This window comes from Liolophura sinensis, chromosome 12 (genome assembly GCF_032854445.1).
Source record: "Liolophura sinensis isolate JHLJ2023 chromosome 12, CUHK_Ljap_v2, whole genome shotgun sequence".
Classification (NCBI taxonomy): domain Eukaryota; kingdom Metazoa; phylum Mollusca; class Polyplacophora; order Chitonida; family Chitonidae; genus Liolophura; species Liolophura sinensis.
In genome coordinates this window covers 28,730,725-28,874,903 of record NC_088306.1, presented here as the reverse complement: position 1 = coordinate 28,874,903, position 144,179 = coordinate 28,730,725, and the positions used below count along the sequence as shown (strand labels likewise).

Below are 144,179 nucleotides of genomic sequence, written 5' to 3'. Positions count from 1 at the left end.
AAACAGTAGACGACATTGTAGGTATATAGTGGAACAGATCGTTGATGAATAGTACAACAGTGTGTGGGTAAATAGTAGAACAGATTGTAGGTATTTAGTAAAATAGGTAAATATTAGAAAAAAAGTATAGGTAAATTTTAGAAGAGACTGCAGGTAAATAGCAGAACAGATTATTGGTAAATATTTGAAAAGATTCCAGGTAAATTGCAGAAAGGATTGTAGGTAAATAGTAGAAGAGATTGTAGGTAAATATTAAGAGATTCTAGGTAAATAGTTGTAAATACAGCCGTAGCAGTTAGCATGTTTCCCTTTGGGGAAAAAACGCTTCTACACGTCAAATATTTATAAGACAAATTTTAAATGTCAAAAAACAATCCTACAGAATACTGTGAAAAGAACTCTGATTTGCACTTCACTCCTCAAAAACTCTTTGCTGATCTTCTTAGCTAGATTTAAAAGGAAATCTAATACACTGTAAACCTGTTAAGACAGATTAATCAGGATTGCTGCAATTTTCTCTCTGGTCATCCTGCAATTTAACACAGATAAGACATGACCGGAATAATATTCCAGACGACATCATAGTGGAGGAAAGAACATCAAACCTACCTAAAATCCTTGCGGCGAAATCGTAAAGTACACGTCCTAGTGTATCTGGAAGAGAATGAAAACTGTGCCGTACATTTGTCTGTGATATTTACAGCTTTTTTGTAAAACTTTGATAACGACAATAAAGATTACTGTTCAAAAAACTGTGGATCGGTATGTTAGTCGCCATGACACAGTTACAAGAACTTTTGAGTGTTGTATTATTGCATGGACATTCTGACATCAATAGATTGCAAAATGTAAAGCTTAATGGCCTTACCATAAAACCAATAACCGCAACTGGGTGTAACACTATTTTAAAACACCCAGATATATCTCATCTCTGTTTTTATGAGCAAACCTACTTTTTCCTGGTGTCAAAACCTACTTACCTTATTAAGTTTATAAATAATCAGTTCTAAAATCCTGTGTTGTCTCTCGTATTATTTATCTCGCATTGCACTGCTACATTTGTGGTCAGTGTTTTGATACCTTAAATGCACTTTACCATGCAGTTTTGTGTCCACAATTTTGACAGATGTATCGTGTCACAAAATCGCCTCGACTCTGGACACTTTTCGGGTATATTGTGCAAGTAGCTTTTCTAAGTTTTGAGAGTTTTAGCTGTTCTACCAAGGTTTAAGGATGCTGTTTTGGTACGTTTTTATCGTTTGTGTTTTCCTCCTGTTTACCTGTATATGTCGATTTTGCCTTAACTTTCAATCAATTTTGTAAGAAGACTGTATGTAACAAGGTCAAAGCAAGAGCACTGTCAAGACTTTCCCTATTTGCGCTATGTTTGATTAGAAGAAAATATTTTAGGTAAAAGTAAACAGATTGTAGGTAAATAGTAGAACAACTTGTGTTTAAATAGTAGAACAGATTATAGTTAAATAGTCCCAGAAAGTGTAGGTAAATAGTAAAACAGATTTTGGGTAAACAGTAACACAAAAGGTGGGTAAATAGGCTAACAGATCGTAGGCAAAGGGTAAGATAGAATGTGGGTAAATAGTAGAACAGATTTTGGGTAAATAGTAAAAGAGATCGTAGGTGATTAGTTGAACAGCTGTTATGTAAATAGCAGAACACACTGTGGGTAAAAGATATAAGAGATTTTAGGTAATTAGGAGAAGAAATTGTAGGTTAATAGCAGAACAGATTGCAGGTAATAAGTAGAGGAGATAGTAAGTAAATAGTACTACAGATTGCATGTAAATAACAGAAGATATTGTAGGTAAATAGACGAACAGGTTTTAGGTAAATAGTAGAACATACTGTAAATACAGCCATAGCAGTTAACAGGTTTGGTTTGGAATAAAAACAACTTTCTTACGTCATATATTCTTCAGATATATTTTAAATGTCAATAACAATCCTAGCAGAATACTTTGAAAAGAACTCTGATTTGCACTTCTCTCCTTAAAAGCTCTTTGCCTATCTGTTTTAGCCGGGTTTAAAAAGAAATCTGATGAACTGTAATTTGTCAAGAGAGATGCCTGGGCTTTGCTGCACTTTTCTCTCTGGTCATCATACAATATCACACAGATAAGACATGACCGGAATAGTGTTCCAGACCACATTATAGTGGAGAAGAGGACACCAAACTTACATATTGGCTCAAGAGGAATCGCTGAAATTAGTGCAACAGCTGTCCTTGTGTCTGGGAGAGAATGAAAACTGTGCTGTACATTTGTCAGTGATATTTACAGAATTTTTGTAAAACTTTGACAAAAACAATGAAGATTACTTTTCAAAAAACTGTGGATCGGTATGTTAGTCGCCATGACACAGTTACAAGAACTTTTGAGTTTTCTATTATTGCATGGACATTCTGACATCAATAGATTGCAAAATGTAAAGCTTAATAGCCTTACCATAAAACCACTAACCGGAGGTGGGTGTAACACTATTTTAAAACACCCAGATATATCTCATCTCTGTTTTATCGAGCAAACCTACTTTTTCCTGGTGTCAAAACCTGCTTACCTCGCATTGCACTGCTACATTTGTGGTCAGTGTTTTGATACCTTAAATGCACTTTACCATGCAGTTTTGTGTCCACAATTTTGACAGATGTATCGTGTCATAAAATCGCTTCGACTCTGGACACTTTTCGGGTATATTGTGCAAGTAGCTTTTCTAAGTTTTGAGAGTTTTAGCTGTTCTACCAAGATTTCAGAATGCTGTTTTGGTGCGTTTTTATCGTTTGTGTTTTCCTCCTTTTTACCTGTATATGTCGATTTTGCATTAACTTTCAACCAATTTTGTAAGAAGACTGTATGTAACAAGGTCAAGGCAAGAGCACTGTCAAAACTTTCCCCTTTACGCTATGTTTGATTAGTAGAAAATATTGTAGGTAAAAAAAACAGATTGTAGGTAAATAGTAAAACAGCTTGTGTTTAAATAGTAGAACAGATTATAGGTAAATAGTGGAAGAAAGTGTTGGTAAATAGTAGAACAGATTTTGGGTAAATAGTAAAACTGATTGTGGGTAAATAGTAAAACGAAAGGTGGGTAAATAGGCTAACAGATCGTAGGCAAAGGTTAGCATAGAATGTGAGTAAATAGTAGAACAGATTGTTGGTAAATAGTAGAAGAGATCGTAGGTGATTAGTAGAACAGCTTGTATGTAAATAGTGGAACACACTGTGTGTAAAAAATAGAAGAGATTTTAGGTAATTAGGAGAAGAAATTGTAGGTTAATAGTAGAACAGATTGCAAGTAATATGTAGAAGAAATAGTTAGGAAATAATACAACAGATTGTTTTATCGAGCAAACCTACTTTTTCCTGGTGTCAAAACCTACTTACCTTATTATGTTTATAAATATTCAGTTTTAAAATCATGTATTGTCTCTCGTATTATTTATCTCGCATTGCACTGCCACATTTGTGATCAGTGTTTTGACACCTTAAATGCACCTTTTGTGTCCAAAAATTTGACAGATGTAACGTGTCACAAAATCGCCTCGACTCTGGACACTTTTCGGGTATATTGTGCAAGTAGCTTTTCTAAGTTTTGAGAGTTTTAGCTGTTCTACCAATGTTTCGGGATGTTGTTTTGGTACGATTTTATCGTTTGTGTTTTACTTCTTTTTACCTTTATTTGTCAATTTTGCCTTAACTTTCAATCAATTTGTAAGAAGACTATATGTAACAAGGTCAAAGCAAGAGCACTGTCAAAGCTTTCCCCTTTACTCTATGTTTGATTAGTAGAAAATATTGTAGGTAAAAAAAACAGAGTGTAGGTAAATAGTAGAACGGATTTTAGGTAAATGGTAGAACCGATTTTAGAAAAAGATCAGAACAAATTGTTTTTTTTTTTTTTTTATTTTTTTTTTTTATTGTCGCTCTACGTCGTACTACTCCGGGGGAAACCCACGACCATCCGCAGGTTTCTGGAAAACCTTTCTACGTACGGTTGGAGAAGAAGCCAGGATGAGCTGGACTTGAACTCACAGCGACCGCATGTAGGTATGTAATAGAAGAGATTGTGGGTAAATAGTAGAAGAGATTGTAGACAAATGAGAGACGAGATTGCAGGTAAATAAAAGAAAATATTGTAGGTAAATTGCAGAACACCTCGTAGATAAAAGTCAAAACAGATTGTAGGGAAATAGTACAAGAGATCACAGGTAAATTGTACAAGACATTAAGGATTGTAAGTAAAAAGTAGAAGAGATTGTAGGGAAATAGTGGAAGATATCGTAGGTATTTAGTAGAACAGATTTTGGGTAAATACTCAGGCAAATTGTACATAAATAGTAGAAGACAATGTAGACAATCACCCGAACAGATTGCAGGTAAATAGCAGCACAGATTGTAGGTAGATAGTAAAACACATTGTAAATAAATAGTAGAAGAGAGTTTGTAGCCTAATAGTAGAACAGATTACAGGTAAATAGTAGAAGAGATTACAGGTACTTAGTAGACTAGATTGTAGGTTAATAGTAGAACAGATTGCAGGTAATTAGTACAAGAGATGACAGGTAAATTGTACAAGAGATTTTAGGTAAATAGTTACACAGAGTGTACGTAAATAATAGAAGAGATTGTAGTGAAATAGTAGAAGATAATGTAAATAAATAGTAGGACATTTTTAGAGTAAATATTTAAAACAAACTGTAGGTAAACAGTAGCAGAGATTGTAGGTAAATGGCAAAACTGATTGTAGGTAAATAGTAGAACAGAGTCTGGGTAAATAGAAGAATAGATTATGGGTAAATAGTAAAGCGGATTGCATGTAAACAGTAGACGACATTGTAGGTATATAGTGGAACAGATGGTTGGTGAATAGTACAACAGTGTGTGGGTAAATAGTAGAACAGATTGTAGGTATTTAGTAAAATAGGTAAAAAGTAGAAAAAAAAATAGGTAAATATTAAAAGAGATTGCAGGTAAATAGCAGAACAGATTGTTGGTAAATATTAGAAAAGATTCCAGGTAAATAGCAGAAAGGATTGTATGTAAATAGTAGAAGAGATTGTAGGTAAATATTAAAAGAGATTCTAGGTAAATAGTTGTAAATACAGCAGTAGCAGTTAGCATGTTTCCCTGGGGGAAAAAACGCTTCTACACGTCAAATATTTATAAGACAAATTTTAAATGTCAAAAAACAATCCTACAGAATACTGTGAAAAGAACTCTGATTTGCACTTCACTCCTCAAAAACTCTTTGCTGACCTTTTTAGCTAGTTTTAACAGGAAATCTAATAAACTGTAAACCTGTCAAGACAGATTCCTCAGCCTTGCTGCAATTTTCTCTCTGGTTATGATGTAATTGAACACAGATAAGACATGACCGAAATGATGTTCCAGATGATATCATACTGGAGCAAAGGACACCAAACTTACCTGATGTCTCTTCCCGAAGTTATTGCATGGACATTCTGGCATCAATAGATTGCAAAATATAAAGCTTAATGGCCTTACCATAAAACCAATAACTGCAACTGGGTGTAACACTATTAAAAAACAAAAAACAACCCAGATATATCTCATCTCTGTTTTATCGAGCAAACCTACTTTTTCCTGGTGTCAAAACCTACTTACCTTATTAAGTTTATAAATAATCAGTTCTAAAATCCTGTGTTGTCTCTCGTATTATTTATCTCGCATTGCACTGCTACATTTGTGGTCATTGTTTTAGTACCTTATATGCACTTTACCATGCAATTTTGTTTCCACAAATTTGACAGATGTATCGTGTCACAAAATCGCCTCGACTCTGGACACTTTACGGGTATATTGTGCAAGTAGCTTTCCTAAGTTTTGAGAGTTTTAGCTGTTCTACCAAGGTTTCAGAATGCTGTTTTCGTAAGTTTTTATCGTTTGTGTTTTCCTCCTGTTTACCTGTATATGTCGATTTTGCCTTAACTTTCAATCAATTTTGTAAGAAGACTGTATGTAACAAGGTCAAAGCAAGAGCACTGTCAAAACATTCCCTATTTACGCTATGTTTGATTAGTAGATTATATTGTAGGTTAAAAAAAAAACAGATTGCAGGTAAATAACAGAAGATATTGTAGGTAAACAGACGAACAGGTTTTAGATAAATAGTAGAACATACTGTAAATACAGCCATAGCAGTTAACATGTTTGGTTTGGAATAAAAACAAACTCCTTTCTTACGTCATATATTCTTCAGATATATTTTAAATGTCAATAACAATCCTACAGAATACTGTGAAAAGAACTCTGATTTGCACTTCTCTCCTTAAAAGCTCTTTGCTTTTCTTTTTAGCTAGTTTTTAAAAGAAATCTGATGAATTCTAAACCTGAGAAGAGAGATGCCTGGGCTTTGCTGCACGTTTCTCTCTGATCATCATACAACTGAACACAGATAAGACATGACCGGAATAATATTCCAAACCACACTATAGTGGAGAAGAGAACACCAAACTTACTTAATGCCGCAGGAGGCATCGCTGGACTTGGTGGAACAGCTCTCATTTCGTCTGGAAGAGAATGAAAACTGTGCTGTACAATTGTCAGTGATATTTACAGCTTTCTTGTAAAACTTTGATAACGACATTGAAGATTACTTTTCAAAAAACTGTGGATCGGTATGTTAGTCGCCATGACACAGTTACAAGAACTTTTGAGTTTTGTATTATTGTATGGACATTCTGACATTAATAGATTGCAAAATGTAAAGCTTAACGGCCTTACCATAAAACCACTAACCGGAGGTGGGTGTAACACTATTTTAAAACACCCATTTATTTTCCCGTCTCCGTTTTGGCAAGCAAACCTACGTTTACCTGGTATCAAAACTACTTACCTTATTATGTTTATGAATTATCAGATTTAAAATGATGTGTTGTCACTCGTTGTATTTATCTCGCATTGCACTGCTACATTTGTGGTCAGTGTTTTGGTACCTTAAATGCACTTTACCACGCAGTTTTGTGTCCACAAATTTGACAGATGTATCGTGTCACAAAATCGCCTCGACTCTGGACACTTTTCGGGTATATTGTGCAAGTAGCTTTCCTAAGTTTTGAGAGTTTTAGCTGTCCTACCAAGGTTTCAGGATGCTGTTTTGGTACGTTTTTATCGTTTGTGTTTTCCTCCTGTTTACCTGTATATGTCGATTTTGCCTTAACTTTCAATCAATTTTGTAAGAAGACTGTATGTAACAAGGTCAAAGCTAGAGCACTGTCAAAACATTCACTATTTACGCTATGTTTAATTAGTAGAAAATATTGTAGGTTAAAAAAAAACAGATTGTAGGTAAATAATAGAACAGATTGTGTTTAAATAGTGGAACAGATTATAGGTAAATAGTGGAAGAAAGTGTTGGTAAATAGTAGAACAGATTTGGGGTAAATAGTAAAACAAAAGGTGGGTAAATAGATTAACAGATCGTAGGCAAAGGGTAGGACAGAATGTGGGTAAATAGTAGAACAGATTGTCGGTAAATATTAGAAGAGATCGTAGGTGATTAGTAGAACAGCTTGTATGTAAATAGTAGAAGACACTGTGGGTAAAAAAACGAAGAGATTTTAGGTAACTAGGAGAAGAAATTGTAGGTTAATAGCAGAACAGATTGCAGGTAATAAGTAGAGGAGATAGTAAGTAAATAGTACTACAGATTGCAGGTAAATAACAGAAGATATTGTTGGTAAACAGACGAACAGATTTTAGATAAATAGTAGAACATACTGTAAATACAGCCATAGCAGTTAACATGTTTGGTTTGGAATGAAAACAAACTCCTTTCTTACGTCATATATTCTTCAGATATATTTTAAATGTCAATAACAATCCTACAGAATACTGTGAAAAGAACTCTGATTTGCACTTCTCTCCTTAAAAGCTCTTTGCTTTTCTTTTTAGCTAGTTTTTAAAAGAAATCTGATGAATTCTAAACCTGAGAAGAGAGATGCCTGGGCTTTGCTGCACGTTTCTCTCTGATCATCATACAACTGAACACAGATAAGTCATGACCGGAATAATATTCCAAACCACACTATAGTGGAGAAGAGAACACCAAACTTACTTAATGCCGCAGGAGGCATCGCTGGACTTGGTGGAACAGCTCTCATTTCGTCTGGAAGAGAATGAAAACTGTGCTGTACATTTGTCAGTGATATTTACAGCTTTTTTGTAAAACTTTGATAAGGACAATGAAAATTACTGTTCAAAAAACTGTGGATCGGTATGTTAGTCGCCATGACACAGATACAAGAACTTTTGAGTTTTGTATTATTGCATGGACATTCTGACATCAATAGATTGCAAAATGTAAAGCTTAATGGCCTTACCATAAAACCACTAACCGGAGGTGGGTGTAACACTATTTTAAAACACCCAGATATATCTCATCTCTGTTTTATCGAGCAAACCTACTTTTTCCTGGTGTCAAAACCTACTTACCTTATTATGTTTATAAATAATCAGTTCTAAAATCCTGTGTTGTCTCTCGTATTATTTATCTCGCATTGCACTGCTACATTTGTGGTCAGTGTTTTGGTACCTTAAATGCACTTTACCATGCAGTTTTGTGTTCACAATTTTGACAGATGTATCGTGTCACAAAATCGCCTCGACTCTGGACACTTTTCGGGTATATTGTGCAAGTAGCTTTTCTAAGTTTTGAGAGTTTTAGCTGTTCTACCAAGGTTTCAGGATGCTGTTTTCGTACGTTTATATCGTTTGTGTTTTCCTCCTGTTTACCTGTATATGTCGATTTTGCCTTAACTTTCAATCAATTTTGTAAGAAGACTGTATGTAACAAGGTCAAAGCAAGAGCACTGTCAAAACATTCCCTATTTACGCTATGTTTGATTAGTAGAAAATATTGTAGGCAAAAAAAAAACAGATTGTAGGTAAATAGTAGAACAACTTGTGTTTAAATAGTAGAACACATTGTAGGTAAACAGTCGAAGAAAGTGTAGGTAAATAGTAGAACAGATTTTGGGTAAATAGTAAAACAAAAGGTGAGTAAATAGGCTAACAGGTCATAGGCAAAGGGCAGGATAGAATTTGGGTAAATAGTAGAACAGATTGTAGGTAAATAGTAGAAGATATCGTAGGTAATTAGTAGAACAGCTTGTGTGTAAATAGTAGAACACATTGTGATTAAAAAATAGAAGAGATTTTAGGTAATTAGGAGAAGAAATTGTAGGTTAATAGCAGAACAGATTGCAGTTATTAAGTAAAAGAGATGGTAAGTAAATAGTACACCAGATTGGAGGTAAATAACAGAAGACGTTGTAAGTAAATAGACGAACAGATTTTAGATAAATGGCAGAACACATTGGAGGTCAATAGCAAAACAGATTGTAGGAAAACAGTACAAGAGATTGAAAGTAAATTGTACATAAGGTTGTGGGTAAATAAAAGATCAGATTGTAGGTAAATAGTTGAAGAGATCGTAGGTAAATGGTACAAAACATTGTAGGTAGACAGTGGAAGAGATTGTACGTGAATAGTAGAACAAATTGTATGTAAATAGTAGAAAATATTTTGGATAAAGAATTGAACACAATGTTGGTATTTAGAAAAACAGATTGTATCTAAATAGCAGAACAGATTGTAGGTAAAAAGGAGAACAGATTATGGATAAATTGTACAACAGATTGTAGACCAATAGAAGAACAGATAGTAGGAAAATAGTAGAACAGATTGTAGGTAAATAATAGAGCAGATTGTGGATAAATCGTAGAAGAGATTGTGGGTCAACAATAAAACAGATTGTAGGTACATAGCAGAAAAGATTTTAGGTAAATAGAAAAACAGATTGTAAGAAAATATTATAAAAGATTGTAGGTAAACAGTAAAGCAGAGAGTAGGTAAATAGCAGAACAGATTGTAAGCCAGGAGAAGAACAAATTGTGGGTAAATTATAGAGTGAGTGAGTGAGTGAAAGTTTTAACGTCGCTTTCAACAATATTTCAGTTTTATCGCGACAATAAAACGGCAAGTAGTCGATCTACTACGGATAATTCATTTACTTTTCAGTCAAAAAAGGACATCAGAAGTCATATAACAAACACAGACGGTAGCTTAAAAATCAGCTTTCCTGCAACACCAATGGCAGAGAGAAAATCAAAAATAGTATCACTTTCTACAGAATTGAAAAGTTCTGAAAGAGAGCTCAAGTGATAAAAGGAATCTCGTACAATAGCAAAGTCGCCACAGTCAAGCAATATGTGCTTGACTGTGAACCGTTGATTACAAGCAAAGCAATGAGGAGCATCTTCTCCTTTTAACAAATACCCATGCGTAGCACGTGTGTGACCGATACGACACCTCCTCAAAACGCAAGAGCGGAGACGATGCCGTGAAAGGGAAGGCGCTGGACCAACAAACTGATGAATATCATGCAGTTTGTTGGTTGTATGGTCATCCCATTGAGCCTGAAACAAGCGCTTGATATAGGAGCAAATAAGTGAACGCAAGTCCGAATATGGAACGTCAGTTTGGGTAGTAACGGAATGCAAAGCCGCCTTCGCGGTTTCATCTGCAGCAGTATTCCCAAGGATACCCATATGCCCGGGCACCCAACAAAAGACAATGATAAAATCTTCATTAAGTCGTTTAAACATCTCCCTGATAGACAGAATGTCTGGATGTACGGGCGAACTAGCCCGAATTGCCTGGAGGCAAGAAAGGGAGTCAGAGCAGATGAGAAATCTGCTACCTCCTAGCTCTGGGATGGACCGAAGTGTGCACAAAATGGCCTTGGCTTCCTCGGTAAATACAGAACAGGAATTTGGAAACCGAGTTGAAATGGTTCTGGGCCCAAGGACAGCGGCGGAAGCCACGCCATCATCATTCTTGGAACCGTCAGTGAATATGCGGTGATAAAATGGATACTTTGAACACATATTACTAAACTCCTGCTGGTATACTAAAGGGTTGGTGGAACATTTCTTCGGGGAGGAGAGCGAGGTATCAACCTGAGGCTCAGGACATAACCACGGTGGATCTTCCTGGATGCGTATGGGGGTAATAGTATCCAGCCCAAGTCCAGCTTCTTGCACATGTTCCTGAATGCGGACACCCAGTGGAGGAACAATAGATGGCTTCTGAGCATATAAGTCTTCAAATTCCGGATGGAAGACACAATCAAAGGCTAGGTTGGATAGATTGGCTCTAAGCTTGGTGATATACGGTAAGGACAGTTTAGTTCTTTGAAGCTCCAGGGGAGGCTCGTTTGCCTCAACATACAGACTCTCCACAGGACAGGCACGGAAAGCACCTAAGCACAACCGTAGGGCCTGGTGATATACAGTATTGAGTTTCTTCAACTGGGAGCGTGACGCACCTCCATAAACACTGCAGGCATAGTCTAGCTTAGAACGAATCAGTGCTCGATAGAGATGAAGTAGGATTTCATGATCCCCTCCCCATTGAGCACTAGAGACAACCTTCAAAATATCAAGCGCCTTTTGGCATCTGGCTCTAAGATAATTAATGTGAGATTTAAATGTAAGGTGCTTATCGAAGATCACCCCGAGGAATTTTGCCTTCGACACAACCTTGATGGGGGACCCATCTAAAAACACCTTGGGGTCTTCATAGGGTAAGTACTTCCGACAAAATGCTGCCTTGAGGAACCCCCTGATCTTGTTCAAAGTAGTCAGATAGGGTAGCCCCAACCCGAACTTGGAAGTGACGATGGTCTAAGAATTTACGAATAAAGTCAGGAAGCCCACCTCTAAGTCCAAATTCATGCATATCTTTTATAATGCCAAATTACCAAGTAGTGTCATATGCCTTTTCCAGATCAAAAAAGACAGATACGACATGGTCACGATTAACGATACCGTTCTTAATAAAGCATTCTAGACGAACAAGGTGATCAACAGTACTGCGATTCTTTCGAAATCCACATTAAATGTCGCTTATCAACTCATTAGTCTCCAAAAACCAAACCAAGCGATCGTTAATCATCCTCTCCATAGTCTTGCATACACAACTGGTTAAGGAAATAGGACGATAGTTATTTGGATCGGTAGAATCCTTTCCGGGCTTTGGGATGGGGACAATAATAGCGTTTTGCCATGAGGCAGGAAAATTCCCGGAAATCCAAATGATATTAAAAATTCCAAGAAGAACATTTCTTCGGGGAGGAGAGCGAGGCATCAACCTGAGGCTCAGGACATAACCACGGTGGATCTTCCTGGATGCGTATGGGGGTAATAGTATCCAGCCCAAGTCCAGCTTCTTGCACATGTTCCTGAATGCGGACACCCAGTGGAGGAACAATAGATGGCTTCTGAGCATATAAGTCTTCAAATTCCGGATGGAAGACACAATCAAAGGCTAGGTTGGATAGATTGGCTCTAAGCTTGGTGATATACGGTAAGGACAGTTTAGTTCTTTGAAGCTCCAGGGGAGGCTCGTTTGCCTCAACATACAGACTCTCCACAGGACAGGCACGGAAAGCACCTAAGCACAACCGTAGGGCCTGGTGATATACAGTATTGAGTTTCTTCAACTGGGAGCGTGACGCACCTCCATAAACACTGCAGGCATAGTCTAGCTTAGAACGAATCAGTGCTCGATAGAGATGAAGTAGGATTTCATGATCCCCTCCCCATTGAGCACTAGAGACAACCTTCAAAATATCAAGCGCCTTTTGGCATCTGGCTCTAAGATAATTAATGTGAGATTTAAATGTAAGGTGCTTATCGAAGATCACCCCGAGGAATTTTGCCTTCGACACAACCTTGATGGGGGACCCATCTAAAAACACCTTGGGGTCTTCATGGGGGAAGTACTTCCGACAAAAGTGTACACAGTTAGCCTTCGACCTTCGAGAACTTAAATCCGTTCTCCAGTGCCCAGGCATGGATTTTGTTAAGGCAAATCTGCAGCTGTCTCTCAATAGTGTGCATACCTTTGCCTCGACAAGAGATACCAAGATCGTTCACAAAAAGGGACGCATTCATACTAGGAGATAAAACTCTGGCAAGGCTATTAATCTTAATGCTAAAGAGAGTAACTGATAAAATGCTGCCTTGAGGAACCCCCTGATCTTGTTCAAAGTAGTCAGATAGGGTAGCCCCAACCCGAACTTGGAAGTGACGATGGTCTAAGAATTTACGAATAAAGTCAGGAAGCCCACCTCTAAGTCCAAATTCATGCATATCTTTTATAATGCCAAATTACCAAGTAGTGTCATATGCCTTTTCCAGATCAAAAAAGACAGATACGACATGGTCACGATTAACGATACCGTTCTTAATAAAGCATTCTAGACGAACAAGGTGATCAACAGTACTGCGATTCTTTCGAAATCCACATTAAATGTCGCTTATCAACTCATTAGTCTCCAAAAACCAAACCAAGCGATCGTTAATCATCCTCTCCATAGTCTTGCATACACAACTGGTTAAGGAAATAGGACGATAGTTATTTGGATCGGTAGAATCCTTTCCGGGCTTTGGGATGGGGACAATAATAGCGTTTTGCCATGAGGCAGGAAAATTCCCGGAAATCCAAATGATATTAAAAATTCCAAGAAGCACCCTCAAAGAAGATTCTGGAAGGTGTCGTAAAAGCTGATAGTGGATATCGTCTGGCCCTGGAGTTGAGTCATGGGCCTTGCTCAGGGATACGGATAGTTCATGTAGAGAAAATGTAGCATTGTAGGATTCTTCATTTGAGGATGTAAAATCAAGAGGCAAGTAATTATCTGAAGACGAATGGTGCGCAAAAGAAGCGCCCAACCTATTGGCTATGTCAAGTTTTTCTGTCAAAGAATTATTCCCGTCTTTAAGATGATTGACAGTAACATTGAAACCCTTGCCTTTGATGCGTTGGATCATATTCCAGACTTTTGACATAGGGGTACGATGATTAATCTTAGAAACATAACGTTTCCAAGAGTCACGTTTGGACTGTTTGATAGTCCTACGGGCTTTAGCTCGAGTACGCCTAACATCGTCTAAATTACCGGGAGATGATCTACATCGGTACACGCGTTCAGCACGTTTCCTGAAACGCCCAGCTTGTTTACAGTCCTCCGTGAACCACGGTTTCTTAATACGGGGAGCCGCACAAGATTTCGGGATACATTTGCAGGCTACATCGATTAGCTGATCCGAGAATAACTGGATAGGATCAACTGCATGAAGAAAAAGGTCGCTAGTAAGTGTTTCACCACACAGAACAGCAAAGCGGGGCCAGTCTGCTTTATCATAATTAAAGCGTGGAAGGGAGGAAGATACCGGCTCCTCAAGGGTAAGTATGGTGGGGAAGTGGTCGCTTCCGCACAGATCATCATTTACGCTCCAGCTGAATTCCGATCTTAACCCTGCATCAGCCAGAGCTAAATCAAGTACTGAATAAATGCCCTTTGCAGGATGAAGGTAAGTATGTGTGCCATCATTTAAGAAGCATAGAGAGTTATTAGATATAAAATCCTAAAATACAGAGCCCTTCTGGTTACGTTTAGAGTCACCCCAGAGAACACTATGGGCATTAAAGTCACCCAAAAGAAGACACGGTTTAGGTAATTTATCATATAAATTGTGCAGCTCTTGTTGGTGAAGAGTAGAAGAAGGTGGTATATAAATAGAACAGATTGTTAATACTATACCCAGTGTGATACGCACCGCCACCGCCTGCAAATCGTTCAATGCCATTCTATTGTGTATTACACCCTGCCTAATCAAAAGAGAAGAACCCCCTGATGCCTTTCCATTCGTAGACGTGGCAACAGCGTGGTGAGATACATAACCTCGACATTGATAACTAGGATCAGTCATCAGAGTTTCCTGCAAGCTAAAAGCTATAGGATTAAGGTCTTGAGCTAACATCTGGAGCTCTGCGAGGTTACACCTCAATCCTCTACAGTTCCACTGTAAGGTCTTTGTAGTAGCCATTATTATTATTTATTTATTCTTCTTCTTTTTTCTGGACTTCTTATACATCGCTGCCCTACGCTCAGCAAAATCCTCCTGTGACAACGTTATCAACTTCCTCTGCTTTTTAACCTTGTCAACTTTAGAGTCTCGTCCCAATGTGCGATAATACGACCCCAGGGATGTTGAGACAGGTACCAAGACCTCACCCTTGCCATTGGTATAGGCAGGCAAGTCGTCGGGTGCATCCATTTCCGAAAGAGATTCCTCCATATTGGATTCTCCGCCAGCCCTAGACATATCAGATTGCTGAGAGCTTCCCTGAGGATCAAGGCAATCTGCTATATCTCTAGTGTCTAACTGTGACATTGTAGACGGGTCAGGGCTGAACGTGCTACCCCATAAGGACGGGCTCTTACCAAGTGCACCTTTGGAGGGCGTCACGCCACTGGATTGCGTCTCCTTAATGCAGGATGGCGTAGTATTCCAAAGTTCTGACGATCTAGGGGGTGAGGAGGTATTCGAAATTTGACTCATACTGACAACCCACTCCGGGCTATTTGACGTCTGAGATGCCTCGCAAAGGCTCTGTGGCCCACCTACTACTGGCGATTCGCTTAACTTCCTGACCTTATTTGTAGCATCAATGCGCTTATTTCGAATCTTTTTGCTGGAGGACATGGAGTTAGTGACAACTTGCCACTCTCCCGCTTCCTTGTTGTCAGCAGCAGAGTTATCCAAAGTCCCTTTATTTTGTTGACTGGAAGGAACAGACTCGCCAGAAACCCCAATTTCCATATCATCCCCATGTCCCTCACTATGATAACCATCATCATCTCCTCGACCTTTATTCTCATCTTTATTGTCATCTTCAACTTCATAAACATTACTATCTTTATCATCATCATCATTATCATTGCAATCGTTATCGTCATTATCGCCATTGTCATTTTCATCGCTCAACGGGCAGTCCTTTTGAAAGTGGCCTGCCCGTTTACACTTGAGGCATTTATCCTTTAAAGGACAGTCGGCCTTGAAATGTTCTGTGCTATCACAGATGTGACAGGCACGGACCTGACCTCTGTACCACAAAGGAATTCTAAAATTGCCAACCGAAATTGATTGTGGAATGATCTCGGTCACACCACTCATGTAAATACGGCGCACACCATTCTCAAGTGACCTATCAAAAAGGTAATGTTCCCGGCTGACGTGATGGACCGTGCCATACCGGGACATCAAACCTCGAATAGTTTCATCGGGCACCTCGATCGGACATCGAGATCTAACCAGGAGCCTTTGCCCCTCCACATCATATATTGGACAACTGGGTAAATTGTAGAACAGATTGGAGACAAATATCATAACACATGATAGGTAAATAAAAAAGAGATTGTAGGTAAATAGTAGAACGGATTTTAAATAAATGGCAGAACCGATTTTAGAAAAAGATCAGAACAGATTGTGTTTTTTTTTATTTTTGATTTTTTTTTATTGGTGCTCTACGTCGTACTACTCCGGGTGAAACCCACGACCATAAGCAGGTTTCTGGCAAACCTTCCCACGTACGGCCGGAGAAGAAGCCAGCATGAGCTGGACTTGAACTCACAGCAACCGCATTGGTGAGAGACTCCTGAGTGATTACGCTGCGCTAGCGCGCTAAACAACTGAGCCACGGAGGCCCCCAGAACAGAATGTAGGTATGTAATAGAAGAGATTGTGGGTAAATAGTAGAAGAGATTGTAGACAAATGAGAGACGAGATTGCAGGTAAATAAAAGAAAATATTGTAGGTAAATTGCAGAACACCTCGTAGGTAAAAGTCAAAACAGATTCTAGGGAAATAGTACAAGAGATCACAGGTAAATTGTACAAGACATTATGGATTGTAAATGAAATGGAAAGAGAACACTACTAAGTTGAATTGACCAGTAAAAAGCTGTCGTTTTGCTTTGATCAGTAGAGACCCTAATATTTCTATCTTCTCTTCCAAATCCTTGTTAACTTCTGCCAGACGCACAATTTCCTTACGGGACATATCGTCCTCTTCTGTTTGATCTGTATTGGAACTGTCATCCTCTGTAAATAAAAATGATCAAAAGTAAAAACATAAAATATAATCGAACAGGAAGTATACTCTCCTCTCTCTCTCTCTCTCTCTCACTAGGCCCTGCTCACCTTGTGACTGTTTGGCTGTCAAGTGTATAGGTGTTTGAGTGTACTGCCACAAATAACCTTAAATCCGAGCAAAAGAAATTCCTGTGGTTATGTGTAACCATGTAGACTTGGAAGGCGTAATCACCGTTTTGATGTGGACGATGGAAGGGACAGTAGCATTTCATACGATCAGTGAATTTGCTCAAAATAGAGCATGAACGTGATAGCATTCATTTCATGGTAAACTGTCACACAGTTAGGCCACTGAGAGGGCGATGTACTCGAGATGGCTGGGGCAGCATTAAACTGGAATAACAGTTCATGGGACGGCTGTGGGTAGAGCTAAATAGATTCCTTTTTTTAAGCATGTTAGTTTGGTCGAGAAACCGTGCTACAATATGACGCCAGTGACATTGACCTGGGTGCAGGATGGGAATCCCATGGCTTATGCTTCCAGGTCAGTGATCGAGAAAGGTATTTCCCCTGTTTTATCTGGAATGAAGGGATTCGAAGCTGTGTCCTTGAATGCGAAGTCGAATAATAAACTATAAACTGCCGGAAGCTATGTTAGAAAAAGGGCTATCGCAGTGCACCTGAGAATCCTCAACGTACATTGCTGTGTTTGTATAATTTGAAGACATCGAAACCTATGCTATTCATTGTCCATTAGAACATGTAGAATCTTACGATCTGCCATTGTAAACTGTCTACGAAAAGAGTATTCACCGTGCAATAGACTCACCATGACAATGGAGACAGTGTGCATTCTAGACATGTTTATAAACAAGAGTATCTGTCCACATGGAGTTGGCTGGCAAGAAATAAATAACGGGGACTGGATGGATAAACCTTTTGTTGGCAAGTAGTTTCCATAACGACAGAACTAGATTATCATGGGATGCTTTACAATCCCATACTGTGCATAAGGCTTCTGCCTCAGTCAGTCATTTTGTTCATGGCAGACAGTTACACCATATATGGGGAAAATACTCTCATGCTGATATATACAACTGCTCATTATTAAAATAATCACAGCAATGAAACTTGAGGAAATCAAGCATTTCCATACTGACATGGACAAGCAAATTTCTACATTGATTCATGTATATTAATAGCAAATCACAATGATCCTGGGCAGCAGCGTTTTTCTTTTTCTCTTAAAAAATACAAATTTGTACTTGCCTGTTAAGTCAATGACTTTCCCATCCAGTTCCACACTGTCGATCTCTTGCTGAATTAACCACTGTCTTTTTAGCTCAGCAATTTTTAGTAGTTTTTCCCTGCATGTTTCAGGAACCATAAGAGTGATGTACCAACTCCCTAAAATAGGCTGCACCCCTGATATCACAACAAAGTGTGTTGGAACTCGCAACCATGCAGCGACACTAGCCCGTAAATCTAGTACCTTGCCTTTCACAAGCTTTCCTTTGAGTTGGAACTTTACGTACTTGTAACCATTTGCTGCAATAGAAATCAAAGAAAGACGTCGGCGTTTCACACACAATGTTCCATCCTGATCAACATGCCAGTTACAGAGAAAATGGAACAACTTAAAACTATATAGTGGTTACAATCCGGATGTCCAAAATACCCTCCATCCACCCAAAACATGTTCAAAAAAGGAGGGAATCAACAAGCCTAGAAAGAAAAAAAATGTGTCTTGGCTGAAAGGTGATTTTGTTTGACTCCAAATATTGGTCAGTGAGACGCAAATAAATGTGTTCAATTTGTGGTGGGTGCTAGGAGTATATAGAATATGCTGAAGCATAGAAATGTTCCGTCATCTTTTCACCAACCAAATATGTTGCTTCGGTTGTTTCGTTTGTGGATGTAACACAGATGTTGACGAAGCAGTAAAGTAGTGTGACGTGAATGTACGTGCAATGTTTAATATAGTCCATACATTGTGCAACTCATCTTTATTTCAGTTTGACACACATAATAAAAATGCCCAAAAATACATAAGTAGTAATCCTTGAATAATCTTAATTTTATCCTTGTTATCTCCAAATTCACTCTACATTTCAGCCCAGTATCCACTAGCAAAGCGGATACTAACCTGGCTCTGGATTCGGGGAGGAGATATGTAGAACATCTCCATGCTGATCTGCAAACTGTACCATCTTTTCGTACACGTCTTTCTTGCCGATGGTCCACAACAGTGCCTGTAGAACCACAGTGTCATTGACCGTCACAAGCCCAGTGGTCTGGAGCCTATCAAAGAAGTCCATTGTGTCTGAGATGTCTTCTAAAATACCTCGTCCAATGCCATCAGGACCTGAATACATGCAAAATTTAACCAGTCAGTCTGGACATTCATATAACACAAGGGACATGGGCCGTTCGGCTTATTACTTGATACTACTAATAACAAAGCATGCATTAAAATATGTCTGACCCTGTATCACTGTTGATGTTCGAATGACACTGGTTGATTCCAACATCGATGTACAGAGCTGCAGACCGTTATTACACGGGTATATGACTCACGTCGGAAGAGGTTTGGAGGGAGGGATGTGTAGGCGAAGGTGTATATAATACATATCCTGCGCATCAGGATTACTGAACATAACAGCTGTCATTTAGTGACGCTGCATTCCATGGTGCGTCTTTGTGATGCCACTCCACCACGTCAGGACTGTCTGCAGTGATTGTTTGACTTTTCTTCCCCACATTAATAGAAAATACACCAAAATGTTTTTTATTACAAATTTGATACTACTAACACACTATTAGTACTAGTAAGAGTACAGAAATACACTGAGCGCTACCAAGAAAGAAGTAGTGTTAAGTCACAAACACAGGTATTGAATCCCGTCCGCGGGAAAGGTCCGCAGCAACCTGTGGATGGTCGTGAGTTTCCGTTTCCACTCACTATAATGCTGGCGGCAGTTGTATAAGTGAAATATTCTTGAGTACGGCAAGTAGTTTATCCACTGATGACGGATCGGGTATTACTCCTTCCCTAGAGCGTATAGTTGTCCTGCCAAATGCAATTAAAAGTCTAAAAACAATTTAAGTCACGTAATAAAATACTGCTATAGCTATTAAGCCACAGATCGAGTGGACTATATATATACGTACAGTTTTCAAATGTGCATCTACAACCCAAAGCACTGCATTGGCTGATTAGTCTCTTAAAAAGAACACAACATTACCCTGTGCGCCTTCCAAAGAACACAGATACACTGCGCTCCAGCACTCGCCCAACTAGACGATTAGGGTATGTAAATGCACTGCGCTCCTCATAGACGAATAAGTTGTCTATAAATGTGACCATAGTCATAAAGTATTCATTCGCCTTTACATGTACAACATTCTTTGCATCTTTCCAGCACCAGTTAAAACTATTCTGCTTAAATCCGTCCAAATTTCTTACTCTCTTAAAGCTGAACTGACACATTTGACACTGTAAAAATTACGAGGAATGACTGCATCTATAAGAGTTACATGTATCTGACCAGTTGTGTTAAGTTCTAATATTTCAACATTCTCCAACTCCAGTAAAAGTGTTAAATCTTTACGACTTTATTGGTCAGATTCGCCAGAGATTACAGAGGCATTATAGAGGCATGGGAAAATGTGAGCTTAGTCGGTACCGTGATTGCCTGTGGTAGCATACAGAGTACACAGATTTACATGTTATAAAATAAACTACATGCATGTATTTAACAGCCCTAATTGTATTTAGCCCTACCTTGTGGGTATCGAGCGCTTAGGTAGTCATCAAAACGGTGGAAGTTAACAGACGGCGGATATGCCACTTGACCATAACCCCTTGGGTCACTGCCCTGAATACTTATTATGCAATTTTTTTTCATGCAATTTTGTTGAATAAGCTGCACCCGGGTTTTAGTAGGGCCAACAGTTGCTGAGAAATATATACAATGTTGGGGAGATTCGATTGTTGAAGTTTACATGGACAACTGACATGAATTAATTGTTATCGCGAACTAACATTATTTGTAGTACGCGTCATGTTACGTCAAAAACATTTAGTTTTTGACTCACGTGCGTGTGGCCATAGTCTTGACAAACTCACAGTACGAAAGTGAAACAGACTTGTTCAAGATGGCGGATAGCCTTGAATTTTTGAGATGACATACACTTCTTACGTTTTCACTGACAATACGGTACTTTAAGTACGATACACTTTAATGAGTTACCATGCTGGCAGATGACGATCTGTCTTAAAAACCGAGAAAAATTTTACTGAATAATTAAGAGTACAGCATACAGAGTAAGACCAGAGCAGTGTCGAAAATGTGATAGCCGGCAAATGGTCAAATGTTATTGGTGAAATACAACCTCTTGTCAGTTTACCTCATTCAGGGATATATTCTATTCATGTAAATGTATAAATAGTAGCAATTTACACGCCTAGCAACATGGGCTAAGCAGAATTAGAAAAATACAAATTAGCGTTGATGATAATTGTAATTTATTAGACATCACTTGACTAGAATTACTCAAACTGCTGTCTTCCTGTTAGGCCTACGACCCAAACTGTCTGTATTATAAAAAGATGACTTGTTCGAAATACACGACAGTTTAGCCGCACAAAAAAGTAACCAAAACCAGCAGATTTTATTTTACAACAATTTATTAGGTTTAACAAGAACAGATAACAAGACATTTACAAATACTAAAATACTTATATGTACAACGATGTCAAGTCCAAACGGACGCATATGTTCCACAATGCGGAAAACCATACAGGCATAAGTGCAGAAATAAGAGGGAAAATCCACAGTATAACTGAGTGTATGACGAAATATGCACAAAATTCCACAGACAGGGTCCGTGTACTAATAAGCACTGTGTACACAAGAGCACAAATTAAATATACAAGTTCAGACTGAACAAGTGCTCGGTGGAGATATGATATAACAAAGCCAGAGGCTAAAAAGACACCAAAATTCAGCACAAAAGGTCTACTAAAGTAACACACAGCGAAAGCATCCAAAACTCTCAATAATTCTCCTTTCTCCTATTTTGACCTGCTTTCATAGTTCTTATATGGACTGGTGGAATTGTCTAGAATAAGAAAATTCTTGAACACTTGTTGTAAACAAATAGGCCCCGAACTGAGGGTATTCTGGAACATTCTAAGGCAGAGGCAGACAGCAGGCCCTGAACTCAGCATATGTAAACAGTGGCAAGCTAAATTTAGAAGCTGACGGCAGTTGTTCACATAACACTTCCTTTTGTTACAGGACAGAGCGTTTCAGAATCAAGCTTCAAGATAGCGGACTCGGATGTTTCTTTAGCTTGAAGCCAGGTTATCCTGTGGAAGACCAGTATCTATAATATGATGGTTCACGTTCCTTTTTCATAACTACAGGTTTAGTACATCTGACCATCAGCAGTCATAACATTAAAACGATGGATGAATTATTAAAATATTTTTTCTTTGATTTCTCTTCCGAATCTTCTCTAGGGGTTGTCTCCCTTGTTGCACTCGGTGAAACAGAGGTAGAAACCAGTGAGCTGTTGCTACGGCAAAAAGTTTTGGATGAAGACTGAGATTAACTGATGACTAATTTTACGTTATTATTCATAGATCCTCTTTAAGTAGTCAGCATTTTGATTTTAAAATGCCAAAATGTTTTGGGATCTAGTTTTTCGCTGTCTAGTCTTTTCCCTGTGTTCTTGTTCATTTATAATCATCCTTTGTTTTTTCTTTTTTATGTTCATGTTTACACGAATTTTTTTCTTACTGGTGGAAGTTAGAAGAAGAGCAATAGACCCATTTTACAGCCCCTGGACTCGTTTTGGAGATTTTTTGGCATGTAGTCTAGTGGTTTATTGGCCAGGAACGTCCATTGAAGGTCTGATTCGAAGGAACACTCCTGAAGTATGTTTTGCTTTAGTTCAAGATTTTATACATTTTACGTGAGTGATAATAACCCCGAAATCTCGCGGTGTACGAATGACGTTTTCCTGATGGTGTGAAATAACAGACGGTGTCAAACCAACCAGCCAATGAATCAGTGGTATAGGTATAAGGCTGTACACTTTACCTTTGAGAAGTGATTTCATTTTGTGAAGGTCCTCATCGGTTATTTCCTCGGCAATTTCCAGAAGAAAGGCGTTGAGAGGGTAGTTCTCTGTGGGAATTCGATGGGCCATCTCGATGACGAATGTTTACTAAATCTGTCGTGCAGGCTTTATATGTTAACCGAGTGACAAAAAAAGACCTTAAGATCAAAACTTAATACCCATCTAACAAACACTCACTGCTCCTCTGCCAATTTTGCCACATTCTTACACTCACATGATGTGTCGATATCGTGACGTAATAAATCGGATTATTGCTCAACGCGCATGCGTGGTTGACCTATCACGCGTCTCTGTGGGTGCATTTGATTCGACAACCCGTGTGACACCAATCGAACAGCCAGCGTACGACCTGAAAGTGGCCTAAGTAGGTCAGGAGTTAAAAGTAAATACCATTAAAAGTTATCAGAAAATAAATTTAGATTCATTTTGAAGATATCAGTTGGAAATATTTGATGACAAAATGCTACTTCCCCGTTTTACGAACTTGTGACAAGCTGTAAAATTCCGGTTGTTTGCTCAAAATAATTAGATATGCTTTACCTTTGTGGATGAAATCAAAGGTAAAATACAGTATACAGCATGGCCACACACATAAGCACTCGCCCAGTGCCTCTTTAGATTTGCCTACTTACTATCCCATTTCAGAATTTTATTTTATTGGAGTGGAGATGACAAAGCTAACATATCATCTAGAGCCGCTGTTCTAGTACAGCTCTACCCGTACCCCTGCCCTCGGTACCCCAATACCCATTACTCCTTCATCAAGTACAAGTGCACCAATTACAGGTGCACCCCTGACTACAGTTCCTACTCCCCGACTTGTAAAACATGGAAGGCAGATGAAGCTAGAGCTTTATTCCAGATTAAAAGAGAGGTGGACAGTGAGTTTAACGATGTGACTAATCATAGGACCCTTTGAGGGGAGAGTTATGAGACGATAAGCTGAATTAGTGCTGAGGGCTGAGTACAACCAGTGTATCAATAAGTTCAAGGCAATCAAAGGGGATTACAAAGCTGTTAAGGACCATAATGAAATATCAGGTAATGAAAGAAAAACATGTTGCTTTTATGATGAATTTGAGGAAATGTAACACGATCAAAAGTAATTTTTTTCTAGCTTAAATGTAAATGACTAAACAAATACTACTAGTGATGGCGGCCAAGTTTCTTCCGGGAAATTTAAACGTAGCAGGGCATCACGGGCTTCTCCAAATAGGATATCATTTGAGTGGCTGGAAGGGTACGAAAAGAGACAGAAAGAGTGAGTGAGTGAGTTCTTGGGGTTTAACGGTGAACTTAACAATTTTTCGGTCGTATGACGGTGAAGGGATCCTCAGAGTGTATGTGATGTGCCTCCTTGTTGCAGGACGGATTTCCACCGCTCTTTTATCTAGTCCTGCTTCACTGAGAAGCCTTACCGAAGACAAGTGAACTGCCCCGCCTGAACCATTATACTGATACGAGTCAACCAGTCGTTGGACTATCCCATTTATGCTGAACGCCAAGCGAGGAAGTTACCACTTCCTCTTTTAAATATGTTTACTGATATATATCGTATACTGATGAGTAATTTCTCCATAAACTGGTGTTCCAGATTGCTATAAAAATGAGCACCATCAACTTATTACGTAATTATCTTATTTTATCTTATCTTATTTTCCTTTTTAACACTACCCTCTGTTAAAACTTGTTGTTATATCCGAATATTATTAGTATATCGTTAGCCCTTAAGAAAGGTCTTGCAGAGGGGTATCCAGATGCATAGCTTCATGTTTTTATTCGAAAAGTTATTTATGTTTAGTGATTAAGAGCGTTCATTTCCTTTTGATTTTGAGCCGGAAGCTTGTGTTATTTCGTAACCTTATTAACTGTGTAAAAATATCTAGCCAGTCAAGGTTTGCTGCCTTCATAATAAGATCTTCTGCAAATCCTAGTTTTTGAAACCGCATCCAGTCGGCCATACTTACACCTACTCCAGCTGTTAGGTTCATTTTGATCCTACGCCTGCGCCATGACCTATCGAACCCTAACCCAGGGGCACGAATCCAATGCACCCTATGTTTTGATCAGTTGGCTGTCAGTTATGACAGACAGAAAGCCATGTTAATGCGGAGGCACGACTTTGCAATTGTCCTAGGAATCACCCACCCCACAATTTGTGCGAAATGCCAAATTAAGTCTGCAGTAAAAAAAAGAAAAGAGGGGAGAGGGGGTGTCTTCGGAAACCGTTCCATTCCAAATTCACGGAAAGGCTAACCGCTGCTGCGCATGTGCTCCTCGCTGACCCAGTTTTAAAAACATAGCGGCCCACGGCGATCTGGGTAATACGAGCCTATTTTCGACTTCGGCTAAAATTTACCGGAGAATGCTATGTAACGGCAAGTAGCGATTGTGGCAAAATGTGCGTAAATATTTTAGCTTTCAGCATTGCCGTGCTATATGTTTATTCAGAACAAGTCTAACGCACATGCATCGGAATTGAACGAGAGAGTAGCTCTTTGTAAGCATTATACCCGAATCGGGTCCAACTAACTCTCGGGCTAAGGGTGGCCAGCGGTCCCCGCGTTTTAGTATACATAAGTCACCCTTAGACCGATGTCTACGGACCTGGTTAAGGTGAGCCCTACAACAGAATGTTGGCAGGCCAAAATGGCTACCAGCTAAGGTAGTACTTCCTAAAAAAATGGATTCTTTGGCAACCAGGACTACTACATGGTAGAAAACATTGAAAGACAACAAAGCCCAGCACAGTTACAGAGAGTCACAAAGTTAAAACACAAGTATATCTAATACTAGGTGTAGGCCAACAACAACAGCTCGAAAATATAAGCAGTACCATCTATCCTATGCATATTTAATGAATGTACCAAGATTGACTTTCAAATATAGGGAAATCATATTTTGCTTAAGTATCTTGCCTAAGGGCACCGATAAGACCAAAATAAGAAGACTAAATGTAACAACATCGAACTAGAATTAGTGCAAAAGCAATCATAAGTAATTACTTACAAACTGCTCAAATTGAGTACAATCTTGAAAGGCTGAATGCGTAAAATATTGCAAACTAGAGTGATAAAACTGAAAACACCTCTAACACAAAGTATACATGTACCTCTACCACGGAATGCGACAAGGTATAAGTGGAAATGAAAACAACACAACCAGCAAACAGACTACATTACTTGAATGGGAAGAAATTGGTAAAATCAAAGTACGACAAGACATGAAACATTATTTTGTTAAGTTTGATGTCCGGAAACGTTACAAAATACATAACAGTGTAACGCGTAACTATCAAGGTAATAATATAATAGTTAAATCATCGGTCACAAACAATCCCAAATGGGGACAATCACATCGATAGGATGAAAGTTATATGTATAAACCAAACTCACATAAGCCAAACGAAAACATAGCTGTGGTAAGTTTATATGTCCAGTGTTCTGGATAGTCACAACGATGTAGAGCTGATTGTGGCTTACTTCTCACCTCTCTTAACGAGAATAAGAGTTATTACACTGTTCTGGTTGTGACCATAATTTAGTCAATGAAAATGTCTGTACAAAGTGTAATACTAACCAAAGCCAACAATGGTACAGTAATAATGATGATAATCCTACGTGTACTGCTTGTTACAGATACTTTAAGAAATACAACAAACCACGACCAGTTACTATCAATTTTGCAACAGGACCCACATACCATGCACATTTAGATTGTAAATGGAAAATCTAATGTGAGATATTTTCTATCGATCTCAATACCTGGAAAATTTATGCACAGAATAGTTAACTAATGACAGATATCACCAAGGAGATGCTACACAACAGCACAAAAGACTTAACTTATCTGACAGTGATAAAATGGACAGAACGCAAACAACACAAAAGGCATCAGCAAACCAAATCAAAATGAACAGAAGAAAGTTCAATTCATATTGAAGGTACACCAAACCCGAAACATCTGCGCGAGTGTACAACAGCTGAACAAATTCAAACACACGTAAAACTGGTACATGCAGTACAAGGCTGCATTAAAAATTGGACAAACACGCATTATATTGTTCAGACTGGAGAAATGCTCAGAAAATTATGAAACAAAATTCAGACTCAGTTCTACTTTTTCAGCGTGGATTCCAAAATTTTAAACGCCACTACCATTTTGTATTGGCAAAAAATGAAAATTAGCCCACAAGTTTAGCCAGTTTTTCATGAGCTACAATAACAAGTACGGCTTAACTGCAGTAACATATACTGTCGGTCTTCTGACTATTTGTGACCAAAATAATAAGGCTAAGGCCGTTGCAATCAGTGTGACTAACTCTGACGAATTCCACGTTCATGCCAAGACCTGGTAACAATAAATCCTGTGAACACAGACAAGAATTGTAATGTATTACGTCTTGTTAACCCTGACATTTCAATCAATTTTTGTCTTTAATTTATAATAATTTTATACATTAACTGGGTATTTAAATGTTTAACAATTACATTACCGTGATGTCATAATGCACAGTAATTAAACATGAAAGTATATATACCTGAATACATAAATTCAAAGGTAGTGTAAAGATTTATTTATTTGAATGGTATTTTATGCCGTACACAAAAACATTTCACTTTTATGTATTTATTCGATTGGTGTTTTACGTCGTACTCAAGAATATTTCACTAAAACGACGGCGGCCAGCGTTATGGTGGGAGGAAACCGGGCAGAGCCCGAAGAAAACTCACGGCCATGCGTAGGTTGATGCTAGACCTTCCCACGTACGGCCAGAGAGGAAGCCGGCATGAGCTGGAGTTGAACTCACAGCAACCGCATTGGTGAGAGACTTCTGGGTCATTACGCTGCGCTGGTGCGCTAACCAACTGAACAACGGAGGTCTCCTATTTCACTTATACATGTACGAAAACGCACGGATGACCGCAATAGTATAACAACAAACCCAAGACTGGACATACCTTGATTTCATTTCTTAGTTGCTTAATGCCATACTCAGCAATATTTCATTTATAGGTTGGCTTTACTTTGAATTGTGTTTGTTGTAAATTCTTAATGATGTGAACGGCTGGCAAATTTGACAATCTTGTCATCCATCAACCTCAAAATTATTTCAGGGTTTATCTTCAGGTTACACATGCGTGCTGTAATATAACATATAAAAAACAATTTTAATATAGCTTGATAGTAATTAATCCTCTTTAATGCGTGCAAGCATTTCCTTGTTGGTGCAACAAGTGCAAGTTTTTTGTTTTTTTGTTTTGGTTTCCTGATTTGACATTGTGCAGGTTACCTTACTACTGTGGTATTCCTGTTAGGTGTTTATTAGGTCATTGACATTTCCTTATGACTTGAAATCCGAAGACTTTCTTCTGTGACGTTGCAGTGCGCGTGTACTTCATATATGTTTTATGGGCACACCTACACCGATAATTGTGACGTAATAAACAAATGAGTTCACAGCTTTGGACCCTCTTGATACAGACAGGAATTGCTGTTTACAAGTTCCCCATTATTACATACATGTAGGATATTTCAAATATGGTATGAAATGGATTTTTATATTGAATTCTGATGATGTGACCTTCAAATGGGTTCAAATTGCAAAAAATTCACTTTATGACATCATGTTTTCATTTTCTTTTGCTTCTTAAGTTGAAGTTAAGAACTCATTTTTTAAGACCCCATTCATACATCAAACTTTACCCCCTTTTTTCTGTTTGAAATTAGTGTCATGACCTCACGGAAACCAACATGTAGTTTTTAAACTGTTGATTATTGATTTTTAACCCAAAAAATCTATTTTTGTTTTGCTATTTGTATTCATTTGTACTGATAGGCTAACAGTGCTAAAATCTATACTCTAGAAGAGGTTCTTTCGGCTATCCTTGTTGGTGAATTGACATTGTCTGTGAAAACTGTGACAGTGTCAGTGGGCAGCATGCTTCGTGTACTTACATACACTGCCACTGAGGCAACATGGCTCTTCTCAAGTGAATGTAGTCGGAGTCATTTTCTCTCTACAATGCATTTTTACTGCTGAAATATCCAAGATAAATGCAATATATATATATTATATATATATATATATATATATATATATATATATATATATATATATATATATATATATATATATATATATATATACAAATACAGACATGCCTGTTTTATGGGGTTTTGAGTTTAAACCTTCTTAAGTGGCAACAAAACTAGACGTTACTTCCGAGGGATATATGTATATATACATATATAAACCACAAGAAGTTATGAAATGTGAAGTACTGGACATCCGGGTAGTTACGTGTAAACTGATCCCAATGCCCCACAGGGTCATGTACGAATGAAATTCCCATCACCTGTATACACATCGTATCTACACCCTATTTATATAAAACAGCGATTCAGGCCTACTTCCGCTGGTTCCACTCACTCCTGACGAATGACAATGGCGCCGCATTTCAAAATTATCTCCTGTTTAACAGATTGCAGCATTGCATCAGGATTTTTGTACAGTTCTTACAGCACCGTAATGGATACCTGTGACACCGGATTGTGTGGCTACCTTTTTCCACACTGTAGGTGTCTCAAATGCTCCAGTGTGTACAAGACATAAAAACATTAATATTATACTTAAGGAGCGTTTCACTTCATTTGTAATGTAGCCGCAATATTCTTTACATTGTTGTTTAAAATCAATCAATCAATCAACTGTAATGTTAACTATGAACAGCAGTATATAGCACCTCTTCACAGATGCCATGATATTTTTTTCGTGATACAAGGTGTGTACTTCTTGTACATACGGATATTGCCCAGCCTGAATCTAAAAGCTGAAGTTTCAAGTAGGTTTGAAGCGATATCAAAAAAGAAAGCACCCTACCTTTTGCTCATCAAAGTAATCACATTTAAACCATTCCAGAACAGTTCTAGGATATGAAAGGTTTCATATAGAAGTTAAAGATGAAATATAAATGGACGCCCTACAGCCCAAAGGTAAAGACTATATATGGACCACAGGGATACGTTAAAAATTAAGTATGTATGGATGCCCCAGGTTTTATATGCACCACAAGAATATTTTAAGTATGAAATAAATATGGATGCCCCACAAACCTGCACTAAGACAGAAAAGGTTTTATATGGACCACAAGAATATGTTAAGTATGAAATAAATATGGATGCCCCACAACCCAGTACTAAGACAGAAAAGGTTTTATATGCACCACAAGAATATGTTAAATATGAAATAAATATGGATGCCCCACAACCCAGTACTAAGACAGAAAAGGTTTTATATGCACAACAAGAATATGTTAAATATGAAATAAATATGGATGTCCCACAACCCAGTACTAAGACAGAAAAGGTTTTATATGCACCACAGGAATATGTTAAATGTGAAATAAATATGGATGCCCCACAACCCAGTACTAAGACAGAAAAGGTTTTATATGGACCACAGGCATTGTTAAATATGAAATAAATATGGATGCCCCACAACCGATACTAAGGTAGAAAATGTTTTATATAGACCACAGGAATATGTTTAAAATTAAATAAATATGGATGCCCCACAACCCAGTACTAAGACAGAAAAGGGTTTTTATACGGACCACAGGAATATGTTAAATATGAAATAAATATAGATGCCCTACAACTCAGTACCAAGACAGAAAAGTTTTTATACGGACCACAGGGATTGTTAAATATGAATTAAATGTGGATGCCCCACAAACCTGCACTAAGACAGAAAAGGTTTTATATGCACCACAGGAACATGTTAAATGTGAAATAAAATTGGATGCCCCACAACCCCACAATAAGACAGAAAAGGTTATATATGGACCACAGGAATATGTTAAAAATGAAATAAATATGGATGCCCCACAACCCGATACTAAGACAGGAAAGGTTTTATATAGACCACAGGAACATGCTACTAACGAAATATATACATGTCCCACAACTAAGACGGAAAAAGTTATACATGAAACTGTAATATATACATGTATGTATGTCCCACAACCCAGAGCTAAGACGGAAAAAGTTATACATGAAACTGAAATATATACATATATGGATATCCCACAACTCAGAGCTAAGACGGAAAAAGTTATGCATGAAACTGTAATATATACATGTATGTATGTCCCACAACTCAGAGCTAAGACGGAAAAAGTTATGCATGAAACTGTAATATATACATGTATGTATGTCCCACAACTCAGAGCTAAGACGGAAAAAGTTATACATGAAACTGAAATATATACATATATGGATACCCCACAAATCAGAGCTAAGACGGAAAAGGTTTTACATGGACGGGATAACCAGATGCAGACAATACATTTGGAGGTAATCTAAAAATAATGGCTTTATATTTTAGAAAAAAAAAAGAAAACTTTGGGTAAGTAGATCAAATAAATATTCTATCAAAGCTGAAAAACATTCAGTAATTCTGAACTCTAAAGAACAGTACATGTAGACAAGCAATTAAACCATAGCTCTTTATTATGTCAACTATGAAAGCTGAATAAAGTTCCCACAGTGCTCATGCATGCATATAAGCACTTAATTATATGGTTTCACTGTAAGGCTGTAAGTAGAAAGGTCTGCAGCAACCTGCGGCTGGTTGTGGGTTTCTCCCGACCTCTGCACAGTTTGCTCCCACAATAATGCTGGCCGCCGTCGTATAAGTGAAATATTCTTGAGCATGGCGTAAAACACCAATCAAATACACGTAAATAAATAAATCCAACAGTGTATACTATATTTCCTTGTACTTGATTGAGACATCACATCTATCAAGTAAGATAAACGTTTCTCTAAGCAACAAAGTAGTTTCCTTATGTATGCAGTTTCAGTTTCAGACACCAAAAGTCAGACTTGTATCACAGGAAGAGCCCAATACAGTTTCAAGTGTACAAGTCATGTACTGTGCATTGCATTGTTCCCGAGTTTCCCCGAGTTTAGTTGTACCGAGAGTCCAGAGAGTATATACAGATTCATTTAGGCAGAAAATTCCAGTGACAAGCTCTTTCTTTTCGTGTTTTAAATTTTTCTTTTTACCATAGTTCAGACCACAGACAACAACAACTTGACAAATATGAAAATAAGATTGAGCTTGTTCAGTGAGATCATTTGGCATTGCTAAGTTTTTATTTACTCTGTAATTTTGGAGGCAAAACTACACTGTGTTGGACTGACCAATTTCAGAGCTTCACAAAAAGTATAATTTCATCAGTCCACACAGAATAACGCCTTCAGAATATGCTTGAATAAACACCTTGCAAACAACCGAAAAGGTTGAAGAATTACAGTATGTAAAATTTAGTAATTACTTGTGAAAGTGAAGAAGCTGACCTGTATTTGGTTGTCATGTGTACATATCCTAATGGGCCTGAATTTACAAGTAATTTGTAGAGGAAATGTGAATTTACACATGTGCATTTACTAGGCTTCCACCCACCATAATGCTGGATTTCGTTATATATAAAGTATTGCATAAAACAACAATCAAATAAATAGATTTATACAATAATAATGCCTTCCTCTCACCAATGCGGTCGCTGTGAGTTCAAGTCCAGCTCATGCCTTCAGAATAACCTTGAATAAATACCTTACAATCATACCAAAAGGTTGAAGATTTACAGTACATACATGTATTACAAACTCGACCACAGCCCTCTGCTTCAGTGGTACAGACAAACTGTAAACAATTTAATTTTATAACCCTAGGTCATGATTTATTTATTGATTTATTTGATAGGTGATTAACGCGGTACTCAAGAATATTTCACTTATAAGACAGCGGCCAGCATTATGGGAGGAAACCGCGCAGAGCCTTGGGGAAACCCACGACCATCTGCAGGTTGCCCACAGATCTTCCCACATACGGCCGGAGAGGTAGCCACCATGAGCTCCCTAGGTCATGAGGTGCTGTAGATATGTAAGTAAGTGAAAGTGGCAATGTCACAAAGCTTTATACACAGTTATGGACATGTCATTGTGCACATATACACGTAATACAAGCCTTATATGGGCATATAAAGACACAAACAGATAAAAAAAAAAAAAGACAGGCGTTTAAACAGAAGTCAATTAAAGCCCTATGAACTCTCCCGGACATACCCTAAGGATTCTTCAATGGGAAAATACATTATTGTGTTGTGTGGCACAGTTAATAATTGAGGAAGAAAGCCGATAGATGTACAGATGTATACATAGATCTATATGCATATGGGTACACGTACATGCCAAATACAACTTTAATATGAAACACATCTACACATAATTCTCACAAAGATTCCACTAAATATTTTTATTTTTTATTTATTTGATTTATGTTTTACGTTGTACTCAAGAATATTTCACTGACGGGGACCAGCATTATGGTGAGAGGAAACCGGGCATAGCCCGGGGTAAACCTTCGACCATCTGCAGGTTGCTGCCAGACCTTCCCACATAGGGCCGGAGAGGAACTCTAAATATATGGAAGAAAGATGATATTTCTACACACATATATCTCCTTTTATGTGATTATGATAAAGAATGAAGATTTCTGTTGAGATCAGCCTTGTCAGCTCATGAAAGGTTTCCTCTCTGGGTTTACACGGGAAGGACTCTACCAGCAACCTGCGGATGGTTGTGGGTTTCTCCCTGGTTTGTCCGGTTTCCTCCCACCATAATGCTGGTCACAGTCGTGTAACCGAAATATTCCTGAGTCAAACCAATCAAATAAATCAATAACAAATAAATAGATTTCTCTTGATATATGCCCACCTCCAGTCAGCGACAGACAGCTACAGCAATTTCAATCAAGATTTGTGAAAATTGTGTACATATATATCTGTGTGTTAACTTTATCAAAAAGGCTGGCCCATATTTGAACTGGGCTGGAAATTGTGTGAATATGCGGAATTCAGTAGGCCTGCATGTACAATGAAATTAAGCATTAAGTTTCATGTACACGATTTATCTGAAAATAAAAAAAATGAAAAAAATATATGCACAATAAATGTGGTCGCTGTGAGTTCAAGTCCAGCTCATGCTGGCTTCCTCTCCAGCTGTACGTGGGTTTCCACCAGGTTTTGCCCAGTCCGCGTCATATAAGTGAAATATTCTTGAGTACGGCATAAAACACAAACCATATAAATAAATAAATAAACATACAAAAAAATGCACACATACATGTAAATATACACAACTTCATACTTACTGTCATAGTTTTGTGGTACTGGGCTATTTTGTTATTTTGGCTTTTCTTTAAGTTTTCTTCTAACTGAAATTGAGAGTAAAGATCAAATATGTATTGTAAACACCTGTAGCGAGTGAGTGAGTCAGTGCTTGGGGTTTAACGTCGTACTTAACAACTTTTCAGTCATATGACAACGAAGGAGTCCTTAGAAAGCATGTGCACTCCTTTGTTGCAGGACGGATTTCCAGCGGTCTTTTATCTAGTGCTGCGTCACTAAGGCCTTACCAAAGGCAAGTAAGCCGCCCGCCCGAGCCATTATACTGATACGGGTCAACCAGTCGTTGCACTATCCCCTGCAAGGAAGTTACAACTTCCTCTTTTAAGGTCTTAGATGTGACTTGATCCAGGACTGACCCTGGATCTACCTCTCGCGCAGCGGACAGTCTACAAATTGTCAACCCAAGGAGGCTGCTCTACACTTACTGCCAACACTGAACACAGAGCTGTCAGTTTAATGTTCAGAACTTCAAAAATGTTCCACTCAATACAATACCTTCTACAATGGTGAGGGTCTTGTAGCAACCTGCAGATGGTCGTGGGTTTCCCCTGGGCTCCGCCCGGTTTCCTCCCACCTTAATGCTGACTGCCGTTGTGTAAGTGAAAGATTCCTGAGTACAGCGTAAAACACCAATCAAATAAATAAATAAACAATAGTGAAGGAAATTCAACCATGATTTAATTCTCAGGTTGACCAAGGCCACAGGTGATGTGATCAGATTTATACAAATACATAAATACAGCAAACAAGCAAATATTGTATTTTCGATCACCTAATTTTTGGCCTGTAAAAAAACATTTTCAGAAGCACATCAAGGGCATAAAATCATACTTACAATGACACCTACATGTCAGGTTTTCTGATAAGAAATTAATGGAACGCCACAAAAAGACTCTTTAAGTCAGAGTGGAACTACAAAGTCCACTATACTGATGTCTCAACCAGAGTCAAGCAAAATGTGTCACTCACATGTAAAAAAATAACTGAACTTTAGGTGAGACACAGTGTATACCTTCTTTTTTTCGTCCTTTTGTGTGTCATGAAATTTCTGCAGCTTTTCAATACACTCGAAGTAATTTTGCGATGCACCGTAATGAGCTGACGCTATCAACTCTATCTCAGCTATGAACACAGCAATTGCCTCATCTAAGGTACTGGAGTGAAGAAAAAAGAAAAAAACGAGTTAATTATTTTGAGAAAAAAACTGCAGCTGTCACCCACACCCAACCCCACCCCCGCCAAAAAAACACCAACAAAATAACTGCAGCAGCCACAGTAATTACACTCATGTCTTTATCTCCTGTAAGCTGATAAATGAACTGGTTTTAATGTACATTATTTATTCATGTGATTTATTGATTTAATTTGATTTAGTTTTCTGCCTGTGCCTATGCCCGTGCACACATTGCTCTTAGCCCTTCCTATCCACGACTGGAAATTAAGAAATTAAGTCGGCACTGCGCTGCGCAAGCATGCTAACCACTTGCACAGAGGTATGACAGAGGTATCCACATGCATTTTTAATAATACAAGTAGGTACTGTCAGGAGTTTTTCAAGGTTAACTGTGAGGGTGCAGGTACCCATTTTTTGATCTCACAGGGCATCTACCAATATGAATGAACATCTTACAATGTGAAAGGGCTTCGGTTTATTTTTGGCTATGTTTTTTTTTATTTTTTGCTTAAATAGTCCCAACGACAGTGGTTTGTTTTTTTGTCTCAGCTACCAGAATGATTTCCTGAACACTCTTGAAAAAATTGATCGCGAGAGTAAATTAAGCAATAAATTCATTTTTTTACAGCTGTTTGGAAGCAACATTTTCACAGCCACCACCTGACCACCCTTGACGTTACTACAGCTGGTTACTTAATTTCCAGTCTGCATGACTACTGTTGGCTTTACAGGAAAACTTCACCTTTAAGCCATTTTTACATCCTCTAGAAGAAAGCTGAGAAGCCTTTCTTGAATTTTAATAATTTAGTCCACATTCTAAACTCCACATTAAGATTTCTTGTATTCCACTGGGTAGTTTAATGTAAAATACGAGTAGTGTAACTCCAAAAAATGCAAGACTTATTTTGACTCAATATTTCAGCGCTTTATTTCGCCATTATCAGGAAAACTAAATTTTATGGTGAATACTTACAGATATATATACATGTATATACAGGTATGGAGAAAAAGCCACAAAGTACAGACTAGCCAGTGTTAAATCAACAAAAGATACAGCAAAATAACATAGCAGCCAGACATTATCTGAACAATATTCTACAGTGGCGAACGTAATAGATCAATAGGGGTATGCTAATAATGACAAAACGTAGACTAAATACAAAACCAATTTATAATGTAAATACAGGAAACCGAAACAGTCAAAGATAAATAAATATAGCCAATGCTTCCTTAATCAACAAAATAGCATACCACTGGTTTATGAAACTTACTCTGATTCATTAGTATTGTGTGCTTTCTTCTCCATGGACTTGTACAACTTCAGTAGTTTGCTGCCATACTCTTTCTCTATGGAAGCCCTGAAACCACATCACACATATATTTTAAATAATCCATTTATCCCCCAATATATTGGAAATCTGAATTTCATGACAAAATAAGAAGTATTAAAACTACTTCACAGCCTATAGTTCCTGGGGGAGGACTGCCAGCAAACAGGAATGGTTGTGTGTTTCCCCTGGCCTCTGCCTAGTTTCCACCCGCCATAATGCTGGCTGCCACCATACAAGTGAAATATTCTTGAGCACAGTGTAAAACACCAATCAACTAAATAAACAAGTAAATGTTTCCCCTCATAAAAAAAAATTCAGGTCCAAGCTGTGCATACATACATGTAGCAGGTCACAGTATGATGTCAGTGTGCATGCAGGTTTAGAATGCAGGTTTAGAATAGTGCTACATATGACTTTAACAGACTATTTCACATAAAAGGACAAATGCACTATATAAACAGCGTACACTGAACTGTTCAAAAAAACTACATGTAAATCTGTTTTATACACTCCATTCTTTCTACGCTCTTTATGAAATGGTTACATGTAGAATAAGTCATAATTTGATTTTATACTCAGATGATTGTTATAAAAGCTAGTAACTGTACATGGTGATGTGGACTGATGTATTTCTTCAATTTTATTTCATTTTTTTAAATTTAATGTCATAAATAAGAAATGTACATGCCTGTATGCTGCTATAAGTACATTTACAAATGCACATGCACTTACCTCTCCCTGAAGTAGTCGACCAAATCTTTACAGGTGGTCTTCCCAATCCTCATTCGCTTGATTAAAGCGTCTGAGCCAGACGTTCCAGTCCACTCCTTATCCTGGAGAAAATATGATGAGAGCAATGAAGACAACGATCTGTTTATTTATTTATTTATTTACATGTACATATCTGAATGAAAAAATGACGGATACTCTGTTTTTAATATTAATTTACCCAATTTTATAACATCATGAGAAACAAATAACAGAAACCTAACACTTTTTACTAATCATTCAGAAACCATTGCACTAATTATACTTGAGAGAGAGACAATGTAAAATGAAATCAGGAGCAAAAAATCATTATATACATGTTGCTCTTGCCGAGCTTGAGAGGTCAACTTCAGGACTTCACTATACTACTATTACTTACTACATGTGCATGACTGTTCAAGTAAAAGAACCTGTATGTTCACGAGCTTAATAACATATAGCCAGCAACCTGCGGATGGTCGTGGGTTTCCTACAGGTTATGCATGGTTTCCTCCCTCCATAATCTTGGCCAAGTTGTATAAGTGAAACATTCTAGAGTACGGCGTAAAACACCAATCAAATAAATAAATAAATTTATATCGTGTACACATGAACATTACACGTGTACACACAGAACCATTATGAAAGACCGTTTTCTACACCATGCTATTAAATCATGCGTGCATGACTGTATACTTGAGACTGTGATATAGTGTGAATACCACTATAGTACACAGCCTCCAGGAAATTCATACTCCTGCATGTATACATGTGAGCATGCTGTACATGTATATATACTGTAGATATCCAAGCCTGTGTGATCACATTCACTGAACTGACAGTTTACTAGGTCAGCATGTTTGTCTATATATATTATATTTCTACTTACACAGATACATGGTTGTGATGGTTTTGTCATGTACATAGTGCACTTTAACAGCTGATCAGAGCTTTGATAGCCCGTTGAGCTTGTATATTAAAAGCTGGTTTCGACCTAGCTTACCTAATGAGATACAGGGATTAAAATATTTGGTCATTCACTCATTTTTATTTATTAATTCATTTATTTGATTGGTGTTTTACGTCGTACTCAAGAATATTTCACTTATACAGCTGTACAACGGCGGCCAGCATTATGGTGGGAGGAAACCAGGCAGAGCCCAGGGGGAAACCCAAGACCATCCGCAGGTTGACAAGTACGGTCGCAGAGGAAGCCAGCATGAGCTCACAGCGACCGCATTGGTGAGAGGCTCCTGAATCATTACACTGCGCTAGCGCGCTAACCAACTAAGCCACGGAGGCGCCCCAATCATTTTTAAGAGCTCAAAATAAAAACGGAAGACCTCAACTTCAGCCCAAGTACCTGGCCATCAAAAAGTTGGCTTTGTTACATGCAAATGAAGCCAAATATTAGTAATAACTTCAGACAAATATTTGCATATGACTGTTTGCTGTTTCCCATCCATCTCCATATTCTTCACTAGCATTACAAATGGAATGTACTGCATTTCACACCTTTAAATCATACTGGATCAGATGACCTAAATTTATTTCATAGCCATCACAATGAAGGGCGGAAAATATTGAACTTTTTGACCCCTAGTGGTTTAGCTTACAGCCACGTCGGCAATATTTTAGCCATAGTGTGGTGAGCTTACAAATACAGCTTAGAAAAGATGTGATACAGATCATTGTAATGTAGAATTTAACGGACCTTGCACAGAAGAATGTTTGTATGCATACACCTGAAACATACTTCCCTCTTTGGGGCTTTTGAGGGCTCAAAAACAATAATTTTTACCTCGTGTTATACTGCTGAACAATCTGCTAAATACAACACTGTTTGTAATTATCTAAGCTAATCTAAGGTTCAAGACAAATTACTTGGAGTCAATCATCACGTTTATTGTTATAAATGGTCATCCTTAAGGAAAGACAGTGTAGGGTAATCTTTTTAGTTCAGGCTATCGCACTATTGTTACTTTGGTCAGTCTTACTATTCATCGGACCCCTTCCAAATCAAAATATGAAACTCGATTTTACAATAGGACCACCAATGCGTTCAATAGCATTGGGAATCAGCTTCACACAAATTTATATTAAACCCTGTCCATACTTACTCCTGCTTCTTTGTTTATGAAGAGCTCTCGTAATTTTTTTTTTAGGATATAAGAATGAGTATGAGTTACCTATACATCCTCAGCTGTATTATAATATCATAATCAGAAATACTGTGAAAACAATGGTTGCCCAGGTAAAACCACAAAACATTGCTTCATTGCTTTAACCCATTACAGCTCTGGGTTTCACCATTCTCTTTATCTTGAGCTTCGTAAGCATCACAATATTTCAAGAATTGATCAAATCTACAAGACAAAATGTTCTCATTTACAATCCATAAATGCCCGAGATTGGGGAGCTGGAAATTTTTCCGAACATATCCAAATATCATCGTATAATGATGACTATTTTCTCAAAATAAAGTTTGCATGGGGATCCTTTTAACTAGCTGTATATATAGTAACACTAAAAAGCTCATGGACGTTCGATTTCTGTGGGCCTCAATTTTCCATAAGACCTATAATCAGATTCTCCACCCCACCCGACAATACTAGCAGCCGTTGTATAACTGATATAACATTCTTTCTTTAGTTATATACACTGTATCTTGAGAAAGTTGATTAAGGCGTGCTATAGTCGATATATTTTGTAAAAATATTATAAGATTTACACCACTTAATAAAGAAGAGATCATAACAATCTGGCAATATACTTTAGAAACCTTGAGAAAATGCAGAAATAAGAGAGCTGTGCTGTGAAATTCCCTCGTCACAAAAATTTGTACATCAATGTAACTTCTAATGCATGTCGCATGAAGCATAAGACAATTTTAAAACCGAAATGCACATTGAATATTCTCAACAGCTATATTTTTGTAACATATAGCATATAAATTGACGGTCAAACGAAACTTTACAAAGAGTTTAATCAATTTAAAAAAAAAATAAAAAAACAGGATGACTGAAGTTTCATATATTGAAAAGACCAATGACATAAAATATTGAAAGTCTTGAGTAAGAACGGACAAAGCAGCCCTCAAATCATTTCACAAGTGAACAAACAAAGCATGGGTAGAAAAACAGCCATTTGATTTTGGTTAACAATGGTCAGAGTATACAAGAAGTTGATTATTTTTAAAATCAGTCAATATCAAAAGCAATCAATATCGCGTGTGCCCACCCCTTGCTTCAATGCGGGCTTATCAGTATTTTACTAACAACTAAAATCTGTAAACAAAATATAAACTGAAATTGTTTTCCTCATGAACATTCACATTTTACCAGAGCGATTCTTTTAGAGAATGAAAGTCACGTGCTCTTTAATAGAAGGCTATCAGGCCAACAGGAAAAAAATTTTCCCTAAAAAATTCCGCCTGAGAGTCTCTTATTTTTCTTAGTGACCCATGCATATCCTCCATCAACAAGAAAAGAAGAAAAACAAGTTCATTCACTAAATGCTTGAAAGGTTTACAGAATCAATACTTGATTATTTGAAGAGAAAAAAAAGTTCATAGGTGGTTTAGTGATATATATAACTCGTAAATTACCAAACGGTCAAATTTGCAGGATGATTTCCGGATCGAAGGGTAGGGTTTGAGCGCTCATGCGGTCTCATCTGTTTTTTGTTTTTTTTTGGAGGCATTTAAACAAGGATGTTATATGGGCAGTTTTCAGTACGCATTCGGCTTTGTTATTCATTAAATGAACTTAAATGTTCACCAAGACACCAATACACCAAAATACACCAAGACATGGTGCAGACATTAGAGGACAATGCTCAAACATACAGTAGAGTGAAAGAGTGGTGTGCCGCTTTCAAACGGGGCAGAACCAGCACCAAAGATGAGCACCGTCCTGGACGACCATCTTAGGTGACGACACCTGAAGAGGTGAATGCAGTGCTGTAGTCACAGTCATGGAAGACAGAAGAATGACTGTCAGAGGTATAGCTGAGACTCATGGTATCCGCAAATCATCAGTGGAAGGAATCATGCATGATAAATTGAACATGAACAAGGTGTCAGCGAGATGGTTCCCAGAATGTTTTCAGAGGAACAGAAGCGACGGAGGGTCCATGTCCGTCAGGAACTTTTGATTGCATATTGTGCGGACAGAGAGGGGTTTCTCTGACATTTTGTTACTCGGGATGAAACCTGGGTTCACCATTTTGATCCAGAAACCAAAAGCCAAAGCATGCAGTGGAAACATCCGGGCTCGCCTACACCCAAAATGTTCAAGTCTGTTCTGTCCTGTAGCAAAGTCATGGCGCCTGTGTTCTGGGATGCTCCAGGAGTAATTTTGGTTGACTACTTGCAGAAGGGTACAACAATAAATGGTGAGTATTAGAGCAATAAACTACGGAAGTTACGATAAGAAATCTAGAAGAAACGTTGCGGGAAACTTGGACGTGATGTTTAGTTGTTGCAGGATAATGCCTCTGCTCACGCAGCACAGTTTCAGTGAGAACTGCAGGCGACTGTGGACACCTCCCTCACCCTCCCTATTCACCAGATTTGGCCCCACCAGGCCTCTTTTTGTGCCCCAGACTGAAACATGAACTGCGTGGTCACAATTTTGATACTGATAAAGACGTGATACATGCTGTAGATGCATTCCTTGATGGGTGTGATCAAACCTGGTTCTGGGACGGACTGATCCTGCTGGAGCATCGATGGAACAAATGCATTGAACTCCAGGGGGATTATGTTGAAATACAGTAAAGATCAGAATTCTATCTGTCTCTTGTCTTGTTCAGGCTGGAAACTTTTGGGACACTCCTCGAAGGTGCGTCAATTCATTATAGAACTTATGGTGTATTTGGTATTGGTATCGATGTCTATTTAAACTGGCGCTTTAGGGGTATTTGGTGAACGTATATATGTCTATTTAGTGTAGCGCTGACGGGGCATTTAAAATATTTCTAACCATCCATTCAGCACAGTGTTTACCGGACATATAACAGCGGCCTCTCAGGTCAAATGGCCCTATGGATCAGCTTCGTGCAAGTCATGATCAAGAGGGAGGTGATGATTCTTCTTATACTCTTTTACCATTTCCTTGTCCTTTATTTTATTCCTGGTGTTGAATGTGAAAAAAAAAATTATTTTAATCCAATCAGTGTCTGGCTTAGTCTCACAGCTTTCCCTCCGGCTAAGTTATGAGTGTATAACAGCCTTTTATACCAGGTCTATTTTTCTGAGATGGTATAGCTACAACCTTTTCCAGAAATTAACCCTTATTTTCCTCACATACTCTAGATTGAAACTATGATTCTTCTTTTAAAAAAAACATAATTCATCGGCATTCTTGGCGTGAAATAAAATTACTGACATAAGATTGCAGAACTCAGATTAAAACCAAATCAACGACGGCAGTGTGTTAGTTGGCAAACAGTCACAGGTGTTGCAGTCGAAATCTGGCAGCTTGTCAATTTACCAAAGTTAGGGCTCTAACTGTTCATGTATATGATATAAAAACACCTTGTTATTGTAAAGCTAACGGTGAAAGGTCCCAAAGCAACTGTGTGGGTAGTATAGAGTCAGACTTGAGATAGTAAGCTGGTCCCGCGTTTCCAGTATGTTCATCAATGACGCCTGTTCCGAATATTCCAGACCACGGACATGAAAAATAAACAAAGCAAAAGTTTCCCATATTTTTACTGGAATACCTTTTTTCATTTTCCTTCATACTGTATTTTACGTTTCATATTCATTTGTATGTATCCTTTAGACAGAATTAGTTAAAACAAAATGGAGTGAAGGTACTTAGAAAACCTATTTCCCCAGTTGTGCATGTGTCACCCGGAAACGATATGAGACTGCGAAATGGGTGGCTTTAAAACATGTAATTAGAGCACAGTGGCTTAGTTCTGTCACCGTTTCCTGTCCTTGTTGTTCACATTTTGGAGTTTGTAGCGCACAAGTGGTTTTGCATGTCTTCCCTATGAGAGAACTCGTTCACTCCGTTTATACTCTCTCTCCACGAAGTGGATAACAGTCAGCTAACCAGTTGACTCCTCACCTGTCATCAAGAGAAACACAAAACAAAAACTCCTGAATGTTGTATTTACATTTCCCAGTATTTTCTAGATGCTTTTTTCATATGATGAGCGCATGAAGTAGCATGGTGCGCGTGGTAAAAGCTGTAACAGAGGATAAGGGAATGACACAATAGCGCGTCAGTTACAGGGAAAATAATATGTAAGAGTAGGCCTAACTACAAAACTGCACGTTTTGTCAGCACGAGCAGTTTCCCTTGTTTCTTATAAACTTGTGCATAACGTCCATGGCAACAATTACCGTTGTATTTAAAATAATTGGCATTATTTCCCGACATACATTTGACATAAACACCTGTGAAATCTAAGCAATAGGCTTAATGAAGAACCACTGGGCTAAATGAACGAAAATGATAGCATTGCTGAAAGTAATTCACGGGATAAAATAATCACTGTGCGAAGCACGTGCGAATCGCTTACGGAACTTTGCACAATGAAATAACAAACAACACATTACCTTATATAATTTAGAGAAACTTGAAATTCAACTAACGTCACAATGTACATTTTAGCCACAAGTACTCACGTTGTGTGTTGCTGCGGGGATATGATTGAGCGTTCAAGGCAACAGTTCTACTGGTGTGGACGAATCAAGTGTTCATTGATGGGCTGACGAGAGTACCTCCATAGCTGGAGAGCGTCAGCAAACATGCACACGTACAATAATGTTCAGAACTGTAATGTGTTACAGAAGACGCTCGGGTAGGTATATTCCTCCTTCTCTCCTCAGCTTGTGTGGTAGGGCTTGGATGACAGCCTCTCCCGTCCCCTTGCTTGGGAACTACCATAAAGGGCAGAGGGTTAACCTATGGGCCACTTTGGATTGAGGACTGACTAGATTAGAATGTCCCCTCGAGACACATTTCTTTGAGGCACAAAGCCCTCCTGTCTTCCAAGTTAATAGTATACTAATGATTTCTCAGATAAGGCCAGACCCTGTCCCTGCCAGTTCTTGTATCTTTCTAAATTTAATACTGGGAGATAAGGGCAGACTCCACTTCTTCTAGGTGTTGTATCTTTCTAAATTTATTACTCTTAGAAAAGATCAGACTTCACTTCTACCAGCTGATGTATTTTTCTAAATTTAATACTTGGAGATAAGGCCAGACCCCACCTTCTTCCAGTTGTTAAATGTTTCTAAATTTAACACCGGAAGATAAGGCCAGACTTCGTCCTTCTTCCAGATGCTGTGTCTTTGTAAATTTAATATTGGGTCGTTGAGCTCAGATCAGTAGACATATGTTTAAGCTTCGGCGATGGGCAAAAGGCAGTTGACCTAACAGTTTTGTAGAGAAAAGGTTTTGCTGGTGAGAGGCTTCACGGAACAGCCAAACAAACAATGGCCTCATTAACGGAGGAGTTAGGCCTCCGTTCGACAAGTTCTAAAGTCGGAAACTGTACCTGAACTTTAGACGGACCAGGAACTTGAATCCGTGAGATCCAGACTTGCAGAGTTAGAAGTAAATGTGGTACATCAGCTCGCTAAGGCATATGAGCTTAAAAACGTAACAAACAGGTTACAAACGTTAGGTCTTCTTTCTGACTGGCACGGATAGCAGTAGCGATAGTGAAAGTGACAGTGGACCAGGCAGTGTTTCGGCTTTGAGTGAAGCCGAATTAGGCCAACGGGGAAAAAGATTTTTATCTGGACAAAACAGATCAGGAATTGACGTTGATTCCTCAGAAAGGTTGTAATTCCTCAAATTTGGACACATTCTGCCTTGCAAATTGAATTTGTAGAAAAGGAGGTTAAATTGGCTGTATTAATATTCCAATCACTTATGGCTGGAGAGCTATAGGTTATCTCCTGGAATATTTCTTCCAGTGGAAAGAAAGCTAGAAATGATTTCTTAAAGAAAATAGTTTATAAATGTGTACGAGTGGCACGCCATACTGAACGGGTATGCTCGTTGGCTTAGACATATTAAAAAGGGTTAAAGGTATGGGGTGATGATTTGTCCATCCTCGAATCTGCTTTACAACCTGGCCATTTAAAGAAATCACTGGTAACTCAGTGTAATATAAATATGTTCATCTGTCTTGTGAATGTTATTAGCGTTGATGTGTGATGTTGTAATGATGTAGCAAATGAGGCCAGCGATGTGTACAATGACAATGTAGAATCGAGCATTCCCAAATCGTCTGACTGCCTGTGTCCAAAACCTCCCGTTCCCTGGTGGAATGAGGACTGTGAAGAGGCTAATATGGCCCACTACAAAGCCGAAAACAAAGTTAAGCGTACCTTACTACATGTTGACATTGTTATTCATAAGCGTGAAAAAAAACTCGTGCCTAAAAATAATTAAGGCAACTTAACAGTCTGTTAGCCCTCATTTTGCTCTACTGTAAATTCTAATTGTTAAAATCTGTATGAGGTAAAGTTAATACAGTTCGAGGTAACAACTATAGCAGTTCAGTTCCTACACTTATAAAAGATGGCGACACGTTCGACACTCATGAGGAAAAGGCTAAGGTTTTGTGTGAAAATTTTGCCTTTGTAAGTAGCTGTGATCAGAGTTATGTTTCTTTCCCAAGGTAAATATGAGGCGCTTTTACGGAATTTTAAAAGACGGGGAATAATGCTGGTCAAGCTGATCGAAAGAATTCTTACTGTGGTCTGCACTGGACACTGCGTTATGTGGAAGTGGGGAGAACCATACCCCAAACTGTCGGATCCCTTGGGAGTTTCTTGTCAGTTTTCATTATTCATTGTAAATATTTGGTGCTTTTTTAAACATCAAGAAAAACGCTCTCACATAAGCACAAAAACTCTTGGTATATATATATCTATAGTTACAGTTTCCTGCATTTTTGACTGGGTTATTAATTCTCCGAGTCTGGCCGATCGGTAAAGCTATGTCATGATTGGTTAACTTTGGGTCACGTGTCCATAGGCCTTTGTGGTATAAAAAGGAGCCTTCCCTATATTTGAGATGACACACAGCATCCCAAACTGTAAACATCTATATAATAATACATCCCTTGGTGAATACCACTATATTTAATGGTAAATATATGGATGATTGGGTATTATATGTACATAAAATACCGTGGTGTAATATGGAAAGTTGGTTTTCTGAAAGTTGTGTCATCTCCCACTACACTCAATGCCAAGGCGAATACATCTGAACACATGTTGTGTATGGGTGAGATACGTCAGCGAAAGTGAAGTATATGGCAAATCCACTTTGGCTGCAAATGTCTTTGTGGCAAAATAAAAAGGTATATGTTACAGCCAATATTGATCTTGTGCTTGATCAGTGTGTTGGTTTGGGATCTAACTATCGACATTCCAGCTTATAACTGACTCGGGGCGTGTATAACTGTGTGATTGGTGTTTACAGTGTGTAAACTGATGGAACGTGTTGTTAATGCTCGACTCACAAAGTAATTGGAAGCTTATCAACTGTTCTCTACCTTCCAGAGTGGCTGTCGACTGAACCGTCGTACACCTGACCAGGCCTTGCAGAGAGGCTATCAACGGAAGCGTCGTGCAACTGATCAGGCCTTGTTGAGTGGCTTTCAACGGAAGCGTAGCACAACTGAACAGGCCTTGCAGAGTGGCTTTCAATGGAAGCGTCGTACAACTGAACACGCTGTAAAATTAGACGCCCATGTTAAAAATGCCCAACTCAATAAATAGTATGGTCTTGCAGTTTTTTAGGATGTGCAGAAGGCCTATGGCATAGTGGCTGTCGACGGAAGCGTCGTACAACTAATCAGGCCTTGTAGAGTGGCTTTCAACGGAAGCGTCGTACAACTAATCAGGCCTTGCAGAGTGCCTTTCGACTTACGCGTAGTACAACTGAACATGCTGTAAGATTAGACGCCCATGTTAAAAATGCCCAACTTAATAAATAGTATGGTCTTGCAGTTTTCTTGGATGTTATGACTAGGCCTATGACATAGTATGGAGACAGGGTCCTCTAATGGAAATGATGAATAGGGGTTTAGGGAGTAAGGAACCTATCATTTGTGAAGAACTTATCAGTCCGTGTAGGTAAAGAATTTCCCCGTCTGTTTCTACCGAGAATAGACCCCCCCCCCCTCCTCCCCCCACAAGGCAGTGTGATATGATACCTTTCATTCAATTTTAAGATAAATGACCTTCCCGCATCCAAAAGTTAAATGTGGCCTGTTTGTAGAAGACAAAACAGTCTGGATGTCGCCCAAATGCTTTCAACTGGCGCATAAATACCTTTAGCAAAATCTTAATTCATTGTTTGATTTGGGAGGGAAGTGGGCTTTAAGCTTTTTCCCAGTAAGTGTGAGGTGTGATTTTTTCTCGCAAGTGTCTGGTTTCCATTTGGCTAGGTAACTGTCCTCTTAAATATGTCGCTGCATTTAATTATTAGGAGTATTGCTGGATATGTCCCATACTAGAAACAAAGACAATAATTGGGTTACTGTTAAATGTTTAAAGGTAATAATTTATAGCAGTATCTATCCGGGGTATTCTCGGAGGTGGGTGGGTGGAATGGGAGGGGGAAGAGAAGCTTATATAGGGCCGATGTCCGTTCTAAACTAAATTACTGTTGTTAAGAGTATCGTCACTAAACATGTATCTGAACAGTACATAGTATAGAGACCTTTGTGTTTAGGGGCACTTCATTACGTTGTTTACAAGCAGCATGAAGTGAAACGCCCTTTCAATTAGACTCAAATCAAGAACATTTAAATATGCCCTTCACTTAAGTGCATCAGATGGTACTCATGCGTCTCACTTGGCCCAACTTTCTTGTTATGAGTTTTTGTACAAGGAGTGGGATGAATACATTTAGGTTTGTTGAAAAATTTAGGCTTTCCCATTTCCAACATAGATGCTCAGTTTTCCATATGGATGTAAGGGTATACGTGAGTATGTATGGGTTTACGTGAGTATATAAGGCTTAAGGTGAGTATGTAAGGGTTAACGTGAGTATGTAAGGGTTAACGTGAGTATGTAAGTGTGTATGCGTCTAAACAGACATTCGTATACTAGCCGTCAACCAATAAGGACGTTCCAGGTCAATAATCACAAGGCCAATTCCTCAAAACAACGTATAGCACAAACCACGAAAGAAGTAAGAAAGTATATAAAATACGAAAATAGGACGGAATCACGCAAAGAGAAGCAGTCATCAGTTTTTTAATAACTTTGGAATAACACATGGTAGGCTCCAGGCGACTGAGTGAAATTCTATTCAAGTCGTGTAGCATAATATAATATAATAACAGCATAGAAAGTGAAACCAGAGCAGGGACGACAGTGTAATAGCTGTCAAATATCATTTGTCGATAACAAATATCAAAATACGTATCTCAGTTGCGCTTTAATTGCAGTCAACCGAGATATGTATTTTGTTATTAACAACTGATGTTTATTATTACTGTCCATATATTCAACGTGGCGATCTAATTCAACACAACGAATATAAAGACCCTACCCTTGGGTGAAGCGGAATTAGACACAATCATGAAACAGAGCGCTAGAGAGCTTGGGCGATCTGTCGTTGTTTACTTACAAGAGAATTATACCCATTGTAAAACTTAAAAAAAAACTTGGAGTGACGGCGTTCGATGTAATAACCTTGGTAACTACTTTTTGTAGTAATAACTGGTGAGGCTGATTAAAATCGTCACATAACGCACATGGTGTAGAATGAATCCTACAGGGCGAGATGTATACACCCAGTATAGAGGAAACCCACTCAATGAATAATAGCTGGTCTACTTTTGCAAGTGTGTTTTCAGATGCTCCAAAGTGCCGGAGACTGGTAGGTGTGGGATATTCTGTAACAGACATTCAACTTGACAGATCCTTCAGGGTATCCCATAAATCATCTGTTATCACTTGTGAATTATTAGCAATCATCTGTTCTGTGTGCTTTCTGCCGGAATATCGACCGATGAGGGCACTGATTTTCTGTGATTCAGTATACCAGCTCTTGAGGCAATTTGGAAGTTCTCTTGGTAAAACCGCTTCCCCTGTTATGTTGGAGTTGCTTATCAATTCATTATATTCGCAGGGAATTGACATTTGTTTGAACTGGGTTCCGATTTACGGCGGGTTAAATGGAAACGAGAATGTAGACAAGGCTGGTAAACAAGCACTGATATTCCATGACATTTCAGTTTCATACTTTTTGTCTTACAAGAGGGTCTTCGATAAAGCCAAATCCTACTTTGACACACTCTGGCACGTTGCACTGGGTTAAAGTGGTGATGGTCGATTCTTCTCTCAGTATTAGCAGAAGACCGAAACATAGAAGTATACAACCTCCCTATTGCTAATCTCCACGGCACTTTACAGTTTTTTTTCCATTTCTAACACATTATCTGCCGTATCTGTGCAGCCATGTATTTTTTTCTCTCTAATGCGCAGCTTTCATTTGAGAAACGGCTGATGCATGGTGGGAGCCAAACGTGGTTATGTTGAAAAAGACTTCAAAAACTACGACATCGGAGAGTTTTGTGAAAAAGGACAACAATTTCTTTGATTATAATTGTTTTAGGTTCCTTAAAAATAAAAAAAAGCCATTCTTTTTATAACTTTATACCAACAATCATCAGAGAAATCGTCGTTTTTAAATACGGGGTTTTGGTTTCAAGGTGGGGCCAGTTCTTGTAGCAGCCGTTTACAATTAGATTTTCCATGATTCAGGTCACATTTTCCACCCAAGGTGTTGGCATATTTCACCACCGGGTGTATAATACGTATATGTCTATAAATGAGGTAACATGTGTACCGTGGAGACTAGCTATAGAGAAGTTGCATACTTTTAGGTGATGGACTTCTTGGCATCAGTCACCTGTTTTTAACGGTTTGGTAAGTGTAGCTCCACAACGATATGATGTTTTTTTAGATTAATATCGTGCGTTCTAGCATCAAACCGGCGCCTTATCAGAATAAATGAACATCCTACAGGACGATGTGAAATCTGCGACGTAACCGATGTATTGTTCAACGTTGTAAGGTGTTTAGTGAGTTTTTTTTTATTATTTAACGCGAGAAGATACTGATTGTCTTTGTTCTTTTAGGTTAACAGCCATATGAAGTAAATTCTTTTGATGTATTACAATGTTGTGTGCACCATCTTTGTTTGCGCTTGGAAAACACCAAATATTCATATTCACTCACTGACAACCATGTAAGTAATATTACAGTGAAGTATATCTAAGACAAATATAATATTAATCCCAGAAAATATGCTGAATCTATGCGACCGAACATCCATTCGTATACCCGCCGTCAGTTTTTATGGACGTTCAGGGTCAAAAATCAGGAGGCCAATTCCCAGAACGACGTTTAAGACAAATTCTAATAAAAAATTACCAAAGAGCTTAGAAAGTATATAAAACACGAAAATATGACGGAATCATACAACGTGAAGCGGTCAACAATTTTTAGTGGTGTAGGAAAGACGGGGTTAAAGTGCTTTTATTTTAATAACAACTGCATTAGTTCACAGACCGCCATTACAACTTCCGTTTTTCGGAAATGTAATTCTGTGTATTTTAGAGTGTAAAATCTTTCTTTCCTGCCAGCCTGCAATTTTTGGTGTACAGGTGCATGCTTGGTTTCAAAATGCTAGAAATTGCCTAAGTTTTGGACAGGTGTGAGATTTACTGATGAAACTTTGAAATTCTGGGCGAGAGGACACAATGAGATAGGTGGTGATGAGGCTGCGAGTGACGTCCCCTTGGCATTGCTAGGCACCCCTCCGAACTGCCGGCATACAAAGGTCCAGATTTTGACGGTCAACCTATGTCAAGATGTTTATGGCTTCTTTCTCACAGCCTGGGCCAGGTATGCAGAAAAGTTGTTTGGCCACCAAACGGTACTACCTCCTAGACGCATAATGCGGCCGTTCGTTCGCGTCTTCGACGGTACACTCGCTGTCTGCCATCGGCTCAGAAGAGGCAGAAGCGTGGCTTTCATATGTGAAAACAACATGTCGCCAATCACGTCGCTGCCAGATTCGAACCCATCGCTAGCTCTGTCGAGTGAGTGAGTGCTTGGGGTTTAACGTCGTACTCAACAATTTTTCATATGACGACGAAGGAATCATTAGGGTGCATGTACGTGTAATGTGCCTCCCTTGTTGCAGGACGGATTTCCACCGCTCTTTTATTTAGTGCTGCTTCACTGAGACGAAGGCAAGTAAGCCGCGCGCCCGAGCCATTATACTGATACGGGTCAACCAGTCGTTGCACTATCCCCATCATGCTGAACGCCAAGCGAGGAAGTTACAACTTACTCTTTTAAAGTTCTAGATGTGACTCGATCAAGAATTGATCCTGGATGTACCGGTCCCGAAGTGGACGCTCTACCAACTGTGCTATCCGGGGCAGTTGCTAGCTCTGTCGACGATGTTCGGGTACAACTGCCCTCTAAATGGTCGATAGGCCCTAATTCCGTGAGCCACGAGTCTCCTGGACACGTTCTGCCGACTGACCAGGTGACCTAAACCACTGATTGACGATAACGTCACTGTCAGAAAGAGGTTCCTCAGGTGTAAGGTGCGCATGTATCCGTCTTCTCGTAGGCGTAGTTACCCTAGGCCTACCTGTTTTTGGCCTGTCCGATGTTTGCCCTGTCTGTCTGTAACGTTGCATTAAGTTTGATACAATTACACGAGAGCAGCCGAAGGTCCTTGCAATGAGGGCGGACCCCATACAGCTCGAGTTGCCCTCTCGCGTTGTTCTGGGGTGAATCGAGGCATTACCTTGGTGGATTTTAGTCAGTGTGGAAGTCCAACACACTCTGTGTAAAGTTTTTATAGACTTTCAACTTTTGTTGTCTCAAAATAAAAATCGTGTGGGCGTATATGACGCTTGTCGCACATGGGAATATTCTTGCTACAATGTTTCCCGACAATAAATTGGCATTATTTTGCTGAAAAGGCTGGTTAAATTTAACTCACGGAGTTTCTTTTGGCCGTCATTTTATATACTAAAGATACTCAGCTGATGTTTGGCTCTTCTGTCCTGTTTTTTGGTGCAATCTTGGAAGTTAACATCGCATCGAAATCCTTTCATTGCCTATAAAGTCGCGAAATGACTGAAATATTGCATACCTGTATCTGCCTTTCACTCAGCATAATTCATTAATAATTTGAATAATTCATTAAATTATCCATTCATTCTTCAGCCTTTATCTCATTACCAACATAAATCTTACTCGCAATGATTTCCAAGCAATGATATCTGTTAAAAACGACGTACTAATGCATGACGAAATACTGTATGGACGCTCCACTTATGACGTGCAAATGTATGACGAAATACGTCAAGGGCACTTCACTCATGACGTGCAGATATATGACGAAATACGATCTGGACACTTCACTCATGACGTGCAAATGTATGTTGCAATACATTCTGGATGCTATACTCATGACGTGCAGATATATGACGAAATACGATCTGGACGCTCCACTGATCACGTGCAAATGTATGACGAAATACGATCTGGACGCTCCACTGATCACGTGAAAATGTATGACGAAATACGATCTGGACACTCCACTCATGACGTGCAAATGTATGACGAAATACGATATAAACGCTCCACTCATGATGTGCAAATGTATGACGAAATACGATCTGGACACTTCACTCATGACGTGCAAATGTATGACGAAATATGATCTGGACGCTCCACTCATGACGTGCAAATGTATGACGAAATACGATCTGGACACTTCACTCATGACGTGCAAATGTATGACGAAATACGATCTGGACACCACTCATGACGTGCAAATGTATGACGAAATACGATCTGGACACTTCACTCACGACGTGCAAATGTATGACGAAATATGATCTGGACACTCCACTGATCACGTGCAAGTGTATGACAATTCACCCATGACGTGCAAATGTATGACGAAATAAGGTATGGACGCTCCACTTATGACGTGCAAATGTATGACGAACTACGGTATGGACGCTCCACTCATGAGTTAGGTTTTTTTCCCATCGTAATTAGGTCATTGAAATTGGAAGCTCAGTTTTAAGGATGTATAATCTGACTAACCTATGAAACTGAACAGAAAAAATTGGCATGTTGCCAGAGGTGATTTGGAGCCGCTGGCTTCAGCCAAGGAAGTCACCGTTCCAAATGACTACGTGGCTTTACTTGGTGTGTCCGAGGCGGAGTCAGTTGCCATAACATACACCACGGCTACGTTACTACCTGGAGAATATCCCCATGCTTCTATTGTAAAACAAATACTCAAATAAGGTGTTAAAAGTAATAAATACATTAAACAGAATTACAGCAATCCAGAGCACTGAGTACGACAGCTGGCAGGTGTTCACCGCTAACCAGTCAAATACCGCCTTTTGTCAGTTTTCCCGCCAGGGTGTTATTCTAACTGTTTATGTAAATGCAAAAACAGTATGAAATTACAAGCCATTTAACACGATTCCTCAAGCAGAACTAAGTAAAAAAGTGCGGTGATGTTAAGTGTAATTTACTAGACGGCGCAGGCCAAGAATTAATCAAAATGTTGTCATTACATTTAGCATACAATAAAAAAATCAGTCGCTTTTACATATCTCTATATATACTCCCATACCTGTTGTAAGAAGTAAAAAGCTGCATCGAAAATCTTTCAGGTTGTAACCTTTTGTAAAAGCCATTTAGGATGTATGTAACGATGCCGCCTTGCCACAAGACACAGCATATGGAACACACATCTGACGACTGCTAACGAAATTGTTAAGTACGACGTTAAAAAGAAGCAAACATGCATATACATGCTCTATGGATGATTTCAGTCAGTTGATATGGAACCATTATTTCCCTTACGCAATATTGACTTATTCAGCTATTCAGAGGTGTGGTTAAAGCAACAAACACACGAGAAGTTGTACCAGTCTATATATGGTGTTATTCACATGATATTAAACAGGTACTGCTTCCATCATCACATATAATACACACCAAACATCGTGAGAAGACTGTACAAGCACTGTCTAGTGGCTACACATTATTTGGACAGAGGATGTGCTAGTCAGTACACATTATTTGGACAGTGGATGCGCTAGTGAGTACACATTATTTGGACAGTAGATGTGCTAGTGAGTACACATTATTTGGACAGTAGATGTGCTATTGAGTACACATTATTTGGACAGTAGATGTGCTACTGAGTACACATTATTTGGACAGTGGATGTGCTATTGAGTACACATTATTTAGACAGTGGATGTGCTAGGGAGTACACATTATTTGGAGAGTAGATAGGCTAGTGAGTACACATTATTTGAACAGTAGATAGGCTAGTGAGTACACATTATTTGGACAGTAGATGTGCTAGTGAGTACACATGATTTGGACAGTGGATGTGCTAATGAGTACACATTATTTGGACAGTGGATGTGCTAGTGAGTATACATTATTTGGACGGGGATGTTCTAGTGAGTACACATTATTTGGACAGTGGATGGGTTAGTGAGTACACATTATTTGCACAGGGGATGTGCTAGTGCGTGCAATTTATTTGGATAGGGGATGTGCTAGTGAGTATGCATTATTTCGACAGGGGATGCCCTAGTGAATACACATTATTTGGACAGTGAATGGGCTAGTAAGTACACATTATTTGGACAGTGGATGGGCTAGTGAGTACACATTATTTGGACAGGGAATGTGCTAGTGAGTACACATTCTTTGGATAGTGGCTGTGCTAGTTGGTACACATTATTTGGACAGTGGATGTGCTAGTGAGTACACATTTTTTGGACAGTAGATGTGCTGGTGAGTACACATATTTTGGATAGTGAATGTGCTAGTGAGTATACATTATTTGGACAGGGGATGTCCTAGTGAGTACACATTATTTGGACGGTGGATGGGCTAGTGAGTATTTATTTTTTGCACAGGGGATGTGCTAGTGCGTGCACTTTTTTTGGATAGGGGATGTGCTAGTGAGTATGCATTTTTTCGACAAGGGATGTAATAGTGAGTACACATTAATCTGACAGTGGATGGGCTAGTGAGTACACATTATTTGGACAGTGGATTTGCTAGTGCGTACACATCATTTGGACAGTAGATGTGCTAGTCAGTTCACATTATTTGGACAGTGGATGTGTTAGTGAGTGTACATTATTTGGACAGTGTATGTGCTAGTGAGTACATATAATTTGGACAGTAGATGTGCCAGTGGGTAGACATTTTTTAGACAGTGGATGTGCTAGTGTGTACACATTATTTGGACAGTAGATGTGCTAGTGAGTACACATTTTTTGGACAGTGGATATGCTAGTGAGTATACATTATTGGACAGGGATGTGCTAGTGAGTACACATTATTTGAACAGTGGATGGGCTAGTGAGTACACATTATTTGCACAGGGGATGTGCTAGTGCGTGCACTTTATTTGGATGAGGGATGTGCTAGTGAGTACAGATTATTTGCACAGGGGATATGCTAGTGCGTGCACTTTTTTTGGATAGGGGATGTACTAGTGAGTATGCATTATTTGGACAGTGGATGTGCTAGTGAGTATACATTCTTTGGACAGGGGATGTCCTAGTGAGTACACATTCTTTGGACAGTGGATGTGCTAGAGAGTACACATTATTTGCGACGTGAAATAAAATTACTGACATAAGATTGCAGAACTCAGATTAAAACCAGATCAGCAACGACAGCGTAAAACGCTTATTTGTTTTTAAACTTGTTGACAAACAGTCACAAGTTTTGCCGGTGAAATTTGGCAACTTGTCAATTTACCAAAGTTAGGGCTCTAACTGTATGTATATGATATAAAAACACCTTGTTGTGGCAAAGCTAACGGTGAAATGTGTCAAAGCAACTTTACGGGTAGTATAGAGTCAGACTTGAGATAGTAAGCTGGTCCCGCGTTTCCAGTATGTTCATCGATGACGCCTGTTCTGAATATTCCAGACCACGGACAAAGAAAAAAATTGCAAAATTTCTCGTTATTTTATTGGAATACCTTTCTTTATTTTCCTTAATACCATATTTTACGTTTCATACTCAATTTATATGTATCCTTTAGACAGAATTATTTAAAACAAAATGGTGTGATGGTACTTGCAAAATCTATTTCTCTAGTTGTGCATGTGCCACCTAGAAAAGATATGAGACTTACTGAAAGTAGCTGGTAGTAACTGAGAGTAACTACTGTTGCTTTCGGTCTCCAGCTAGTGCACATGACACATCGCGAATCGATGCCGCGAAACAGTCATTCGTATGCCAGTCGTCAACCAAATGGACCATGACCAATAGGTATCAAAGTGTTCACATATTCTGCGACTCTATCCGCAATTGCCTACACTCTAAAGTTATTCCAATGTTCTTGTAATCATTTGCGACCAGTAACGACATCTAGTGGCGAACACTGAAATCTTCAGGTGTCTGAAAGACCAGACCCGCATTTATAAAATGTATACCTAACTAATGACTTATGACTAGTCATACGTATGACTTATGACGTATGACTATACCCTCAGTTATTCTTTACATGGGAGAAAAGTTTAAGGCATTTGCTGAGGCCTAGAAGTGCTTGAATGTGACTTCCCCCAGACCACGAGAACGTGATTTCCTCCAGACCACGACATCCAATGTTTAACATGCTGTCCTGGGCAGCTTTAAAACGTGTAATTAGAGCACATTGGCTTACTTCTGTCACCGTTTGGTTTCCTTGCATAGGTGGTTTTACATGTCTTCCTTATGAGGGGACTCGTTCACTCCGTGTATACTCCCTCTCCACGAGGTGGATAACAGTTAGCTAACCCCTTGACTCCTCATCTGTCATCAAGAGAAACACCAACACTCCAGAATAGAGATCCATGTTGTATTTACATATCCAAGTAGTTTCCAGATGTGTATACATACTGATGGGCGCATTAAGGATGCATGATGCGCGTGGTAAAAATCTGTAAGAGAGAAAAAGGGAATGACACAATAGCACGTCACTTAGCGGGAAAATAATGTATTAGATTCACATACATGTATAATATGCAAGAGTAATCTTAACTACACAACTGCGCGTTTTGTCAGCACGAGTAGTTTTCCTTGTTTCTTATAAACTTGTACGTGACGTCTTTGACAACAATTACCGTTATATATTTAAAACAATTGCCGTTATTTCCCGGCTTGAAACATGTGTGAAATATAAACAATCCGCTTTATGAAGAACCATTTGGCTAAATGAACAAAATGATAGCATTGCTGAATGTATATCAGGGGATAAAAAAAACCACTTTGAGAAGCATGTGTGCAAGGCTTAAGGAACTTTGCACAATGAAACAACAAACAACACATTGTCTTATGCAATTTAAAGACACTCGAAAGATAAAAAATAACGTCACGGTGGATAGTTTAGCCACACTCATACTGTGGATAGCTCCGGGAACCGGATTTAACATTTAAAGTCAACAGTTCCACAGGTGTAGCTGTATTCTGTGTTTGATGATGGGTTGATAAAAGTACCTCTAAAAGTGGAGAGCGTCAGCAAACAGGCACACATACAATAATGTTCAAAACTGTAGTGTGTTACAGAAGACGATTGGATATGTATGTACCCCCATTTGTCTCTTCTTGGTTTGTCTGGTAGGGCTTGTGTGACAGCCTCCCCAGTCCCTTTACTTCGGCAATACCACACGGGTTTATTAGAGGATCACTTTGGATTTAAGACGGACTGAGAGTGTCCCTTCGAGATACATTCCTTTGAGACATAAAGCCTAGCTGTCTACCAAGTAAATGTTATACTGGGGATTTTTCAGATACGGCCAGATCCTACTTTCTTCCGGTGCTTGTATCTTTGCAAATTTAATGCTGGGAGATAAGGCCAGACCTACCCCTTTTAGAGTTGATGTATCTTTCTAAATTTAACCTTCGGTCGTTGAGCTCGGATACGGAGACATAGGGTTAAGCTTCGGCAATCAGGCCGCATACCAAAGGGGGTACCAGGCAGCTGAACTACGCATGTTTTTACCGGCAAGAGACTTTACGCAATAGACATACAAATGATGGCATCAGTGATCGAGATGCCCGCGGGGAAAGACAACACTGAGGCGAGTGATAATGGCGATGAGGGCAAAGAGGGAGCCAGGTCAAAACAACTTCTAAGGCGGAAACTGTACCTGAACTTCAGGGGGACAAAGTACTTGAAACCATGAGATCGAGACTTGCAGAGTTAGAAGATGATCCGTCTGTCCCGGAATCAGTCTTACTATACCGCCATGTAAAGATTTAAACTGCTAACTCCGGTATCAGGAAGGAAGATTAGAAGTCGGCACAGAAAGACGAAAAAGGCTATGTTTGGTTTTGTCCGACCTATCAACGAAATCAATGTAATGCTACCGTCCCACGCAGCGCTTATATTAGGGTCCAATGTCCGCACCATCTGCGGACAAAAATATTAAGAAATCGCATGCAGAATGTGACTGTTTGGCCAAATTGTGCTACCAAATTACTATATTCAATCATTCTTGAAAGCCGGCAGCAGAAATCTTGTGCCAGAGTATATGAAGTCTACATTTTCTAGTTATGTTTGCAGTTTTCAGACCGACCCGAATGTGTCGAGCGGTGGTAACATTGTTGCACAGGTCGATGAAAATATTATAAGCACGGAAAGAGACGACGCATTTCGGGCTCACAACTATGTTGGCAATCAGTTTAGAAAACACTGTATTGTGAATGTCAGTATGGAAGGACATTGCCTCACTTTTGTACTTGATAGTAATTGTGGTTATTCTGATTCCCAATTTCAGGAGGAATTGTCCCCTGTCGGTAATATTAACAAGGTTACCGAGACTAGTTATGAAGTCAGTGGAGGGAAGTTGGAGAGGTTTTGTGATTCTCACAGTTAAAGGCTTATTGAAGACATTCCTATGTCTGTTGGTAACAGAACGTCAACAGGCACCTCACCAAAGACTGCTTCCTGACCCATAGGGCTTGCTTTTTTGCATAAGCGAAAAATTCCTGTAACATGGCGTCAGGCAACATTTAGATCAATGCTGGGTTAACGGTGTTCGCTTACATGTGGCACTTTGTATATTCTGAACCTGCCGATAGATATGTATATAAATATATACGTATGCTACAACTTCCGTAAGGGACAGGATCTTCCTGGGCCCCTGTCCACGTGGCCTTGGTGACGAAATGTTCGTTCGTTACTCGTCATAGATCGCTGGCACATCCCAGCCACTGGTGTTGAAGGCTAAAACTTGACCTTAATGGCATCAATGATAACATTCGTGAATGTTATAGAGGTTTATAAAGAATAAAAAATGTATAAACAAATATACTAAAGTCTCTATTTATGTCATTTGACTTAAAATGTAACCCCTCTGAAATAAAAGCTTATGTTGATATTTCTTCTTGTAGAACTTCCATCATGGGTGGAAAACCAACTTTACTACTGATGTTTAACCTTCTCGGGCTTCCATGTTAATTGCAATGGCAGTGGAAAGTTAGACTCCAGATTTAAGCTATTTATGCGCTTTTTTATTTCAACAATGACCAGTTTAGCCAGACAGCAGCTTCAATTTTTTTTTTTTTTTTTTTTTTTGATTGGTGTTTTACGCTGTACTCAAGAATATTTCACTTATACGACGGCGGCCAGCATTATGGTGGGTGGAAACCGGGCAGAGCCCGGGGGAAACCCACGACCATCCGCAGGTTGCTGGCAGACCTTCCCACGTACGGCCGTAGAGGAAGCCAGCATGAGCTGGTCTTGAACTCACAGCGACCGCATTGGTGAGAGGCTTCTGGGTCATTACGCTGCGCTAGCGCGCTAACCGACTGAGCCACGGAGGCCCCCAGCAGCTTCGAGTGCGCATCGGTTCGTATGCGCAAATGGCCCATATGGTAGGCAAACAAATGTGTTTTCTGTGTAATTTATGCATTTACTAGACTATTGTAGCCTTAGGGAACAGCTCCGAAATAACCAATTTTCAACTAAATGGTATCCCCTTGCAATGACTTGTGGATAAAGGAGAGCTTTACGCGGGAATGGTTTAGCCTTCATGCCATGTTATCATTTAGGCAGAATGTGCCCCGAGCTACCTTCATATTATCCTTAGTCTACATACTTCATTGCATATTGATTGCTGCATACAATCACAGAAGCAACCCGATGAAATATTTCATTCATACATCTATGCGTCGAAACAGACATTCGTATACAAGCTGTCAACCAAAATGGACGTCTGAGGTCAATAATCGCAAGGCCAATCCCCACAACGACGTGTAACACCGACCACCAAAGAGCTAACTATAAACTATAAAGTATATAAAGTTCGAAAATAGGACGAAATCATGCAAAGAGAGGCAGTCAACAGTTTTCAATGATGTTGGAAACACGCAAGATATGTTGAAGGCGACTGAGTGAAATCAGTATTCTAATCTCGTACCACGCTAGACTATCAGCTGTCAATAACGAAATTGAAGGGAATAGGTCTACAGACATCAGAACTGGAAGGAGTAGGCCCAGAGACATCAGAATTGGGGGGAGTAAACCTACAGACATCAGAACTGGAGGGAGTAAACCTACAGACATCAGAACTGGAGGGAGTATTCCTACAGACACGCAAACTAACATCTGATGGCTTTTCCCAATTCAAGAACGTTTTCATGTTATACAGGCAGAAGACACTGACATGCAGCAAAGTAATGACAAGGAAAGTGAACTACTGGTTAGTGATGGAGCCAGCGAAAGTGAGACACGCAAGTGTTCCTCTCTGTGCCTATAAACCTGTCTGTTTGCCTGCATGCCTGCCTGTAGAACGTGAATAAATGCGTGAATGAATGAAAGAATGGTGTAAAGGTCGGTGAATTACCCTTAACACCATGGTTTTCACCCTCAACAAAGTAGTTTGCAGTGAACACCGTGTAATCCCCTGAACAGCGCGGTTTCGCCCTTAACACCGTTATTTGCGCCACCCATCCACCTAACCGCTTACATTGTACCATCTGTACCTATTAGTTTAATGGCCAGCAGAAAGGAAAATGCACAAATGTAAATAAACCTTTCTCACGCGGCGGCCATGCGCAAGCGAGGCTCGGCCACTTCCGGTTTTCGCTATTTCCTAAAGTTTCATCGCGCGGTTAAATTCAGTCATATTATATTCTACAACTTTCTCATTATGATGAGACACGGCAGCGGTCCATCGAAATCGACGTGGAGAACTAGTTTAAAACACCTTCCTTTTATAAAAGGCATCAATATCGAAGCATGGGTCGTTTCTTGAAAGATTCCCAGGCAGCAGTCGAAAAGAGGATACGACAATTTTGTCGTCCATGATGTTAAACGTACCCGTTTTATTTAGTTAAATTTTATTTATTTCACTAATCATAATTTTACACGAAGCTCATTTTTCGGCCCATGTATGTTTTGCTGATTTTCCCAAGATTTAAAGTCCTTGAATCTAATGTGGAATATCTGTGTATTCGTCGGACAATTTTAGTAGCATTTAACTACTGCCACAGTATTAAACATGTATTTAAACCCATTTCTATTTGGTCCTTTATTGTTTGTTTTCATAGGCATAGAAGCCAAGCGTTTACTAAGTAACAGCTGACACCATTCGTCACTGCTCAACAGTAGAAATAAATATCCACAGGCACTACTAAAAATTTTACTTTATTGTCTTTCTTTCGGTGAAGATATCTTCTAATGGATGTGATGTTCGTGTAAGGTGTTATCGATCAATGCGAAAAATCAACCTGCATATCTTTTACATATCTCCATTTCGAATTCTGATGCAGTCATTACTTTCAGTGGACAGCGGTGCACTTGTGTAGCTGGTGAAGGCGAATACAATCATATTCTTGGGCTTCCATATTTACTTCGCCATTACAGCACGTGCGTGTTTAAGGCTCTGCCGGCCATTGTATCTAAGACATCCATGCCTCAGAAGTGGCACTTAACAAGCAGGACACATGAGGTTAAAACAAAGAAAGTCATCGACATAAAGATACAGGAGATTAATACGCCTATAGCAAATAAGAATTTAGAAAAGCCTGTTCAAGTTAAGCGACAAGTTACAGGCATTAGCTCTACCCTTTTCAACCTAGTGTCTTCCCCTTTGCATACTACAGAATTCATATCTACTTTGCCAAGAAATTTGTCAGATGCCAATTCAAAAGATCAAATTAGATCTTGTATATCAAACTTTAATTTAACCATGGTCAACAGTGCTGTCATTCCTGTTCCAAAAGGATTTGTTTTGTCTTATCAGCAGCCTGTTATTTCAGATATATCACAGGACATTACATTTAATAATCCTTATGTTACATATGTTCCAGATTATCCTATGCCTGTAGATGAGTGCAACATACGTTTTGTATCACCCAGAGGTCAGCTAGATATATATATGATAGCCTGTCCGTTTCTACAGAAGTTTCATCAGACATTGAGAATGACAAGAAAGGTCAGTCCTTCCAGCTCAGAGTGGCACGAATTGCGTGAAAGAGAATAACTTCTTCCAATTTTCAAAGTATTTGTTCTAGAAAGGGTGATCATGTAAAACTCGCAGAGCAACTGCATAAATAAACAAATAAAACTATTACATGAAAAGTGAGCTGCAGACTCATATGTTTTGAAAACTAGTAACAATGTTTACTTAAGTGGTTTTGTTATCAATAATCCATCCTGTCACCACCTTAGTACGTCTCCTGACAGAAAGGTATGTGATACAATTGATTGTCCAGAATTTGGTTTGCCAGAAATAAAATGCCGATCTGCTGTTGAGTTTGTATCAGATCTGCAATATTTACACTTAACTAATCAGTCTCTTAAGCTGAGAAAATCCCATCAGTACCATTTTCAAATTATGGGAAAAATGGCTTTGACAGGGATAAAATGGTGTGCTTTATTTTTTGTTTGTGAGAATGATTCTCATTTAGAGAGGATATACTTTGATCCTGGTATGTGGGCTGATATGAAATACAAACTAGACGTGTTTTACTCTCATTTCTGTCTTCCGCATCATCGTGACCGTAATTAGCTGTCATAATTTTATTCATTATTTATTTATATATTTATTTTTTTGATTGGTGCTTTACGCTGTACTCAAGAATACTTCACTTATACGACGGCGGCCAGCATTATGGTGGAAGGGAGCTGGGCAGAGCCTGGGGGAAACCCACGACCACCCGCAGGTTGCTGGAAAAAACCTTCCCACGCACGGCCGGAGAGGAGGCCATCATGAGCTGGACTTGAACTCACAGCGACCGCATTGGTGAGAGGCTCCTGGGTCATTACGCTGCGCTATCGCGCTAAGTAACTGGCCCATGGCAGCCCCGCTGTAATAATCAATATTTAGATGTGTAGCTTACACAAAATATGACATGTTTTATTTATTTATTTATTTGATTGTTGTTTTACGCTGTACTCAAGAATATTTCAATTATACGACGGCGGCCAGCAATAAGGTGGGAGGAAACCGGGCATAGCCCGCGGGAAAACATGACGCATTTGCTCCTTATGTTACTTGCTCCAAATGTAACACTGTTAGATGTGTCATTCCAACCAGAATTTGTCACTTGAGGAGCACTGCTTCTTCTTGAGAGTGTTACTTACACCATAATAATGTTATATTGAACACTCTATCAATATTTGACCTATAATATCAAGTATGAAATTTGTATCTTAGCCGCACATACACTTCGTACTTAAGTGCATACAGTATCAAACGTTTTTGTTTTGCTTCCAGAGCCCCATATGACTTGTAAAGTTTATCACACATGCATATCCGTAGTATTCCATACTGACGGAAAAATACCAAAAAGTATCCCAAACTGCCAGTGCATCTCTTTTTTGCTTCTTATAACCTGCCGATACCTGCTTTACTGTGATGCCCCTTTGTTTCACAAATGAAGCACTGTCAACATATAACATTACATGGGGCATTAGATTTCAACAGAATAGAAATAAAGTTTTCATTCACAGATGTTTACAGTATGTGTAAAATAAACTATTTAACAAGACCTAAAAAATTGAAAAGAAAGTTACAGAAATGGACGACAAGAAATTTATATTTATTAGGATAAATAGCTATAATCCAATCTATTGCATTCCTTATGTCGCTCTTTACCTCACTCCCAAACCCTCCAGATGTAATTTTTAAAGAGATCAGTATTTTGTCCAATTAGTTTATATGGAACGGAGGATCTCGATGTAATAAATTTGCAAAAGCATTAAAATGTTCTTAGGTGATACTTGAAAGATACTTGATAAAACACAAAAATGATAATATATGAGCTTTATATTCGAGGAGTTTAAAACCTTATTCGTCGTTGGAGAGCATTATTTTGAGTTTACATACATGTATTGTTGTACATGAAAACCTGTATGTAAATACTAGAACCTTTGGTTCGAGTAGATATCCAAAATTCATTTCTGTCGGTCATTCCATCTATTTTGTAACAAGATACTAAAACATACAAATCTTGTCCTTTGCTCACAAAACCGAAGCGAAGAAGTGTTTATTGACTCATGACTTCATCTTGGGTGTTTTGTTTGTCGGATAAAGCTAATCGGTTTGGCTGATAGAAACATATGGTTCAAATTTCCCGCGAAGCTGTGGGGCGCGACAGGACAAGTCATCGTCGGAAATGGGCACTGCATACCACAAAGTACAACATTTTCTAAACTTTACGGTGCTCAGAGAGGTCACAGGCAAATGCTGGAGTTACAGATTGTCATACTAGGTCAGCGGTACAAACAGTGATCTCTTGCACCAGCTGAAACCAGACCAAATTTGAAATGACACCGAGTTGTTCATTCGCAATTAAGGGCACTTTACAACTTCAAGTTGATGTGGATAAGCTTGATAAGATGGTAGTAGCCGGCGTTGTGGGAAAAAATAGCCGCCGGAGCACAGCCGGCTACCGGCTTGAAATGAAAACCCTGCTGGTGTATGGCCTGGTATTTTACTAGCTGTTTTCACAAAAGTTCACGCTGACATCCATCTTTAGCAAATCTCAAAATCTTTAACTGCTTTCAGTGAGTGAAATTGTTTTGTCGCTAGACTTGCCTGTTACACAACAATAACATTGAACGTTGTATAAACCAGAATAGACTCATAATAGAATAATACTGTCAGGCAAATCTATGTGCCATGAGAAGCGAGTAGGTCTGGCTAAGGCCGGTTCCTGGTATGAGTAGTTTAACAAAATGACGTCAGCGCTATAAAGTAATGGCCGCAGACCCCCATTTATTTTCCATAAGCCACAATGTTAACGTTTAGCGTTGTAGCCCAGTCCCAAACATTCCGTGGCCAAAAAACTTTTGTGTATACCTGGCCCAGCCTGAGAGAAAGAAGTCATAAACATCTTGACATAGGTTGACCGTCAAAATCTGGACCTTTGTATGCCGGCAGCTGGGAGGGGTGCCTAGCAACGTCAAGGGGACGTCACCCGCAGCCTCATCACCACCTATCTTCTTGTGTCCTCTCGCCCAGAATTTCAAACTTTCATCAGTAAAATTCATACCTGCCCAAAGCTTACGCAATTTCCAGCATTTTGAAACCAAGCATGCACCTGTACACCAAAAATTGCAGGCTGGCAGGAAAGAAAGATTTTACACTCTAAAATACACAGAATTACATTTCCGAAAAACGGAAGTTGTAATGGGGGTCTGTGACCTAATGCAGTTGTTATTAAAATAAAAGCACTTTAACCACGTCTTTCCTACACCACTAAAAATTGTTGACCGCTTCCGTCATATTTTCGTGTTTTATATACTTTCTAAGCTCTTTGGTAATTTTTTATTAAAATTTGTCTTAAACGTCGTTCTGGGAATTGGCCTCCTGATTTTTGACCCTGAACGTCCATAAAAACTGACGGCGGGTATACGAATGGATGTTTGGTCGCATAGATTCAGCATATATTCTGAGACTAATATTATATTAGTCTTAGATATACTTCACTGTAATATTACTTACATGGTTGTCAGTGAGTGAATATGAATTTTTGGTGTTTTCCAAGCGCAAACAAGTATGGTGCACACAACTTTGTAATACATCAAAAGAGTTTACTTCATACAGCTGTTAACCTAAAAGAACAAAGACAATCAGTATCTTCTTGAGTTAGGTAATAAAAAAACACTCACTAAACACCTTACGTCGGTTCTGTCGAGGAAAAAAGAATAGTTTTTAAAGTGTACTGAAAAATGCCAAAACGATTAAGTTTTTCTTACATTTGAGCTCTAGCAACGTGATATCGAGGCTTCTCAACAGAAAATTCTCTGCTGTTTCATCCACACCGCAGATTTCACATCGTCCCGTAGGATGTCCATTTATTCTGATAAGGCGCCGGTTTGATGCTAGAACGCCCGATATCAATCTAAAAAAACATCATATCGTCGTGGAGCTACACTTACCAAACCGTTAAAAACAGATACGTATTATACACCTGGTGGTGAAATATGCCAACACCTTGGGTGGAAAATGTGAACTGAATCATGGAAAGTCTAATTGTAAACGGCTGCTACATGAACTGGCCCCACCTTGAAACCAAAACCCCGTATTTAAAAACGACCATTTCGCTGATGATTGTTGGTGTGAAGTTATAAACACAATGGCTTTTTTTTCATTTTTAAGCAACCTAAAACAATTATAATCAAAGAAACTGTTGTCCTTTTTCACAAAACTCTCCGATGTCGTAGTCTTTGAAGTCTTTTCCAACATAACCACGTTTGGCTCCCACCATGCATCAGCCGTTTCTCAAATGAAAGCTGCGCATTAGAGAGAAGAAAATACATGGCTGCACAGATACGTCAGATAATGTGTTAGAAATGTTAGAAAAACTGTAAAGTGCCGTGGAGATTAGCAATATGGAGGTTGTGTACTTCTATGTTTCGGTCTTCTGCTAATACTAATAAAAGAATCGACCATCATCACTTTAACCCAATGTAACGTGCCAGAGTGAGTCAAAGTAGGATTTGGCTTCATCGAACACCTCCTTGTAAGACAAAAAGTATGAAACTGAAATGTCATGGAATATCAGTGCTTGTTTAGCAGCATTGTCTACATTCTCGTTTTCATTTAACCAGCCGTGAATCGAAACCCAGTCCAAACAAGTGTCAATTCCCCGTGAATATAGTGAATTGATAAGCAACTCCAACATAACAGGGGAAGCGGTTTTACCAAGAGAACTTCCTAATTGTCTCAAGAGCTGGTATACTGAATCACAGAAAATCAGTGTCCTCATTGGTCGATATTCCTGCAGAAAGCACACAGAACAGGTGATTGCTAATAATGCACAAGTGATAACAGATGATTTATCGGATACCCTGAAGGATCTGTCAAGTTGAATGTCTGTTACAGAACATCCCACACGTACCAGCCTCCGGGCACTTTGGAGCATCTGAAAACACACTTGCAGAAGTAGATCACGTATTATTCATTGAGTGGGTTTCCTCTATATAGGGTGTATACATCTCGCCCTGTAGGAATTATTACACACCCTGTGCGTTATGTGACGATTTTAATCAGCCTCACCAGTTATTACTGCAAAAAGTAGTTACCAAGGTTATTCCATCAAACACCGTTACTCCAAGTTTTACAATGAATATAATTCTCTTGTAAGTAAACAACGACAGACCGTTCAAACTCTCTAGCGCTCTGTTTCATGATTGTGTCTAATTCCGGTTCACCCAGGGGTAGGGCCTTCATATTCGTTGTGTTGAATTAGATCGCCACGTTGAATATATGGACAGTAATAATAAACATCAGTTGTTAATAACAAAATACATATCTCGGTTGACTGTAATTAAAGCGCAACTGAGACACTGTCGTCCCTGCTCTGGTTTCACTTTCTATGCCGTTATATTATATTATGGTACACGACTTGAATAGAATTTCACTCAGTCGCCTGGAACATACCATGCGTCTTTCCAAAGTTATTAAAAAACTGATGACTGCTTCTCTTTGCGTGATTCCGTCCTATTTTCGTATTTTATATGCTTTCTTACTTCTTTCGTGGTTTGTGCTATACGTTGTTTTGAGGAATTGGCCTTGCAATTATTGACCTGGAACGCCCTTATTGGTTGACGGCTAGTATACGAATGTCTGTTTCGACGCATACATACTTACATACTCACGTTAGCCTTTACATACTCACGTTAACCCTTACATACTCACCTTAAGCTTTATATACTCACGTAAACCCATACATACTCACGTATACCCTTACATCCATATGGAACACTGAGCATCTATGTTGGAAATTGGAAAGCCTAAATTTTTCAACAAACCGAAATGTATTCATCCCATTCCTTGTACAAACAGTCATAACAAGAGGGTTGGGCCAAGTGAAACGCAGGAGTACCATCTGATGCACTTAAGTGAAGGGCATATTTAAATGTTCTTGATTTGAGTCTAATTGAAAGGGCGTTTCACTTCATGCTGCTGGTAATAAAACGTAATGAAGTGCCCCTAAACACAAAGGTCTCTATAGTATATACTGTTCAGATACCTGTTTAGTGACGATAATCTTAGATTATCTCTGTCTCTAATGTGTCTCTAGAGGACATGCAATCCTCAATCCAAAGTGGCCCATAGGTTAACCCCCTGCCCTTTATAGTAGTTCCCAAGCAAGGGGACGGGAGAGGCTGTCATCCAAGCCCTACCACACAAGCTGAGGAGAGAAGGAGGAATATACATACCCGAGCGTCTTCTGTAACGCATTACAGTTCTGAACACTTTTCTATGTGTACATGTTTGCTGACGCTCCCCAGCTATGGAGGTACTCTCGTCAGCCCATCACTGAGCACTTGATTCGTCCACACCAGTAGAACAGTCGCCTTAAACGCTCAATCCTGTCCCCGCAGCAACCCACAACGTGAGTACTTGTAGCTAAACTGTACATTGTGACGTTAGTTGAATTTCAAGTTTCTCTAAAGTATATAAGGTAATGTCTTGTTTGTTATTTCATTGTGCAAAGTTCCGTAAGCGATTCGCACGTGCTTCGCACAGTGATTATTTTATCCCGTGAATTACTTTCAGCAATGCCATCATTTTTGTTCATATAGCCCAGTGGTTCTTCATTAAGCCTATTGTTTATATTTCATAGGTGTTTATGTCAAATGTATGTCGAGAAATAATGCCAATTATTTTAAATGCAACAGTAATTGTTGTCATAGACGTTATGCACAGTTTATAAGAAACAAGGGAAACTACTCGTGCAGACAAAACGTGCAGTTGTGTAGTTAAGCCTACTCTTACATATTATTTTCCCGGTGATTGACGCGCTATTGTGTCATTCCCTTATCCTCTGTTACAGCTTTTACCACGCACACCATGCTACTTCATGCGCTCATCTTAAAAAAAAAGAATCTAGAAAATACTGGGAAATGTAAATACAACATTCTGGAGTTTTTGTTTTGTGTTTCTCTTGATGACGGGTGAGGAGTCAACTGGTTAGCTGACTGTTATCCACCTCGTGGAGAGGGAGCATAAACGGAGTGAACGAGTCCCCTCATAGGGAAGACATGCAAAACCACTTTTGCGCTACAAACTTCAAAATGCGAACAACAAGGACAGGAAACGGTGATAGAAGTAAGCCAATGTGCTCTAATTACATGTTTTAAAGCCGCCCATGAGAGCCTGTAAAACATACCAAAGACAATGAGGTTACGATCACTGGTTAGTGTCTTACTGCTAAGTCAACAGTATTTGGTTTATATATTTGTTTAGGTTCTCGTGGTCTGAGGGAAATCACGTTCTCGCTGTCTGGGGGAAATCATGTTCTCGCGGTCTGGGGGAAATGACGTTCTCGTGGTTAGGGGTGAAATCACGTGCTCGTGGTCTGGGGGAAATCACGTTCTCGTGGTGAGGGATGAAATCACGTTCTCGTGGCCTGCGGGAAATCACGTTCTCGTGGTCTGGGGGAAATCACGTTCTCGTGGTGAGGGGTGAAATCACGTTCTTGTGGTCTGCGGGAAATCACGTTCAAGCATTTATAGACCTCAGCAAACGCCTTAAACTTTTCTCCCACGTAAAGGGTAACTGAGGGTACAAGTCCTACGTCAGGTATACATTTTATAAAAGCGTGCATAGTCTTTCACACACTTGTAGGTTTCAATGTTTGTCACTGGATGTCGTTACTGGTCGCGAATGATTGCGAGAACATTGGAATAACTTTAGAGTGTAGGCAATTGCGGATAGATCGCAGAATATGTGAACACTTTGATACCTATTGGTCATGGTCCATTTGGTTGACGACTGGCATACGAATGCCTGTTTCGCGACATCGATTGGCGATATGTCATGTGCCCTCGATGGAGGCCGAAAGCAGGAAACCAACATCAGTTTTTCCCAGTCTCGTATCTTTTCCGGGTGACACATGCACAACTGGAGAAATAGGTATTCTAAGTACCTTCACTCCATTTTGTTTTAACTAATTCTGTCTAACGGATACATATAAATGAATATGAAAAGTAAAATACAGTATGAAGGAAAATGAAAAAAGGTATTTCAATAAAAATACGGGAAACTTTTGCTTTTGTTTATATTTCATGTCCGTGGTCTGGAATATTCGGAACAGGCGTCATTGATGAACATACTGGAAACGCGGGCCCAGCTTACTATCTCAAGTCTGACTCTATACTACCCACAAAGTTGCTTTGACACCTTTCACCGCTCATCGCTTAGATTTACAATAACAAGGTGTTTTATATCATATACATGAACAGTTAGAGCCCTAACTTTGGTAAATTGACAAGCTGCCAGACTTCGACGGCAAAACTTGTGACTGTTTGCCAACTAACACACTGTCGTCGCTGATCTGGTTTTAATCTGAGTTCTGCAATCTTATGTCAGTAATTTTATTTCACGCCAAGAATGCCGATGAATTATGTATTTTTTTAAAAAAAGATTCATAGTTTCAATCTAGAGTATGTGATGGAAATAAGGGGTAATTTCTGGAAAAGGTTGTAGCTATACCATCTCAGAAAAATAGACCTGGTATAAAAGGCTGTTATACACTCATAACTTGGCCGGAGGGAAAGCTGTGAGACTAAGCCAGACACTGATTGCATTAAAATAACTTTTTTTTTTCACATTCAACACCAGGAATAAAATAAAGGACAAGGAAATGGTAAAAGACAGCCTGGAAGGATCTGACCACTGTCTCTGAAGACTGACTGAGTGAATACACGCACATTGTAAATGTTAGAGGCCTCGCAACTCGAACGCTCCGTCGTATGTATGTATGTATGTATGTCACATATGTATACTTAGGGTTTTACGTCGCACTTCACAATTTTTCAGTCACATCACAACAAGGGATCATTAGTGGTCAATAACTAAGTGGGTCAGATGAGGGGAGTATTCGTTAGTTACAGTCACAGACCATTGGTATATTCCGACCACGCAGGTGTCGTGGAAGCATAAAGTTGACGCTGTTGTCAAAACATTCGTGAATATAATAGAGGTGGAATAATAACCAAAGGTATAATATAACCATTTCCCCGGAAAGGTGTAGCGACCTATTTCTGATCAAGACTAGAGTACATCTATTGACCAAATAACGCGCAGTCACTCGCACATTCCTTGTCCAAATAATGAGTAGTCACTGGCTTATCCCTTGTCCAAATAATGTGTAGTCACTAGCACATTCACAGTTCAAATAATGTGTAGCCACTAGACAGTGCTTGTACAGTCCTCTCACGAGGTTTTGTGTGTATTATCTGTAATGATGGTAGCAGTAGCTGTTTAATGTCATACGACTAACGCAATATAAAGACTGGTACAACTCCTCGTGTGTTTGTTGCTTTAGATACACCTCTCAATAGCTGAATAAGTCAATATTGCGTGAGGGAAATAATAGTTCATAGAGCATGTACATGTCGGTAAGCTTGTCTCCTTCTGGCACGGCGACATCTCTATATACATCCTTAATGATTGTCACAAAATGTTAGGAAGTGAAAGATTTTGGATGTAGCCTTCAGCTTCTTAAAGCAGGTATGCACATGTATAAAAATATTTAAAGACAAATGATTTTGTTATTGTGAGGTAAATCTAATGACAACATTTTGATTAACTGTAGACCTGCGGCATTTAATAAATTACACTTAACAGCACCGCAATTTGTTATTTCATTCTGCTTAAGCCATAGTTTGAGGAGACTTGTAATTCCCTACTATTTTTGCATTTACATAAATAAAACCCTGGCGGGAACATTGACAAAAGGCCGTATTTGACCGGTTACCTGAGAACATCTGCCAGCTATCGTACTATCGTCTCTGCTCTGGATTTACTCCCTATGCTGTACGTCTTTAATTCTATTCATGTATGTACTTGAACACCTTACTTGAGAATTCTAACAATAAAAATAGGAGAATCTTCTCTAGTGGCCGTGGTATGTGCCATTGTTACTGATTTCGTCTCGTGCACACCAGGTGGAGCCACGTGGTCATTGGGAATGATGACTTTCCTTGCTGAAACCAGCGGCTCCAAATCACCTCAGGCAACATATCATTTTGTTTTGTTTAATTTGCTAGAGTAGCCAGATTATACAGCCTTAAATTCTAATATTAATGACTTATTTCCGATGAGAAAAAAACTGACTCATGAGTGGAGCTATCCGATCGTATGTCGTCATACATTTGCACGTCATGAGTGGATCGTTTAAAACCGTATTTCGTTATACATTTCCCCATCATAAGTGAAGTGTCCATATCGTAATTCGTCACACATTTGCACGTCATGAGCGGATTATCCATATCGTAATTCGTCATACATTTGCACGTCATGAGCGGAGTGTCCATATCGTATTGCGTCATACATTTGCACATCATTTTTCACAAATATCATTTCTAGGAAATCATCCCGAATAGGTTTTATGTTGTTTATGAGATAAAGGCGGAAAAACTCTGTTTGATGATATAGGCCAACCGTCCTCAACAACAAATGACAATATGACCGTGGCCGCTGTAAAAGAAATAAAATATTGAGCCGACTGTATAGAATGTTTGCAGATAATAAATCAAGTTTAGACAGTCATCCAGGATATATCTGTCACCCTACATGACACGCCTCCAAATCAGAAGACTTGGGGTCAGCATTGGCAGGATAGATCAAGGAAAAAGCGCCACTTGACCCAGCGTCGGTATAAAATGTCAGAGCGGGGTGTCATGTCCAGCATGATACTTTGACGGCAAGAAAGACACAGTATACGAACACAACGTAATGATTCTTCGACGTCATCTAACTGAAAAATTGTTACGTACCTTTTAAAATGCTAGGCGCACATTTACTTACTCGGTTCCACATGATGCACACAGGGAGCAACACTACCATCGAGAATGAATCTGTGTAAAACGGAAAAAGACTTTGATTTGTATGTAAATTTGATTTGTGTTTTACATAGTAATCATTAACATTTTATTTGTAGGACGACGTACAAATTGTGCATGCTGCAGGGAAACTGTGTCTTAAATCTAAGATATAAACCAGTTCAATATGTCTGAAAAAAACAAGTGAAGATATTTTACAAGTAAAGAGAAAATGTTATTGGAATGAGATTTGCATCTCACCATAATATCTGGTAATCTTTTTTTTGAACTTTCAAATCGTTTTGCTTATTTTTTTCTTAAATATAAATATGACAGTATTCACAGCTCTGCTAGAGTGACATCTCCGTATGTAGTTATTTGTTTCATTGTTTTTACGTCACACTCAAGAATAATTTAAGGGGGCAGCCAGCATTAAGGGGGGTGAGGGGGGGGGGAGAAATTCACCAACATCTGCAGGTTGTTGACAGACCCTAACAGGTACGTTCGAAGGGGAAGTAAGCATGAACTGGGCTTGAACTCACAACGACCGCATTGGTGAGTGGCTCTTTGGCCATTGCGCCGCGCTGGGATTTCTCCGTAAACTGGACCCTCGATTTTAGATCGTGAAGAGCTTTGCATGCTGTCGACTATATACACCCGTTTACATATCAGTCCAGTAATTCAAAACCATCACTTTGGAAAAAAAGTAAGAGTTTGTATGCTGTGAACTGTATCACCAGAGTGATACGACCAGAATAACGTGGAAAATGTTAAAAATACGTTATATACAGTATAATGTCTTGGTCAAGTCAAAAATTATATGTAAAATACGCTATATCTGTATAATCAAGCCTGATATGTAAAATGCGTTAAATCTCTATAATTCCTTAAAGTCATATCAAGTCTTTGTAAAATACCATATGTCTGTATGATGTCTTAAAATGAAATCAACCTTTATATATAAAATAGGTTATAGGTGTATAAGCCTCAACGTCAAGTCAACCGTTATATGTAAAATACTTTAAAGGCAGATTAACCCTTATGTGTAAAATACGTTATATCTGTATAATACGTTATAGTCAAATCAAACCTTATATGTAAAATAAGTTATATCTGTATATTACGTTATAGTCAAATCAAACCTTATATGTAAAATACGTTATATCTGTATAATGCATTAATTCAAATCTACCCCTATATGTACGCGAAAGGAAAGGCTAAATAGCTCTGAAAATAAACTGTATCTAACGGATGAAATGTATTTCGGGCGAGTAATTTAAAACGCAGTCGCATGTCTCGTGGAACACAGCACACGAGCATAGGCTATACAGACAGTATTGCTTAACATGAGATCGCTGAAGTTTTATTTTTAAACGGTTAATCGTTTTTAGTTTTAGCCTTCAGGAAACTCTTTCATATACCAGAAGCCTGTCTACGTTTAGCCTTGATTACAGTTATGTATAATAGCCCTCAGGTCAGTAAAATATCTGCCCGTCATGTGAATGTCTCCTGTATCACACAATGTGACGTGCGGGGCGTGGCATATCACAAGACCTTAGGTTCATTTCCTTATTACCTTTGGGCTCTTTTTTGTGTCTGGGTTACACAATTATAAAAACAGTGTTGAAGAGAAAAAAATTAGATATAAGACATCTGAGGTAGCCCACTTTCTCCTCCAAAAAAAAACTCCATCATGAACTCTGTCAAACGTTTAGCTACTGTAAACATGTAAATGCAGGATCTCTGCACGCGGTTCTCCATACTTGATAAATTTCACTGATATGATGGATTGTGAACCGGACTGCCTGTTGGTCTAAGACAACCAAACGATAAATTAAAGATACGGCCAGACGAGTTTCACGGAATCTACAGACGGTGAGAGCAGGAAATTTCAATTTCCAGGACATACAGGGTGCATTTTCAATGTTAATTTTCTTTCAGAGGAATTTGTAAAGACATGCACGTCGACGACTTGGTAACGGCTCGATCTTCAAGCTGTTACGGCCCTTTCCTTGCTTTAGATGACATAAATACCTGCGCCATACACCGATCCATGCTGGACGCTTTTTTCACTTTCATTTCCTGTTAATCGTTAATTTAGTGAGAAGACATATAAGCACACCTGAAATACCAGAGAACAACTTAACTTTAATTTTTGTTTTGTTTTTGCATTTTCTTTACAAAATTAAACAATGATATATTTTTGTTTTTGTTTACACGCAACATCAAAAGTATAAATATGAAAGACTACAGCAAAGAGAGTAAAACCAGCGGTGACACATATCCTGTGAAACCCGGCCTCTTGTCAGTTATATGCTCGTTACGTTTTTCCTCTGACTATTCATATCAATCTATGTGTCGAAATAGATATTTGCATACCAGCCTTCAACCAAAGTTGACGTTTTAACTAGCTTTGGCAACACGATCAGCCACGTGTTTTTTTGGGAATATCTGTACTAGGTAGTCTTTAAATTTACTGTTGCCACATTGTCATCGCACAACTGTTTACCTGCAATATTGGATACTAGAGGTGACTAATCTCAATTTCTGTACGACTGGTCTGGGGATGCTAAAATTCAATCTGAGTTTTTGTATTCAGCGTTTCATACTGACATCAAGAGCAGCAAAATTCCAACATTTAGCTTTCGTTAGGTATAAAAAATAATCACTTTACTGGTAGATTTAAAAAAATTTTGAAAATATATGAAGCAGTATATACATGTGTATATTTGGTGGCTAAAGGCTTCTGCCATAAATTTAATATGCCCATGTCTTTACAATCAATCAAACAAAATCGTTAAAGTTAATCTTTGTCTTCGCATATGTAAGCAAAAATGAAAAGCATATGAAAGTGTATGATGATAACTAAAATGTCATGGGCGAATTAACTTTTTGTATTTTCACAACACCAAATAAGTAACTATTGTATCAATATTTTTTCAGTCGAAATGCCTTCACAGAAGTTGTATAATGTTGCTGGCGCTCTCCCTATGCTTGAAAAGGGAAATGAAAGTGACACAGGCGATCTTTTTGATGAAGATAACACCTGTCCATTGACCAGTTTGTATGTTACTCAAAAATCAGACAGAGAACTCGACACAACTGTAAAGGATGAGTCTCGTGCGCACGTCTGGAAGTCCCCGTGCATAAGATATTAACCTGAACAGATTTCTAAATACTCTTGCGCTCCTTCACTTTGTTCACAGCCTTGATATCACGGAAGAAAATAATAAGGATAAACTGTGAGAAATTAGACCATGACTGACTAAGTTTAGAGATAACTGCCTAACACCTGTACCAGAGAATGCAAATTCCATTGACGAGCAAATGGACTCATTCAAGAGAAAATGCAGCAGTGTAAAGGAGTACAAGCGTAACAAAAGGGATTAAAATATGGTGCCTTTGTAGTATTTGTGAGGTGCTGTTTGATATTTATGTGGATGTGGAACAAACAGAGTGGAGGTGGCGCGAGGGATGGGTGTATCTGGAAATCTTGTAGTCAAAATTTGTTCGACACTTCCCGATGGAAAAGAAAACTACAAAACCATTGTTCAAAATATTTTCACAACTATACGTTTGATAGCAAAATTGAAAGAACATGGCATCTTAAATCGCCAACTTAATGATGATAAAGAGCTACAGAAACAAAGCAGAAGTAGTTATGACTATCGTGTTAAAGCTGCCCATCAGTTACGCGTGGTTCTGTGGTATGAATTGCAAGATGCTTGGAAAGAGTGAGAAAAGACTACATTGATGTTTCTCGTCGCAACATTGTAAAATCATACAACAGTCGCATGTATGGAGATGCTGAAAAGTAGAAAAAGTAAAACGCTCCACAGCCTCATAGCTTTCGTCGCATTAGATGATAAAGAGCAATGATATTGAACTTATTTATAACCACTGATCTAGAGGTCATGTGTTTCCATCACATTTAATAAACAATCATATAAAACACTGAAGACATACCATATTACCTGCTGTGATATTACAATTAAAACCGTGAGTTTACATTAAAACCAGCTCCTTGTATCCAGGGAAACACATATGCTGAGCAAAATGCGCAGAAAAGATTGTATCTAAGAACAACAATTTTTGAAAAATAAAAAACAACTAGCCTTGCAAATAAATACATAAAATACGCAATTAACAACACTATTTAAAAAAATTTGATTATCAAATGATGTTTTTCAATTTTAAGATGTATTCATCTTTTAATTACTGAAATATATATCTTGTGAAGGTACGCCTTACCTGACGGGCTATGTCAAAGACGGCTACGAACTTAAAAAATTTCGCTCTGCCGGGAGGTTTGCTTAGTAACCCACGGCAATTAAAACAGACAACTACGACCGTTTTAACGCTCATAAAAATATCAAAATAGGCCAACCGCCCACCTTATAGAGGCGATTTTGGGGTGATAAAGAAGACAAAAATTATCTGGTCCACATCCTGAGATTTGTTGCACTCTTACGCTTCACTGGGTTCTGATGCATTACGACATCCACGAAATACTTAATAATATTCACAGGCGTTAAAATCCGTGCTCCTACACATGTATCACGTGGCCATGGTACTGCTTAAAGCAACTGAGAAAGGTTCCGGAAAAAGGGGTAAACAATGCATCCATATCTCACCATCGTCTCGAGCCAAGAACAATAGTTTGAGCAAATTATTGTATCCACATCACTTGGCCGCCGAAGACATACCTTACCGGGTATTTGACAACATTACTAACTTCTGGATTTGAACTAGAAACTCTTTCGATCATTTTACACAAATAATTTTTCCACCACCAAACTATGTTTATCTTCAATACCGTTTGACTCAGTATGGCTTATATTTCAATTGTCATTGCCGAGAGGTGTTTAATATATCTATGTTGTTTGTTGATGTGGTATGCCGAAAGGTGTCATGTCTGTTTTGTTTGTGAATGTAGTAAGCCGAAAGGTGTTTAATATATCTATGTTGTTTGTGGATGTGGTCTGACGAAACGTGTCTTATATCTATTTTGTGTGTGGATGTAGTACGCCGAAAGATGTTTAATGTCTATGTTGTTTGTGGATGTGATACACCGAAAGGTGTCTTATGTCTGTTTTGTTTGTGAATGTAGTAAGCCGAAAGGTGTTTAATATATCTATGTTGTTTGTGGATGTGGTCAGATGAAAGTGTCTTATATCTATTTTAGGCGTGGATGTGATACACCGAAAGGGGTTTAGTATCTACGTTGTTTGTAGATGTGATACGCCGAAAGGTGTTTAATATCTATGTTGTTTGTAGATGTGGTATGCCGAAAAGTGTTTAATATCTATGTTGTTTGTGACTGTGGGGTGCTGGGGGGTGTCTTATCTCTGTGTTGTTTGTGATTGATTCATCGTCAATGCAGATCCATTAGAAGTCCCCAAGCTTTCATTTAGTACGCAAGTAACGTTTTTCCAGCTAGAATGTTGATTAAGTTTTAAACACAATATCTTTTAAATTTCTCGCTGCGAAATTTAACGATGTTGACCGAAAAATGTCGAAAGATGTAGATACTGGGTATTTAATCTATTGTGTATACCCGGACTACGTTATTGATATTAAGAAAATGTACACACGACTGACGACAACAGCGGAGTTTACCTCAAGGCACTACACAATCATTTACACGGGTCTAGGCCAGCATCTAGGTGTGTCTAGTTCCACTGGCGCCTGTATATTCATCGTGTAGAATTAAATCATCAAATTAGATGTTTGAACAGTTACCATCAAAGTGCAACTAAGATACATGTATCATCATCCAAAACTGATATTTCAGCATAATACACGATTTGAACACTGATTCCACTCAGTCGCCGAGAACATACATCGCGTCTTTCCTTCATCATTTAAAACTGTTGACCCCTTCTCTTTGGATGATTTCATCCTATTTTCGTACTTTATATACTTTCTTAGTTCTTTGGTAGTTTGGTCTGTCAGCAACCTGCCGATGGTCATAGGTTTCGGCCGAGCTCTGCCAGGTTTCCAACCACCTTTATGTCGTATAGGTGAAATATTCTCAAACAATAAAATCAATAAAACAAGTAAGTCTGTAATATTTTTTCTTTTAAGGGAAAGTGTGAAAAAATTGTTGGTTTTTTGGGGGTATTTGTGATCTCCTCTTGGTATATATCGCCTTTGCATAATAATGCCCTAAATAAAGATGCGATGCTTTATATTATTTATTTGAATGTAAATTTGTTGTGTATATCCAAACGTATGCATTTAATTTGGATCAGGGTAATATTTATGAATATAATAAAAAGTATAAACATGATCAGAATCTGGTTGATTTTAATGCAAATACATTTATCAAACATATGCTTTTTTATATCTCTCTCATTTATCATAACATCATAACAGACAATACATAGCAAGAGGAAGTTCCAAATACCCGTCATACAACGATTATTTTCAAGTGTGTTTTTTTTTTCTTGAAGACCACTTTTACAACTAACTTTATCCACTGCTTCATTTCAGTTTAGTTCAAACCCACATGACGGGTACTTGTCCTTGTGTTTAACATCATCAAAGTTTGTCATGTACGCGTATTCCCCGTATTATCATTATAGAACACTGCATACAAAAACAGAAATAAACAAGCACATACATGTCACTGGGACGGTTGAGTTAACACAGTCCGCAGATCGTGTTCTTTTTTAAATAACATTTCATAACAGTAGCGTGCTTTTACACCTTTGATTTTCGTTGTGCACCCCCGAGTGGTCTCCTGGGTGAAAATAAAATGACCCCAGCCCTCTAGCCAAGTTTGTGGTAGAAGGCGACTAACCAAGATCTCTGCTGTGTGGGTTCGGTGAATGGAATGGGTTCATACCTTCTCAGTTGTGTGAGAAGCAACCCGGGAGCGACCTGTGCTCTCTGAGGACCGGATCCTGGTGGCTGAGGACGTGTTGGTCTTGCGGGATCTTCACGCCCAATACTCCACATTAGCCCTTACTTATAGAGAGATGGGAGGTCGGATGGGCCCGGTAGGTTCAATCAGGTCGTGCTTCTGCATGATCCCTAAGTTTCTCCATAGCACTGGTTTGGAAATAAATGGTATTTCTCAAATTTCTTTCGCGGGATTACGTTTGAGCTCATGGGTTAGTCAAGTAGTTTGTGACTGATGTGCCACATTCATTGGGTTGGGAGACGGAGCAGCACGTGGTGGGGAATTGAGTGTGGATCATAAGGCCATCTGTTATCCGTAGCGGGTGGGAAACACATGGGCTAAACTTTTATTATTTATATGCCGTCTTCTTCAAATCTTTTTTCAAATGTTTTTTTTTACAACTAGCAGGTGATCCTCTCAGCCGATTTCAAGTGCTGACAACAAGAGGAAGTTAGAGGTTTTGTCGGACTCTTTTGATAACGGACGGGATAGTTGGGCGGCTTTCATTCTTCTTTCATCAAAGAGTGGACAAAAGCCGACCTCGAAAATTCACCTATTTCTGAAAATGGGGTTTGCAGGGTGCAGTCAATACGTTTAAAAGGCGTTAAAATTACGACGCGAAGGCATTCTCATTGAATGTTTCCGGACACAACAACTAAACCATTTGTTAGCTTTTAGCGAAATTACTGATAAACCTGTTTTTACAACAAGGAATAATACGTGACAGGGATCAAAATTTCATTGACTTGTTAGAAGAGGAAATTTGCGCAAAAGAAAATCACAGAGTGTAACACTTCACTACGAAGAAATCTGGTAACATCCTTAAACTAAATAGATATCTTCCAACCTTCAATAGAAAATCTCTTCCGTCCTATATCTATACTGGCCCGCATTGGGTTTGTGTGAATTTATATATTCCTAGGCCGACGCGTTGTTTTAACTATCAAAAGTTTGATCAGGGCAAAGGCCAATGTAAAAATAAACTGGTTAGTTTCCGGTGCGGCAGTGAGGGTCATGATGGTTTCGACTGCAGCAGCACAGTTAAGTGCATCCTCTAGGGACGGTCCACAAATAGTCAATACAAAAGTCAAAAATAAAATAATTTATAAAGAAGCCCTCAAATGAGTCTAACCTCGTCATACTTCTCAGCAGAATTCGTTTGCCAATGTGGTCAAGCGAGTAGCATCTGTTGCTACTCAAACTTCATTAACTTGACCCTGTGGAAAAGACAAACGTAGTTCTACTTATGTGTAACTTTCGACTCTACCTGCGTTTAGGTCTTGCTCAACCCAGACTACGTCAATACAACAAATAAACTCAGTAAATAGGACCGAAGAAACTGATCAACCTGAACCCAAGGCCTTTACAAATAATAATGCTAAAAAGAAGTCCAAAAATAAACCTCAAAAATAATAATAAACCTAGTGGCCTATCAGGCCATTAGAGATAATGTCCAAGCTTTAAATAGGTTTGGATCGTTAGAGGACATTGGACCTTCGACAGAGGATGCGGATGTGACGGACACATCACCCCACCTGGGAGATCATCCAGCCGATCTCCAAGGAACGATTGTCCTCGGTCAATAAAGATAAAGATAAATCTCCATCCGCAATGTATATATATGAAAAAAATATACAATGGAATTGTCGACGTGTTAAGGTAAATTTTGTTGAAATAACACAGCCAGTCCAATCAATCAATCCTATTGCCCTTTGCCTTCATGAAACTCGCCTGAAAACATTTGATAAAGATAAAATAACTCTTACAAATCATTCATTGTACAGTTCTTATTCAAATCAAGAATAGCAAGCTGCCGGCGTCCCTTCTATCTTCATAAATAAAAATATTATTCACAGCCCTGTTTGATCTGTATACAGAGCTTCATTGTTTCATTGTCAGAAAGAATCACTTTACGCTCGGTGTGTATACCTGCGAACACCTCTTTGTCAGCTTCTCTGTCGCATTATTTAAAAGAGCAATTACCTAAACCTTTTATAAAAATGGGAAATTTTAATTTCCATAACCTCATATAGGATAGTAATAGCATAAATAATCGGGTAAAAAATACTTGAAGACTTCTTATCTAACAATTTACTGTGTTATTTTAATGATGGTTCTAATACCTATTTACATCTAGGTATTGGGTCATATTCTGCTATCGATCTCACTATCACGGACCCATCACTTCTCCCTGATTTCTCTTGGAAAGTGCACGATGATCTTTGTGGTAGTGACCATTTCTCTATTTTCCTAGAGCATAACTCTTCGAATTCTTTAAAACCTGTTGCCAGGTGGAAATTCGATAAAGCAGAATGGATCGCATTTAAGATGTTCTGCGAGACTGACATCACCCCAGGGACTCTCAATGCAGCAGATGATCCTATATTAAAATATTATGCACATGTTTTACGAGCTTCGGATAGAACTATTCCCATGACCTCGACAAATCCTAAAGTAAACCCTGGTAAAATAAGGACTGTGGCAAAGCCCTTAAGGACCGTAAAAAGGGCTGATAATGACTTAAACCAGGTTTTTCAAGCAAGACTCGTCGTGTATCACCATGGTTTTCAAACCGGGTAAGGATTATACTGATCCCCGTAATTATCGTCCTATAGCCCTTACCAGTTGTGTCTGTAGGGCTATGGAACGGGTGATAAACAATAGACTTGTTTGGTTTCTTGAAACCAGCAAGTTACTTTCTAATATACAGTGTGGTTTATGTCAAGGTAGATCTGCTATGGATCGCCTTGTTCGATTCGAAACGTATGTTTGTGGTGGTTTCATCAATAATGAGCATGTGGTGTCGATATTCTTCGACCTTGAAAAGGCCTACGACACCACATGGGAATATGGTATTTTGAAAGACCTCGCGGATGTCAGCATTCAAGGCCGATTACCAACATTCATATCAGAATTTTTATTTGATCATCAGTTTAAGGTACGGATGGGATCCACTCTTTCTGACTCTAGTGAGCAGTAAATACGTCTACCCAGGGCAACATTCTATCGCCTACATTGTTCAGCATAAAAATAAATAGCTTGGCTAAAACTTAAACATCTTGCACCGATGGTGCTTTATTAGTTGATGATTTCGTGACATGCTACCGTGCTAAAACATCGAACGTCAATAGCAGCCTTGTCTAAATAGAATCGAGAAATGGCTGTCTTTATACCTCATATACAATTGCGTAAAGCTAAATGCACAAAGGCTCTAGATGTTATGAAGGTCGTGTCTAGCACCGATTGGGGGTGCTGACCGATCTGTTTTACTCAGTCTGTGTCGTTCTCTGGTCTAACTTGGACTATGGGTCCATCATTTGCAGTTTCGCAAGGAAGTCGTATATTAAAATGTTCATCACCAATGTTTGAGACTCGGTCTTGGTGGTGTTAGAACCTCACCATTAGAAAGTTTATACGTGAAGACTAATGGGCCTTTATATTATTGACGTAGGCCTACTGGATAGGGTTTTCAATATGCTACAAAGCTCAAAATTCATCAACACACCCTGCCTACTGCTGTGTTTTCAATCCGTCATATGTAGATAAATTTAATTAATGTTCTAACAAAATCTCCCGTTTGCTCTTCGTATACGAGACCATAATATGGAAGCCAATGCCAAGCCAGAGGAGACAGCTCCTGTGTCTTTTCCGGAGTCTCCTTCAGGGCTTCTTCCACAACCAAAATTAATATTTGATCTACGTGAGCAAAAACAAATCAGATACCATCCTCTTATAATTCAGCAAAGTTTTGGTCAAATCAAGGCTAATTATATGGATTATAAATTTATATACACTGACGAGTCAAAGAATGGAGACAGAGCTGTCGATACAGCTATCTTGAAACAGCGGGTTACGTCTCCTCGTCTTCCATCTTTATCTCCTATATTTTCTGTGGAAGCCAGGGCTATTCTTCTGGCCTTGTCACATGTTTCCTCTGGACAGTGGTATGGAGTGACTCTCTCCTGCCTTTTGGCAATTGAGAATAATTAATTTAAAAATCCATTAATTCTTGAAATAATAGCCATACATAGAAAACTGATTAAAAGATGTAAAGCTATTATATTCTATTGGATACCAAGTCATATTGGTATCCATGGAAACACGTGGACAGGAAAGCGAAAGCTGTCCTATATAAACCTGTATCTCGGGTTAAAGTCACGTATACTGACATGAAGTCTAATATTCTTAAATATATTCGTCGCCTTAGGCAGAGCGAATGGGACTTGCAGGTCCATAAAAAACTGCGTGCTATCCAACCTGCCACTGGCTACAATTCTTCTACTTGCGGAATGTCTCGTAGAGATAAAGTAGTTTTAAGTTGCATTTGGCATTCTTGTCTAACACAAAATGTCATACCAGATGGGAGCAGTGCTCTCAAGTGTGTTGGATGTGATACCCAATATGACATCAAACATATACTGATTGACTGGGTAGACTTTACTCATGTTCGACAAAAGATTTTACATAGTCAACTCTATATATAATTTATTTGACAACATCGCAGGTTATGGTGTCACAAAATATTTGAGGGCCATTGGTCTATATCATAAATTAAAAATGTTAATTGTCATAAATATTTATAGTTACATACATGCAGATCTCGAGATATACAATTTTTAAAATTTTGTGCTTTTCGAGTTCGACCTGTTTTGTTTTTTTTCTGATTTTAAATATTTTTGTCTTAAAATTTTTGTTGGAAATATAACACTGGTGGTATTAACTCCATGGGTGTAACTCGTGCAATTCGAGTAGCATGACAACACATAGCAACAAATGATAAGACATGGCAATACATGATAACACATAACAACACATGATAAGATATGACACCACATGATAAGACATGGCAATACATGATAAGACATAGTAATACATGATAAGACATGGTAATACATGATAAGACATAGCAATACATGACACCTCTTGGCAATACATGATAAGACATGACACCACATGATAAGACATAGCAATACATGACAACACTTGGCAATACGTGATAAGACATGACACCACGTGGTAAGACATAGCAATACATAAGACATGGCAATACATTACAACACATGGTAAGACATGACATCACATGATAAGACATGCCAATACATGATAAGACATGGCAATACATAATAAGACCTGGCACTACATGATAACACTTGGCAATACATGATAAGACATAGCAATACATGACAACACTTGGCAATATATGATAAGACATGGCACCACATGGTAAGACATGGCAATACATGATAAGACATGACAATACATGATAAGACATGACTCCGCATGATAAGACATAACAATACATGGTAAGACATGGTAATACATGACAACACATGATAAGACATGGCAATACACGGCAGCACACAACAATGTAGATTACTTACAATTGCATCAGTGAAAAGGGGGTAGTATATATAGTTTAATTTTTATCAAATAGCCTCTAATGCCAGCAATAGAGGGGGTGATGCTTGGTAATATGTTCTATTGTTGAACTAAAAGAAGTTAAAAGTTCAGTGAAATGCTAAAGTTTTAGTTATATTTACAAACGGTTAGAAACCATTCATGCATACACAAGAAACACAATATAGAATTTAATGATAAGTGTTTACCAAATATCTATCTAAGCTATGCCCGTGGACTGTGCACATTGATCTGAACAATCGTCCCTGACCAAGTTACCCTGTGAACTGTGCACCTGGCATTGACCTGAACAATCGTCCATGACCAAGTTACCCCATGGACTGTGCACGTGGCATTGACCTGAACAATCGTCCATGACCAAGTTACCCCATGGACTGTGCACGTGGCATTGACCTGAACAATCGCCCATGAACAAGTTACCCCGTGAACTGTGCACCTGGCATTGACCTGAACAATCGTCCATGACCAAGTTACCCCATGGACTGTGCACCTGGCATTGACCTGAACAATTGTCCATGACCAAGTTACCCTGTGAACTGTGCACGTGGCATTGACCTGAACAATCGTCCATGACCAAGTTACCCCATGGACTGTGCACGTGGCATTGACCTGAACAATTGTCCATGACCAAGTTACCCTGTGAACTGTGCACCTGACATTGACCTGAACAATCGTCCATGACCAAGTTACCCCATGGACTGTGCACGTGGCATTGACCTGAACAATTGTCCATGACCAAGTTACCCTGTGAACTGTGCACCTGGCATTGACCTGAACAATCGTTCAGGACCAAGTTACCCCGTGAACTGTGCACCTGGCATTGACCTGAACAATCGTCCATGACCAAGTTACCCTGTGAACTGTGCACCTGGCATTGACCTGAACAATCGTCCATGACCAAGTTACCCCATGGACTGTGCACGTGCCATTGACCTGAACAATCGTCCATGACCAAGTTACCCCATGGACTGTGCACGTGGCATTGACCTGAACAATTGTCCATGACCAAGTTACCCTGTGAACTGTGCACCTGGCATTGACCTGAACAATCGTCCAGGACCAAGTTACCCCGTGGACTGTGCACGTGGCATGGGCCTGAACAATTGTCCATGACCAAGTTACCCTGTGAACTGTGCACCTGGTATTGACCTGAACAATCGTCCAGGACCAAGTTACCCCGTGGACTGTGCACGTGTCACTGACCTGAACAATCGTCCCTGACCAAGTTACCCTGTGAACTGTGCACGTGGCATTGATCTGAACAATCGTCCATGACCAAGTTACTCACTTTGTCAGATCCTGAGATCCTTAGAAAATATGTGTTTACATTCGTTGGTAAAAAGTGACATTTTTATAGACATATTTATGTCTAAAGGCCCTTTTTGGATTCCCGCGTGGAGCAGCCCTGTGCACAGAATTTTAATAGCTTGTATGCTAATTGACAATATAAGGCTGTATTTCCTGCAAGCCTACTGCTTTGAAGTGCATGTGTTTTTCTTCAACAAACTCAACTAAAGATATTCTGTGTAAAACACTGAGCTGAAATAACTGTATTTCTTATAATTCAGTCACACGTGCATATATAAAAACTGTATCCGGATTCTGACTTGTGTGACGGGTTCGGTAACAGATCCATTTCTTAGGCAAGCCAGTTACAGGCTATATGATGTATAGCCGTGGGGATTCCGTGACAAAATAATATTGTGTTAATTACGATTCATTTATTTTAGGTGTCACATCCGTTAAACGAAGTAGAATGTAAAGCCAACCCTTAATGTACAAAACACTGAAACTTGAACCTTAACACCCAACAATAAATCAACGCTACAGAAACTTTATGTGTGTAATGGCATTTTCACGCCGACGGAGATTGTAACTGTAAATGTGCGGAAAAATAGAAACGCTTAATGTATAAACTAAATTAAACGTAAAACACCCAATGAATAACAAATGATCATAAACTAAAAACGTTGAGCCTTTCAAGACTTCGGTAGAGCAACATTTTCATGACATGTTGGACTGCACGAAAAGTAATATTCCTTCGTTTTCTACCTCTGATAAAAGCGCAATTTTACAATAGAGTTACCTCCCCGTAAGTACCAAGCCAACCTACACCGTGAACATTACTTTTCCACGACTGTCACAGTTACATGTACGTAGTATTGAGAGTGGCCCCTGGCAACAATTTTGTCTTTACGGCTTTTATATGGAAACATATATTGGCAAATCCACAACATGGTTTATGCTGTCGCTTTTGTTTGTCACAAAAGGCGAACAGTTTTAGAAAAGCTTTCAAATTTAGCAAAAGTTTTGTTCCACATTTACAGGTAGCGGTTTTACTTCATTGTATAATTGTGATTTTTGTATATAAGGCTCACAATTTTTACTTTCAACGTTGATTTAACATTTCTAGATTAAATTGTTAATTAAAACTATAAATTTTATATGTTCGATATATTTTACATTTAAGGGTTGTACACCGTCCACTGAACACTGTCACTTAGCTAAATGAAGAAATCTTGAAGGCGGCCTTAAACTACATCAATCAAATCAGACAATAAGTTAGCGATTCAGGTTTCATGAAATCTGTAATGAATTGAAGATGACGTAAATCCTAATTAGTACCTCTATTATTGACAAACAGAAATCAGAAGAAAAAAAATACCCACGTACATAGCTGTCAGCCATTTGCACTTGTGGTGCACGCCATTTTTAAAAAGCTGTTATGGTCTCCTCACTTTGCCGGCGGAAAGCTGTGAGACTAAGCCAGACTCTAATTGGATTAAAATATTTTTTTCAGATTCAACACCAGGAATGAAACAAAGGACAAGGAAATGATAAAAGAGTATAAAAACACGTTCACAGGTTATCAACGGCATATCGACTATACAGCCTGGAAGGATTAGACCACTGTCTCTGAAGATTGACTGGGTGAGTACACGCACATTGTAAATGTTAGAGGCCTCGCAATTGGATAACACAACTGGGCCCTTTCGTATGTATGTACATATGTAGACTTGGGGTTTTATATCGCACAATTTTTCAGTCATATGACAACGAGGACTCACTAGCAGTCAATAACTCAGTGGGTCAAGTGAGAGGAGAGTTCGTTAGTTACATGTCATAGACCCGTGGTACATCCCCGCCGCTAAGGGGTGGGGGGAACATAACTTAACGCTATCGTAACGTCGTATCAGTCAAAACATTCGTGAATATTATAGAAGTGCATAAAGTATAACAAAAATTATAAATATATGTATACTAAAGGATGATCATCTCTCTATCAGACATGTAATGGACCATTGCAGCGGCTATTATGTCCGTAATGAGCTGAATAATAAATAATTCTATTATTAAATTTGCGACCATTCTGTTAACATTTCTCGATATACATGCCATTCGGTACAGGAAGCATCCGCTCTGAAAGGAAAGCATATGTTGATCTTTCTTGTTGTAGAACTTCCATCATGGCTGGAAAACCGACTCTACTACTGATGTTCAGCCTTCTTGGGCTTGTCACGTTGATGGTAATGACAATGGTAAGTTGGTTTTCAGGTTTGACAAGTTTATAATTGAGCAATTGTGTACTATTTTATTTCAATAATGGAGCTATAGCCCAATGGGTACATCGGGTAGAGAAAAATGTTTTTTCAGTGTGATTAATGTTTTTCGTAGACTACGGCAACCTTAATGATTTTCCCTGGGCTCAGTTCAGTCCTAATTCTTTATGAGTGTATATATTTACCTAAAATTATACTGAAGTCACATACTGAGCACATAAGCGTGATTAGTGCCCTGTATCACACCTTTTTCTTTCTGGGGCGATTATACTATCGTTTTTGTCTGCAGCTGCTTTTTATGCCAGCTGCTCACATTTACTAGTAAATGATATGTGCAGAATTTCAACGGAGATCGGAGCCTCACTGGCTCAGGTTTGCTTGCTGCAATCATAGCAGCCTTGGTAAAGTCATTTGTGTGTTTCAAATCCCGCTGGTGTTTATAAATCATTCGTTAATTTCACAGGTTAGATACACGCGTTTAGTTGTTTCTCAACTAAGGTGTACCGTTTTGCACTCTTTTGTGGGTGAAGGAGAGCTTTTCGCGGGAATGGTGTAGCCTTCATGTCATGTTATCTTTTAAGTAGAAATACATAAATGTGTCGCCAGGCTGTCTTCAGAATTTCCTTTGTCTACATATTCCATTGAACACTGATTGGTGCGTACAGTCACAGAACCAACCGATGAAACGGTTCATTTATCGAACACCTCTCCAGTGGCCACGAAAAGTGGAGGGGACAGACCTACAAACACCAGAGCTGGAGGGAGTGGGCTTGCAGACACCAGAGCTGGAGGGAGTAGGCTTACAAACACCACATATTGAGGGAGTAGGCTTACAGAGACCACATATTGAGGGAGTAGGCTTACAGACACGGCAGCTGTCATCTGAATGAGATCTTCTCTCTTTTCAAGAACTTTCTTTTTCATGTTATACAGGCAGAAGACACGGACATGATGCAAAATATTGACGAGGAAGGTGAACTACTGCTTAGTGATGGAACCATCGAAGGTGAGACACTCAATTTCCCTTTGTCTTTCCTTTATGTTCCCCATAAATCTGTTAGTCTTCCTGCATGTCTCTCTGTAGAAACAGGAGATAAACATGGGGTCGGTCCGCCAGTCGACCCATCAGTCAAAATTTGGAAACCCGATCTTTTAAAATTTGTCTTTTTACTTCAGGAAGAGCGTGAGAGCAAATCCTCCGCACATCGACTTATTTGGTAAAGTCACAGCTCCTGTTAATTTGCGCGTGAAGATTTGCGTGTAAACCATGCTCGCAAAAGAAACATCTGACCTTGTTATCTGGTGTTGGTAAAATGGTTTCATTTGTGGTTCTATTCATGCAATTTTGGCTCGGCTTCTGTATTTTTAGGATCGTATGAAATTCCGATTCGTTCATCTGTTAATTGTTTTTTAATTGTTGCACGGCGTCCTACACCAATCAATGAATTCGCCGGTTTACAGGCGGTCAGATTGGTCTGTTTTATTCCACTTATTTATTTTGTTGTCGATCAACGCGACGTTCACTATTATTCTAATGATGTACCCCATCCTTCACACCCAGAGGACATAGATCGCATGTTTGAATCCAGCATTTGCTAGTTTGGCACTAGTTTTAATTCAGGAGCATTGTCAGACAAAATGTACATGGCCAGTGATGTAAAGTTATGTGGGTTACCCTTAACACCGTGGTTTTCACCTCAACAGTATGGTTTCCCATTAACACCGTGGTTCTCACTTCATTAGTGTGATTTCCCATTAACATCGTGGTTCTCATCTCATTAGTGTGATTTCTCATTAACATCGTGGTTTTCACCTCAACAGCATGGTTTCCCATTAACATCGTGGTTTTCACCTCAACAGCATGGTTTCCCATTAACACCGTGGTTTTCACCTCATCAGCGTGGTTTCTCCACTCAGTTGCATATTTTCCTTCAAAACCTTGGTATTGCCTACATCACCGAGGTTTTTCCCACAACACCATGGTATCCCCCTCAACACCGTAGTTTCCCCCTCAACACCCTTACATTGTACCATCTGTACTCATTATTTTAATGGCCTGCAGAAAGGAGAATGCACAAATGTCAATTGTCTTACACAAGAATATACTCGGAATTGTCTGAGTCAAAACAATTTTTAAGAACACGCCCAGAATCCACTCCACCTTATGCTTAAAGCCAGTCATTATAGCCGGAATGGCTATGACAAAGGCTTTACCTCTCGGAGATTTTTACGACCTGCAATCGATTTTATGTGCATATTTTCGTCACAAACTAAACTCTGACCAATCTCTGTGCGAATATTAGGCCTAAAATAACATATGCATGTACACTAAGAGATAAAACTGATGATACGACTCCTGCTAGTTTGAATTACTCCAAATGCTAAAAGACACGCCATTTGAGTTATTCTTAACCATTGACGTTTAAAAAATGGTAATAAAACCATGGCGTGAGACAGGGTATAAGTTGTTACTATTTAAAAGTTAGCGAATACCTGATTAACCCTCATTCAAGTAAACTGAACAGAGGTTGTATTTCATCGGTTGCGTACGTGTGACCATTTCCAGCTATCACATTGCCTTCATCGCCCTAGTTTTAATATATATAGTAGTAATTTAAGATATATTACATTGATCAGAAAATGGAACCGACATTTTCTAATCCAATGCTTTGGTCAATTTTCAGGGGCGAACAACAGGGACAAGCGGTCATATGGACATGGATATGGATACAAGCCAAAATGTAAAATTGTTAAACACAAAATTTGTGCTAAGTACTGCTGTAAATATAACATCAAAACGGAAAAGGTGTGTCCCGAGTTCGGCTGGCGCGGCTGATCGGAAAGCAAAGTGTTGTGAATAAGACAGTAAAAGGCTTGTGTGTTTTGTCTTTCAATCTTGTGAAATTTCAAAAGTAAAGCTCTCGAGGTGGAAAAGTGTATATACCGACTTTGTTATGTGTTTAATGATTTGCTAAAGTGCATTTATGTGCTTATCTGCGGTCACAAACTCAATGCATAGCCAGGCTGATACACGATGTAAAACCATGTTTTCAAATTAGATGTGGGCCCATGATTACAAACTACACGTGAAGCCATGCTTTTCAACCAGATGTTGAGCTATGCTTTAAAGATAGATATGACGCCAAACGTACGGACTAGATGTGAGGCCATCCGTACAAATAACCCAATGTGTTATGCATAAGGCAAAAAAGACATGTATAGCAAAGGTTGTGGAAGATATTTACCCACTCCCACTGGATAAAAAGAAACCATGGACTCTCGAAATTGTACAAATATGCCAAGACCAAAACCGTCTCCTCTCTTGCACAATGTACGTGAAGAGGGATAGTTTCAATCTTGACATTGTAAATTATCCATGACTCGGATAGCAGTATAACGAAAGGTCCTGAATATGGCGTGTACATATCTCGCCGTGAAGCTATTGTTAGATTCTTTGTGTTGTGTGACGATTTCAATCAACGTCACAAGCTATTACTGCAAAAACTAGTGTGCCAAGGTTATTCTATGACATGCTTTCACTCCAAGTTTCTTAAATTTACAAGTAGCATATTTCTCTTGTCAGTAAATGTGGACAAAGCGTCCAGAATCTCTGGCTCTCTGCTTCATTACCAAATCTAATCCCGACTAGACTTTGTATCTTGAATGTTGAATTAGATCGCCATTAGAATGGATATACGGACAGTTGCAATCAAAGCGCAACTCAGATAAATCTTTTGTTGTCTACAACCTGTTCTAGCACGGTGTACGATTTAAATACTGATTTTACTCAGTTGCCTATAACATATCTTGCGTCTTTCCAACATCACTGAAAACTGTTGACCGCCTTCTTTGCAGAATTCCGTCATATTTTCTTACAGTAATTCTTTGATGATTTGTGTCATACGTCGTATTGGGAATTACTGAATGCCTGTTTCCACGCATAGAATCTCAATGATATGTAGATCTGATAAAAAAAAGTCGCGTGGCGGAAAAGTGTACAACGAATAACGGCTTTGTTCTCACTTAGCACGGTGTATTATGGCTTTGTTGTGTTTAGTGACTTAGCTACGTGTGCAGAGACTACAATATGTTTGTCTGTGACCATATACTAGATTTGAGGAAAGACTAGTAGGCACATCTTCGTGGATTTGGATGTTCATATATAATAGACTTCAGGGCAAAAGAGACGTACACATCTAGAGACGACAGTGTCTTAGAAAACCATGCGTACGGTGTATACCAAACTTGCTAATTTGCTTATGCTAGAATGTGTATACTAACATCGACGATTTCAGTATGGGTCATTACAATGACCCGTTAAACTGAACTTAACGTGACGTTAACTTTAACGCCGCGGTTAAGTGACTGCACGCGGTGTTAACTCCACCGGCAACGTTACCGTTTGCTGGATTCGCTGTTAACTTTAACGGTCACGTTACATAATACAGTCTAACGAGACATTTGTGAATATTAACAACGGCCGCAAATAGAGGGAATACAGGAGAGTTGATGTAGACTACTCTAATTCCTCAGATTTTGGGGACAGATAATAACAGTGCTTAATTGTGGCCGAAAGGCTTAGCACGCCAGCACGGCGCAATGATGCCTCTCACGAATATGGTGGCTGTGAGTTTAATTCCAGCTTATGCTGGCTTGCTGTCTGACCGTAAGTGGGAAGATCTGGCATCAGCCTGTGGATGGTCGTAGGTTTCACCGGGCTCTGTCCGGTTTTCTCCCACCATAATGCTGGCCGCCGTCGTGTAAGTGAAATATTACTAAGTATGTCGTAAATCACCAATCAAATAAGCTCGGTAAGTTGGCACACGGTTCTAACACAACATTTAACCGAACATTCCCCAGAATACAGCTCATGTAGCTGCGAATATAGAGCTGAATGTTGTGCTGGAATGTTTTGCCTTTGTAAAACAACATTGAGAGGGCTATAGACGCATCTTGTACATTAATGTTACATGTATAGTAACGTGTTATTTAGGTAGTTAAAAGCTCATCCAAAAAGACACAAATTTCAGTCTTACTGCAAAACTACAATGTTGGAAACATAAGACAATATTTTTTTACCTTTCGAACGATTTAGTGTTCAAAATACCTTCCTGAAATGAGTGTTTCACTATACTATAACCGGCTCTAGAGGTACATTTCTACGATCAGTTAAAAGGTGCATAGTTGTGGTCAGGAAACCATGAGTCACAACAAATGCAACGCAAGTCGAAGACGTGCAGTAATGAGCAATAAAGCACATTATCTTGTTTAATCATTATGTTCACTGCCATCTTAGACTGTCTCCAACATGCCTAGGTGTAAGAAATCTCTACAAATTCATTTCACGAGAAAGATATCTGACTAGTGCATGTCGCAGACGCCCTGTAAAGGCGATTAAACGACAGTATGTTTTTCATTCGTAAAATTCAACGCAATCTCAAATCGTCTCTAACTTCCTATGGTGTCTAAAATGGCTTCTCAAAAATCCGTTTGCTTACTTTAAGACAGGCTTTACAGGGTCACCATAATGCTGGTCGCCGTCGTATAAGTGAAATATTCTTGAGTACGGCGTAAAACACTAATCAAGTAAATAAATAAATCTATAGGATCACTCGTAGGATCAGAAAACATACAATCCAAGTCGCAAACACCCTGCAAAGACGATTAAACGAAGGTACGTTGTTCTTTCTTCTTACTTAAAGCCATCTTATACCCCCTGCTACTGGCTACTGTGTCAAAAATGCCTCCTTAAAATGCCATTTCCTTAGTTCGAAAAAGGCTGTATAAGGCCCCTTATAGGGTTAGAAAACACACAGTGCAAGTCACAGACGACATGAAAAAGCGATTAAGTAACAGTATGTTGTTCGTTCTTTTTGTTTAATGTCATCTTAAAACGTCTGCTCCTTGCTACGGTGTCAAAACTGCCGTCTTAAAACATGTGGATGAGTGCTTGGGAATTTAACGTCGTGCTTAATTTTTCAGTCATGTGACGACGAAGGAGTTCTTAGAGTGTATGTACAGTCTTAGGCGTGACTGGACCCAGGATTGATCTACTGCTCCTGAAGCGGACGCTCTGCCGACTGTGCCAGCGGGGCCGGTCCACTTCTTAAAAATGTCATTTGCTTACTTCAAAACCGGCTTTATAGCGCCACATATATGGGTCAGAAAACATACAGTCCAAGGTGTATTATGCAAAATAGAATAACTTTTCTGCTTTCGGAAAAAAGGCGTTGTGATACAAATATATTTCTATTTCATCTCCAGGCCATTCCTGTGACAACAGTTTGTTTGCCACCAGAGTGACCATGGAGCGCACTTTAGGTGGATTGAATAGGGGACTGCATGTAATGCAATCCGGCAATATTCATGTGTAGACTGTTGTATGTACTGGGCCATAACACAATGCACACTCTTTGACTCTTTGATACACACAATTCTCTTGGCTTGCCACTATAGGCATACTCATGGGTGTGTAGGTGTGTGTGATGGACTGTAAAAAAAAATAAAAAGAAAGGAATTTACTCACACAATAATACAGCCGTTAAAGGTCGTTGCAAGAACTTACCAGAGCTACATGTAATAACAGATTTTTAACGGTAACAATTGTATAACGAGAGTACATAGATTTGTTACCTTAAGATACGAAAAGCATTTATCTAGTTATAGATTTAAACAGAAACACCAGAGACATCAATTATAATCGCTACAACACAGTGATTACAGAAAACATCAACAAAAAAATTCACAGCCGTGTCGTTGATGTTAAAAGAAAGCACATGGTTAATGTCTGGGGAACAAAAATTACATACACCTTGATTGAAATTTCACACAACACAGCATGCATACACTACAATAGAGTTGAACATTTTGAAATTTCTTTTCACAAGTAATGGACATTAGGCTATAACATACCGTTTATATCGACCCATTAAAATTGCTGTAGAACATTTACTGCTTGTGGAAGTCGCCGCTATAATGTCTTTCTCTTGTACGGACAAGGGAGAGTAGGATGGTGTAAGTGCAAGAGTTGTCTCCCATAATCAGTACATAACAATGGTGAAAACATCATATCCGCCTATGAGAAAGAAACTAAAAATAATTATACTAAAGATTTGACCATTACAACTGTAATGTTTTGTAAAGTATTTCAAACACAGGAGCGGCAGAACGTTATAAAGTGTGTGCGCGTGAGTGTGTGGGGTGGGGGGGTGGTGGCGGGGCTGGGGGTGGGGTGGGGGCTGTATGCAGCGGAAGTAGTGTCATCTAGTATGCGTTAGCCTCCCCTATATAATTTCTGAAGGTGGGGGAGGGGGGAAGGTAGGCTATGAAACAGAAGTGTGACCTTCAGTTTTTATACATGAATATTAGCAAAGGTTAATTGCCATATCGTATCTATCCTTGTCTCATTATAATTCAAAACAATATGTTTGTAAAATGTATGTGTAGATTTTATATAATGCACTAAACCCATATATTTATGGGCTGATATGAGCCAGACATTGTTGGCCGAGGTGAATTTAAATATTAAAGGATTCACTTAAAACAATGCTTGTATATTTTACTCCATATTATTATAATGCTCCCCTACTGTGTAACAACTTAGACCAAAACTGTTAACAGGAATGGTGTAGGAAATAACTTTGATTAAGTAAATAAATAAATGTTAACTAAATTTACTGCAGATGAGGATTATTCCTAATATCATACAAATCCCACAGATAATCCCACAGATAATCCCACACGCTCTCTAGTGGACAATTTATTTTCAAGTCAACTTGCATAAAAATCATTCTTGGTCAACTGTTGTATAAATGGGCCCATGAAATCGAGTTTAATGTAAAGTGAGGGACAGGGATTTTCTAGACCCTAGACTTCGTGAATTTTATACTCGTGTATAAAGATAATCAAATATATAAAAAATATACTAAAGTTTACTCTCTGTCTGTCTGTCTGTCTGTCTCTGTCTGTCTGTCTCTCTCTCTCTCTCTCTCTCTCTCTCTCTCTCTCTCTCTCTCTCTCTCTCTCTCTCTCTCTCTCTCTCTCTCTCTCTCTCATAATATGTCTATAATAGGCTGAGTAAGAAATAATTCGCTCTGAAAGAAAAGCTTATGTTGATGTTTCATATTGTAGAACTTCCATCTTGGCTGGAAAAGCAACTTTCCTACTGATGTTTAGCCTTCAAGGGCGTGTCACGTTAATTGCAATGACAGTGGTAATTTAGTCTCCAGATTTAACTTCTTCACAATTTAGCAACAGTATGTGTTTTTTTTTCAGTATTGATAATATAGCCAGGCAGCAGTTTCAAGTGGGCATTGGTACGCTTGCTCAAAACGGGTATAATGGTAGACAAATGTGTTTTCAGTGAAATTTTATGCATTTCCTATACCACTGTAGCCTTAGACAGCAGCTCCGGATTCCGGACCCCAATTCTTCATAAGTATATATCAAGATTTCGACTTGAAATTATACTAAAGGCACATACTGCGCACATCAGGGTGATTAGGCCACGGTATCACACTCTTTTCGATCTGGAATGATTGTACTCTCGTTTTTCCTTTGCACCTGATTTTATGGCGGCTACCCACCATTTACATCATACAAACAGAATTCCAACGGTGACCGGAGCCTCATTGCCTCAAGTTGGCTTCCTATGATCATAAGATCGTTGAATAAGAAGTCGTTTGTTCAAATCCCAGTGGAAGTTTTAATTCATTCGGTATTTTTACCGCTTAGAGACACACGCGTTTTAGTTATTTCTCAACTGAACTAAGTCGTTCCCTTTGGCACGACTCTGACTTTCTATCACCAGGTAACAACGGGGGCAGCCGGCAGTGGACAGGGAATGTATGAGTTATCTCGACCCCCACTGCCTATAAGGTCGACAATACTCGTGGGTGTTAATCTTGTACGCAGACTAAGCTCCTTACATCACTAGTGGGAAAGTTTGTCAATACCTCCCCAAAGACCGCTGCTTTACGCTGGGCATTTAGGCTGACTGACACAAGTCAAACATTCCTTAATATGGCGTCAGGCAACATTTAGATCAGTGCTGGATTCACCGGTGTTCGCTTACACGTAGTACTTTGTATATTCCGCAGCCTGCTAATACATATGTATGCGTAGACAAAAAGTGGTCGATTGTCCTTATGTGACCGTTTTAACAATCTACGTGCGTTTAAAACCAGGAAATCAGTGCATCACATGAGGAGAAAGGTCGTTAGTCACACGTCATAGATCGGTGGTATATCCTGGCCATTCAGGTGTCGTTGAAGCATAAAAATGATTCATCAATGATGACATGCGTGAATATTATAGAGGTGTATAAAGATAATCAAATATATAAAAAAAATTTACTAAACGATAACATTACCTGTTTTATTTCAGTAATGACAATATAGCCAGGCAGCAGTTTCGAGTGCGCGTCGGTTGGCATGCGCAAAATGGGCCGTATGGTAGACAAACAAATGTGTTTTCAGCGTAATGTATGTATTTCCTAGACCATTGTCTAACGTACAGCTCCGGATTCCGGATCCAATTTTTCATAGGTATATATCAAAGGTTTTCGACTTGAAATTATACTGAAGTTACATACTGCGCACATCAGCGTGATTAGTGCCCCAGCCGTAGTAGTATCGCACTCTTTTCGTTCTAGGACGATTCTACTATTGTTTTTGTCTGCAGCTGCTTTTTATGGTTCCTGCTCATATTTACATCATATAAACAGAATTGTAACGGTGACCGGAGCCTCACTGGCTTAGGCTGGCTTGCTACGATCATAAGACCTATAACTAAGAAAGTTGTTCATATTCCGGTGGCAGTTTTAATCCATTCCTCAATTTTACCGCTTAGACACACGCACTTAGTTATTAATCAACTACAGCCTTTACAACTAAATTGTACCCCCTTGCACTGACTTGTGGGTAAAGAAGAGCTATACGCGGGAATGGTTTTGCCTTCATGTCTTGTTTTCATTTATCCAGAAATACATAGACATACGTCAGTCTGCGCTCATGTTATCCTTAGTCTACCCACTTCATTGCACAGTAATGAGGTGCATACGATCACAGAAGCAAGCGGTAAAATCTTTCATTCACAGACACTTCTCTAGTGGCCACTAAAGTGGAGAAAGTAGACCTACACACACCAGAACTGGAGGGAGTAGACCTACAGACACCACACATGGAAGGGGAAAGCCTACAGACATCAGAACTGGAAGGAGAATGCCTACAGGCACCAGAACTCGAGGGAGAAAGCCTACAGATATCAGAGCTGGAGGTAGAAGGCTACAGACACCAGGACTGAAGGTAGAAGGCCTACAGATATCAGAGCTGGAGGTAGAAGGCCTAAAGACACACGAACCGGAGGGAGTAGACCTACAGACACCAGAACTGGAGGGAGAAGGCCTACGGACACCAGAACTGGAGGGAGAAGGCCTACAGACACCAGAACTGGACGAAGTAGAACCTACACACACCAGAACTGAAGGTAGAAGCCCTACAGACACCAGAACTGGAGGGAGAAGGCCAACAGACGCCAGAACTGGAGGTGAAAGGCCTACAGACACAAGAACTGGAGGGAGAAGACATGCAGACACCAGAACTGGAGGTAAAAGGCCTACAGACGCCAGAACTGGAGGGAGAAGGCCAACAGACACCAGAACTGGAGGGAGAAGGCCTACAGACGCCAGAACTGGAGGGAGAAGGCCTACAGACACCAGAACTGAAGGTAAAAGGCCTACAGACGCCAGAACTGGAGGGAGAAGGCCTACAGACACCAGAACTGGAGGGAGAAGCCCTACAGACACCAGAACTGGAGGGAGAAGTTTGTATATTCCGCAGCCTGCTAATACATATGTATGCGTAGACAAAAAGTGGTCGATTGTCCTTATGTGACCGTTTTAACAATCTACGTGCGTTTAAAACCAGGAAATCAGTGCATCATGAACCAGAACTGGAGGGAGAAGGCCTACAGACGCAGAACTGGAGGGAGAAGGCCTACAGACGCCAGAACTGGAGGTGAAAGGCCTACAGACACCAGAACTGGACGAAGTAGACCTACACACACCAGAACTGAAGGTAGAAGCCCTACAGACACCAGAACTGGAGGGAGAAGGCCTACAGACGCCAGAACTGGAGGTGAAAGGTCTACAGGCACCAGAACTGGAGGGAGAAGCCATGCAGACATCAGAACTGGAGGTAAAAGGCCTACAGACGCCAGAACTGGAGGGAGAAGGCCTACAGACACCAGAACTGGAGGGAGAAGGCCTACAGACACCAGAACTGGACGACGTAGACCTATACACACCAGAACTGGAGGTAGAAGGCCTACAGACACCAGAACTGGAGGTAGAAGGCCTACAGACGCAGAATTTGAGGTCAAAGGCCTACAGACATAAGAACTAGAGGAAGTAGACCTACAGACACCAAAACTGCAGGTAGAAGGCCTACAGACACCAGAACCGGAGGGAAAAGGCCCATAGGTACAGAGCTAGAGAGAAAAGGCCTGCATACACCAGAACGAGGGAGTAGACCTACAGATACCAGAACCGGAGGTAAAAGGCCTACAGACATCAAAACTGGAAGGAGAAGGCCTACAGACACCAGAACTGGAGGGTGTAGACCTACAGACACTAGAATTGGAGGGAGTAGACCTACAGACACCACAAATGGAAGGGTAAGGCTTACAGATATCAATACTGGAAGGAGAATGCTTACAGGCACCAGAACTTGAGGGAGAAGGCCTACAGGCATCAGAACTGGAGGTAAAAGGCCAACGGATACCAGAACTGGAGGAAGAAAGCCTACAGACACCAGAACTGGAGGGAGAAGGCCTACAGACATCAGGACTGGAGGTAGAAGGTCTACAGATACCATGACTGGAGGTAGAGGGCTTCCACATATCAGAGCTGGAGGTAGAAGGCCTACAGATACACGAACCGGAGGGAGTAGACCAACAGGCACCAGAACTGGAGGGAGGACGCCTACAGACGCCAGAACTGGAGGAAGTAGACCTACACACACCAGAACTGGAGGGAGAAGGCCTACAGACACCAGAACTGGAGGGAGACGGCCTACAAACACCAGAACTGGAGGTAGAAGGCCTACAGACACCAGAACTGGAGGTGAAAGGCCTACAGACATCAGAACTGGAGGTAGAAGGCCTACAGACGCCAGAACTCGAGGGAGAAGGCCTACAGACACCAGAACTGGAGGGAGAAGGCCTACAGACATCAGAACTGGAGGGAGAAGGCCTACAGACACCAGAACTGGAGGGAGAAGGCCTACAGACACCAGAACTGGAGGGAGAAGGCCTACAGACATCAGAACTGGAGGGAGAAGGCCTACAGACACCAGAACTGGAGGTAGAAGCCCTACAGACACCAGAACTGGAGGGAGTAGACCTACAGGCACCAAAACTGGAGGAAGTAGATTCACAGACACCAGAACTGCAGGTAGAAGGCCTACAGACACCAGAACTGAATGGAGGTCTACAGGCACCACAACTGGAGGTAGAAGGCCTGCACACACCAGAACTGGAGGGCTAAGGCCCATAATTACAGAGCTGGAGGGAAAAGGCCTGCATACACCAGAACTGGAGGGAGTAGACCTACAGACACCAGAACCGGAGGTAAAAGGCCTGTATATATCAGAACTGGGGGGAGAAGTCCTACAGGCACTAGAACTAGAGGGAGTAGACCTACACACACCAGAACTGGAGGGAGTAGACCTACAGACACCACAAATGGAAGGGGAAGGCCTACAGACATCAAAACTGGAAGGAGAATGCCTACAGGCACCAGAACTGGAGGGAGAAGGCCTACAGGCATCAGAACTGGAGGTAAAGCGCCTACGGATACCAGACCTGGAGGGAGAATGCCTACAGGCACCAGAACTGGAGGTAGAAGGCCTACAGACATCAGAGCTGGAGGTAGAAGGACTACAGACATCAGAGCTGGAGGTAGAAGGCCTAAAGACACATAAACCGGAGGAAGTAGACCTACAGACACCAGAACTGGAGGGAGTAGACCTACAGACACCAGAACTGGAGGGAGTAGACCTACAGACACCAGAACTGGTGGAAGTAGACCTACACACACGAGAACTGGATGTAGGAGGCCTACAAACACCAGAACTGGAGAGAGAAGGCCTACAGATATTAAAACTGGAGGTAGAAGACATGCAGACACCGGAACTGGAGGTAGAAGGCCTCCGGACATCAGAACTGGAGGGAGTAGACCTACAGGCACCAGAATTGGAGGGAAAAGGCCTACAGACAGCAGAACTGGAGACATTAGACCTACAAATACCAGAACTGGAGGTAAAAGGCTTACAGGCACCAGAACTGGAAGTAGAAGGCGTGCAGACATCAGAACTGATGGGAGAAGGCCTACTGACACAAGAATTAGAGATAGAAGGCCAACAGAACTGGAGGGAGAAGGACTACAGACACCAGAACTGGAGAGAGTAGACCTACAGGCACCAGAACTGCAGGTAGAAGGCATACAGACACCAGAACCGGAGGGAAAAGGCCCATAGGTACAGAGCTAGAGAGAAAAGGCCTGCATACACCAGAACGAGGGAGTAGACCTACAGATACCAGAACCGGAGGTAAAAGGCCTACAGACATCAAAACTGGAGGAAGAAGGCCTACAGACACCAGAACTGGAGGGTGTAGACCTAGAGACACTAGAATTGGAGGGAGTAGACCTACAGACAACACAAATGGAAGGGTAAGGCTTACAGATATCAATACTGGAAGGAGAATGCTTATAGGCACCAGAACTTGAGGGAGAAGGCCTACAGGCATCAGAACTGGAGGTAAAAGGCCAACGGATACCAGAACTGGAGGGAGAAGGCCTACGGACACCAGAACTGGAGGTGGAAGCCCTACAGACACCAGAACTGGAGGGAGTAGACCTACAGGCACCAAAAACTGGAGGAAGTAGATTTACAGACACCAGAACTGGAGGTAGAAGGCCTACAGACACCAGAACTGAATGGAGGTCTACAGGCACCACAACTGGAGGTAGAAGGCCTGCACACACCAGAACTGGAGGGCTAAGGCCCATAATTACAGAGTTGGAGGGAAAAGGCCTGCATTCACCAGAACTGGAGGGAGTAGACCTACAGACACCAGAACCGGAGGTAAAAGGCCTGTATATATCAGAACTGGGGGGAGAAGTCCTACAGGCACTAGAACTAGAGGGTGTAGACCTACACACACCAGAACTGGAGGGAGTAGACCTACAGACACCACAAATGGAAGGGGAAGGCCTACAGACATCAAAACTGGAAGGAGAATGCCTACAGGCACCAGAACTGGAGGGAGAAGGCCTACAGGCATCAGAACTGGAGGTAAAGCGCCTACGGATACCAGACCTGGAGGGAGAATGCCTACAGGCACCAGAACTGGAGGTAGAAGGCCTACAGACATCAGAGCTGGAGGTAGAAGGACTACAGACATCAGAGCTGGAGGTAGAAGGCCTAAAGACACATAAACCGGAGGAAGTAGACCTACAGACACCAGAACTGGAGGGAGTAGACCTACAGACACCAGAACTGGTGTAAGTAGACCTACACACACGAGAACTGGATGTAGGAGGCCTACAAACACCAGAACTGGAGGGAGAAGGCCTACAGATACCAAAACTGGAGGTAGAAGACATGCAGACACCGGAACTGGAGGTAGAAGGCCTCCGGACATCAGAACTGGATGGAGTATACCTACAGGCACCAGAACCGGAGGGAAAAGGCCTACAGACAGCAGAACTGGAGACAGTAGACCTACAAACACCAGAACTGGAGGTAAAAGGCTTACAGGCACCAGAACTGGAAGTAGAAGGAGTGCAGACATCAGAACTGATGGGAGAAGGCCTACTGACACCAGAATTAGGGATAGAAGGCCAACAGAACTGGAGGGAGAAGGCCTACAGACACCAGAACTGGAGAGAGTAGACCTACAGGCACCAGAACTGGAGGGAAAAGGCCTACAGACATCAGAACTGGAGACAGTAGACCTACAAACACCAGAACTGGAGGTAAAAGGCCTACAGACACCAGAACTGGAGGGAGTAGACCTACAGTCACCAGAACTGGAGGAAGTAGACCTACAGACACCAGAACTGCAGGTAGAAGGCCTACAGACACCAGAACTGAATGGAGGCCTACCACAACTGGAGGGAGAAGGTCCATAGGTACAGAGCTGGAGGGAAAAGGCCTACACACACCAGAACTGGAGGGAGTAGACCTACAGACACCAGAACTGGAGGGAGAAGGCCTACAGACATTAGAACTGGAGGGAGTAGGCTCACAGACACGGAAAATACCATCAGATTGCGTGGCAATCCTCTCTGTTTTCAAGAACTTTTTTCATGTAATACAGACAGAAGACACTGACATTCAGGAAAATATTGACAAAGAGAGTGAACTAATGCTTAGTATTGGAGCCATCGAAGGTGAGACACGTATTTTCCCTCTTTTTTCCTTTCTGTGTCCTATAAATCTGTCTGTTTGCCTGCATGTCTGTCTGTAGACACGGGAGATGAACCGGGAGCCGGTCCGTCGGTCGATTCTTCAGTTAAAATTTAGAAATCCGACCTTTTAACGTTGGCCATTTAGTTCTGGAAGAGCGTGAGAGCAAATCCAAGGCACGACGACCTATTTGGTGATTTCACAGTTCCTGCTAATTTGCGCGTGTGTAAACATCTGAGCTTCTTATCTAGTGTTGGTAAAATGGTTTCATTTGTGGTTCTGTTCATGTAATTTCGGCTCGGCTTCAGTATTTTTAGAATCGTAAGGAATTCCAATTCCTTCGTCTGTTAATTGTTTTTTAATCGTTGCACGCCGACCTACACCAATCAGTCAAATCGTCTGTTTACAGGCGGTCAGTAACGTTCACTATTGTTTTTAATTATGTACCCCATTCTCTATATCCGGGCAAGATAGGTCAGATGTTCGAATCCTGCATTTGCTGGTTTGGCACTAGTTTTAATTCATTAGATTTGTCAGGAAAAATGTACATGGCGAGTGATGTAACAGTTGGTGGATTACCCGTAAAACCGTGGTTTCTCCCCCAACATTGTGGTATCCCCCTTAACACCGTGGTTTTTACCCCAACAGCGTGGTTTCCCCCTCAATTCCGTTTTTTCCCTCAAAACCGTAGTTTCCGTTTAAAAAACGTGGTTTTCCCCTCAACAGCATGATATCCACCGTGGTTTCCCCATTAGATTGTATCATTGGTACCCCATATTTTAATGGTCAGCAGAAAGGAAAATCTACAAATGTCAATTGTCTTACACAAGACTATGCTCGGAATTGCTTATTAACCAATTTTCTGAGTCAAAGCAATTTTTAAAAACACGCTCAGAATCCACTCCACCCTATGACGAAGGGTTTACCTCTGGGAGATTTTTTACGACCTGTAATTCTAAATTCGTCTTTTCGTCACAAATTTAATCCTGACCTAACTCTGTGCAAATACCAGACCTAAAATAATATGTACATGTACACCAACAGATGTATTGATGGCACGACTCTTCCTACTCTGAATTACTCCAAATGCTAAACGACACGCCATTTGAGTTATTCTTAACCATTGACGTTTAAAAAATGGTAATTAAGCATGGCGTGAGACAGGGTATAAGTTGTTACTACTTAAAAAGTAGTGAATACATGATTAACTCTCATTCAGGTAAACCCAAGAGAGGTGGTATTTTATTGGCCGCGTACGTATGACCATTTACAGCTATCGCATTGCCTTCATCGCCCTAGTTTTAATATATATAGTAGTAATTTAAGATATATTACATTGATCAGAAAATGGAACCAACTTTTTCTAATCCAATGCTTTGGTCAATTTTCAGGGGCGAACAACAGGGACAAGCGGTCATATGGACATGGATATGGACACAACCAAAATGTAAAATTGTTAAACACAAAATCTGTGCTAAGTACTGCTGTAGATATAAGATTAAAACGGAAAAGGTGTGTCCCAGCTCCCAACATACTCACACCCAACGTATCACTGAGACGAATCTACAACCGACGAACTTAACAGTAAATTGAAGCCATTGTGCTAACATAACGTGCTTACAGAAATCAAAGTGTTGTGAATGAGACTGTAAAAGGCTTGTGTGTTTTATCTTTCAATCTAGAGAAATTTTAAAAATAAAAGTCTCGAGCTGGAAAAATGTATATATCGACTTTGCTATGAGTTTAATGACTTGCTAAAGTGGATTTTACTTTCTAATGCGCTTATCTGCGGTCACCCATACGATGGGTATTCCATACGATGCGAAGCCATATTTTCAAACAAGATATGAAGCCATGGTTACAAAATAGATGTGACGGCATGCTTTCGAACTAGACGTAACGCCATACACCTTAACTCTCTCTATATATACTTAGAAACAAGGCAAATGACACCGATGTTTACCGAGTGTGTGTTTACCCAAGAGACTTACAGGTCTGTGACGTATAGGTCCATGCCTTTTGGTAATGGAGGGTTGAAGACGGGTGATTTCTTTATATAAAATTTTTCTATACTTTATATATATACTTACAAAAAAACCTTGACTGATGTAACTGACAATAGGCCGAATCACACCGGTTACGTGTGACTAGAAGAATAGGACGAATACGGGGATATGCTGTGTTACTCTACATAAATACAACTACTAAAAAATTTGAAACAAAAACAAAATTCTTAGGGAAACCCAGACTTTTGAATAAGAAAACTTGGAACGATTTTGTTGAATTACCTCGTTAGACAAACGTTGTAAAGTAGAGTATGTCAAGATCAATGTCGATCTTTAGTGCAACGATGTGGTTTTCAAAATGACCAAACTGTTTAAACTTAAATCCATGGTGAATTTTCGTTCCTTCTGGTTGCTTGATCGAAAGATGATCCACAGCAGCCGGATGCTTATTAAAAAGAACACATCAAGTCAATTCTCAGGAACAGTCAGCAGCATTTATTGTCCAAAGTCGAACAAGAGTCTGCATACAAGGGAAATTACGTCGTTACAAAATTACATCAACCATCTGGAAAATATGGTTCCATTAGACAGGTTCGCTCCACCTCGTACGTGAACTTCATGAGACGGTGGTCACGCCAAAGGCTTACCAACCTGTCTAAACCTTTCGGGTTTAGGATTTACGCTAGTCTATGAAAATTGAAAACATGAAATGTTTATAATCTTATAATAATTAATTAGATGATTTGTTTTGAATAAAGGATCACAGAGCTGTGTTCAATGTTGTATCCCAATTTCCCACCTGTTTCTGCTTTGACGACTTGATATATTAATAAAGCTTCTAGACAGAGAGCACGGTAGTCTAGTCTTTGTTCACAGAGGTACCGTAACAAGAACAGAGCTAAGCAGAAATGTTATGCCGAACAATTTCTTGTTGCCAACGTGTAACTGCTACACGAGATTGGGAATCGTTCACGTTCGCATAAGCGTCAAGCCGAACCTGTCAAATATTGCAGATTGGTCGAAAACGCCATTACCTTCTGGTTATTCGTTTAACTACCGATTATTATAGATATTCATTTCAAAGCAAATTATGTCGTGCAGTTATACATCTCATATAGCGATATCATTGATCAGATATATATGCATATATATAATAATTAAAAACTTTATTCCAATTAACCCACACCATAAGCCTCACAATAAAAACAGAAACACATAATATAACTAACTGGATTTACTACAGTGTCTACTGGTTTAAAATGATTAATCATCGTCATATATATTAACAGAAGGTGTCCCTCCATGTAGACGTGCAGTAAAAATGTGTTCAGCCTTAGGATGACTGATCTCATCTAAATGTTAGCGCGGGCCTTATACTGAATACATAACTTGGATACACTATTAAAGATACAAGAACGATGTTGAAAGTATGCATCTCAAAACAAGTACTAGTAAATCGTTGAACACTAACGCTGCAAATCCCTATCAATCCTCAAAGTGTGAGGACGACACCACGCTAGGCTACTGACGTGTTACTTACTAGACGCGTTCGCCTGTAACACAATATTCAGTTAACTCGGCATAGCAGCCACGGTAAATGGGGTTTCATATAAAGCATATCCAAAGCAGAAGTATTTCTTAAACACTGTTACATGAACGCGTCCACTTGTGGAAGGTACATATAAATATTAAAAAAAAATGTGGACATCAATAGTTTTGCTCTTACAAAATAGCTAATACCAGCCTCTTGTCTGCATATTTGAGGCTACTTCTCTGGACCTCACGATGCCTACATAAAAACACGTTTCAGCATGATAGAATACATTTCACCCTTCATGTCTTCCTTTTCAATCATGCATGTAGCTGGTTTTCGTCGAAATTAATTGTTTATGTTTAACGTATACCATATGTTTATGTATTACGCTAATTCTACCTAAGGTGCATAAGACCCCTTTCTTTTAAAACACTTTTACCTAAATACGCATAATCTGAAGACGTTTCGTTCCAATCATCGCAGTGAAACGATACAATTTTAATTTATGAACAAGTACGGAAATACTTATATATTCTTAAATAAGACCATGCATGGATTTCAATGCAAGCAGGCATTAAACCACAACACACGAACAAACAAATAATTCAGACAACATATGTTATCCCAGCAGTTACGATCAGTTAAAAATATGTCAAATAAGCATTACAGTAAGTTTCTCCAGCCTACTGGCATGACAGGAAAGATATAATCCCTAAATTTCCCAGGTTTGCGGTGATATGACTCACCGATGTTAGCGCATCATACAGCATGCACCGTTTAGAAAACATATAAAACGCATATATGACAACTTTTCTTCCTGATTGGTGAGCAGACGCGTTGTCACGGTGTTGCTGATCACGCCGTTGTTCTCAGGACAGAAGAATCCTGAAGATCCTGGGTTAAGATCAGGTCCCTCATTTGGTTACAGAACTTGAGAGGGACCGTCAAGATCTTACCTACAATATTAAAAATGACATCACTCAATTCACTCTACCCTATACCTTGATGTTACAGCTGTTTTACAGGGCGCGATGGTTCCTGCTGGAACAATTTCTATCTCTTGATCAATGAGGTCGCCAGTTCAGATTCAGATCTGGGTGGATATGTGACAAGGTGGTAAGCTTTTAACACCAGGTGGAAGGTCGGGGAGAAAAATGCAGTGCGTTTCGTGTTAATGCTGTGGCATAGTTCCTCTGTAGGTTTGAGATAGCGTTAACTGGAGCCAAAGTATACATGTGAGTGAAGGAATTTGGTGTAAACATATATTAATTATGACAAATAATGCAATAATATTGTGCTGCTTTGACATTAATCTTAACCGTTCAAAGCTTCTTCTTCTAGCACGCATTCTATAAACCAAATCTAGTATGTTAGATGCAACACACACAGAATTGACGCGTTGCCATCAGAATTACATCTGTTGCAAAGTCATGTACGTTTTATAGAGCGGGTCTAACTCACGCCACTAGAAGTTTTGCTCAACGCGGGTTTCCTTAGACATACGCATTTGTAAACATTATGTTGTTTTCGCGAATATCTTTCCACTCTTCCAAACCGCTTTAAGTAAACTTATTATATGTACTTTATTTATTTCTTTTGGTACATAACGGAGTATATATGTAGTCAAAGCAAGCGAGCAAGCGATTGTCCCCAGTACACATGTATGTCTTTTGCACTGCATATCTCAAAGGGAGATATATTTTCACAAGAAAAATCAATACCTACAAGCTCTTTAGGGTTAATGGAATCATTGCAATCTTCTTGCTTTTTTATCTAAAATTTTGTGAAACTGACAAAAAAGGATACATTGAAAGTTCAAGCAATTGACCGTTACCTCTAAAAACCCAACGTGTTGGGGTTAGTCCTTTCTGTGGGTGACGAGGATGTTTCAGACTCACTCGTGGTCGATCGTTCATCTACAAAACAGAGAATCTATCGATAAAATCTATGACACAACCCTTTAGTTTGACGGCTTGTTTGTTTGTTTCTCTTTGCAAAGTTTAATCTATAAATTCATATATAGCAGTGGGAATGGCCTATGACTACTACAAAAATGTAATATAGTTACTCTACAACAAACATGACAAAAGAAAAAAAGCACACGCTTTTGAGTAAGAAAATATCTAACAAAACAATAATACAAAGGCTGGTCTAACATTGTAATCACAAGCATTACATATAAAGCGCCTTGATAAAGTAAATAAACAAAAAAAAAAAAGAATTAACCTTGAAAAGCAAACATGTTGCACCTGCGTACAAACAAAGAAATACTTGTTTCCCCACTATATTTCTGATGTTTTTGTCTCGTGCTTGTGCTGTTTGCCGCAGTTGGTGTCCTTCCTTTCACCTGATATATGACGGCGAAGCAATCCACAGTAGGTCAACATTCCTACATATAAAAATGCAGCAATACCCGTGTAGGTGCGAACCGTTCGTTACAGAACAATGCTGGGGGATTGCAGCATTTTCCCTTTTCCCTTTTCTTCAGATAGAATCAAGCGCAGTTCTGACTTGATCTAAGTAATGTTCGAAAGGACAATTTGCTGGGGCACAGAAGGGAAACAAATTAGAAGAACCTTCATAATTTGGATCTAAGATCACTCTTAACGTGTCTGGCTACCACGTTCTGGTAAAAGAGAATAAAAAATTAATCTCAAAAAAAAATAAATAAATAAATCATCTCATTTTTCAACTAATATTTAACAGAGAAACATTACAGCGGTGCCTGAGTATGACTGTCTTCCATTACAGACGCTTAAAGCCCTTCTTTCTTTCTGGTCTTGATACAATTGAAAACCGTTTTACATGACTGGAGTAATGTCGGTGACGACACTATAGCGAAGGCAAAGAAAGGAAACAAATGAAACGTAACTGCTAGTTCGGATCCCGGATAATTCTTAACTCCTGTCATGTCAAGGTTTGAAGAGATTTTAGGTAATAGCAGAACAGATTGTGGGTAAATAGTAGAACAGATTGTGGGTAAATAGCACAAGAGACTGTGGGTAATAGATTATACGTTAAAATAGGAGAGATTGTAGGTAAAGAGTAAAACAGATCGTAGCTAAATAGTGGAACAGATCATGGGTATATAGTAGAATAGATTTTGGGTAAATAATAGAAGAGATTGTAGGTAAATAGTAGAACAGATTGTAGGTAAAAAAAAGAAGAGATTACGGGGAAAAATAGAACAGCAAAACAAATCCTAGGTAAAACGTAGAGTAGATTGTAGCTAAATAGTGGAACCGATCATGGGTAAATAGTGGAACAGTTTGTGGGTAAAAAGTAGAAGAGATTGTTGGTATACAGTAGAACAAACTGTAGGTCAATAGCAAAGCAGATTGTGGGTTAACAGTGGAACAGATTGCACATTAACAGCAGAACACGTTCTAATTAAATGACAGAAGAAAATATACGGAAATAGTTAAACAGATTGTTGGTAAATTGTAGAACAGATTGCAGGTAAATGGTAGAATAGATTATGGGTATATAATAGAACATATTGTGGGTATATAATAGAACATATTGTGGGTAGATACTAGAGCAGATTGTATGAAAATAATAGAAGAGCTTGTAGGTAAGTAATAGGAGAGATTGTAGGTAAATACTACAAGAGATTATACGTAAATAGCAGAAAAGATTGTGGGTAAATAGTGGAATAGTTTGTATGTAAATAGTGCAACAGATTGTAGGCAAATAGTAGAACAGAGTGTAGGTAAAAAATAGAACACTTTATGGGTAAATAATAGAACTGATTGTAGGCAAATAGTATAACAGATTGTAGATAAATAGAGGCACAGATTGTGGTTAAAAAGTAGAACAGGTTGTAAGTAAAAAGTAAAGAAGATTGTATGTAGAAAGCAAAACGGATTGTAGCTAAATAGTAGAAGAGATCTTAGGTAAAATGTAGAAGGGTTTGTAGCTAAATTGTAAAGGGTAAAGGGAAAACAGTAGAAGAGATTGTAATTATATAGTAGAACAGCATGTAAGTAAATAGTAGAACAGACTGTGGGTAAATAATAGAAGGGATTATAGGGAAATAGTACAACAGATTGTAGACAAACAGCAGAAGAGTTTGAAGGTAAATGGTAGAATAGATTCTAGATAAAAAAATAGATAAGATTATAGGGAAATAGTAAAGCAGATAGTGTGGAAATAGTAGAAAAGATTGTAGGTAAATAGTGGAACAGATTATTCGACAATTGTAGAACAGATAGCTGGTAAATATTATAGGGAGATTATAGGGAAGTAATAAAATAGTAGAACAGATTGTAGGCAAATAGTAGAAGAAATTGTAGGTAAATAGCTCAGGTGATTGTAGGTAAGTGGTAGAACAGCTTGCACACAAATAGCAGAAGAGATTGTGGGTAATTAACAGAAGAGATTGTTGGGAAGTAGTAAAATAGTAGAAAAGATTGTGGGTCAAAAGTAGAAGAGATTGTAGGTAACTAGTAAAAAAAATTTCAAGTAAATAGTAGAACCAATTGTAAGGAAATGGTAGACGAGATTGCAGGTCTATCGTAGAGAAAATTGTTGGTAATTAGTAATAGAGTTGGTAAGTAAATGGTAGAAGAGATGGTATGTAAATAGTAGAACAGATTGCAGGTAAACCGTAGAAAAAAATGCAGATAATTAGTAGAAGGGTTTGTAAGTAAATCGTAGAAGAGTTTCAAGGTAAATATAACAAGAGATTATAGGTAAATAGCAAAACAGATTTTTGGTAAATAGTGCAAGAGATTGTAGGTAAAAAGCAAAACAGATGTTTGGTAAATAGTGCAAGAGATTGTAGATAAATAGCAAAACAGATTTTTGGTAAATAGTGCAAGAGATTGTAGGTAAATAGCAAAACAGATTTTTGGTAAATAGTGCAAGACATTGTGGGTAAATGGTATAAGGGAATACGGGAAAGTAGTACAAGAGATTGTAAGTAAATTGTAAAACAGCTTATAGGCAAATATTAAAAAAAATTGTAGGGGAATAGTAGAAAAAATTGAAGGTAAATAGCAGAAGAGATTGTAAGTAAGAACAGATGGTACATAAATAGCAGAAGAGATTGTAAGTAAGTAGTAGAAGAGATCGTAAGTAAAAAGTAGAAGCGATTGTGGGTAAATAGTAGAGCAGATTGTGGGTAAATAATAGAAGAGATTGTAGGTAAATAGTAAAACAGACTGTAGGTAAAGAGTAGAACAGATTATGAACAATTTGTAGGTAAATAGCAGAACAGATTTGGGGTAAATAGTAGAGGAGATTGTAGGCAAATAGCAGAACAGATTGTAGGTAAATGCTGGAACAGATTGTAAATACAGACATAGCAGTTAACATGTTTGCCTTGGAAAAAAAAAAACTGCTTCCACACGACATATATTTATCAGATATTTTTTTTTTAATTTCAAAAACCAATCCTACAGAATACTGTGAAAAAAACTCAGATTTGCACTTCACTCCTCAAAAACTCTTTGCTTATCTTTTTAGCTAGTTTTAAAAAGAGCTAGTTTGCGTAGCCTCTGTAACATTCCAGACATCCCTAGAGACATTGATTAGTCTCTTTAAGACATTAGGTCCACTTCCCACTAAATCCTTTAGCCGTTTGTCTACATCATCCAGTTGTACACCTCCCCGTATTAGAAGCTTAAGGCTTAAGGGCATTTTTACTCGCCCTGTCCAAAACACTGTGGGCCAGGACAAGAACTACTACCCTAAAGAGAGGACCACAACTATGCGTTTGGAACAGTGTGGATGCTGAGTGCAAAATAGGTAAGGTATTACAAAGTGGAAATGCACTAAACTATGTACAGGCCATTTATAGAAAGGCTAGTAAATACGTCCTGCCGCCAAGAGCGACAGAACGTAATGTCGCACCACCTTCAGACTGGGTGACCACTAAACAAAAGCTGATCAAGTGTTGACAAAAACCCTTTTCAGCCAAGAGCACAAAGGCTAGTTCCACGGCCAGCTAGGGACTAACGTTACTTTCCCATAACAGATTGTAGGTAAATAGAACAGATCGTAAGTAAATAGTGGAAAAGATTCTAGGTAAATCCTAGAAAAAATTGTAGAAAAGTTTGCAGAAAAATAGTAGAAAATATTGCTCTTAAATAGTAGAACAGATTATGGGTAAATACTCAAACAAACTGTACGTAAATAATAGAAGACATTGCAGACAAATACCCCAACAGATTGTAGGTAAATGGCAAAGCAGATCGTACGTAAATAATAGAAGAGATTTTAAGTACATATTTAAACAGATCCTTGGTAAACGGTAGAACAAGTTGTCTGTAAAGAGTAGAAAAGATTACAGGTAAATAGTCGAAGAGAGTGTAGGTAAATAGTAGACCAGATTGTGGGTAAAACGTAAAACAGAATGTGGGTAAAAATGCAAACAGATCGTAGGCAAAAAGTAGCATAGAATGTGGGTAAATTGTAGAAGGGATTGTGGGTAAATGGTAGAAGAGATTATAAGTGAATAGTAGAACAGATTGTATGTAAACAGTAGAACACATTGTAGGTAAAAAGTATACGAGATTGTCGATAAACAATAGAACTAATTGTAGGTAAATAATAGAACAGATTGTAGGTATAGAGAAGAAGAAATTGTAAGTTAATAGTAGAACACATTGCAGGTAAATAGTAGAATACATTGTAGGAAATTAGTAGAAGGGATTGCAAGGAAATACCAGAATATATTGTAGGCAAATGGCAACACCGATTTCAAGGAAATAGTAGAACACATTGTAGGTAAAATGTATGAGAGATTGTAGGTAAAGAGAAGAAAAGATTGTAGGTAACTAAGAGAACAGACTGTGGGGAAAGTGTAGAAGAGATTACAGGTAAATTGTACAAGATATTGCAGGTAAATAGAAGAACAGAACGTAGGTAAATAGTTGAAGTGATCGTAGGTAAACAGATTGTTGGTAAATAGTGGAAAAGATTGTGGGTAGATACTACAACAAACCGTGGTTAAATAGTAAAACAGATTGTGGGTAAATAGTAGAACAGATTGTAGGTAAATAGTAGAACAGATTGTGAGTAAATAGTGGAAAAGACTGTGGGTAGATACTAGAAGAGATCGTGATTAAATATTAGAACAGTTAGTGGGTAGTTTGTAGAAGAGATTGTAGGCTAATATTAGAAGATATTGTATGTAAATAACAGAACAGATTTTAGGTAAATACTGAAACAAACTGTACGTAAAAAGCAGAAGACATTGTAGGCAAATAGCCGAACAAATTGTAGGAAAATAGTAAAACAGATTGTAGGTAAACAGTAGCAGGGTTTGTAGGTAAGTAGTAGAAGAGATTGTACATAAATAGCAGAAGAGATTGTGGGTAAATAATAGAAGAAGAATATTATAGGGAAGTAGTAAAATAATAGAACAGATTGCAGGTTAAAAGTACAAAAGATTGTCGGTACATAATAGAACAGATTCTAGGTAAATGGTAAAAGAGATTGTAGGTCGATAGTTGTAAATACAGCAGTAGCAGTTAACAAGTTTGCCTTCTACACGTCAAATATTTATCAGATAAATTTTAAATGTCAAAAAAACAATCCGACAGAATACTGTGCAAAGAACTCTGATTTGCACTTCACTCCTCACAAACCCTTTGCTGACCTTTTTAGCTAGTTTTAAAAAGAAATCTAATAAACTGTAAACCTGTCAAGACTGATTCCTGAGCCTTGCTGCAATTTTCTCTCTGGTCATCATGCAAATGAACACAGATAAGACATGACCGAAATAATGTTCCAGATGACATCATAGTGGAGGAAAGGACACCAAACTTACCTGATTTCTCTTCCTGAAATTTGGAGAATGCAAGTGACCCGCCTGGAAGAAAATAAAAACTGTGCCGTTTATTTGTCCGTGATATTTACAGCTTTCTTGTAAAACTTTGATAACGACAATAAAGATTACTGTTAAAAAACTGTGAATAAGTATTTTAGTCCCCATGACACAGTTACAAGAACTTTTGAGTTTTGTATTATTGCATGGACATTCTGACATCAATAGATTGCAAAATGTAAAGCTTAATGGCCTGACCATAAAACCAATAACTGGAACTGGGAGTAACACTATTTTAAAACACCCAGATATATCTCATCTCTGTTTTTATGAGCAAACCTACTTTTTCCTGGTGTCAAAACCTACTTACCTTATTATGTTTATATATAATCACTTTTAAAATCATGTGTTGTCTCTCGTATTATTTATCTCGCATTGCACTGCTACATTTGTGGTCAGTGTTTTAGTACCTTAAGTGCACTTTATCATGCAGTTTTGTGTCCACAAATTAGACAGATGTATCGTGTCACAAAATCGTCTCGACTCTGGACACTTTACGGGTATGTTGTGTAAGTAGCTTTTCTAAGTTTTGAGAGTTTTAGCTGTTCTACCAAGGTTTAATGATGCTGTTTGGGTACGTTTTGTCGTTTATGTTTTACTCCTTTTACCTATATACTTCGATTTCGCCTTAACTTTCAATCAATTTTGTAAGAAGTCTGTATGTAACAAGGTCATAGCTAGAGCACTGTCAAAACTGTGCCCTTTACGCTGCGTTCAATTAGTAGAAAAGATTACAGGTAAAAAAATAAAACAGATTGTAGGTAAATCGTAGAACAGCTTGTGTTTAAATAGTAGAACAGATTATAGTTATATAGCCGAAGACAGTGTTGGTAAATAGTAGAACAGATTTTGGTAAATAGTAAAACAGATTTTGGGTAAATAGTAAAACAAAAGGTGGGTAAATAGGCTAACAGATCGTAGGCAAAGGGTAGGATAGAATGTGGGTAAATAGTAGAACAGATTGTGGGTAAATGGTAGAAGAGATCGTAGGTGATTAGTAGAACAGCTTGTATGTAAATAGTAGAACACACTGTGGGTAAAAAATAGAAGAGATTTTAGGTAATTAGGAGAAGAAATTGTAGGTAATTAGTAGAACAGATTGTAGGTGAAGAGCAGAAGAGATTGTGGGGAAATTTTAGAACAGATTGCAGATAAATAGCAGAACAGATACGAAGTAAATAGTAGGAAAATATTGTAGGTAAATAGCAGAACAGATTGTAAGTAAATAGCAGAATAGATTGTGGATAATAAGTAGAACAGTTTGTAGGAAAATAGCAGAAGAGATTGTAGATAAGTAATAGAGCAGATTGTGGATAAATCGTGGAATAGATTGTGGGTCAACAATAAAAGAGATTGTAGGTAAATAGCAGAAGAGATTTTAGGTAAATAGAAAAACAGATTGTAAGTAAATATTAGAAAAGATTGTAGGTAAACAGTAAAGCAGAGAGTAGGTAAATAGCAGAACAGATTGTAAGTCAGGAGAAGAACAAATTGTGGGTAAATTGTAGAACAGATTGGAGACAAAGAGCATAACACATAGTAGGTAAATAAAAAAGAGATTGTAGGTAAATAGTAGAACAGATTGTAGGTAAATAGTAGAGCGGAATGTAGGTAAATGGTAAACCGATTTTAGAAAAAGATCAGAACTGATTGGTTTTTTTTTTGTTTTTTATATTGGTGCTCTAAGTTGTACTACTCCGGGGGAAACCCACGACCATCTGCAGGTTTCTGGCAAACCTTCCCACGTACGGCCGGAGAAGAAGCCAGCATGAGCTGAACTTGAACTCACAGCGACCGCATTGGTGAGAGACTCCTGAGTCATTACGCTGCGCTAGCGCGCTAAACAACTGAGCCACGGAGGCCCCCAGAACAGAATGTAGGTATGTAATAGAAGAGATTGTGGGTAAATAGTAGAATGGTTGTAGACAAATGAGAGACGAGATTGCAGGTAAATAAATAAAGATATTGTAGGTAAATTGCAGAACACCTCGTAGGTAAAAGTCAAAACAGATTCTAGGGAATTAGTACAAGAGATCACAGGTAAATTGTACAAGGCATTACGGATTGTAGGTAAAAAGTAGAAGAGATTGTAGGGAAATAGTGGAAGATATCGTAGGTATTTAGCAGAACAGATTTTGGGTAAATACTAAAGCAAACTGTACGTAAATAGTAGAAGACAATGTAGGCAATCACCCGAACAGATTGCAGGTAAATAGCAGCACAGATTGTAGGTAAAAAGTAGAACACATTGTAGATAAATAGTAGAGGAGAGATTGTAGGTAAATAGTAGAACAGATTGCAGGTAAATAGTAGAAGAAATTAAAGGTACCTAGTAGAATAGATTGTAGGTTAATAGTAGAACACATTGCAGGCAATTAGTACAAGAGATGACAAGTAAATAGTACAAGAGATCTTAGTTAAATAGTTAAACAGATTGTACGTAAATAGTAGAAGAGAATTAGTGAAATAGTAGAAGATATTGTAAATAAATAGTAGGACAGGTTTAGAGTAAATATTTAAAACAAACTGTGGGTAAATAGTAGCAGAGATTGTAGGTAAATGGCAAAACTGATTGTAGGTAAATAGTAGAACAGAGTCTGGGTAAATAGTGGAATAGATTAGGGGTAAATAGTAAAACGGATTGCATATAAACAGTAGACGACATTGTAGGTATATAGTGGAACAGATCGTTGGTGAATAGTACAACAGTGTGTGGGTAAATAGTAGAACAGATTGTAGGTATTTAGTAAAATAGGTAAATAGTAGAAGAAAATATAGGTAAATATTAGAAGAGATTGCAGGTAAATAGCAGAACAGATTGTTGGTAAATATTAAAAAAGATTCCAGGTAAATAGCAGAAAGGATTGTAGGTAAATAGTAGAAGAGATTGTAGGTAAATATTAAAAGAGATTCTAGGTAAATAGTTGTAAATACAGCCGTAGCAGTTAACATGTTTCCCTGGGGTAAAAAACCGCTTCTACGCGTCAAATATTTATCAGACAAATTTTAAATGTCAAAAAACAATCCTACAGAATACTGTGAAAAGAACTCTGATTTGCACTTCACTCCTCAAAAACTCTTTGCTGATCTTTTTAGCTAGTTTTAACAGGAAATCTAATAAACTGTAAACCTGTCAAGATTGATTCCTGAGCCTTGCTGCAATTTTCTCTCTGGTTATCATGAAATTGAACACAGATAAGACATGACAGAAATAATGTTCCAGATGACATCATAGTGGAGGAGGTTTAGTGGTCACCCAGTCTGAAAGTGGTGTGACATTACGTTCTGTCGCTCTTAGAGGCAGGACGTATTCACTAGCCTCTCTTTAAATAGCCTGTACATAGTTTAGTACATTTCCGCTTTGTAATATCGTATCTATTTTGCACTCGGCATCCACACTGTTCCAAACGCATAGTTGTGGTCATCTCTTTAGGGTAGTAGTTTTCGCCCTGGCCCACAACATTGTGGGCCAGGGCGAGTAAATAGACCCTTAAGCCTTAAGCTTGTAATATAGGGAGGTGTACAACCGGTTGAAGTATACAATCGACTAAAGGAGTTAGTGGGGAGTGGGCCTAATGTCCTAAAGGGACTAATCAATATCTCTAGAGATGTCTGAAATGTTACAGTGGCTACGCAAACTGTGAAGGAACAGCTGTTGGCTAGCGGCTTCTCATTTAACGGGGTAGATTGTCCAATATATGATGTGGAGGAGCAAAGGCTCCTGGTTAGATCTCGATGTCCGATCGAGGTGCCCGATGACACTATTCGAGGTTTGATGTCCCGGTATGGCACGGTCCATCACGTCAGCCGGGAACATTACCTTTTTGATAGGTTACTTGAGAATGGTATACGCCGTATTTACATGAGTGGTGTGACGGAGATCATTCCACAGTCAATTTCGGTTGGGAATTTTAGAATTCCTTTGTGGTACAGAGGTCAGGTCCGTGCCTGTCACATCTGTGATAGCGCAGAACATTTCAAGGCCGACTGTCCTTTAAAGGATAAATGCCTCAAGTGTAAACAAGCAGGCCACTTTCAAAAGGACTGCCCGCTGAGCGATGAAAATGACAATGGCGATAATGACGATAACGATTGCAATGATAATGATGATGATGATAAAGATAGTAATGTTTATGAAGTTGAAGGTGACAATAAAGATGAGAATGAAGGTCGAGGAGATGATGATGGTAATTATAGTGAGGGACATGGGAATGATATGGAAATTGGGGTTTCTGGCGAGTCTGTTCCTTCCAGTCAACAAAATAAAGGGACTTTGGATAACTCTGCTGCTGACAACGAGGAAGCTGCAGTGGCAAGTTGTCACTAACTCCATGTCCTCCAGCAAAAAGATTCGAAATAAGCGCATTGATGCTACAAATAAGGTCAGGAAGTTAAGCGAATCGCCAGTAGTAGGTGGGCCCCAGAGCCTTTGCGAGGCATCTCAGACGTCAAATAGCCCGGAGTGGGTTGTCGGTATGAGTCAAATCTCGAATTCCTCCTCACCCCCTAGATCGTCAGAAATTTCGAATACTACGCCATCCTGCGTTAAGCATACGCAATCCAGTGGCGTGACGCCCTCCAAAGGTGCACTTGGTGAGAGTCCGTCCTTATGGGGTAGCACGTTCAGCCATGACCCGTCTACAACGTCACAGTTAGACACGAGAGATATAGCAGATTGCCTTGATCCTCAGGGAAGCTCTCAGCAATCTGATATGTTTAGGGCTGGTGGAGAATCCAATATGGAGGAATCTCTTTCGGAAATGGATGCACCCGAAGACTTGCCTGCCAATACCAATGGCAAGGGTGAGGTCTTGGTACCTGTCTGAACATCCCTGGGGTGGTATTATCGCACATTGCGACGAGACTCTAAAGTTGACAAGGTTAAAAAGCAGAGGAAGTTGATAACGTTGTCACAGGAGGATTTTGCTTAGCGTAGGGCAGCCATGTACAAGAAGTCCAGAAAAAAGAAAAAGAATAAATAAATATTAATAATGGCTACTACAAAGATCTTACAGTGGAACTGTAGAGGATTGAGGTGTAGCCTCGCAGAGCTCCAGATGTTAGCTCAAGACCTCAATCCTGTAGCTTTTAGCTTGCAGGAAACTCTGATGACTGATCCTAGTTATCAATGTCGAGGTTATGTATCTCATGACGCTGTTGCCACGTCTACGAATGGAAAGGCATCAGGGGGTTCTTCTCTTTTGATTAGGCAGGGTGTAATACACAATAGAATGGCACTGAACACCGATTTGCAGGCGGTGGCGGTGTGTATCACACTGGGTATAGTATTAACAATCTGTTCTATTTATATACCACCTTCTACTCTTCACCAACAAGAGCTGCAAAATTTATATGACCAATTACCTAAGCCGTGTCTTCTTTTGGGGGACTTTAATGCCCATAGTGTTCTCTGGGGTGACTCTAAACGTAACCAGAAGGGCTCTGTATTGGAGGATTTTATATCTAATATCTCTCTATGCGTCTTAAATGATGGCACACATATTTACCTTCATCCTGCAAAGGGAATTTATTCGGTCCTTGATTTAGCTCTGGCTGATGCAGGGCTAAGATCGGAATTCAGCTGGAGCGTCCATGATGATCTGTGCGGAAGCGACCACTTCCCCACCATACTTACCCTTGGGGAGCCGGTATTTTCCTCCCTTCCACGCTTTAATTATGATAAAGCAGACTGACCCCGCTTTGCTGTTCTGTGTGGTGAAACACTTACTAGCGACCTTTTTCTTGATGCAGTTGATCCTATCCAGTTATTCTCGGATCAGCTAATCGATGTAGCCTCCAAATGTATCCCGAAATCTTGTGCGGTTCCTCGTATTAAGAAACCGTAATTCACGGAAGACTGTAAACGAGCTAGGCGTTTCAGGAAACGTGCTGAGCGCGTGTACCGATGTAGACCATCACCCGGTAATTTAGACGATGTTAGGCGTACTCGAGCTAAAGCTCGTAGTACTATCAAACAGTCCAAACGTGACTCTTGGAAACGTTATGTTTCTAAGATTAATCATCGTACCCCTATGTCAAAAGTCTGGAATATGACCCAACGCATCAAAGGCAAGGGATCCAATGTCACTGTCAATCATCTTAAAGATGGGAATAATTCTTTGACAGAAAAACTTGACATAGCCAATAGGTTGGGCGCTTCTTTTGCGCACTATTCGTCTTCAAATAATTACTTGCCTCAGTTCCAGCGTAACAAGGAACGGACCGAGGCAAGTCCTCTTGATTTTACATCCTCAAATGAAGAATCCTACAATGCTACATTTTCTCTACATGAACTATCCGCATCCCTGAGCAAGGCCCATGACTCAACTCCAGGGCCAGATGATATCCACTATCAGCTTTTACGACACCTTCTAGAATCTTCCTTGAGGGTGCTTCTTGGAATTTTTAATACCATTTGGATTTCCGGGAATTTTCCTGCCTCATGGCAAAACGTTATTATTGTCCCCATCCCAAAGCCCGGAAAGGATATTACCGATCCAAATAACTATCGTCCTATTTCCTTAACCAGTTGTGTATGCAAGACTATGGAGAGAATGATTAACGATCGCTTGGTTTGGTCTTTGGAGACTAATGAGTTGATAAGCGACATTCAATGTGGATTTCGAAAGAATCGCAGTACTGTTGATCACCTTGTTCGTCTAGAATGCTTTGTTAAGAACGGTATCGTTAATAGTGACCATGTCGTATCTGTCTTTTTTGATCTGGAAAAGGCATATGACACTACTTGGAAATATGGCATTATGAAAGATATGCATGGATTTGGACTTAGAGGTCGGCTTCCTGACTTTATTCGTAAATTCTTATACCATCGTCACTTCCAAGTTCGGGTTGGGGCTACCCTATCTGACTACTTTGAACAAGACCAGGGGGTTCCTCAAGGCAGCATTTTATCAGTTACTCTCTTTAGCATTAAGATTAATAGCCTTGCCAGAGTTTTATCTCCTAGTATGAATGCGTCCCTTTTTGTGGACGATCTTGGTATCTCTTGTCGAGGCAAAGGTATGCAGACTATTGGGAGACAGCTGCAGATTTGCCTTAACAAAATCCATGCCTGGGCACTGGAGAACGGATTTAAGTTCTCCAAGTCGAAGACTAACTGTGTACACTTTTGTCGGAAGTACTTCCCCCATGAAGACCCCAAGGTATTTTTAGATGGGTGGGGACCCATCTAAGATAATTAATGTGAGATTTAAATGTAAGGTGCTTATCGAAGATCACCCCGAGGAATTTTGCCTCCGGCACAACCTTGATGGGGTTGTGCCGGAGGCAAAATTCCTCGGGGTGATCTTCGATAAGCACCTTACATTTAAATCTCACATTAATTATCTTAGAGCCAGATGCCTAAAGGCGCTTGATATGTTGGAGGTTGTCTCTAGTGCTCGATGGGGAGGGGATCATGAAACCCTACTTCAGCTCTATCGAGCACTGATTCGTTCTAAGCTAGACTATGCCTGCAGTGTTTATGGAGGTGCGTCACGCTCCCAGTTGAAGAAACTCAATACTGTACATCACCAGGCCCTACGGTTGTGCTTAGGTGCTTTCCGTACCTCTCCTGTGGAGAGTCTGTATGTTGAAGCAAACGAGCCTCCCCTGGAGCTTCGAAGAACTAAACTATCCTTACAGTATATCACCAAGCTTAGAGCCAATCCATCCAACCCAGCCTTTGATTGTGTCTTCCACCCGGAATTTGAAGACTTATATGCTCAGAAGCCATCCATTGTTCCTCCACTGGGTGTCCGCATCCAGGAACATGTGCAAGCAGCTGGACTTGGGCTGGATACTATCACCCCCATACGCATCCAGGAAGATCCACCGTGGTTATGTCCTGAGCCTTAGGTTGATACCTCGCTCTCCTCCCTGAAGAAATGTTCCACCAACCCTTTAGTATACCAGCAGGAGTTTAGTAATATGTGTTCAAAGTATCCATTTTATCACCGCATATTCACTGACGGTTCCAAGAATGATGATGGCGTGGCCTCTGCCGCTGTCCTTGGACCCAGAACCATTTCAACTCGGTTTCCATATTCGTGTTCTGTATTTACTGCGGAAGCCAAGGCAATTTTGTGCGCACTTCGGTCCATTCCAGAGCTAGTAGGTAGCACATTTCTCATCTGCTCTGACTCCCTTTCCTGCCTCCAGGCAATTCGGGCTAGTTCGCCTGTACATCCAGACATTCTGTCTATCAGGGAGATGTTTAAACGACTTAATGAAGATTTTATCATTGTCTTTTGTTGGGTGCCCGGGCATATGGGTATCCCTGGGAATACTGCTGCAGATGAAGCCGCGAAGGCGGCTTTGCATTCCGTTACTACCCAAACTGACGTTCCATATTCGGACTTGCGTTCACTTATTTGCTCCTATATCAAGCGCTTATTTCAGGCTCAATGGGATGGCCAGACAACCAACAAACTGCATGATATTCGTCAGTTTGTTGGTCCAGCACCTTCCCTTTCACGGCATCGTCTCCGCTCTTGCATTTTGAGGAGGTGTCGTATCGGTCACACACGTGCTACGCATGGGTATTTGTTAAAAGGAGAAGATGCTCCTCATTGCTTTGCTTGTGATCAACGGTTCACAGTCAAGCACATATTGCTTGACTGTGGCGACTTTGCTCCTGTACGAGATTCCTTTTATCACGTGAGCTCTCTTTCAGAACTTTTCAATTCTGTAGAAAGTGATACTATTTTTGACTTTCTCTCTGCCATTGGTATGGCAGGAAAGCTGTAATTTTAAACTACCGTCTGTGTTTGTTATATGACTTCTGGTGTCATTTTTCACTAAATAGTAAATGAATTATCCGTAGTAGATCGACTATTTGACGTTTTATTGTCGCGATAAAACTGAAATATTGTTGAAAGCGACGTTAAAACTTTCACTCACTCACTCACTCTCATAGTGGAGGAAAGGACACCAAACTTACCTAATGTCTCTTCGCAAGATTCGGAGAGTACATAATCCATGCCTGGAAGAAAATAAAAACTGTGCCGTTTATTTGTCCGTGATATTTACAGCTTTCTTGTAAAACTTTGATAACGGCAATAAAGATTACTGTTCAAAAAACTGTAGATGTGTATGTTAGTCGCCATGACACAGTTACAAGAACTTTTGAGTTTTGTATTATTGCATGGACATTCTGACATCAATAGATTGCAAAATGTAAAGCTTAATGGCCTTACCATAAAACCACTAACCGGAGGTGGTTGTAACACTATTTTAAAACACCCAGTTATATTCCCGTCTCCGTTTTGGCGAGCAAACCTACGTTTACCTGGTATCAAAAACTACTTACCTTATTATGTTTATAAATTATCAGATTTAAAATCATGTGTTGCCACTCGTTGTATTTATCTCACATTGCACTGCTACATTTGTGGTCAGTGTTTTGGTACCTTATATGCACTTTACCATGCAGTTTTGTGTCCACAAATTTGACAGATGTATCGTGTCACAAAATCGCCTCGACTCTGGACACATTTCGGGTATATTGTGCAAGTACCTTTTCTAAGTTTTGAGAGTTTTAGCTGTTCTACCAAGGTTTAAGGATGCTGTTTTGGTACGTTTTTATCGTTTGTGTTTTCCTCCTTTTTATCTTTATATGTCGATTTTCCTTTAACTTTCAATCAATTTTGTAAGAAGACTGTATGGAACAAGGTCATAGCTAGAACACTGTCAAAACTTTCCCATTTACGCTATGTTTAATTAGTAGAAAATATTGTAGGTAAAGAAAAAACAAATGGTAGGTAAATCGTAGAACAGCTTGTGTTTAAATAGTAGAACAGATTACAGGTAAATAGTCGAAGAAAGTGTAGGTAAATAGTAGAACAGATTTTGAGTAAATAGTAGAACAAAAGGTGGGTAAATAGGCTAACAGATAGTAGGCAAAGGGTAGAATAGAATGTGGGTAAATAGTAGAACAGATTGTGGGTAAATAGTAGAAGAGATCGTAGGTAATTAATAGAACAGCTTGTATGTAAATAGTAGAACACATTGTGGGTAAAAAATAGAAGAGATTTTAGGTAATTAGGAGAAGAAATTGTAGGTTAATAGCAGACCAGATTGCAGGTGAAAAGTAGAAGAAATAGTAAGTAAATAGTACATCAGATTGCAGGTAAATAACAGAAGATGTTGTAAGTAAATAGACGAACAGATTTTAGATAAATGGTGGAACACATTGTAGGTCATTAGCAAAACAGATTGTAGGAAAAATGTACAAGAGATTGAAAGCAAATTGTGCACAAGGTTGTGGGTAAATAAGGGATCAGATTGTAGGTAAATAGTTGAAGAGATCGTAGATAAATGGTACAAAAGATTGTAGGTAGACAGTGGAAGAGATTGTACTTGAATAGTAGAACAAATTGTATGTAAATAGTAGAAAACATTTTTGGTAAAGAATAGAACACAATGTTGGTATTTAGAAAAACAGATTGTATGTAAATAGCAGAACAGATTGTAGGTAAAAAGGAGAACAGATTGTGGATAAATTGTACAACAGATTGTAGACCAATAGAAGAACAGATAGTAGGTAAATAGTAGAAAAATAGAAGAGCAGATAGTAGGTAAGTAGTAGAACAGATTGTAGGTGAAGAGCAGAACAGATTGTGGGGAAATTTAGAACAGATTGCAGATAAATAGCAGAATAGACAGTAAGTAAATAGTAGAAAAAAATGTAGGTAAACAGGAGAACAGATTGTAGGTAAATAGCAGAATAGATTGTGGATAATAAGTAGAACAGTTTGTAGGAAAATAGCAGAAGAGATTGTAGGTAAATATTAGAGCAGATTGTGGATAAATCGTGGAATAGATTGTGGGTCAACAATAAAAGAGATTGTAGGTAAATAGCAGAAGAGATTTTAGGTAAATAGAAAAACAGATTGTAAGTAAATATTAGAAAAGATTGTAGGTAAACAGTAAAGCAGAGAGTAGGTAAATAGCGGAACAGATTGTAAGTCAGGAGAAGAACAAATTGTGGGTAAATTGTAGAACAGATTGGAAACAAAGAGCATAACACATAGTAGGTAAATAGTAGAGCGGATTGTAGGTAAATGATAGAACCGATTTTAGAAAAGATCAGAACAGATTAGTTTTTTTGGTTTTTTATATTGGTGCTCTACGTCGTACTACGCCGGTTGAAACCCACGACCATCCGCAGGTTTCTGCAAACCTTCCCACGTACGGCCGGAGAAGAAGCCAGAATGAGCTGAACTTGAACTCACAGCGACCGCATTGGTGAGAGACTCCTGAATCATTACGCTGCGCTAGCGCGCTAAACAACTGAGCCACGGAGGCCCCCAGAACATAATGTAGGTATGTAATAGAAGAGATTGTGGGTAAATAGTAGAATGGTTGTAGACAAATGAGAGACGAGATTGCAGGTAAATAAATAAAGATATTGTAGGTAAATTGCAGAACACCTCGTAGGTAAAAGTCAAAACAGATTCTAGGGAAATAGTACAAGAGATCACAGCTAAATTGTAGAATGCATTATGGATTGTAGGTAAAAAGTAGAAGAGATTGTAGGGAAATAGTGGAAGATATCGTAGGTATTTAGCAGAACAGATTTTGGGTAAATACTAAAGCAAACTGTACGTAAATAGTAGAAGACAATATAGGCAATCACCCGAACAGATTGCAGGTAAATAGCAGCACAGATTGTAGGTAAAAAGTAGAACACATTGTAGATAAAAAGTAGAGGAGATATTGTAGGTAAATAGTAGAACAGATTGCAGGTAAATAGTAGAAGAGATTAAAGGTACCTAGTAGAATAGATTGTAGGTTAATAGTAGAACACATTGCAGGTAATTAGTACAAGAGATGACAAGTAAATAGTACAAGAGATCTTAGTTAAATAGTTAAACAGATTGTACGTAAATAGTAGAAGAGAATGTAGTGAAATAGCAGAAGATATTGTTAATAAATAGTAGGACAGGTTTAGAGTAAATATTTAAAACAAACTGTGGGTAAATAGTAGCAGAGATTGTAGGTAAATGGCAAAACTGATTGCAGGTGAATAGTAGAACACAGTCTGGGTAAATAGTAGAATAGATTAGGGGTAAATAGTAAAACGGATTGCATGTAAACAGTAGACGACATTGTAGGTATATAGTGGAACAGATCGTTGGTGAATAGTACAACAGTGTGTGGGTAAATAGTAGAACAGATTGTAGGTATTTAGTAAAATAGGTAAATAGTAGAAGAAAATATAGGTAAATATTAGAAGAGATTGCAGGTAAATAGCAGAACAGATTGTTGGTAAATATTAAAAAAGATTCCAGGTAAATAGCAGAAAGGATTGTAGGTAAATAGTAGAAGAGATTGTAGGTAAATATTAAAAGAGATTCTAGGTAAATAGTTGTAAATACAGCCGTAGCAGTTAACATGTTTCTCTGGGGGAAAAAACCGCTTCTACACGTCAAATATTTATCAGACAAATTTTAAATGTCAAAAAACAATCCTACAGAATACTGTGAAAAGAACTCTGATTTGCACTTCACTCCTCAAAAACTCTTTGCTGATCTTTTTAGCTAGTTTTAACAGGAAATCTAATAAACTGTAAACCTGTCAAGACTGATTCCTGAGCCTTGCTGCAATTTTCTCTCTGGTTATGATGAAATTGAACACAGATAAGACATGACCGAAATAATGTTCCAGATGACATCATAATGGAGGAAAGGACACCAAACTTACCAAATGTCTCTTCGCAAGATTCGGAGAGTACATAATCCATGCCTGGAAGAAAATAAAAACTGTGCCGTTTATTTGTCCGTGATATTTACAGCTTTCTTGTAAAACTTTGATAACGGCAATAAAGATTACTGTTCAAAAACTGTAGATAAGTATGTTAGTCGCCATGACACAGTTACAAGAACTTTTGAATTTTGTATTATTGCATGGACATTCTGACATCAATAGATTGCAAAATGTAAAGCTTAATGGCCTTACCATAAAACCACTAACCGGAGGTGGTTGTAACACTATTTTAAAACACCCAGTTATATTCCCGTCTCCGTTTTGGCAAGCAAACCTACGTTTACCTGGTATCAAAAACTATTTACCTTATTATGATTATAAATTATCAGATTTAAAATCATGTGTTGCCACTCGTTGTATTTATCTCACATTGCACTGCTACATTTGTGGTCAGTGTTTTGGTACCTTATATGCACTTTACCATGCAGTTTTGTGTCCACAAATTTGACAGATGTATCGTGTCACAAAATCGCCTCGACTCTGGACACTTTTCGGGTATATTGTGCAAGCAGCTTTTCTAAGTTTTGAGAGTTTTAGCTGTTCTACCAAGGTTTAAGGATGCTGTTTTGGTACGTTTTTATCGTTTGTGTTTTCCTCCTTTTTATATTTATATGTCGATTTTGCTTTAACTTTCAATCAATTTTGTAAGAAGACTCTATGTAACAAGGTCATAGCTAGAACACTGTCAAAACTTTCCCATTTACGCTAGGTTTAATTAGTAGAAAATATTGTAGGTAAAGAAAAAACAGATTGTAGGTAAATCGTAGAACAGCTTGTGTTTAAATAGTAGAACAGATTACAGGTAAATAGTCGAAGAAAGTGTTGGTAAATAGTAGAACAGATTTTGAGTAAATAGTAGAACAAAAGGTGGGTAAATAGGCTAACAGATAGTAGGCAAAGGGTAGAATAGAATGTGGGTAAATAGTAGAACAGATTGTGGGTAAATAGTAGAAGAGATCGTAGGTAATTAATAGAACAGCTTGTATGTAAATAGTAGAACACATTGTGGGTAAAAAATAGAAGAGATTTTAGGTAATTAGGAGAAGAAATTGTAGGTTAATAGCAGACCAGATTGCAGGTAAAAAGTAGAAGAGATAGTAAGTAAATAGTACATCAGATTGCAGGTAGATAACAGAAGATGTTGTAAGTAAATAGACGAACAGATTTTAGATAAATGGTGGAACACATTGTAGGTCATTAGCAAAACAGATTGTAGGAAAACAGTACAAGAGATTGAAAGTAAATTGTGCACAAGGTTGTGGGTAAATAAAAGATCCGAATGTAGGTAAATAGTTGAAGAGATCGTAGGTAAATGGTACAAAAGATTGTAGATAGACAGTGGAAGAGATTGTACGTAAATAGTAGAACAAATTGCATGTAAATAGTAGAAAATATTTTGGGTAAAGAATAGAACACAATGTTGGTATTTAGAAAAACAGATTGTATGTAAATAGCAGAACAGATTGTAGGTAAAAAGGAGAACAGATTGTGGATAAATTGTACAACAGATTGTAGACCAATAGAAGAACAGATTGTAGGTAAATAGTAGAAAAATAGAAGAGTAGATAGTAGGTAATTAGTAGAACAGATTGTAGGTGAAGAGCAGAACAGATTGTGGGGAAATTTTAGAACAGATTGCAGATAAACAGCAGAACAGATAGTAAGTAAATAGTAGAAAAATTTGTAGGTAAACAGGAGAACAGATTGTAGGTAAATAGCAGAATAGATTGTGGATAATAAGTAGAACAGTTTGTAGGAAAATAGCAGAAGCGATTGTAGGTAAATAATAGAGCAGATTGTGGATAAATCGTGGAATAGATTGTGGGTCAACAATAAAAGAGATTGTAGGTAAATAGCAGAAGAGATTTTAGGTAAATAGAAAAACAGATTGTAAGTAAATATTAGAAAAGATTGTAGGTAAACAGTAAAGCAGAGAGTAGGTAAATAGCGGAACAGATTGTAAGTCAGGAGAAGAACAAATTGTGGGTAAATTGTAGAACAGATTGGAGACAAATAGCATAACACATAGTAGGTAAAAAGTTGAGCATCTTGTAGGTAAATGGTAGAACCGATTTTAGAAAAAGATCAGAACAGATTGTTTTTTTTTTTTCATTGGTGCTCTACGTTGTACTACGATGGGGGAAACCCACGACCATCCGCAGGTTTCTGGCAAACCTTCCCACGTACGGCCGGAGAAGAAGGCAGAATGAGCTGAACTTGAATTCACAGCGACCGCGTTGGTGAGAGACTACTGAGTCATTACGCTGCGCTAGCGCGCTAAACAACTCAGCCACAGAGGCCCCCAGAACAGAATGTAGGTATGTAATAGAAGAGATTGTGGGTAAATAGTAGAAGAGATTGTAGACAAATGAGAGAAGAGATTGCAGGTAAATAAATAAAGATATTGTAGGTAAATTGCAGAACACCTCGTAGGTAAAAGTCAAAACAGATTCTAGGGAAATAGTACAAGAGATCACAGGTAAATTGTACAAGGCATTACGGATTATAGGTAAAAAGTAGAAGAGATTGTAGGGAAATAGTGGAAGATATCGTAGGTAATTAGTAGAACAGATTTTGGGTAAATTCTAAAGCAAATTGTACGTAAATAGTAGAGGACAATGTAGGCAATCACCCGAACAGATTGCAGGTAAATAGCAGCACAGATTGTATGTAAATAGTAGAACACATTGTAGATAAATAGTATAGGAGATATTGTAGGTAAATAGTAGAACAGATTGCAGGTAAATAGTAGTAGAGATTAAAGGTACCTAGTAGAATAGATTGTAGGTTAATAGCAGAACAGATTGCAGGTAATTAGTACAAGAGATGACAGGTAAATAGTACAAGAGATTTTAGTTAAATAGTTAAACAGACTGTACGTAAATAGTAGAAGAGATTGTAGTGAAATAGTAGAAGATATCGTAGATAAATTGTAGGAGAGGTTTTGGGTAAATACTTAAAACAAACTGTAGGTAAATAGTAGCAGAGATGGTGGGTAAATGGCAAAACTGATTGTAGGTCAATAGTAGAACAGAGTCTGGGTAAGTAGTAGAATAGATTATGGGTAAATAGTAAAACGGATTGCATGTAAACAGTAGAAGACATTGTAGGTATATAGTGGAACAGATCGTTGGTAAATAGTAGAACAGTGTGTAGGTAAATAATAGAACAGATTGTAGGTATTTAGTAAAATAGAAGAAGAGAATATAGGTAAATATTAGACGAGATTGCAGGTAAATAGCAGAACAGATTGTAGGTAAATAGTAGAAGAGATTCCAGGTAAAAAGCAAAAAGGATTGCAGGTAAATAGTAGAAGACATTATAGGTTATTAGGAGAACAAAATGCAAGTAATTAGTAGAAGAGATTAGAGGTAAAATGTAATTGTAAAACAGATTGTACTTAAATAATAGAACAGATTTTAGGTAAATAGTAGAACACCTTGTAGATAAATAGCAAAACAGATTGTAGTACAAGAGATTACAGGTAAATTGTCCAAGAGATTGTTGGTAAATAGCAGAACAGGTTGTAGGTAAATAGTAGAACACATTGTAGGTTGATAGTAGAACAGATTGTGGGCAAATAGTAGAAGATATCGTGGGTAAATTGTAGAATAGATTTTGGGTAAATAGTAAAAAGGAATGTTGGTGAATAGTAGAATAGATTGTGAGTAAATAATAGATTATAATGTGTGTCAATAGTAGAACAGAGTAAAGGTAAATAGTAGAACAGAGTAAAAGTAAGTAGTAGAACAGATTGTAGGTAAATAGTAGAACATACTGTAAATACAGCCATAGCAGTTAACATGTTTGGTTTGGAATAAAAACAAACTCCTTTCTTACGTCATATATTCTTCAGATATATTTTAAATGTCAATAACAATCCTACAGAATACTGTGAAAAAACACTGATTTGCACTTCTCTCCTTAAAGGCTCTTTGCTTATCTTTTTAGCTAGTTTTCAAAAGAAATCTGATGAATTCTAAACTTGTCAAGAGAGATGCCTGGGCTTTGCTGCACTTTTCTCTCTGGTCATCATGCAACTGAACACAGATAAGACATGACCGGAATAATATTCCAGACCACATTATGGTGGAGAAGAGGACACCAAACTTACGTGATGGTGCATGAGGCACCGTTGGAATTGGTAAAACAGCTGCTTTTCTTTCTGGAAGAGAATGAAAACTGTGCCGTACATTTGTCAGTGATATTTACAGCTTTCTTGTAAAACTTTGATAACGACAATAAAGATTACTGTTCAAAAAACTGTGGATCGGTATGTTAGTCACCATGACACAGTTACAAGAACTTTTGAGTTTTGTATTATTGCATGGACATTCTGACATCAATAGATTGCAAAATGTAAAGCTTAATGGCCTGACCATAAAACCAATAACTGGAACTGGGTGTAACACTATTTTAAAACACCCAGATATATCTCATCTCTGTTTTTATGAGCAAACCTACTTTTTCCTGGTGTCAAAACCTACTTACCTTATTATGTTTATATATAATCACTTTTAAAATCATGTGTTGTCTCTCGTATTATTTATCTCGCATTGCACTGCTACATTTGTGGTCAGTGTTTTAGTACCTTAAGTGCACTTTATCATGCAGTTTTGTGTCCACAAATTAGACAGATGTATTGTGTCACAAAATCGCCTAGACTCTGGACACGTTTTCAGGTATATTGTGCACGTTGCTCATCTTAAGTTTTGATGGTTTTATCTGTTCTACCAAGGTTTAATGTTGCTGTTTTGGTATGTTTTGATATTTTGATTTTTCCTCCTGTTTACCTGTATATGTCAATTTCGCCTTCCCCTTCCCCTTCCCTCAGCTTTGTTCGAAAAATATCTGTTACAAGGTCATAGCTCGAGAACTGTCAACGCTTTTGCTTTTATGTCGTGTTGAACATTTTTTCATCCATATGAGGACCAGTAAAAAGAACGAGAGCTAGCTAATTCTAACCAGTCAACAAAATTTAGCCATTTTATCCAAGCGAGTGCTATAGTAGGACAGGTTATTGTTTGGGACAGCCGTATCTACAGTCTTTTCACCATCTTTCTGAAACTTGGTGGGGACGATGGGCATGATTGAAGACCTCATCAAATAAATGATTTTCAGTTATTAGACATATTAGACATATTTATATTTTTATTCAAATCATCAGGCTTTGGACTTAGCCATTTTACCGAGTACCATTGGGGGCCAGGGTAAGGTCTCTTTTGTCTGGGTCAGCTCTTGCCACAGTTTTTACACCATCTTGCTGAAACTTGGTGGGGACGATGGGCATGCTTTGAGGACTTCATGAAATAAATACTTTTAAATAATAAGGTATCTTTGTATTTTTATTCAAGTTATTGGATTTTTAACTTTGCCATTATATTTTAGCCAGCACTATTCAATTGTTTTGTTTTTTTTTTGGGGGGGGGGCAGGGTAAGGCTTTATGTTTGATCCATATATTATGACATTATTGTTGCGTTATTGGTTTCTCAGCTAACAAGGTTAACTTAAACATTTGTCTGACAGAAGTAAGATATATATATATATATATATATATATATATATATATATATATATATATATATATATATATATATATATATATATATATATATATATATATATTGGATTTACATATCACAAAATGTTGGAATTAACATTGTTTTACCTCATTCTGCTTAAGTCATGGTGCTGGGCGACCTGTAATTTGATGCTTTGCATGCATTTACATGATAATACTTGATAATTTGAACAGTTAAAATAAATTCGTGACTGAGGTAAACTGATAACAGGCCGTACATCACCAGTTACGCGTGACCAGCTGTCACACTGTCGTCGCTGATCTGTCCTTACTCTCTACGCTGTACCTCTTTAATTATATGTAATACTTTACCACGTCTCCGAAAAAAATTATCCCCGCTGATCACATGGTGCTTTGATGTGCGATCTTGTGTGAGTTTCTCATTCTCGTTACGGTCTGAAGTAAAAATATAATCAAACAAGAAGTATAAGTTAATATCACTTACACTAGCAATGTCAATCATGTCATCAAATGGCCTTTACGAGGTATGATTATAATCCCATAATACTTTGAGAGCAGCAAAAATTCATTATATATGGTACTTACATTTGTTTACTTACATTTGTTTACATTTAGTCACTTAAATCAGTACTGCAGTAAAATTCTCAATATTACCCTATTAACAATTCTTTTCTGAGGGATAATACTTAAAATGTATTCATGTGAAACAGCACTTAATTCATTCCGCAATTCAAACCCGAAACTAACAGCTAGAGATGAATGTATGTTAAAAGTGATGACAACACAGCATTTTGAGTCATTTAGGCCAGTGATGTCTAATAAATTGCAATTAATATCACCGCATTTTTCTTTACTTAATTATGTTTAAGACATGGTGTTAGAGAGCGTGTAAATTGCTACTATTTATGCATTTATATGAACAGTTAGAATAAAACCTTGACTGAGGTAAATTGACAAGAAACCGTATTTCACCTGCTACGCGTGACCCTTTTCCAGCTATAACATTGTCGTCGCTGCTCTGGCCTTGTCCTCTAAGCCTATAGGTCTTTCATTATACTTTATAGTTTTGCTATGGTATGTTATGTAAATTGCGACATTTTGATTGGTCCGCGTATCTTTTCATTCATCAAATCGACCAATTAAAATTTACAACTCGGCTGTACAGGCAGTACTATTTTTCACCTGTTTCTTGTCAACATGGCCGACTTTCGACCTGGAGATATCATAAAAATTGACGAAAAAGAACGCGACAAAATTATAAATGAGACGAGATAATCGAATCAATGTGGAAATTCTAGGCATTGCCATCGACGTAGAGCTATCGCCACGAAGGTTAAGAAGAATCAACGAAAAAGGAAAACATCAGGTAAGTCGTTATTTTCCTTGACATTATTCTATGAGCCTAAAACTTTGTGTTTTGCTTATTTTGACATTATCCGGATGAAACCAAGTGAAATGTCATCCCAATCTTCACAAGAACGCTAGCTGATGCCTAAATTCCAGTTAGCCGTTCCAACCCTGTAGACTGTTTCGCTTGTTCAACCTTCGCTAAGTCAAACTGTTAGTTGTTTTGTGGGGGGTGGGGGTGGGGGGGTTGAAAGTTGCACGGCGTGTACTCAGCGCACGTGGAATTTGTCTGCTTTTAGACAGTAATTCTTTCTGTAGTAAAATGTTATACTCTTGTTGTAAATTTTAACGTATTGATATATTGTATATAGCAAACTTTTGACACGTCTATGGTACAGAAAAAGGTCGTTATGTAAATAAATATTATCTGTACTATATTATACTCCGCCATGTACTTGTCACTTACTGATGACGCTTTGTTTGACCTATATATGTGATAGACGGATAGACGTCGGCGCGGTTTCCGAAAAGTTTAAATTGTGATGACTTCCGCTATAAATCTACAATTAAATATTTATGGGATAAAATGGATATGTATTGAATGACCGTTGATATCAAATTTATTAAATTCGAGTATTAGTTTTCATTTGTTCCGAGCCTCCTTAAATGCACTTTACCATGCAGATTTGTGTCCACAAATTTGACAGATGTATCGTGTCACAAAATCGCCTCGACTCTGGACACTTTTCAGGTATATTGTGCAAGTAGCTTTTCTAAGTTTTGAGAGTTTTAGCTGTTCTACCAAGGTTTAAGGATGCAGTGTTGGTACGTTTTTATCGTTTGTGTTTTACTCCTTTTTACTATATATGTCGATTTCGCCTTAACTTTTAATCAATTTTGTAAGAAGACTGTATGTAACAAGGTCATAGCTAGAGCACTGTCAAAACTTTCCCATTTACTCTGTGTTCAATTAGTCGAAAAATTTGCAGGTAAAAAATAAAACAGATTGTAGGTAAATCGTAGAACAGCTTGTGTTTAAATAGTGGAATAGATTATAGGTAAATAGTCGAAGAGAGTGTAGGTGAATAGTAAAACAGATTTTGGGTAAATAGTAAAACAAAAGGTGGGTAAATAGGCTAACAGATCGTAGGCAAAGGGTAGGATAGAATGTGGGTAAATAGTAGAACAGATTGTGGGTAAATCGTAGAAGAGATCGTAGGTGATTAGTAGAACAGCTTGTATGTAAATAGCAGAACACACTGTGGGTAAAAAATAGAAGAGATTTTAGGTAATTAGGAGAAGAAATTGTAGGTTAATAGTAGAACAGATTGCAGATAATATGTAGAAGAGATAGTTAGGAAATAATACAACAGATTGTTTTATCGAGCAAACCTACTTTTTCCTGGTGTCAAAACCTACTTACATTATAATGTTTACGAATAATCAGTTTTAAAATCCTGTGTTGTGTCTCGTATTATTTATCTCGCATTGCACTGCTACATTTGTGATCAGTGTTTTGATATATTAAATGCACTTTATCATGCAGTTTTGTGTCCACAATTTTGACAACTGTATCGTGTCACAAAATCGCCTCGACTCTGGACACTTTACGGGTATATTGTGCACGTAGCTTTTCTAAGTTTTGAGAGTTTTAGCTGTTCTACCAAGGTTTCAGGATGCTGTTTTGGTACGTTTTTATCGTTTGTGTTTTCCTCCTGTTTACCTATATATGTCGATTTTGCCTTAACTATCAATCAATTTTGTAAGAGGTTTGTAAACTTTCCCCTTTACGCTATGTTTGATTAGTAGAAAATATTGTAGGTAAAAAAAACAGATTGTAGGTAAATAGTAGAACAGCTTGTGTTTAAATAGTAGAACAGATTATAGGTAAATAGTCGAAGAGAGTGTAGGTAAATAGTAAAACAGATTTTGGGTAAATAGTAGAACAGATTTTGGGTAAATAGTAAAACGAAAGGTGGGTAAATATGCTAACAGATCATAGGCAAAGGTTAGCATAGAGTGTGAGTGAATAGTAGAACAGATTGTTGGTAAATAGTAGAAGAGGTCGTAGGTGATTAGTAGAACAGCTTGTATGTAAATAGTAGAACACACTGTGAGTAAAAAATAGAAGAGATTTTAGGTAATTAGGAGAAGAAATTGTAGGTTAATAGCAGAACAGATTGTAGGTAATAAGTAGAAGAGATAGTAAGTAAATAGTACATCAGATTGCAGGTAGATAACAGAAGATGTTGTAAGTAAATAGACGAACAGATTTTAGATAAATGGTGGAACACATTGTAGGTCATTAGCAAAACAGATTGTGGGAAAACAGTACAAGAGATTGAAAGTAAATTGTGCACAAGGTTGTGGGTAAATAAAAGATCCGATTGTAGGTAAATAGTTGAAGAGATCGTAGGTAAATGGTACAAAAGATTGTAGGTAGACAGTGGAAGAGATTGTACGTGAATAGTAGAACAAATTGTATGTAAATAGTAGAAAATATTTTGGGTAAAAAATAGAACACAATGTTGGTATTTAGAAAAACAGATTGTATGTAAATAGCAGAACAGATTGTAGGTAAAAAGGAGAACAGATTGTGGATAAATTGTACAAAAGATTGTAGACCAATAGAAGAACAGATAGTAGGTAAATAGTAAAACAGATTGTAGGTAAAAAATAGAAGATTGTGGATAAATTGTACAGCAGATTGTAGACCAACAGAAGAACAGATAGTAGGTAAATAGTAGAAAAATAGATGAGCGGATAGTAAGTAACTAGTAGAACAGATTGTAGGTGAAGAGCAGAAGAGATTGTGGGGAAATTTTAGAACAGATTGCAGATAAATAGTAGAACAGATAATAAGTAAATAGTAGAAAAAATTGTAGGTAATTAGGAGAACAGATTGTAGGTAAATAGCAGAATAGATTGTGGATAACAAGTAGAACAGTTTGTAGGAAAATAGCAGAAGAGATTGTAGGTAAATAATAGAGCAGATTGTGGATAAATCGTAGAAGAGATTGTGGGTCAATAATAAAAGAGATTGTAGGTAAATAGCCTAAGAGATTTTAGGTAAATAGAAAAACAGATTGTAAGAAAATATTAGAAAAAATTGTAGGTAAACAGTAAAGCAGAGAGTAGGTAAATAGCAGAACAGATTGTAAGTCAGGAGAAGAACAAATTGTTGGTAAATTGTAGAGTTAGTGAGTGAAAGTTTTAACGTCGCTTTCAACAATATTTCAGTTTTATCGCGACAATAAAACGTCAAGTAGTCGATCTACTACGGATAATTCATTTACTATTCAGTCAAAAAAGGACACCAGAAGTCACATAACAAACACAGACGGTAGTTTAAAATCACAGCTTTCCTGCCATACCAATGGTAGAGAGAAAATCAAAAATAGTATCACTTTCTACAGAATTGAAAATTTCTAAAAGAGAGCTCACGTGATAAAAGGAATCTCGTACAGGAGCAAAGTCGCCACAGTCAAGCAATATGTGCTTGACTGTGAACCGTTGATCACAAGCAAAGCAACGAGGAGCATCTTCTCCTTTCAACAAATACCCATGCGTAGCACGTGTGTGACCGATACGACACCTCCTCAAAATGCAAGAGCGGAGACGATGCCGTAAAAGGGAAGGCGATGGACCAACAAACTGACGAATATCATGCAGTTTGTTGGTTGTCTGGTCATCCCATTGAGCCTGAAACAAGCGCTTGATATAGGAGCAAATAAGTGAACGCAAGTCCGAATATGGAACGTCAGTTTGTGTAGTAACAGAATGCAGAGCCGCCTTCGCGGCTTCATCTGCAGCAGTATTCCCAGGGATACCCATATGCCCGGGCACCCAACAAAAGACAATGATAAAATCTTCATTAAGTCGTTTAAACATCTCCCTGATAGACAGAATGTCTGGATGTACAGGCGAACTAGCCCGAATTGCCTGGAGGCAAGAAAGGGAGTCAGAGCAGATGAGAAATCTGCTACCTCCTAGCTGTGGGATGGACCGAAGTGTGCACAAAATCGCCTTGGCTTCCGAGGTAAATACAGAACAGGAATTTGGAAACCGAGTTGAAATGGTTCTGGGCCCAAGGACAGCGGCAGAAGCCACGCCATCATCATTCTTGGAACCGTCAGTGAATATGCGGTGATAAAATGGATACTTTGAACACATATTACTAAACTCCTGCGGGTATAGTAAAGGGTTGGTGGAAGATTTCTTCAGGGAGGAGAGCGAGGTATCAACCTGAGGCTCAGGACATAACCACGGTGGATCTTCCTGGATGCGTATGGGGGTGATAGTATCCAGCCCAAGTCCAGCTGCTTGCACATGTCCCTGGATGCGGACACCCAGTGGAGGAACAATGGATGGCTTCTGAGCATATAAGTCTTCAAATTCCGGGTGGAAGACACAATCAAAGGCTGGGTTGGATGGATTGGCTCTAAGCTTGGTGATATACTGTAAGGATAGTTTAGTTCTTCGAAACTTCAGGGGAGGCTCGTTTGCCTCAACATACAGACTCTCCATAGGAGAGGTACGGAAAGCACCTAACCACAACCGTAGGGCCTGGTGATGTACAGTATTGAGTTTCTTCAACTGGGAACGTGACGCACCTCCATAAACACTGCAGGCATAGTCTAGCTTAGAACGAATCAGTGCTCGATAGAGCTGAAGTAGGGTTTCATGATCCCCTCTCCATCGAGCATTAGAGACAACCTTCAAAATACCAAGCGTATTTAGACATCTGGCTCTAAGTTAATTAATGTGAGATTTAAATGTAAGGTGCTTATCGAAGATCACCCCGAGGAATTTTGTCTCCGACACAACCTTGTTGGGCGACCCATCTAAAAATACCTTGGGGTCTTCATGGGAGAAGTACTTCCGACAAAAGTGTACACAGTTAGTCTTCGACTTGGAGAACTTAAATCCGTTCTCCAGTGCCCAGGCATGGATTTTGTTAAGGCAAATCTGCAGCTGTCTCTCAATAGTGTGCTTACCTTTGCCTCGACAAGAGATACCAAGATCGTTCACAAAAAGGGAAGCATTCATACTAGGAGATAAAACTCTGGCAAGGCTATTAATCTTAATGCTAAAGAGAGTCACTGATAAAATGCTGCCTTGCGGAACCCCCTGATCTTGTTCAAAGTAGTCAGATAGGGTAGCCCCAACCCGAACTTGGAAGTGACGATGGTCTAAGAATTTACGAATAAAGTCAGGAAGCCGACCTCTAAGTCCAAATCCATGCATATCTTTCATAATGCCAAATTTCCAAGTAGTGTCATATGCCTTTTCCAGATCAAAAAAGACAGATACGACATTGTCACGATTAACGATACCGTTCTTAATAAAGCATTCTAGACGAACAAGGTGATCAACAGTACTGCGATTCTTTCGAAATCCACATTGAATGTCGCTTATCAACTCATTAGTCTCCAAAAACCTAACCAAGCGATCGTTAATCATCCTCTCCATAGTCTTGCATACACAACTGGTTAAGGAAATAGGACGATAGTTATTTGGATCGGTAGAATCCTTTCCGGGCTTTGAGATTGGGACAATAATAGCGTTTTGCCATGAGGGAGGACAATTCCCGGAAATCCAAATGGTATTAAAAGTTCCAAGAAGCACCCTCAAGGAAGATTCTAGAAGGTGTCGTAAAAGCTGATAGTGGATATCATCTGGCCCTGGAGTTGAGTCATGGGCCTTGCTCAGGGATGCGGATAGTTCATGTAGAGAAAATGTAGCATTGTAGGATTCTTCATTTGAGGATGTAAAATCAAGAGGACTTGCCTCGGTCCGTTCCTTGTTACGCTGGAACTGAGGCAAGTAATTATCTGAAGACGAATGGTGCGCAAAAGAAGCGCCCAACCTATTGGCTATGTCAAGTTTTTCTGTCAAAGAATTATTCCCGTCTTTAAGATGATTGACAGTGACATTGGATCCCTTGCCTTTGATGCGTTGGGTCATATTCCAGACTTTTGACATAGGGGTACGATGATTAATCTTAGAAACATAACGTTTCCAAGAGTCACGTTTGGACTGTTTGATAGTCCTACGGGCTTTAGCTCGAGTACGCCTAACATCGTCTAAATTACCGGGAGATGGTCTACATTGGTACACGCGTTCAGCACGTTTCCTGAAACGCCTAGCTCGTTCACAGTCCTCCGTGAACCACGGTTTCTTAATACGGGGAGCCGCACAAGATTTCGGGATACATTTGGAGGCTACATCGATTAGCTGATCCGAGAATAACTGGATAGGATCAACTGCATCAAGAAAAAGGTAGCTAGTAAGTGTTTCACCACACAGAACAGCAAAGCGGGGCCAGTCTGCTTTATCATAATTAAAGCGTGGAAGGGAGGAAGATACCGGCTCCTCAAGGGTAAGTATGGTGGGGAAGTGGTCGCTTCCGCACAGATCATCATGGACGCTCCAGCTGAATTCCGATCTTAGCCCTGCGTCAGCCAGAGCTAAATCAACGACCGAATAAATGCCCTTTGCAGGATGAAGGTAAGTATGTGTGCCATCATTTAAGACGCATAGAGAGTTATTAGATATAAAATCCTCCAATACAGAGCCCTTCTGGTTACGTTTAGAGTCACCCCAGAGAACACTATGGGCATTAAAGTCACCCAAAAGAAGACACGGTTTAGGTAATTGATCATATAAATTTTGCAGCTCTTGTTGGTGAAGAGTAGAAGAAGGTGGTATATAAATAGAACAGATTGTTAATACTATACCCAGTGTGATACACACCGCCACCGCCTGCAAATCGGTGTTCAGTGCCACTCTATTGTGTATTACACCCTGCCTAATCAAAAGAGAAGAACCCCCTGATGCCTTTCCATTCGTAGACGTGGCAACAGCGTGGTGAGATACATAACTTCGACATTGATAACTAGGATCAGTCATCAGAGTTTCCTGCAAGCTAAAAGCTATAGGATTGAGGTCTTGAGCTAACATCTGGAGCGAGGTTACACCTCAATCCTCTACAGTTCCACTGTAAGATCTTTGTAGTAGCCATTATTAATATTTATTTATTCTTCTTCTTTTTTCTGGACTTCTTATACATCGCTGCCCTACGCTCAGCAAAATCCTCCTGTGACAACGTTATCAACTTCCTCTGCTTTTTAACCTTGTCAACTTTAGAGTCTCGTCCCAATGTGCGATAATACGACCCCAGGGATGCTGAGACAGGTACCAAGACCTCACCCTTGCCATTGGTATAGGCAGGCAAGTCTTCGGGTGCATCCATTTCCAAAAGAGATTCCTCCATATTGGATTCTCCACCAGCCCTAGACATATCAGATTGCTGAGAGCTTCCCTGAGGATCAAGGCAATCTGCTATATCTCTAGTGTCTAACTGTGACATTGTAGACGGGTCAGGGCTGAACGTGCTACCCCATAAGAACCCCCCCCCCCCAAGTGCACCTTTGGAGGGCGTCACGCCACTGGATTGCGTCTCCTTAATGCAGGATGGCGTAGTATTCCAAAGTTCTGACGATCTAGGGGGTGAGGAGGTATTCGAAATTTGACTCATACTGACAACCCACTCCGGGCTATTTGACGTCTGAGATGCCTCGCAAAGGCTCTGTGGCCCACCTACTACTGGCGATTCGCTTAACTTCCTGACCTCATTTGTAGCATCAATGCGCTTATTTCGAATCTTTTTGCTGGAGGACATGGAGTTAGTGACAACTTGCCACTCTCCCGCTTCCTCGTTGTCAGCAGCAGAGTTATCCAAAGTCCCTTTATTTTGTTGACTGGAAGAAACAGACTCG

The 144,179-nt window shown here is 39.0% G+C and overlaps 1 protein-coding gene across 1 annotated transcript; it reads right to left on the bottom strand.

Moving 5' to 3' along the window:
- Positions 1–34,087: 34,087 nt before the first annotated feature.
- LOC135479867 (proline-serine-threonine phosphatase-interacting protein 2-like) lies at positions 34,088–90,820 on the bottom strand. Its single transcript, XM_064759771.1, has 6 exons — positions 90,761–90,820; positions 37,626–37,726; positions 36,834–36,920; positions 35,401–35,542; positions 34,352–34,414; positions 34,088–34,111 (listed from the first exon to the last, which is right to left on the bottom strand). Exons 1-6 carry the CDS (start codon positions 90,818–90,820, stop codon positions 34,088–34,090), a joined length of 477 nt encoding a protein of 158 aa, XP_064615841.1.
- Between the last annotated feature and the right edge of the window lie 53,359 nt (positions 90,821–144,179).

What these genes read in the sequence shown, in the direction of transcription:
- LOC135479867 (XM_064759771.1), bottom strand. Translation starts at nt 90,820, where the DNA reads ATGAAAAAGAAAGTTCTTGAAAAGAGAGAAGATCTCATTCAGATGACA. An exon ending in AGATGACAGCTGCCGTGTCT is followed by an intron (nt 37,727 to 90,760) that starts GTAAGCCTACTC and finishes TATTTTCTCCAG; the next exon opens with GATAAGGAGTGGACTGGAAC. An exon ending in AGTACCACAAAACTATGACA is followed by an intron (nt 34,112 to 34,351) that starts GTAAGTATGAAG and finishes TTTTATTTTCAG; the next exon opens with ATAAATCGTGTACATGAAAC.